The sequence below is a fragment of the Lemur catta genome, chromosome 5, assembly GCF_020740605.2.
Source record: "Lemur catta isolate mLemCat1 chromosome 5, mLemCat1.pri, whole genome shotgun sequence".
Taxonomy (NCBI): Eukaryota; Metazoa; Chordata; class Mammalia; order Primates; family Lemuridae; genus Lemur; species Lemur catta.
The window spans coordinates 25,026,888-25,157,660 of record NC_059132.1 but is presented as its reverse complement, the minus strand read 5'-3'; the positions used below and the strand labels follow the sequence as shown (position 1 = coordinate 25,157,660).

Below are 130,773 nucleotides of genomic sequence, written 5' to 3'. Positions count from 1 at the left end.
ATTTCTAATGTAACTATTTTGGAACTCTAGAGTTTGTATAAGGCTTGCAACTTCCAGGGGAAGGCTTGGACAGTAAATTAAAGTTAATTTTGATCAATTTTAGCTCTTAGCTCAGCAGCTGCTACCCATCCCCCACCCATCAGCCCCATAACAGGCAGCTGTGTGTGTGTTCCTGGAGCACACAGCTTGCGGGAGCCAGGGTGAGCAATAAGCACACTGTCCTCCAATATTGGGGATTTATGGTCTAATCACTGATTGCTGCTTCTCACCGTGGAGGCAGGCAGCCATTTTTATACTCCCCAACCCCCACCATTGTTGCAAGCTCCCCTGCACCCCCAGCTGAAGCAACATCCAAGGTATTTAAAATATCAGCGTTCTTTTTTTTCCTTTCCCACCCCCACATCATTTTTCACTTTTTCACTTTTCAGGAGCCAGGCATTAAAGACCAAGACATTCAAAAGCAACTGTATAAAAGGGGAAAATTAGAAAGTTACCATGCATACACAGGGAAAGGCGTAGGCTGAGAAAAGACCAGAGAAAACCTTAGGTTTACACCTCAGGCTGATATTCAGGATTGAGACAGCCTACAACAATCGAAAATAAAACAAAACAAACACAAACAGCAAACCCTGGGGAAAAGAAAGAATCTGATTTCCAGACATAGCACATTAGATTCAATTGTCCAGCTTGACAACAATAAAAATAAATCACAAGGCATACAAAGAAAAAAGAAAGTATGGCCCATTTAAAGAAAGCAAAACAAAAACAAAAACAAAAAACAAAAGAAACTGTCCATGAGAAAGACCAGATGGAAGACCTACCAAATAGAGACTTAAAAACACCTATCTTCAATGCTAAAAGAACTAAAAGAAGACATGGAGAAAGACAAGAAATGGTGTATGAATAAAATGGAAATATCAATAAAGAGAAAGAAAACATAAAAAGAAAGCAAAAAGAAATTTTAGAGCTGAAAAGTGCAATAGAAACTAAAAAATTCACTAGAAGAATTCAAAGGCTGATTTGAACAGGCAGAAGAATCAGTAAACCTGAAGATAAGACAACTGAAATTAATGAAGTCATTACATTAATGACCTCATTCTACGAGGTCAGCATTACCCTAATACCCAAATCAGACAAGGATGCAACAACAAAAAAAAGAAAAAGAAAAAGAAAACTATAGGCCGATATCCCTGATGAATGTAGATGCAAAAATCCTTAACAAAATATAACAAACGAAATCCAATAGTACATCCAAAAGATAATACATCATGATCAAGTGGGATTTATGCCAGGGATATGATAATGATTCAACATATGCCAGTCCATAAACATGATATGTCACATCAACAGAATGAAAGACAAAAACCATAAGATCATCAAAATAAAATAGATGCGGAAAATAGGTTTTTAGCATTTGATAAAATTCAATATCCTTTCATGAGCCCAAGTGTTACAAGTATTTGCCTAAAATGCTGTGTGATGCTAATCATCTCCATATGGATAGTCTGTCTCTCCAGTAAATTATACATCGCAGCAAAAAGTGATCCGTCACATCTCTGACGTGTTTTTCATGTTTAGTGAAATACCATAAACCTTGAACACCACCATGGGACCCATACAAAGTGCCACTCGTGATGCTGGAAGTGCTCTCAAGAGTCAGAGAAAAGTTATGACAATGCAAAAGAAACCTGAAATACTTAATATGTATCACAGATTGAGGTCTGAAGCTGTGGGTACCTACCATTTTAGGATACATGAATCCAACATAAGGACCACCATTAAAGAAAAAATAGAGGAAAGGATATTCATGAAGCCATAGCTGCAGCTATGCCAACGCACGCAAAAGTCTTGCACGTTTTGTGAAATGCTTTTTTATCTCATGTTGAAAATGCAGCTTTTATGTGGGTGTGGGATTACTATAAGAAAGGCATACCTGTAGAAACTAATATTATTTGGGAAAAAGCAAAGTCATATGACAACTTAATGCAAAAGGAAAGTGAAGGATCTAAAGCTGGGGAATTTAATGTCAGCAAAGGACGGTTTGATAATTTTAGAAAGAGGTTTGGCTTAAAAAAACATCAAGAAAGCACAGAGGGAAGCAGCAGATGAGTTCTCAGACACTATTAAGAAAATCATTGAGGAGAAATAATATCTGCCTGAACAGGTTTTTAATGCAAACAAAAGTGCCCTATTCTAGGAAAAAAACGTCACAAAGGACATTTATTAGAAAGGAAGAGAAGTGAGAACTAGAAACTAAGTCAGGAAGGGATAGACTAACTCTACTGCTTTGCACAAATGCAGTTGGCTTTATAATCAGGACTTCCCTTACCTGTAAAGCTGCTAATCCCTGAGGGTCGAAGGGAAAAGATAAACAGCAGCTGCCAATCTTTTGGTCATACAACACGAAGGCCTGGACAATGACAACGCTCTTTCTGGACTGGTTCCATCAGTGCTTTGTCCCTGAAGTCAGAAAGTACCTTGCCAGTAAGGAACTGCCTTGTAAAGTTCTTTTGATGTTAGACAATGCCACCAGCCACCCAGAAGCCCATGAGTTCAACACCAAAAGCATCTAAGTAGTCTACTTGCCCCTAAACACAACATCTCTAATTCAGCTTCTAGATCAGGGGTCATAAGAACCTTTAAGACTCATTATACACAGTATTCTATGGAAAGAATCGTCAATGCTATGAAACAGAATCCTGATAGAACATCAAGAAAGTCTGGAAGGATTACACCATTGAAGATGCCATCATTGTTATAGAAAAAAAGCTATGAAAGCCATCAAGCTCCAAACAATGAATGCCTGCTGGAGAAAACTGTGTCCAGATGTTGTGCAGGACTTCAGAGGACTTATGACAAACCCAGTCAAGGAAATCATGAAAGAGATTATGGATATGGCAAAAAAGGTGGCAGGGTGAAAGGTGTCAAGATATGGATCTTGGAGAAATTCAAGAGCTATTAGACACCACACTAGAGGAATTAACAGAAGATGACTTGGAGATAAATGTTTCCAAACCAGTGCCAGATGATGAAGATGACACAGAAGCAGCGGTGCCAGAAAACAAATTGATATTAGATAACATGGCAGAAGGGTTTTGATTATTTAAGGCTGCTTTTGACTTCTATGTGACATGGGCCCTTCTATGATATGAGTAGTGAAACTAAAGCAAATGGTGGAAGTAGGATTGGTATCATATAGGAACATTTTTGGAGAAATGAAAAAGCAAAAAGTCATGCAGAAATTACAGTGTATTTCTGTAAAGTTACACTGAGTATGCCTGCCTCCCTTTCTCCTCCTCTACCTCTTCCACCTCTGCACCCCTGAGACAGCAAGACCAACTCCTCCTCTTCCTCAGCCTATTCAGCATAAAGATGACAAGGATGAAGACCTTTATGACGATCCACTTCCACTTAATGAACAGGAAACATATTTTCTCTTCAGTATGATTTTCTTAATTACATTTTCTTTTCTCTAGATTACTTTATTGTAAGAATACAGTATATAATACATATAACATACAAAATACATGTAATCAACTGTTATCAGTAAGGCTTCTGGTCAACAGTAGTCTATTAGTAGTTAAGTTTCTGGAGAGTCAAAAGGTACACATGGATTTTTAACTGTTCGGGGAGGTGGCTCCCCTAACCTCCATATTGTTCAAGGATCAACTGTATTATTATAATGTAGTTTGTAGTACTACATCTTTGTTCTCTACATAAATTAACTTTGTAATTCTACATCTTCTTTTCTATATAATTTAAGTTTGTAATTCTAAATCTTGTTTTCTATATAAGAGACAAATGCATTTAAGAAAATTATTAGTTTGTGTTTTTGGACACATGATGTACAAAGATATAATTGTGTGACATCAATAACTGATAGAGGTGGTGACAGAACTGTAAATGAGCAGGGCTTTTGTATGTTATTAAAGCTAGTAAGGCTAGTATAAGTTAAACTTATAGTATTATAACTTTAGGATGTTAAATGTAATGCCTCTGGCAACCACAAAGAAAATAGTTATAGAATTTACACAAAAAATAAAGGAATTGAAATATTGCACTATAAAAAAACAACTAAATAAAAAAGATACAATAATGCAGAAAATGATACAAAAATGATAAGGCTATAGAAAATAAACAGCAAAACAACAGAAATCCCTCCTTATTAGTAATTACTTTAAATGTAAATGGATTAAATACTTCAATCAAAAGACAGGTTGGCAGAAGAGATTTTTAAAAAGTGATCCAACTATATGCTATCCACAAGAAAAATGCATTTTAGATCCAAAGACATAAATAGGTTGAAAGTGAAAAGATATTTTAAATACATGTAATCAAAAGAGCTGGATGATACTACTACTAGATTTTACATAAAAAGGTAGACTTTAAATAGAAAAGGTCACAAGGTACAAAGAATGGTATTATATATTAATAAAAGATTCAATACAGCAAGATATAACAATATCCAGTAACAGATAATAAGGTATAAAATAGAAGATAAATAGATATAAAAGAATACTATGAACAATTGTATACCAACAAATTGGATAACCTATATGAAATGGACAAATTCCTAGAAACACAAAACTTACGAGGACTCAGTCACAAAGAAATAGAAAATCTGAATAGATCTATAACTAGTAAGGAGATTGAATCAATAATTGGGAGTCTGCCAATAAAGAAAAGCCCTGAACCTGATGGCTTCACAGGTAAATCCTACCAGACATTTAAAGAAGAATTAACACTAATTCTTCTCAAACTTTTCCAAAAACCTGAAGAGGAGAGAACACTCATTCTATGAAGCCGGTATTACCCTGACACCTGCAGGACGGTTTTCTGGGTGGCATTGGGCTGACCCAGTCCTCCCCACTGTCTTACTTCTAGTTCTAAAGAATAACTGTAGAATGTGCTGGGAATGTAATATCCCAGAAAGGGACAGGCCAGAACAGCACAGGCCCTGTTGCAGCCCAACCCCTTCCCAGAGACAAGATGTTCTTCAGCATTTTAGCCCAGCATGTCACGTCACTCCAGTGTATCAAACCAGGGTCCCTCAGCTGCAATGAAAGTGGAGAACAGCATGAGACTCCATCGACCCCAGAAAGCTTACCTGAGGTTTGAGGGACTAGTTCATAATGAATTTCTGTTGTTCCTTTCTGCCCATCTGTAAGTAATAAACCCACTTCGTGTAACCTGTTGTGTGTGTTCTGTCTCACCAGACTCAAATTGGTAGCCATTGCACAGTGAACCCACTTCACAATATCAAAGCCATACAAAGATACCACAAGAAAAGAAAACTGCAGACCAATATAGCTTATAAACTTTGATGCAAAAATTCAACAAAACACTAGCAGACAGAATTCAGAAGCAGAAGCACACTAAAAGGATCATATTCCATGACCATGTGGGATTTATTCCTGTAATGCAAAAGATGCTTCAACATACAAAGAAAAGCAAATGTGATGTACATTAACAGAATGAAGGAAAAAAAACCCACAAGGTCACATCAACTGCTGGAGAAAAAGCATGTTACAAAATTCAACACCCTTTTGTGATAAAAACACCCAATAAACTAAGAATAGAAGGAAACTACCTCTACATAATTAAAGCCATATATGAAAAACCCACAGCAAACACAATATTTAATGGTGAAAGACTAAGAGCTTTTTGTCTAGGAACAGGAAAAATGCAAAGATGCTTGCTTTCACCACTTCTATTCAACACAGTACTGGAAGTGCTAGCCAGAGCAATTAAGCAAGAGAAAGAAATTAAAAGTATCCAAATTGGAAAGGAAGAAAAAAAATTATCTCTGTTCACAGATTATATAATATTATATGTAGAAAACCCTAAAGATTTCACAAAAAATTAGAACAAATAATACAAATCAAAGTAGGATACTAAGACAACACATAAAAAGAGTTGCATTTCTCACTAACAAAAGACTACTTGATTTGAAAAGGAAATTAAGAAAATAACTCCATTTCTAATAGCATCAGAAAGAATAAAATACTCAGAAATTAACCAAGGAGGTAAAAGACATGTACAATGAAAACTGTAAAACATTGCTGAAATAAATTAAATAACACCCAAATAAATGGAAAGACAGCCCCTGTTAATGAATTGGAAGACTTAGTATTATTAAGATGACAATGGGTAAAGGACAATCTTTTCAACAAATGGTGCTGGAAAACTGTATATCCACATGCAAAAGAATGAAGCTGGACCCTTACTTAACACCATGTACTAAAAATTAACTCAAAATTGATTGAAGACCTAAACATATCAGCTAAAACTATAAAACTTAGGGGGAAAAAAAAAACACGGGAGGCCGGGTGCGGTGGCTCACGCCTGTAATCCTAGCACTCTGGGAGGCCTAGGCGGGTGGATCGCTCAAGGTCAGGAGTTCGAGACCAGCGTGAGCAACAGTGAGACCCTGTCTCTACCAAAAATAGAAAGAAATGATTTGGACAGCTAAAAAAAATCTATATAGAAAAAATTAGCTGGGCATGGTGGTGCATGCCTGTAGTCCCAGCTACTCGGGAGGGTGAGGCAGTAGGATCTCTTAAGCCCAGGAGTTTGAGGTTGCTGTGAGCTAGGCTGATGCCATGGCACTCACTCTAGCCCAGGCGACAACGCGAGACTGTGTCTCAAAAAAAAAAAAAAAAAAAAAAAAAAAAAACCAGGGGAAAAGCTTCGTAACATTGGATTTGGCAACAATTTCTTGGATATGACATCAAAGGCATAAGCAACAAAAAAAGATAGGTAAATTAGATTTCATGAAAAGTCAAAGTTCCTGTGCATCAAAGACACTATTAACAGGGTGAAAAGGTCACCTATGGAAAGAAAATATTTACAAATTACATATCTGATAAAAGATTAATATCCAGAATATATAGAGAGCTCATAAAACTCAACAACAATCCAATTCAAAAATGCGCAAAGGTCTTGAATAGACATTTCTCAAAAGAAGGTATACAAATGACCAATGAGCATATGAAAACATGCTCAACACCACTAATCATGAGGGAAATGAAAATCACAACCACAATGAGATACCATCTCACACCCATTATGATGGCTATTATCAAAAAACAGAAAACAAATGTTGGTGAAGATGGAGAAATCATAACACTTGTGCACTGTTGGTGGGAATGTAAAATGGTACAACTGCTATGAAAAGCAGTATGGCAGTTCCTCAAGAAATTAAACATAGAATTACCATATGATCCAGCAATTCCAATGTTGGTATATACCCAAAAAGATTGAAAGCAGGGACTCAAACGGATATTTGTATACCCACATCCGCAACAGCATTATTCGCAATAGCCAAGAGGTGTAAGCAATCCAAGCATTCACTGATGGATGAATGGATAAACAAAATGTTTGTCCATTATACATACAATTGTTGATAGATGCAATGGAATTTAGCCATAAAAGGGAAGGAAATTCTGACATATGCTACAACACGGATGAAACTTGAGGACGTTATGCTAAGTGAAATAAGCCAGTCACAAAAGGACAAATAACATATGATTCCACTTACATGGGGTACCTACGAGAGTCAAATTCATAGAGACAGAAAGTAGAATGGTGGTTGCCTGGGGCTGAGGGGAGAGAGAGTAGGTAATCAATGGGTACAGAGTTTCAGTTTTGCAAGATGAAAAGAGTTCTGGACATGGATGGTGCTGATATTTTCACAATAGCATCAATGTACTTAATATCACTAAACTGTATAGTTGGAAGTGGATAAGGTGGTAAATTTTATGTTATGTGTATTTTACCACAATTTAATAAGATGAAAAGACATCTATCCTGGCCACAGACCTATGGGAATTCATGAAGTTATGGGGGGAATAGAATGTGCATACAGTGAACTCGAGGGTGAGGGAGAGCACTGTGAGTCTAATAATCACTAGCATTTCAGCCTTCTCCAGGCCAGGCATCAGAAACAGAGCTATAAACACTTTTTAAACCTCACAACAACTTGTAGGAGGTAGGTAGTATTATTTACCTCCATTTTACAGATGAAGATATGAGGCACAGGTCTCATAGCTGGTAAGCAATGAAGCTAGAATTGAAAATCCAGTAAGTGTAGATCCAGGCCCCAGCTCTTAACCACTAAGTATGTAACAATATGCTGTCCAGTGCCTCTATCCTATGAGATCCCAAAGCTTTGGGGAGATCAGAGGAAGGAGAAAGATTTCCAGCTGGAGTAGGATGGAGAAGGTGAGAAATTCTTATTTTTGAAAAATAAGAATTTGAACACATGGATATGGAGGGAAAAATATGAGAGCACCAAGATATCAAAGAGAAAGAATTTACCAACATATGAGCGACAACCAAGAGGTGGGCCTGACCACTACCAGCTTAGATGAGGTTAAACATGCTCCTGCCCCAAGCCTCACACTTCACCAGCCCCTGAATGTCACTCACAATGGTCCAAAACAATAGATTTATTAAAGAACATTGGACATCTTTGTCTCTCAGCATCTGATGCTCAGTGCTGGCTTCATGCAACCTGTAATCTTAAATATCTGCTCCATGACTGACGCTGTTTAGGCCCCAGGGGAACCTTTTTCCTTATCTCTTGTGCGAGTCCTTGAAACAAAAGGCTACTGCGTCCAAGTACAGTGAAGGTTTGTGGATCGTGCTGCCACTGATATCAGGGATGAACACTACTTGGAACCATGCAGAAATCTGAGCTGTGTACGTTAAAAGAAAAGACAAATCAATCATATAAAGGAGAACTGGAAAAAAAACCACCTTTCAACTTTAGGCATTTATTTAAAAAATTGTCAGGGCAAGCCTTTGAAAACGGCACTAACTTTTAGCTGAAAATTTAGGAGCATTTTTTTCTGCCATGTATAGCACAGACGTGGTTTGAATCTGTTACTAGGAGACATGGTTACCACTGTGCCTCAAATGATGTCAATTTTTGGAACAAAACACATTAAGTACAATATTTTATGTGTCTGCTCAAAGACAGAACATATGATAAAAACATACCAGATTTTACATTAAAACCACTTTCAGATGCTCGATGGACTGCTGACAAAATGCTGTTAAAGTAATTAGATTTAATTTGGACACAGTGAAAGATGCACTAAAAGAGTTAAATAACAGAAGATCCTCAAATAAAGAATGAATTGTGATCTTGGGAGAAAATAAAATTAATTGGAATTAGCACGAACTGTAGTTATTTGGTATAAAATATTTCTTATTATCATTAATATTAAAAAATCAAAGGCGTCTAGGTTTGTCTAATTTACTTTAAAAGCATTAAAAAGTATTTTTACTAATTTTAGAGAAACTGGTTTTCCTAAATGAAAATTCAAGTGAAACACAAAATGGCATTGCAGTGAAATATATGGAAATAAAAAAAAAACACGAAAATGTTTTGCATGACGACGAAGGAGAAAATTCACATACAAGGGATGGCAAATTAACTTGTTTATAAGCTACTTTTTTGGCTGCTACAAGTCAAGGTATAGTCTGGAGTGAAGGTGGTCAGAGCAAGTTGAGGCACACACTGTTTTTAGGGAGGTTTTCTTATAATATTCCAGAATGGAAAAATGTGAAAGAACAATTCAAGAAATATTGTATGATCTAGATATTGCTTTAAGAGACAGGGAAAACCGGAAAACCGTAATGAAACGACACATAACAAACCAATTTTTTTTCTCATCAATGCCATAACAAAAGGACATTGAACAAATGACAATATTTAAGGACCTGATGCACATCATTTTGCTTAAAGTTGCAGTTTCCAAGAACCCATCAACGACGTTATGTGAAGATTTACTCTACATGTGGCCTCCTTACAGTAGTCCAATGTGATACGTAAAATGTGTGGTTCCTTTCTGAATCTAAATTCTGAATTTAATTCTAATTGCTTTAAAAATCTTATTGACAATTCCAGGTGCTCCTCCTTATCAGAACAGTTCCTCCAAATTGAAATAAAAAAACTCTTAGAAGCTACTATGACTTAAGAAAGCACCTCTAATTTGGCATTACTGACAATAGAATACAAACTACACAAAAATCTTGATTATAAGAAAAAAAGGTTGTTCAAATGATGGCAAGAAAAATAAAACTTAAAGTATAAATGCATAGAATACGAATTACATATGTCTTTAATGTATTCGTCCAAACATCATTGGCCCAACACCGAGAAATATGCAATGATAATTCAATTCAGTCATCTTTTATATTTTTGCCAACTTTCAGTCACATAAAAACCATGATTTTATGTGTACCTTATTTTGTGTTATAATGGTATATTTTGCCAAGTCCAGAAGACAGAGCATATTTTATAACAGTTTATAGGTGTGATGCAGAATTTTTAATTATTTAGAGACATATAGTATGTGGTACTTTTGCTCCCAACCCTGCAAATTCTGGGAGGCGGCTGGCTCTCAACCTGCATTCAGCTCCCCCATGGAGAGCAAAGCCCGTGGTGGGAAAGGGATGAAGGCTTATTTGCTATCCTCTGTGCACGCAGGAGAGCAGCCAGCCCTCGCTTCCCCATATGGTTTGATTTACTCTGATTTTCTGGGCCTGGGCTCCCTTCTGCCTGAGCCCCTACCGAGCCCAGAGCTTCCGGCACCGCAGAGAAAGGGCAGGGTTTCCCTGGGAAAATATGCTGGGAGATGCTATCAGAGCGAAAAATATGCAGCCCCTAAACTCCATCTTTATTACTCAGAATAAAACCCAGGGATTTCTGCCTTCTGGAGTTTCAGACTGTCGGGGAAAGGGGAAATCAAAGAAGCCCTGGTTGGGGCTTTTCTAAAATGCTTTCTGTCAAGGAGCCAGGCCCAGGGGTGAGCTGGAAATCGGGAACTGGGCTGGTTGGAGACTGCAGTGGGGATGGGCTGGCTCTAGGCTGGGCAGCCTGGCTTCGGCCCAGATACTGACGCCATATTTTCGTGTCATTTACTCCTCCGGTCCCTGTTTGCACATGGGGACCCAGACTCAGAACCCAACAGAGGTTGAGCATGCCCCCTGGACCCTCACACCAGCCCTGCCAGCCAGAAATGTCACCCTCCACCCCATCCCTCAAGTCTCACTTACCATGCCCCTTCCTCCTGGAAGCCCAGGTCCCAGTTGCTCCGTGAAATATTCTCCAAGCATCTGTCCTTGACCTTCTTGCCCTTTTCCAAAATTACAATTCAATGTTAATCGTGTGACCATTTAATAAACATAGTTGGAGAGTGTAGGGACTGCCTCTGTCTTGCTCACTCTCTCAGTGCCTGTGCCGGTCACAGCGGGTCACACCATAAATGTTTCATCTACGCCTGCTGGATGAATCCATTTCCCCCAGCCCCGTCCTCGCGCCCTCGAGAAAAAGCTTGCCAAGTAATTGGTGTCAACGATTTAACCTGCCTTAAAACAGCAGCTGGCATGAAAGAGAAGAGACTAAAGGGCTAATTGGTACCAGCTGTAAGCGTTACAGTCCCACAACCTAGGGCCAAAGAAAACAGGACTGTGGAGGTCAAGGCAGGGGGGACAGGGACAGACACGAGAAAGGAGCAGAGTCGGGGCTGAGCGTGAGGTTTGGTGGTGTTAATGTTCTTCCTCTTGGGACCCTCCTCAGCCAAGAATGCAGGCAGAAGAGAGTAACTGGCTAAGAGCAGGGTTATTGAAAACCCAGCTCTGCCAGGAATTAGCAAGTTCTTAATCTCTCTGAACATCAGGTTCCTCATCTATAAAATAAGAAGACAACAGTGATGCGATCTGCTTCTTGGGTCGTCGCAAGGAATAAATGATAATGTGCACGAATCAGCTCGGTACGGTGCCCGGCACACCGTCAGTGATCAATAACTGGGACTGACACAGAGAAGAGGGTTCAGCCAGCTGAAGTCACTCAGTTTGTTTCTCTGCAGCCTTGAGCCGTCTCCTCTCCAACCTGGGTTTCCACTCAGGATTCCCCAGGGAAGGTCAAAGTGTATCTTGGAAGGTCTCACCCCTACCCTCCATCCACTCCAAAGCTATTTCCAACAGATTCAGGAGCCAAAAAGCCTAGATGAGGAAGAAGAAACTATTTGGAAGGGACAATGGCAGACAGAACCCAGGAAGCCAGGAGGTCAGAAAGGGTCGTTCCTGAGACCAGAGGGGAGAAGGCCTATTCCCAGTCCCCGTCCCTCCTTGGCAGGTGCTTTAGCTCTCGAGAAGAGCCCAGAGTTCATTCTCAGGACCTGGAGTCTGAGGCAAGGGGTCCCTGGACTGGTCTTCAATGTGTGCACCCTGGCACCCCACAGAGGAAAGGAGGGCTTCACTGCCTGGGGTGGGTTGGTTAGGAAAATTGAACTCTCCTGTGACTTAATGCAGTGGTCCCCAGCCTTTTTAGCACCAGGGACCCGTTTCATGGAAGACAATTTTTCCATGGACCAGTGGGGAGAGGGGAATGGTTTCAGGATGATTTAAGTGCATTACATTTATTGTGCAGTCAAATCTCTCTGCTGATGATGATCTGTATTTGCAGCCGCTCCCCAGTGCTAGCATCACCGCCTCAGCTCCACCTCAGATCATCAGGCACTAGAGTCTCATAAGGAGCACGCAACCTAGATGCCTGCGTGTACAGTCTACAGTAGGGTTCACGCTCCTATGAGAATCTAATGCCACAGCTGATCTGACAGGAGGCGGAGCTTATGTGGTGATGCAAGCAATGGGGAGCGGCTGTAAATACAAACGAAGCTCTGCTTGCAGGCCCTCTGCTTACCTCCTGCTGTGCAGCCCAGTTCCTAATAGGCCACAGACCGGTACCAGTCTGTGGCCCAGGGGTTGGGGACTGCAGACTTAAGGTGTCCCTAAAACCTCAGCTCTGGCCCAACTTCCCCATAATTCCTCCTCCCCAGAGAGAAGGGTATACAGGCAGAGAGAGCACACAGCCCTGGGAGTCCTGACCTGCATCTAGTCCTAGCTCTTCTTCCTTAGGCCTCATTTTCTCCCTCTTTAAAATGAGCACAGTACCCAGGTGATCTCTAGGGACTCTTCCTGCCCTGGCAGTCTGAGAGCTCCCAAACTGGGACCATGGACTGACCCTGAGCCTGCCTTGGGGGAGACAGCAAGGGAAGGGGAAAGCACTAACCCTGGGGGGGTCCAGGGACAAACTTCACTCTGAAATAGCAGGCACATATGTACGTGCTTTGCTTTTCTTCTTCCGAGAGAGTGGTCCGTAGATAGCCTCAGTTTCTCAAACTGGTTAATGACTTCTGCTCAAAACTGGCAACTTTTAAAGCATATATTTGCAGTGTCTGGGAAGATTCGGGGACACAACCACTCTCCTACTTGGAAACAGAAGTTGCACAAACTTAGTGGCTTAAAGCAACACAAACTTCTCCTACAATTATGGACATCAAAAGACAGCAGTCTTCTAACTTAGTCACCAGACTGAAATCAAGGTGTTGGCAAAGCTGATTCTTTCTAGAGGCATCAGGAAACATCATTCCTTGCTGCTTCTTGTTTAGAAGCAAGAGGCTGCTGGCTCGTTGCCCCATCACCTTAACCTCTGCTTCCCACCCCACACAGCCTTCTCCTCTGCGTCTGGTCCTCCTGCCTGCCTCCTATGAACCCTGGTGGTTACACTGGGCCCATTGGAAAAATCACATCTACAAAGTCCCTTTTCTGATGTAAGGTTACATATTCACAGGTTCTAGGGAGGGATTAAGATACAGGAGGAGGGGTGTGTGCTAATATTCAGCCGACCACAAGCCCTTTGGGAGGAATCAACATTTTAAATAGTCACATCCTTTAACCCAACAATTCCACTTCCAGAATTTGTCCTACAGGTGTAACTGTAGACATGTATAAAGAGATATGTTCAGGGATGTCCACTACAACAGAGTTTATAATACTTAAACCTACGAACAACCTGTCCTCTGATAATCAGTAGAAATGTAATTAAATAAGTTAGGAATATTCATGCATTAGAATATTCTAAAAAGATGCAGTATTCTAAAAATAATGAAGTCTATTCACATGTCTAATATGAAAAAGTCTCCAAATTACATTGCAAAGCGGAAAGCAACTTGAAACACAATCTGTATAATGTGATTCCATTTTTAAAAAGAATGTACATTTTTGTGGGTATGTGTATGTAATTTCTGGATGGATACCAAAGAATCTGTTCACAGTTAATAGAGTAACTCTTGGGTGCAGGGTAGACTGAGTATTTTTCTTAATACTTTATTTTATGCCCTTCTGAACTGCAATTTATTTATTTTTTAACCAAGCATGTATATGATTTATAATTTTAAAAACATATTATCTTTTATCCATCCTTTTCAGCAAGAGAAAGGTGAGGAAGATGGGGTCACAGCTCTTCCTGTAATTTCAGCCCTCCATGTCCCCTCCCCTTCGCACCCCATCCCCCTCCTGCCTCCAACTCCCTCCTGCCCAAAAAGGAAGGTTAGTATACAATGGTAGAGCTCTGGTGTAGACAGGCTTGAGTTTACATCTCAGAGCTACCACTGACCAGTTTTGTGGTCTTGGGCAAGACTCCTAACCCCAGTAAACCTCATTGTGAAGTGGTGATAACTCTACCTACCTTGTAGAGTCTGTGTGAGGATTAAAATTATGTATATTAAGTCCTAGCACAGTGCTCAGCACTCAAAGACTTGTAGTTATTAACAACACATGGTATCCACTTAGAGAAGGTGATGGGACCCAGACAGTCTGTACTTCCGTTCAGTTCAACAAACACGTCCAGAGTGTCTTGGTACCTTGTGTCATTAGCATTAAGGGTACCAGGATTAATACCAGCAAGGCTGGGCTTCCAAGGAGCCCCTGTGTGGCAGAGGACATAGTCACCTAAATAGATACCATACAAAGCAATAAGTATAAAAACCCAGTGTGTGTGGGATGGTGGCAATATTGAGGACAATAATGTGTCTTGGTTACAAGCAGGTGTTGTGAAGCCCTCAAAAAAGTCTTGTCAAAATTTCTTTGTGCCAGTCTGAGGGCTAGAAATGTTCTGTATCTTATCTGGCTGGTAGTTACGAGGGTGTCTACATATACAAAAATCCATGGATCTTGACAGTTAACATGTGTTTTCTATTCTCTGTGAAGTTCTGCCCCAAAAGATGTACATTCAAAAATACAGACTTTTTCCCCCTTTGGTCAAAAGCCAAGGGTTATTAACCTGAGTCCCCCTGACATTCAGTGCAAAGTTGTGTGTCCATCTTTATGGGGCAAGTGTTGACCATTTTTGTCAGATTCTGAAAGGGATTTGGGGCCACTAAAAAGTTAAAAATTACCAGCTGAGGCCCTTCCCTAAAATGAGGAGCACTTACTCCTTGTTCTGCTGGGTTTGACTAAAGGTCAGACCGCTCTATCGGACCAGGTTTTCTGGGTATGTAGGCCTTGAGATAAAGAGGCACAGACATATTAACCGGCTGGTTGCAGAGCAAACAACTACATTTTTCTTTGGGGAGCAAAATGCAGATAATTATCACCAGTTGATCTTTAGTGCAATTTAAAAAAAGGTGTGTCTCTTTATTGGCCCAGTGCCTCCTTGGTCTGCAGCCAATCCCGAGGCGGGCAGCTGTGCCCTGCCCTAGTGGGCGGAGCTCTGTCCCTCCCCCCTCCAACCCCTCCCTGCATCCGCCACCCATCAGGACACCCTGTGCCACACTGGCTGGGCGGAGGTTCCTGATGGTACAGGGGCAGCTTAGCCCCCTTGCCTCACCTGCCGAGCTGTGAAGAAACCTTAACCCACGCTCTGGATTCCTTTGAGGTCCCTCATCCAGGCCTGGCTCACAAACCAGAATTTCCAGTGTGACTGTGTTGACAGCAAGCTAAAGAGCAGCAAAGAGGTTGGGCCTCTCCCTGCTGTGGATCTGCCCATGGGGGGGCAGGACAAGACACCCAGTCTTCAGTCTCTGTCCTGGGAAGGAGGCAGGCAAGAAGGATGCATCTCAGAGAGTGCAGGCCAGAAATTAGAGTGGAAGCCCCTGCGAAGGCAATCCGGAAACTGAAACCCTAACCCCACCTATTGAGTTTATATGGATGTGCACCAGTCCCTGTGCTCTATAAATATTTTGAACAAAAGAACAGGCTCTGAAGCCAGGCTCGGCCACTTTGTAGCTGTGTGGTCTCAGACAAGTTGCTCACCCTCTCTGTGTGTTAGGACGCCGCTGTGTAATATGGGAATAACAGCAATACCTGCCCCAAAGTCTTCAGCATGACTTTTAAAGTGGGCCCTGTGTAGCCCTCTGATTTTTTTAAAAAATTGAGATTTAATCCACTTACCATGAAGTTTGTCCTTTTAAATTGTACAATTCAGTGGTTTTTAGTATATGCACAAAGTTGTTCCAGAAAATTTTTATCACCCTAAAAAGAAACCCCATACTCATTAGCGGTCACTGTCCATTCTCAACTCCCCTCGGCCCCTGAAAGCCATAATCTACTTTTTTGTCTTCATTGATATTCCTATTCCAGACATTTCATATCAATGCAATCATATCCTGTGTGGCCTTCGGTGTCTGGTTTCTTTCACTCAGCATAGTGTTTTCAAGGCTCATGCACGTTGTAGCGTGTATCAGTGCTTCATTGCTCCATGTGGCTGAATAATATTGTATGACTGTACCACACTTTATTCATTTGTCAGTAGACATTTGAGGTGTTTCCATTTTTTGGCTATTAAGCAAGATGCTATGAACATTCATGTACAAGTTTTTGTGTGGAACACATTTGCATTCTCTTGGGTATATAGTAGGAGGGGATGGATTTACCTTGTACCAGTCTCGCTTCCTCCTCATGAGGGCGTTCCTTCTGTTCCTCAAGCAAACCAGGCTTCCTCTCACCTCAGGGCCTTTGCACTAGCTGTTCCCTCTATCTGGAAGGCTATTCCCTCTGATTTCTTCGTACGCTTTACTGCCTGTCAATCAGATCTCAGTTTAAATATCACCATCTCTGTGAGGCCTTCCCAGACCATTTTATCACTCATTCTCTGCCCCCTACCCTATCTTATTTTCTCTATATCTATCCATTACTATAATCTATTTTTTATTTCTTTGCTTATTTGTAGCATATCCACCCCTTCTAGAATTAAGCCCAAGAGAACAGGAACCTTGTTTGCTATGACATTAGCTATCCTTGGTTGCTAGAACAGTGCCTGACATGCAATAAGCACTTACTAAAACACTGGTTATCATTACTTTGTGCCTCACAGCAAACTTAGGAAGCAGCTACCATTATTATCCCCGTGTTACAAATGAAGAAACTGAGACTCAGAGGACTTAAGTGACTTGGCCAAAAGCATGCAACTAGAAAGTGCCATAGCCTGGGTCTGAGGCCAGGACTGCTTGGCTCAAAAGCCAGTGCTCCTTGTATGATGCTGTACTGCTTATTCCAGCTCCTCCTCCTTCCAGACCTGTCTGTTCTTGCAAATTGACACTTCCAGCAAGGATTCGTCTGAGCTGAGACAAGAGACAGGGAGAAGAGGCAGAAATGTGGAGATTTTCCAACCTGGCAGCACCAAGAGGCCTGGTCCTGGGGCAGGGGTGTGAGGGGCAGAGCACTCACCTCCTGGGAGCTTCGGCTGGAGAACAGGCCTCCCCTGAGCTGCCAGCCAATCCCTGGGCTCCTTCCAGCAGGCCCTGGTCAGCCCTGGCAGGCAGTAGGCTCTCTCATTGCCAGTGTCACGGATACGCAGGTGGACCTCATCTTATGCAAAACCCCACCAGGCATAGTGATAATTAACTTCTTATTTGGTACCTGGTGTTGCTCTAAACACTTTTCATATATTAACTCGCTGGATCCCCAAATTAGCCTCATGACGTATGTACCATATCATCCCCATGTAACTGATGAGGAAATTGACACCCCAGGTGGTTAAGCAAACTGCTCAAGGGCACAGGGCTAGAGATGGTGGAGACAAGATATAAACTCAGGTTGTTTGACTCAAGCTTCCCTCTTTTAACCGCTATTCTACCCTGTATCTCAGCAGTGAATTTGAGAATAAGACTTCATTTACAAAAGCATTCACCACTGGCTAGCTATGGGATCCAAGCTCTAACTCTAGGCTCTCTGGCCCTTAATGACCCTATGTGCATAAGTGGAAAAGAATCAGCTTCCCTCCACATGTGTTCCTTAGAAGCCAATGTTAATATGTATTATGGGAGGGGGGATTCCATGGTCAATGGAATTTGGAACACTATGTGTTAAACTAAATTAGATAGGAGCCTTTAGAGCAGGACTTCTCAGTGCCTTTAATATGCTAATGTACAATGGTTATGTCCAAGAGAGGGGTTGAGGGTATACCATTTCTCAAACTTTATTGAACACAGAGCAATGTGGAGTGGTATTCCATGGACCACAGATTGGGAAACACTCATTTAGGCAGCTTGTTTGCAGGAAAAAGTTCATTTTTCCTGCAATCAGACAGGATTCTCTTCCCTTTCGCTATTTTCACTACTTTCACGGGCTGAGAAGAAAGGCACTGTAAACGCTTATCAACTCCTTCATGCCTGTAGGGGACCATTGGTGCATTTAGCATGGAAACTAAGAAAGTGAACTCATTTGCTGAGCACCTACTATATGCCAGCTCTGTGATTATGGCTTAGATTGTTTTTCATGATTCTCAAAGCAGCCCTTTGAAGCAGGTTTTATTTTAAGAAGCTGGCATGATGTTGCAGATGAAAATGTTGGCTTTGCAGTCAGATAAACATGGGTTCACATCTTAGCTCTGCCATTTAATAGCTATAGCTGTGTGAACTTGAGCAAGGCACCTAACTTCTCTGCACCCCTTCATGAGCGTCTCCAAACAGGGAAGTCTCCGGCCATTCTTCTGAACACAAAGCCAGCTCTGTGGCCACTGCACACATTGCATGCTCAGGAGGCCACACACTGCCCCACTGTCAACCTGGGACCTTCCGAATCCTACCCTGGGTGGGGGATGCCTCAGTGGCTGCCACGGGGGAGGGGGCGGCAGGGAGACAGCATGGAGGCTGAAGGGGCAAGGTCCCAGGCTCCAGGCCTGAGTCAACAAAAGAAGCCGCTCTTTACAGAGGTTTGCATGTTGTCTTTCTGTGTGGAAAAGAGGTTTGCTGTCTACCTCCATCCCACCAAAAAGAAAAAAAAAGTTTTAAAAACCATTAGTCTAGTCCTTCGTTTTCATTGCACATATTGGGGAAACTGAGACCCAGATGGGAAGGAACTGTCTCAGGTCCCCAGTGTGTTAGTGGCAAAATGGGACTAGAATTCACATTTCCTGACTCTTTATACCAGCCTCTCAAACATCAGAGTCTGAGTTTATGTTTTCAAAAACCAGAAGGGAAAACAATAGTTTGTTGTTTATTTTCTAGTTGACTTTAGAATTGGTCTTCCCTGTGGCCACACTCAGAGCTCACTGTGTTCCTACCCTCCCTGTTCCCACATACCAAACGCTGTGGGTCCAAACGGATGCAGGGGATGAGGGTCACCACAGTCCCCCTAAATCCCCCACCACAAGGTTGCTGGCCTGAGGTTGCCAGTGACTCAGAGAAGCAAATTCTCAGGAACAAGGAAAACACAGCAGCATGTGCTTTGAGAACCTGCTCAAATCCCAGATCTGTTACCTGTGTGATCTTCAACAAGTCCCTTGACCTCACAGAATCTCACGGCCATCAGCTGTAAAATTAGGATAACTTCATGCACTATGAGGTTACCGTGAAGTTCATGCACCATGAAGTTATCCTAACGTGGGATCGCTATAAGAATTAGAGGTTGTGCACGTAAAGAGCCTGCAACGTAGAAGTCATGCAAGTAATAGTTCTTAGCAGTATTGATATTTTAACTGGAGCTGGGTTTTGATAAGATCTGAGGTTCGTACACATAATTTAAGTGCATTCGGCTCCCTGCCCTCCCACATCAAGGCCAAGCAATGCTGCACTTCCACATATATGCGTCGGCGTGAGCTCTGCCCTCTGCAGTAATGTGACAGTCTCCCACCTGTAGGCAGATGTCCCGATGGGAGAATACCAAAGATGGAGTGGGATCAGCATGAGAAGAATGCTAAGAAACTGGCTCTAGCATTAGCCTGCCGGGTTTCATCATGGCTCCACGATTTAATTGCAGATAACTTACTTAACCTCCCTAAGCCTCACTTTTTTATCTCTAAAATGGGAATAATAGCAGTATATAATTCATAGGCTTGTTGTGAGTACTAAATGGGATGATATGTGTGAAAACCTTAGTGCATTGGCTCATCTTTAAAAACTGGCCAAAAATTATTTACTCATGATTTAGCCTAAAGTCTGACCTTTCTGCCCAGAATGAAAGCAAAGAGAGAAATAAAAGTGCTGGGTTGGGATTCAAGTGACTTTGAGTGAAGTACTGATTGGGCCACAAATTAGCCAAGTGACGTTGTACATGACCTTGCCCCTCTCTGTGCCTCAGTTTCCCCAACTGCAAACCAAGGGGGTTGGATTAGGTGAGCCTTTCTAGCTCTGACTCTGAAGGAGGGTTGAGAAGAAAGTTGTATGGCTTCCCCCTGTGGTTTCCAGATGGCCCCAGTCTTCCCAGCTACCACATATAGAGAGGACCAGGAGGGGGGGCCTGGGCAAAATGGTTCTGGCCTCAACCAACCAGTGCATTAGTTAAGAGAGCTGCTCTGAGAATGCACAGTCCCAGCTTGATGTTCTATCTCAATCACTCTGTGTGACCTTGGCAAAGTCACTCCACCTCTCTGAGCCTCAGTTCCTTCCTCTGTAGAATAGGATTTAAAATGGTACCCAGAGTAAGAGATTGTAAAGGGCACATGAGCTAATGACTGCAAGTGCTTAGCACACAGAAGGAGAATCAGCAATAGATTGTTGTTTCAATAATCATTATTGATGCCACTTGCTCATGGACCCCATCATCGGGCATGGTGCTCTTCTTAGAGCCTGACCAAGTGTACATATGTCCATTCCAAGCATTATATCTGATGTCAACAAAGCTCTTTATGAGGCCAGCAGCCATCCTAGGGACATACCCAGAAAAGGGTGGGCCAACCTCTGCATGCTGACTGTCCAGATTCCATGACTCCCCATCAGCCTGAAGGAGGTGACAGCCATCTGTCCTTCCCCATCCTGCCCAGAAGACCAGCTCTGCAGGGCCAGAAAGGACTTCAGATGATATCTTGCCCAGTCCTCTTTCCCAGGGTAGGATGGAAGGAGGAAAAGTGACCTACCCAAGTCTCACAGAGTGTTACTAGACCTAGGACCATAAGACGGTATGTGTATATTGAAATGAGCATCTGGGTTTGATGCTTAGCTTCCCATCTTGCAGGCTGTGTCCTCGTAGGACTTTGGTTTCCTCATATGGAAAATGGTGATAATGACAAATCCTGCTTCCCAGAATTGTTGCAAGGATTAAATGAGCACGCATATGACATATAGTAAGCCCTTTATAAATAGCTTTAATATTATTCACGTCTCTACACTCTATTCCCCTTCCAGTACTCTTTTACCATACCATACTGGAAAAACCCAATGCATTGATTTTTGGATTTCCTTTCAGTTGGGAAGCTGTGGGGAGTAGTGTTGTTCTGGGGTGCCGGTCTGAAAACCTTATTGGGGCCCTGACTCTGCCTCTCTGCTGCTCTGTGACCTTCTGCTAGTCACTTTCCCTCTCTGGCCCTCAGTTTCTTCCTCTATAACAGCACTGTCCAGTAGAAACATAACATGAGCCACACATGTAATTTAAAATAGTTTAGCAGCCACATTATAGAAAGTAAAATGAACAGGGAAAATTAGTAATAATTTTACTGAACCAAATATAGCCAAAATATTAGCATTTCAACATGTACTCAATATTAAAAAATCATTCATGATATATTTTGCATTATTTTTTTCATAGTAAGTCTTTGAAATCTGGGTGATTCTCAATCCAGGGCAATTTTGGCAGTTGTCTGGGGATGATTTTGTTTGTCAAAACCAGGGAGGTAGGGGGTGGAACTGTGTGTGTGCTGCTGGCATCTAGGGGACAGAAGCCAGGGATGCTCCTGAGCATTCTACAACACACAGGACAGCCCCCCACAACAAGGTGACCTGCTCCAAAATGTGCACAGAGCCTGTTTTACACTTGCAGCACATCACCGTTCTGATTAGCTGCTTTGTCACATTCTCAGTAGGCACGTGTGGCCCGTGACCACCATATTGGATGGTGCAGCTCTATAACACAAAACATTTAGACATACACCTAGAAAGGTCAACTTTTTAGGAACCATCTCTGAGTAACTGGCCAAAAGAATCGTGGCTAGGTCACAGTCCCTGGCTGGCTAAGGACACAGCCCATCTGTCCTGGCTCGTCAGACCCTTCTAAAGCTTCCCACCCTCCCCAGGGAGACTGAGCCTGGGACAGACAGGGAGCCCTGTTGTTCTTCTCTGGGGAGACAATGCTCTAGGCCCTGCTACCTGCCTGACAGGGCCATTGTGGCTGGAGAAGAAAAGGGCTTTGTCAGGACAGCAGCCGAGGAGCCTGCAGTTCAATGGGGCCCTTTATGTCTGCCCTGGTGAGACGCTCCAATGCCAGCCCTGGGGAGGCCCAGCCCCCTCCTGGAACAGATGGGCAGCCTGAGGCCCAGAGAGGGTGTGGAAAGCCCTGCAGTGGGTCCCAGCTCCCTCTACCTGCTACCACTCACCTAAAACAAGAACTTCACCGAGCTCTGAAAAGGCCTGTCTCAAAGCACAGGATGGATTCGTGATTGCCCTTGACCCCAGACCAGGGGGCCACTGTCCTGGACCCTGAAATTTAGTGGCTCCACAAATGACAAACACATTCAAAAATAAACGTATTAAAGAACACACACGGGCATCTGTGTGTCTCGGGGTCTGGACTTAATTCTGGCAACTGCAGTCCTAAACCTCCTCTCTTGTGATTTAAAAAGTCAGCCACTAAGAGAAGCTACTAAATCTTGTGTTTTCAACACACACACACACACACACACACACACACACACACACACACACACACACGGTAACTGTGTGAGGTGACAGATGTATTAATTAGCTTGATTGTGGTAATCATTTCACAGTGTACACCTATATCAAATCCTCACCTTGTATACCTTAAATACATATAATTTTTATTTGTCAATCATACCTCAATAAAGCTAGGGGAGAGGGAGGAAATGTCAGGCTGGAGGGAAATACTCCATGTCTCTTTGCCCTGTGTCCTTGGAACAAAAGCAATCAAGTTTGAATGCAGTGAGAGTTTTAGAGCTGTAGCATGGCCAGTTCAGAGTGGACACTGTTTTGTAGCAGAAGGAAGATCTGAACAGCAGAAATGCTTAGGGAAGAGAAAAAATAAGTTACATTCTCTTGTCAAATCCTCCCTCTCAGGTAGCATGGGTGCATATATTTTTCCATAATGAAGTATCATTTTCTGATACACTGATCACCCAGTTTCTTGTTGCTCTGTGTTCTAACTCATACTGGTCTTGGAGGCACTCACCTCCATTTGAACTCGGCCAGCATACCCTCCAAAGCTAGGGGCAGGCCTGGGTGCACTTAACGACCCGTGGACTTGTATGTGCTCTGTTGGCAATGGCCATTACTTCCCTTTCTCTTTAAACTCTGCCCTGCCCACCCCTTCCCCACTCCCCATGTTGGTTCACACCCATGGAAAGGGGCAAGAAGGGGGTGGATGAGGAAACTGATCTTTACAAAGAATAAGCAACTTGTTCAAAGTAATTCAGCAAGCTAGGGGAAGCCCCATGCTGGGAGGATCCATCCTTCCAGGCCCAGCTAGAAGTGTGAAAGTGGACAGTGGGGGGTGGTAGCTGAGAGGACAGGCTTGGGGGACAGAACAGCTGTTTATGCCTGGCTCCCTCATTCACCAGCCGTGTGACCTTGGGAACAAGTATCTCAGAGTATTCAAAATATGTTTTTTTCCTATTCCTATACAAGATGTTAAAATTAAGGGAGATGGTGACAAATATAAGAGAACTCTCTATACTATTTTTGTAACTCTCCTGTGAGTCTAAAATTATCTCATAATAAAAAAATTTTTAAATACAGTTTTCCCCCACCTGCAACATGGAGAGAGTAAGGGTGCCCAGGATAATGCCTGAGGGCTTGGCATAGTGTCCCACAGTGAAGACGCAGTAGTTGACTATTCCTAAGAGCCACCTGCTCCAGGAAGCCGGTCACCAGCACTGTCAGAACCGACCGCTGCTTGCTCGCTTAGCCGCCCTCTCCACCCCACGCCCTCTCCGCCCCAAAGCAGGAGTTTATTTCAGTCTAAAATGTCAGGTGGCTCAGTGTGGCCGCGACAGCATGTTTGATCCTGGCTCTTTGAGATCCCGGGCAAGTTACTTGATCACTTCGTGCCTCAGTTTCCTTTCTGCAAATAATAAAAGTATGTATCTCATGTGTTTGTCAGGAGGATAAAGTGACCTGGAATTGCTCAGTACTTAGAACTCTGCCTGGCCTGTAGCAAGCACTGCCTGAGTGTTTTTATGGTCCCAGTCAGTGTTCTCACTTGTTTTTTACTATTACCCACAGTGCCAAATACCCTTTCCATCACCACACACACACACACACACACCTTTTTGTAAAATAGTAATTTGGGAGACAGACTCTGGATAGTTGATCTCATTTCGTTTCCCCCATTAATATGTAAGGTCCTTGGGGGACAGGGAATAGTCCTTCTCATTTTGGTCTCTAATCACTCCATTGCTTTCTCTCATTTAATTTACCAAGCCCCTATCATCCATTCATTCGATATAAACATATACTGAGCATGTATTGGGCACCTACTATGTACCTGGTGCGCGGCACAGATCACACCTATGTTGAATGAACCATCAAGGGAGGGAGAGGACCGCGGGAGGGAGGGAGGAAAGGAATGAACACAGGTGCCCCCTTCCCACCCCTAAGCTGCCACTTCTAGCTCGGCCGGGAAGCTGTCCCCTCTCCCGCCATCCAGGGGCCCACGAACTCTGTCCCTGCCGGTGGAACTGCGCGCCGGCCTGGGCGGCCCCGAGAGGCGGTGCCCGGGACCCGCCCCCTCGCCGCTCGGCCCCGGTGCGGGGCGGTGACTTGGTGGCCCGGAGCCGGCAGCGTCCGCACCCCGGGAGGGCACGCGCCCCTCTGCGCTGGGCCCCCAGTCCCCGGAGTTGCCCAAGACGCCGGGTGACTCCTCCCCCGGGGACCCTCCCTTCTGGGGCGCGTCACTCTCCCCACCTCTGGGTCCAGACCCCGGCGGCTTCTCGCGCGCGAGCCACGCCGGGGACAAGTGGCGGCCACCTGCTCCGGAGCCCGGCGCGTCGGTCCGGGCGCCCACGGCCCATGGAGCTGCGGGTCAGCAACGCCAGCTGCGGGAACGGTGCGTGCGGCGGGCGGGGACCCGGGAGGGCTCGCGCCTTCGTCCCCAGCGGGGAGGGGACGGTCGCACGGGCTGGCTCCCACCCAGATCAGCGTTCTGGCTGAGGCTTCACCGCCACCTTCCCAGCCGGGGTGGCTGAGAGGGGTAAGGGGAGGAAGGGGACATATGGGCGGGGGAGGCATTTGGACTGGAGCAGGCAGCCTGAGAAGTCGGGGTTTCTTAATGTGTAGACGCTTCAGATTTTAGTACCTGCCCAGTTTGGGCTATCTCTCTGGGTCACTCGAGCGCCACCAAAGATGGAGGGGACACACTCACTCACCGCCCCCAAACCCACACACATCTTTTAGAAAAGAAAGGGAAAGAACCTCAGGAATGGATAAGGAAAGCCCTTTGGCCTCATGTTGAGTTCTCACCATAAACCAGGGAGTGGACTAGGCCCTTTACCTGCATTATCTCACTTAATCCTTAAAACAACTCTGGATGGTAGGTAGGTATTATCATTTTACTGTACCCATTCTAAAGATATAGAAACTGAGGCTCTGACAAGGCTAATAATTTGCTCAAGGGAATACAGTGGGGAAATGGAATATTAGAACCAAGGCTGTTGTATTCTAAAACCTGTGCTTGTGCTACTATGTTCAGCCCCTTCCTGGGTGTAGCTCTGCCGTCCTACCTCATCCTGGGTCACAGCCTGTGGGATGTCACTGTTTCTCCACCTTCTTCCCTTCTGGAGTGGAGCTTTCAAAGCCAGCCTGTTGGGTGTTGCCTGACTTTGCTTTCCTGACCAACACGGCAGGGCATTTCCAGCCTCTTCCCTTCTCTTGGAGTAGAGCGTGTTCTCCAGTCCCGGCATATTCCAGAAGAGAAGACAGGAATCACAGGGCCCAATGCCCAATTTCCAGATGAGCAGAATTGGATTTCCTTTGGCAACCAGCCCTCTCTTTTTCTTTTCACCATAATGGGAGAAGTTGACTCAATGCAGGGTGCTGAGCCCTTGGGTGCTGCAGGCCTCACAGTGACAGCCAAGTCCCCGGTGGGTCCTTTGGCTACACCTGCTAGAGAAGCACCTTTAGGAGCAGGGGAAGGGCATGAGAATGATTTTGGCCTTCCTCTCTGGAGTCACCTTCCTTGGCCCACATCCTCCGGGCTCTGGCTCATTTCCTGGGACCAGGGAACTCCCCAGATTTGGCTCCTGGGCAAGGAGGCCTGAGCCAGAGGAACAGGAGTGAGCAATGCAGAACAAGTCTGATTAGGGACGGAGGTGCCTTCTTGTCTCATCTTCCCTTGATTGCAACACAGGTGTTGGAGAGAGCTTGATCTCCCACTGCAAAAGACACATGGATGTCCCCGGGTGGGTTCCAGACCCAGATCTACCACCAGCTGTTGGTGTGTCTCAAGCAAGTCCTTCCCCTTTTCAGGGCCTCAGTTTCCCCAGCTGAAAGTAAGAGGGTGAGACTCTTACAGCTCTGTTGTTTGTGATTCTGTGTCATGGAAGAAAGGTCAACATTGCCCTCAGTCTGTTCCTCTAAAGATGCCACACTGTGCTGCAGATGTGCCAAAGCCAGAGCTCCCTGACTTGGACTTTGGGGCCCTCCGAGGCACTGGCTGGGAGTTCTAGCTTGGTCAGAGAAGTTCTTGGTCCAGGCTTATGTTCCTGGCACAGGGGCTTGGGCCTTGGTGACATGCAGCTTGAAAAAGGCCTTCTACCTCCAGAATTCACAAACTCAAATGCCTTCAGAGGCCAGGCATGTGCCAAATGACTGAAGGAGCCAGGTGAGACTCTGGGGGGTGGCAGAGAGCAGGCCCTATTTAACAAGGCTGGGCTGCCCAGCTACAACCAGTTGTTGCCTTATGAGAAGGCAGGGCATGTAAGATATGCAGATTTTTTTATTTTGAAGTGTAGCCCCAAATCTGAATTTTCATGGGAAATCTCCCAATTTTAAAATGTTGGTAACAAATTAATATTTAAAATACCTCCTAGCGGGCCACGTGAGTCCCCGTACCCATCCTTGCTGCCTGCTTTATTGGGGAGGGGGGTGGTTAAGAGCATGGGTTTGGCATCAGATGGGTTTGGAGTCCAATTCTGATTTTACCACTTACTGCAAGGGTAGCTTCAGGAAGGTGACTGAACTTACCAGGGCCTCGGTTTTTTCAACTGAAAACCTGGAAATGAACATTGTGCTTGTTTCACAGAGGTTGTTAGAAATCCTCATGGAAAACCCAGAGCAGGGGACCATGTGAGTAGCAGCACTGGAGGATTATTGGCTATTCTTGGCACTGTGTCATTGAACTTGTGTAGTTCTTCTGACTGAGGGTCTGTCCCATTGTGCCTAGGTTTGTCCTTGCCGTCCTTGGTGTTTGTCTCAGAAGGGCAAGCAGGGGTAGGATAGGGCTGATTTGGATTCTTGGGGACTCTAGGACTTCTGGGCACTCTAGCCTCAGTTTCTATGTCTCTAGAATGGGGATAGTAAAATGATAATACCTACCTACCGTCTAGAGTTGTTTTAAGGATTAAATGAGATATGCAGGTAAAGGGCCTAGTCCACTCCCTGGTTTATGGTAAGGACTCAAAGACGGAAGTCGTATGGGTGGCAGGGACACCAATCCTTTTGTAGCCTGTAGGAGAACCCAGGCACTGACCATAGCACCAGAGGTCTCTGCAGCGAGGCCTGGGAATGGGCAGTCCCGACAGACAGGAGCTCATCACTGAGTCACCTTCAGGCCTGGAAGGGCCTGGGCATTCCCTGGGCTCACTGCCTCATGCGGCCCATCCGTGGCCTCCTACTGCGGCTGGAGCTTAGGGACAGTGGAAGAACAGGCCTCTGGGAGGGAGAGAATCTGGGGAGGGAGGGGATATAGGGAGGCCACATGCCCAGAGGCTGGGAAGGATCCCTGTGGACAGCGGGAAGGTGGCCCCTGCAGATGTGTGGGCCATCAGTGAAGCCTAGTGGTCACACGCTGGGGTTCTGCAGTCTCTGTGTCCTTAAGCAAAGTATCTGACCTCTCATTGCCTCCATGTCCACATCCGTGAAATGGGAATTAAAGATGTCACTTACCTGACAAATGGTTATGAAACTTGGATTAGGTCATGTAAATATGAACCCCCCGGCTGGAGTAAGCACTCAGCAGTGTGGGGGTGCAGTGTGTGGGTGCAGCCCTGCAGTAGGGGAAGCACGGGGTCTGAAACAGTGGCTGATTCCAATGTTTCTGAAGTGTGCAAATGTTCCCAGCATGACTCTCTCACCATGGGCTTCCCATCCAGGCTCCCTGATCAACCTCTACTGCTCCTCCCAGAAAGTCCTGTGCCAGATCGTTGGCGACCTCGGGCCCGAGGCGCCCAGCAATGCCACCTTTATCAGCTGGCAGGAGAGGGTCAGGCAGAGCTATGGCTTCTACATCGGCCTGGGCCTGGCCTTCCTGTCCAGCTTCCTCATCGGCAGCAGCGTCATCCTCAAGAAGAAAGGCCTGCAGCGACTTGTGGCCACGGGGGCCACTCGGGCCGGTAGGCTCCTGGGACTGGGAGGGGAAGGGATGCCAGGCAGCTGAGCCTCGAACTGGCTTCCCTTCCCTGGGGCCAGGGCTGCAGTGTAAGAGGACAGCCTCAGGTGCATACAGAAGTCTCGTTGGCAACCCATAGAGAATCCCACCTGGCAACAGCAGACTTTCCTTTATAATCCAGTATTTTCGGAGAACTTCACGACATATACATTAGAGTGAACATAGGGAGAAGTCTCAGGACCAAGAATCAGACACTGCATGTCTGGTCCTGGTTTTACTTCTTACCACCTGTGTCATCACGGGCAAGTCCCAATTTCTCTGCGAAATGGGAATACGAATACCTCTGCTAAGGACAATGTCCGACACTGGTGTGCCCTCACCATCCAATTGAGCTCCGTTATGGGCTACAGAATTGTTGAGTCCCTGTCCACAAGGAATTTGCTTGTTTGGAAAATAAGATGTCCGCCAGGTACCGTGGCTCATGTCTGTAATCCTAGCACTCTGGGAGGCTAGGGCAGGAGGATCACTTGAGGTCAGGAGTTGGAGACCAGCCTGAGCAAGAGCGAGACCCTGTCTCTACTAAAAAATAGAAAAAAAATTAGCCAGGCAACTAAAAATAGAAATAATTAGCTGGGCATGGTGGCACACACCTGTAATCCCAGCTACTTGGGAGGCTGAGGCAGGAGGATCGCTTGAGCCCAGGAGTTTGAGGTTGCAGTGAGCTAGGCTGACACCATGGCACTCTAGCCCGGGCAACAGAGCAAGGCTCTGTCTCAAAAAAAAAAAAAAAAAGGAAGATAAGATGTGTATCCATGAAACAGTTCTTGAGAGAAGGAATCATGTGTAAAAGCATTTGTTTAAGCATCATTTATTGTGCACCTGCTGTGTGCCAGGGAGGATGGTAGACTTTGCAGAGCATTCAGTTGCGTGGGAGAGACAGGCCCATGGGCAATTGTCCTGTATAGTGTGTTAGGGGCTATCACGGGGAAGATACAGACTACTACGGGAATATTTTGGAGGTGCATGTAAAGCCCAGACTCGGGGGCTTAGGGGAGGTTTTCTGTCACAGGTGGTCTCTCACCTGAGACCTAAATGATGAGGAGACAGGAAAGTAAAGGGGGAAAGAGGAAGACACAGCGCTCCAGGCAGAAGGAACAGCATGTGCAAAAGCTCAGAGGTGAGAGAACGTGAGTGACGTGAGAAACTGAAGGTGGTTCAGAATGGTTAGAGCACGGAAGGGTCCGGGCCGGCCCAGGAGGGGTCTTGTCACTGGGCTGCAGAGTACGAGTGCGATTGTTACATGACCGAAAGGTTCCAGTCTGGGGAGTGACACAGTTGGATTTAGGGTTTAGAAAGATCCCTGGTTGCGTGGAGAATGGATTAGGGGGCAAGACTAAAGGCTGGGACACCAGTTAGGTGAGCAAGAGAACAGCCCTTGGGCCTGCAAGATGGCAATGGCAATGGCAATGGCAATGGCAATGGCAATGGTAATGGCAATGGCAATGGCAATGGCAATGGCAATGGTAATGGCAATGGCAATGGTAATGGTAATGGCAATGGCAATGGCAATGGCAATGGCAATGGCAATGGTAATGGTAATGGCAATGGCAATGGCAATGGCAATGGCAATGGCAATGGCAATGGCAATGGCAATGGCAATGGCAATGGCAATGGCAATGGTAATGGTAATGGCAATGGCAATGGCAATGGCAATGGCAATGGTAATGGCAATGGTAATGGCAATGGCAATGGTAATGGCAATGGCAATGGCAATGGCAATGGTAATGGTAATGGCAATGGCAATGGCAATGGCAATGGCAATGGTAATGGCAATGGTAATGGCAATGGCAATGGTAATGGCAATGGCAATGGCAATGGCAATGGCAATGGCAATGGCAATGGTAATGGCAATGGTAATGGCAATGGCAATGGCAATGGCAATGGCAATGGAGACAAGCGGTGGATTCCAGAGGGAGTTTTTGAAGGTAGGATTTACTGGCTTTGATGTTGACTGGCTTCATATAAAAAACCGAGTCAAGGATGACTCAGGTTTTTGACTTGAGCAACTGGGGAGATGCTGGTGCTATTTTCTGAGATGAAGAATGCAGAAGGAGGAACAGGTTTACGGGAAGATGATGTGTTCAAGTTGGGACACGTTCTGTTTAATGTTTCTGTGGGACGTTGTGCTTTGGAGGCAGACTACTGGGGTTCTGATTCTGGTTTCTCGACTCCTGGTGATGTGATCCCGGGGAAAAAAAGTACTTTTTCTGTGCCTCAGTTTCCTTCTCTATAAAATGAGGATAAGAATACTACCAGCCTCAAGGGTTTTAAGAGGATGTGACATGTTTAGGAAGATAGGGGACACAGCATTCACACGGGGACCTGTAGAGTGAGTGTAGGTTCAGGCAAATATTAGTAGGAAGAGTATTCTGAACATGGGGGAGAAGCATGTGCAAAGGCTTGAGGCAGAAAAGAGCTAACTATTTTTGAAGAACTAAGAGAAAGGAGAAGAATGGCAGGACATGTGTTTGGACAGGTGAGCAGGGCCAACACTGTGCATCCTTGTTAAGGATTCTGGACTTTATCCTGAGAGCAGTCGGGAGCCCTTGGCCAGCCATAAGCTGAGGACTGACATAGTCTGGTTTACATTCTTAAAACACCACGGGCTGCAGTGAGACAGATGGGTTGCTAAGAGGACAGGAGTAGAACCAGAGTGACCTCAAAGGAGGCTGTTGGCTCAACCCAGCCCAGAGGTGACGCTGCCTTGGCGCAGGGGCTGGCGGTGGAGCAGACCCACGTGAGATGCTTTCTGGAGACAGAAGCAGCAGGTGGGACTGGATGCAGAAGGAGAGGGAGAGAGTGGAGCCAAAAAGCAAGTCCCTGGTTTCTGGCTTTAGCGACTAGGTACATTGGAGGTGCCGTTTGCTGAGTTTCATTTGGTGGGTGGGTAGGGAACATTGAAAATCAAAAGTTCCATTTAGAAAAGAGATTGAGATGTCTGTGAGAGATAAAAGGAGATGTCAACTAAGCCGTGGATATATATCTGGGCTCAGAAGAAAGGTCCAGGCTACAGTTATGAAGTCGGGCCACCACATAGAGATGGTATTTAAAACTTTGGGATTGGATGAACTCACCCAGGAGAAGAAGGCCCAGAACCAAGCCACAAGGAACACTTAGAGGTCAAGGAATGAAGGTAGAGCTGGGAAAAGTGCCTGAGAAAGTGGCCAAGTTCTAAGCTAACTTTGTGTCCCTTCTCTCTACAGTGGACGGAGGCTACGGCTACTTGAAGGATGCAATGTGGTGGGCTGGGTTTCTCACCAGTAAGTTGGGGTGTTTTTTTTTGCTACTAGTAACACTGGCCTGTTGACAGCAGGAATGGAGACAAAGGGAGGGGGGTGGGTGGTGCATTTTTGTCTGTATTGTGGGAAGTATAAATCTGAGGCCCAGATTCCTGGGGCAAAATCTTGACAACCGTTGCTGGTAGAACATCTTTCCTTCATCTCAAAATCGGTCTTCATCCATGAAGCATCTACCCTCATCGTGATTAGTACAGGGCCGGTAACGATGAAGGTGTATTTTCTCAACTCCTCTTGAAGCAGAGGGTGGTGACATCGCTGCCTGTTGGCAGGGGACTCTTGGACTTCTACGTGGGAGAAGCCGGGGCTCCTAAAACAACTTCCCTATCCCACAGGCAATTTGATTTGTTGGCCCACTCAGAAATAGCTGGTCTGCCACCCAAGGTTTGCCCGGACTTGTACATGAACACATTTCCCCCACTTTCCAACTACTCTCTTTGTCTGTCAAACCCTAACTCTTTTAGGTGGAAAATCATCCATGCTTCTATTTATAATCCCAAGGCAGGTTTTGATCCCTGTCTTAGTCAGAGCTATCAGTTGTCTTCTGCTTTCAGAAAGGAGACCCAGGGTGTTCTCTACCAGCAGAGAGACAGAAAAGCCACTTGCAGGAGTTTGCAGACTGGAAACTCAGATGGGGAGAACGTAGGCCCCTTGGGAATGTCAGCGTTTTCTAACCATCCACCTGTCGGTCTAGAGTGCCCACAGCTCCCCTAAGAAACAGGGCTCCTCGGCTCACTGGGTACCTGGAGAATAAACAGATGTAACTATTTATTGATAATTACTACTTCCTAGAACTTAAAGATATAGTCCAAAACATTGGCAGTCCCTGAGACAAACTTAGGCGTGCCTGTACTAGAGGCCAAGAGACTTGAAGAACAAGAAGGTTCTACCCACAACGTGTCATGTGGCTTTGGGTTCTGGGCCTCAGCTATACCGTCTTTATAGAGGGAGAATTTGATCAGAATAATCTGGGACTGACCTGACCAGACTCTCCGGGAAGAGAGCATCAGAATCGGGATTTTGAGGAATGCTGTTCTGGGATTCTACGGGTGGCTGAATGTGGAATGAAGCAGTCTTGACCCAGATTCGTCAGGAATGGAGAGGGTGTGTCCACGCCACCCTAGCCTCTTTTCTCCCTTAATTTCCTAGTGGCTGCTGGAGAAGTTGCCAACTTCGGGGCCTATGCATTTGCACCTGCGACAGTCGTCACACCTCTGGGAGCGCTGAGTGTCCTCATAAGGTTATTGTCCCCTCTCTAGCTGTCTCTGGCTTCTTCCTGTTTTCAATTTGTTGAGGCCTGGAACTGCCACATGGGGTCGACTGCCACTTGCCAATCAGGGACCTGGGTGGGACCCAGCCCCCAAAAAGAGCCAGCTTGCCAGAGCCCTGGACCCTTGGGTTGTTTGCTGCTGCTTTCTCTTGACTACGCACCCGGGAATAGAGGGGCAGGCCAAGCCCAAGCCAGTCGGAAGAGCTTCCACTGCCAGGCTGAATGTCTCGTATCAATACTGTGGGGCCCCAATAGAAGTAGCCTACAAGTTGAGAGCATGAGCCCTAGGTTAACACTACCTGAGTTCTAATTCTCGCTCTACCACTTAGTAGTTATGTTACCATGGGCAAGTCACTGAACCACTCTAAGCCTCAATTTCCCCATCTGCAAAGTGGGAATGCTAATAATACTTACCTGGAGGCATTGTTCCACGGACTAAATGAGATAATGCACAGAAAATGCATGCATTGAGGCCTTACTATGGTCTAAACTTTCTAAACATATCCTGTGTAATAACTCATTTAATCCTCACGGTATCCCCACCTAAGGCCAAGAGAGGTTAAGCAACTTGGCCAAGGTCACCAGGTTCTGAGTGTCCAGGCCAGGATTCCAACCCAGGCAGTCTAATTCTAGAGTCAGGATGACTAACCACTGTGCCACGTTGCCTCTTAGCTAAGCACTCAACAAATGTCTGATGGTTTTTAAAATAACTGATGCTAACTGTGTGTGTTTCCCTATGCCCCCAGTCCTCTTGAGCTACAAACACAGACCAAGTTCCTCCTCTGGGGGTGTCTTGGAACCCCATTTGAAGGAGTCTTTTATTATTGGTCTTATCTTGGAACTCTGATAAATCCCAGCTGATCACACCCGGTACTCATAATTTCCTCTTTTGTTTTACTGTCTTGGTGACAATTTGGCAACATTTACACAATCAAAAAGCAAATGCAACCATGACTAACACTGCACAACTGGCCTGGCTGATTTCACAGCTGATGGAGCTGTGATGCCACTATTGCATATCTAATTAGTTTGCAAATTCCCACCCAGGGAAAGTGGGAGAGGCATGGAATCCTCCAGCAGGTGGCCCCTGCCTCCATGAATGTCTCTTGAATGGGAAATTATAGGCAAATTTTTTTTGTAGTTTTGGAAGAGAGACAGGAGACAGACAAGGAGTTTAGACACCAATCCCCTCTCCTTGGATACCTTGAACCAGGATTTTTTAAAGCTAACTGGGTCCCAGGACAGCCAGCAGATTTTTTCCCTTAACAAATGGCACCTTTGCAAAGAAGCAGATGCAAGCCCAGTGATCACACCCGGCTTGCCCAGTTTCTTTCCCTTCTTCTCTCACCTCTACTGGCTCATCTAGGGGATGTAAGGGGAATGGAAGGCATGTCACCAAGGAACTAGAGGTATTTTGCCCAGAAACTGAAGACTCGGGAAAGTCATAAGGATTTTCTTCCATGAGATGTAGAGGAAAACCCATCAGCTTCATAATTAGAGGAAACTTGAGCTTGAATCCCGGCTCTACTACTTACCAGTGGTTTGACCTTGCCAAGTCATTTTAACTTCTATGAGCCTCAGTTGTCTGGTCTATAAAATGGGGATAGTAGATTTTACTTCATCAAGAGCTGTGAGATGTTAGTGAGAAAAATGGCAAGTTCCTAGTACTGTACCTAGTGGGTAATATATGCCTAAGACATGCTGCCTGTTATTGTCACTGCAGTTATTTACATTGGCATATACAAATGGAAGACGGAATAGACTTGTTCTCTATGACCCGAGGAACAGAAATGGGATAAGGAGTAGAAATTACCAGGAGGTATACTTTTAGTGAAGAATTAGAGTGAACCTATAATGGAATCATTTGGCTTGTGCAGGAAGGGGTGAGCTCCCTGTCACCAGAAGTATACAAGCCAAGGCTGAAAGCCATCTGTCAGCAGTGCTAAGAGAGGATGTAATCACTGGGTAGGGGGTGAGCTCCCTGTCACCAGAAGTATACAAGCCAAGGCTGAAAGCCATCTGTCAGCAGTGCTAACAGAGGATGTAATCACTGGGTAGGAAGTTAGACAAGAGCACTTTGAAGGGTTCTTCCAACTCTTTCTGGTTGGGAATACTTTCACCTGCATTTCTCTTCCTCTCGCAAACATAACCCTCTCGGAAATGAATTTCTATTTCACACATTTTTGGGGCATCAAGAAAAGTTTCCACGTGAGCGAGTAGTGAGTTCTGGCTCAGCCCCTATTTTTCTCTGGGACCCAGGGACAGGCAGGGCCGCCCTAATCCCTGTCTCTCATTTTGACATGCAGTGCCATCCTCTCCTCGTATTTTCTGGGAGAGACCCTGAACCTGCTGGGCAAGCTGGGATGTGTGATTTGTGTGGCCGGCAGCACAGTGATGGTGATACACGCCCCTGAGGAAGAGAAGATCACCACCGTCATGGAGATGGCTTCCAAGATGAAAGACACAGGTAGGCCCCAGGCACCCGGGAGCAGAACACCGGGATGCAGCCTGCGGAAGGTCTGATTGGGTTCTGACTATCTCAGATGCTGCCACCTAGAGGACAAGGCAAGCAAAGACGCCAAGGTGGCGGGCGGGTACTCAGCTAGGCTGGCTTAAAGGCTTCCTGGTCTCATACATTATGGACACCATTGACTGAGCGTTTCTTATGTGCCAAGTACTGTTCTAAATGCTTTATAGACATGATCTCATTGAATCCCACAAAACAGCCCTAGGAGGAAGATCCTATTCTTGGTCTTCTTTTAAAACAGGTCTTGGGGGTTTAACAACTTAGCCAAGTTATTAGAAAAAATGTAAAGCCGGGACTGGAACCCGTGTTTGTGTGACTCTAGTGTGACTCTACGACCCACTGTCATAAAGCCACCTCCCCCTGCCCCAGGTCTAGGCCCTAGACGCTGACTGCATCCCTCCCTTCCCAAAGGGTACATCGTGTTTGCTGTGCTCCTGCTGGTGTCCTGCCTCATCCTCATCTTCATCATCGCCCCGCGTTATGGGCAAAGGAACATCCTCGTTTACATCATCATCTGCTCTGTGATCGGGGCCTTCTCGGTGGCCGCTGTCAAGGGTCTGGGCATCACCATTAAGAACTTCTTCCAGGGGTTGCCGGTGGTGCGACACCCCCTCCCCTACATCCTGTCCCTCGTCCTGGCGCTTTCCCTCAGCACTCAGGTCAACTTCCTCAACAGGGCGCTGGACATTTTCAATACCTCCCTGGTGTTCCCCATCTACTACGTGTTCTTCACCACGGTGGTGGTCACCTCTTCCATCATCCTCTTCAAGGAGTGGTACAGCATGTCTGCCGTGGACATTGTGGGCACCCTCTCGGGCTTCGTCACCATCATCCTGGGTGTGTTCATGCTTCATGCTTTCAAAGACCTGGACATCAGCTGGGCCAGCTTGCCTCACACACACAAAAACCCACCCCCGCCTCCCACCCCCGAGCCCACTGTCATCAGACTGGAAGACAAGAATGTCCTTGTGGACAACATAGAACTTGCCAGCACCCCATCACCAGAAGAGAAACCCAAAGTATTTATAATCCGTTCTTAAAGGTTGGAATACGTGAGTGAGAGGACGAGCCGATGGCATAGCCTGATCATTCAATTTAGAAACCACTTGGTTATTTTCAGCACAAGCGCCTGGTTACCAATGGGCTCTCTTTTCTTGAGATGTTCATTTATACCTCATCGCTGTATCCGGGAGAAGAATCCCTACCCAGAAAGGAGTGGTGGCAGAACTTCCTGGAAACACAGCCTCAGTGACCAAATACTCTAGTTTACATTGGTGCCAGCAGGTGCATTGGGCCTGCCTTCCCACTCGTTCCCCAGTGCCATCTCTATGTTCTTGGGAAGAAGGTAGAATCTGACCTGTTGAATGTAGCGCAGTCCAAGAACTTCCCTGGGATATCGGTCATCAGGAAATCCTTTGCACCAGTTCTCCTCCTGAAATGGAGTCGCCGTTCCTTAGCCCAAGAATGAAACAGAGCCGGCTCCCAGAGGCTCTGGGAGCAATTTGTCATGCCTTGCACCCAGAGCTGACACGGACACCACCGCCATAAACTGTCCTGTTGCTTGTGCCACTTCCTCCTCGGAGACAGAAGCAAGACCTCAGCTGACCTTCTTACTGTGAAAGCCACCTGATGTCTCAGGGAACAATTTCAACCAGCCCATTCCCCAAGCACTCCGGGCTGGTGGTCAGCATCGTGACGCCCACCCAGTCCGTCCCACCCCCTGCCCTCTCTGCAGACATCCACGGAGTCAGTCACGGAGACATGCAGCCAGTAATCTTCCGACTCAAAACAAAACCACAACAACAAAAGATGCTGCAAAGCTAAGCACTGCTGGCCAGACCCAGCGCTTCATTTTGCCTTACTGTGGAAAGAGAACAGCAATCGCCCTGCTCTTGAACGTGGCCTGGCTGTCGAGCTGGGTTTGGCAGAATGCATTTGACTTTTCCTCGAGGAGTCAGCCAAAATGTGATGTGGGGAGGGAAGGAGAAGGATGAGGAGCAAAGCCGGGATCTGACAGAAAGCAGGCACAGGCTCTCTGGAAACCAGGGGCCAACTTTTGTGTTTACGCTGGTGCTCAACAAGGCACTCAGGAGAAAATGGTTCCAGGGTAGCTTCTGGAGGCAGCCTCAAAGGCTTGGCCAGTGGGATCAGCTTTGAATCTCCATGGCCAAGTGGGGGTGCAGGCTTGGCACGGGCGCATTCTGGCTGTTGGCCAGGTTGCTGCCGAGTCCCCAGCTCCGCTGATGAGCTGCCCACCGGGGACAGCACGCCATGACTTTTCCAACACCACCTGCCATGGGGACTGCCACTGATCCCCTCCCATTTGGCCAGAGGCATCCATGAAACCAGTGCAGCTGGAGAGAGATATAATTGACACCTCTTCTTTTCCCCGACTTCTTCCCAGCTGCACGAGTGTGGGGTGATGTGAGGACCATGAGAAAGGGAAGTTAGGGGGCAGTGTGTCTGGAAAGAGGGAAGACTGGAAGACTGGGTCCTCAGCCCCCCAGTTGGTGCAGAGCCTCCCCTACCTGCGCCCTGTGTTCACACCCCACGCCCTAACGTGGCCAAGCCCAGGCAAACTCTTGCTGGCCTTGGAGCTCCAAGGCTCGGCTGACCAGCAGACTGGCTCCCTGCACCTCCAGCCTCCAATCCCCAGATTTTTAATGAATGTGGATTTCTGTCTGTAACTAAAAGCAATGCAACACGCTGGATCTCGGGAATGGCAGTAAACTGAGAGCGTGGCCCTGTGAGCGTGATCTGCAGGGTGAAGAATAAAGACTTCAGAGTGGATTTACTTGATACTTGTGTCTTGGTCTTCCTTGAACATGGAGCAATTCAAATTGGTTCCTCTAGTGCTGAGAGGCCGGTCTCCAGTCTCTGAAAGGATGTGGCTGCCAAGAAAGTCCCTATATTTACATATTTATATTTATACCCTCGATAGAATGGGAAAGGTTGTTTTTAGAATAGAGTCAGCGGACAATAACTCATCCCTTGTAAATGCCCCGGCCCACTCCAGGCACCAGGGACAGTAAGTGCCTCCTGTGAATTCTCTAACTCCTCACAAATCCCCAAGGTAGATGTTTTTATCCTTTTTTTTTTTTTTTTTTCTTTTTTGAGACAGGGTCTTGCTCTGTCACCCAGGCTGGAGTGTAGTGGCACAGTCATAGCTTCTTGTAATCTCAAACTCCCGGGCTCAAGTGATCCTCCTGCCTCAGCCTCCTTAATAGCTGGGACTACAGGCCTGTGCCACCATGCCTGGCTAATTTTTTTATTTTTTCTAAAGACAGGGTCTTGATATGTTGCCCAGGCTAATCTCAAACTCCTGGCTTTAAGCAATCCTCCTGCCTCAGCCTCCCAAAGTGCTAAGATTACAGACATGAGGCACCGCACTGGGCCTTAACCTCATTTTATGTATGAGGAAAGGGACTCGGAGGTTAAATAATTGCCCAAGGTCACACAGCCAGGAAGAGTCCAGGTTGATATCTGGTTCTGAGCCCACAGTCTTAACCACCAGGCGTAGTGAGTCTCTCTGAAAGACTAACTTTGTCGCCAATTGCATAATCTGATACTACTTTGTTCATTTATTTTCTTGTGACCTGTGTTCTCTCCCCACCTGGCTCTCAGCTCCTGAGAGTTGGCCTGGATCTACTGCCGATCCTCAGTGCCTAGCATATAGTTGGCGCTCAAAAAAAATCTGTTGAATGAACAATACCATTCCAAACAGTCCCTCCTTGCCCAAACTCTCTAGGAGACCAGCAAGGCGGAGCCTAACAGAACCCTGGCATGGTGTCTCCAGCCCGGTGCAGCCGCAGTTCCTGAGCACACGGCCTGTGCGGGCGCAGCTGGCTGCTCTCCACAGAGTCCTCCACAGGGGATCACAGCACTTTTTGAGTTAGGTGCTATTCTTATTTGTATGGCGAAAAGAGACTTGGGGTTCTGGAACTGTGTAGGCTCACGCATCTAGCAAGTAGCAGAGTCAGCACCTGAACCCAGGTCTAACCGGGCTTTGTGCATTTCTGCTGACCAACAGGTGGCTGTCAACCCAGAGCCCGGCCCACAGTGGACAGCGTGGCCCGTCAGGCAGGCAGGGATGTTTCGGGGGGACCAGTTTCATGAGCAGCCACCTTAGGGGTGAAAGCATTTGAGTTTAGATGCCTTTAGTGTCCTTAGGCAACCTCTGAACCACAAGAAGATAGAAAAGCAAAATCAGATATCAAGGATCCCCTCCCGGGGTTTCTGTGACGATTAAGTTACATAATGCATATACAAAAAGTCGCATGTAGTGCTTCACATCTGACAAGTGCCGTTGTCTCTCGGCATCCGCAGGGGATTGGTTCCACCCCCCTCTCAGACACCAAAAGCCACAGGCGCTCAAGTCCTTTATAGACAACGGCGTATTTACGTATAACTTGGGCACATCCTCCCATATATTTTAAATCATCTCTAGATTATTATAACACCTCATACAATATAAATGCTATGTAAATAGTTGTCATACTGTAGTTTTATATTTATATTGTTTGTTGTTGTATGCCTTTTTATTGGTTTTTCAAAAAAATATTTCAATCTACGGTTGGTTGAACACAAGGATGGGGAGTCCATAGATACGGAGGGCCAGCTGTCCTCGGTAAATGTCACCCCCTATCAGGGTCATTATGACTCCATCTCCCTGTGAGAACCTCAAAACTGAGGTAGGGATCAGATTAGAGAATGAGGGTGGGATCCTTGTGTGGATGGCAGCCACTAATGGTTATCACACAGGACTCGAATCAGAAAGTCCACCCACCCCCAGCCCTGGCTGCACCTTCCTGCCCAGCCCAAGAGACCTTGGGCAAGCCCCTCCCTCTTTAAAGTATGATCCTAGCAATAAGATGAGGAGGTGAGCAGAGGGTCTTAGCTGTCTTTTTTTTTTTTTTTTGAGACAGAGTCTCACTCTGTTGCCCAGTCATGGCGTCAGCCTAGCTCACAACAACCTCAAACTCCTGGGCTCAAGCAATCCTCCTGCCTCAGCCTCCCGGGTAGCTGGGACTACAGGCATGCACCCCCATGCCTGGCTAATTTTTTCTGTATAGTTTTTTAGTTGTCCAGCTAATTTCTTTCTATTTTTAGTAAAGATGAGGTCTCGCTCTTGCTCAGGCTGATCTTGAACTCCTGAGCTCAAATGATCCACCCCCCCAGGCCTCCCAGAGTGCCAGGATTACAGGCGTGAGCCACCATGCCTGACCCTCAGCTGTCTTCTCAGTGCAATAGTGTAGTATGAGACGAAACGTATCCAGAGACTCCCAGGATCACTCAGGCCTTTAATGATCCAAGACCTAATTAAACTAGACCAGCCTGTGTCCAGGTGCAACAACACACAGCTGCTTCTACTGGGCATGGGAAATCCCGGGGCTTTGCTGCGGCTCAAGGTCTAGCACAATGATGTTCTTTGTGGGAGCTCTTTCTGAGGAGTCCACGTGTCATGGATCCTATCCAGACTAAGCAGTGGGACATGAAAACACACATACAAAGAGTTGCCAAACCAGATAACATTCCAAATGACAAACAATTCATTTTAATTAAATACAAACAAGGAAAAAAGGCACCATGGCCCATTCAAGTATTTTGCATAGATGTACAAATATTGTAAACAATAGGTGGACAAGAGAGAAGAAGATCTGTTGTCTGTGAACAATCTCCCAAATAAAAAGAAAATTCACATTGCCCTGGATCCCAGACACAAACACACACACAGTGGATGGTGTGAGAGGACACGCGGAGGGTGACTTGGGGGACATGGGGTGTGGATTTTGCAGAACCTCTCCTTAGCAGGCTTCCCTCGGGATGGGGGACCTTTCCAGTTGGCGTCCCCTTGGCTTTCTTGGGTGTCCAGCAGAGCTGTTATATATGCATTTAGTACAATCACTCACTTTAGAACTGGTCCCTAATTTTAAAAATGCAAGACTTCCATACCCTCTGTCAAATAAGAACAAATTAGGAAATAGGTAAGGAGAGAAGATATTCAAAAGAAAGATTGCAAGGAATGGTAAAGGACTACTGCAATGGGGGAAAGGTGTGTTGCAATACAGAGAACACAATGACCAGAAAGTCTGCAAAGCTTCTCGGACCTTAAGATCTGCAAGCGTCTCCAAGCTGGGGCAGAAAAGGGCTTTCTTTTTACAGGGGCAAGTCCGCAAGGCTAAAAGGAACTGAGGCAAGCAGGTACTTACAAGTCAGAGCCCGGAGCCCAGGCTAAAACTCCCAGAAAGACAGGGAGACAGGGGCGCCATCTCGCTTGAGATTTATATTTCAGAGATGGCTCCAAGGCCCTTAAGAAAAACATTCCAGAGTTGTAAACCTGGCAGGAGGCTAATTTAGCTTTTATAAAGATTTACACACATCTCTATCCGAGTGGGTGGTAACTCACTAAACCAAACTTTAGTTAGGCTTCCCTCCGCCCCACCAGACCCCGGACCTTGACCTGCCCTCAACCTCAGCCAGAAAACACTCCCCTCCTTAACAGCCCATCCACCTCCAAATAAGGCCGGGCACAGAGACATTCCCTGAACGTGGCTCTCTCTAGCCATGTTTACTTCTTCCAATAAAAGGAAAGGCCTTCTCAGCCTGGGCTCCGAGACGCTTGCTGATCTTGCAGTAGGTCAGCCTGAGCGTGCTCCCTATTGCAAAGCCCCCCTCATCCCCCTCTGGCAATATTTCCTTTCCCCAACTTGCAATAATCCTTTCGAATAAGGTCTCTCCTTCCCTAAGCCCGGGTTTATTTCTATCTGACACCTCACAGGAGCAACTACGGCACTGGAAAAAGGGGATGCATGGTGGGGGGTCTTCCCCTCCCCCTTCTCCCCCTCGCCCCGCAGCCTCCCTGAACAGGGCCAGGAGGGAAACAGCCAATATAGAACCAGCTGCCAAAGGTCTCTATCGAATTAAAAAAACCTCCACCATCTTCCAGTTCACAGTACAGTTTTATGGGATGGAGGTGGTGTTAAAATAATGAAAAAATAAAAACGAAACAAAAAGCAAGAAAACCACCCAGGTCTCTTTTGGATATGGTTCCGGGGAGGGTGGACTGCAGGTTCAGACGCCTCATGCTGTCACAATGGCTGTGGCGTTGTCCCTTCAGACCCGCCTACCTCCTAGATAAGCCACAGGAACATCTATGAGGCATGGGCTGGGCTTTGGGGGTGTTATTTATTTTCACTTTACTTTTCTGGGGCCCCGCCTTAAATGGAAGGCTGTCCCCTGATTCAATCAGGCCGCCAGGAAGGTGGGAAAGGGATCCGGGAGCAAGAAGGGCCCAGGCCAGGGAGACAGGGCACAGGTATCACAGCCACCCTGAAGGGAGAGGAACTCATTTTCCTGAGATCTTTCTAAATCCACCCCAGGTTTGTGCACGTCCCGTGTCCCCCATTTATCTACAAACCCAAGAACATCTATGAAGCACCTGTGTGCAGAGAACTATAAGGAGGCCCTGGGGTGGTAGGTGGCCTTAGTCCTTGCATTGAGGTTTTCGGGAGCCAACAACTGCTCACTGCAGGAGGCGGGGAGCCCCCTGGAAAGCCTCAAAGGAGTGAGAGTCAGGCCAGCTCCCCTCTGGAGAGCCACCCAGCACCTTCCTGGAGCGGGAGACGGTCTCCCGCTACTTTGAGAAAATTGTCCTGTCTAGCAGAGCACCGCACCGTCCTCCCTCCCTGCTCCCGGAGGACGGGGCCACTGCAGCCCAGCTCCCCTACCTGCTCACAGCTGTCTTTCTGCGAGGGTCGAGGGTCGGGACGGGCAGCGACCAGAGGGAGAGGACAAAAGGAAGTGAAAGATAAAAGCCAGGTTGGGGAGGAGGGGAGGGGCCCCAGCGCTGCCTGTTCCAGCACAGCTGCTGACGGTTGTCTTCCCGAGGGCTCTCAGCTGCAGAGGCTCCCTTGGTTAGGAACAGGTCTGCTCCCGCTCCTCAAGCCAGCGACCAGACCATGGGGCAGGCTGGCTCCCCTGTGCACACCTTGTTAACAGCTGGGCCTCTTGGGTATCTGCTGCCTTCGCCACACCTGCCCCCATCCCTGGGGGAACCTCACCTCAGCGTAGGTCAGGGAGTAAGGAGGAAGACCCTGCCCCTGCTGAGGTCACAAAACACAATGAAAAATAAAGATATGACCCCCAGGGCCATGCCCTGAGTCTACTCTGGCCAATGCTCTTGAGATCTGACGCAGGAAATCCAGTGGCCAACCTTGAGGCAGGACCCTGACTTGGAGGTCCCAAGCACCTGGTCACCGGGAAGTCAGGACTGCGGAGGGTCCGCTCACCCAAGCACCACACATTAGAGGGGGTCTGAGGGGGAAGGTAAAGCTAAAAGCATGGGGCACTAGGGAAGTGCGGAAGAAAAAACAAAAAGCTACCCAAAATGACCGCGAGTCGGGAGTCGCAACCTTTGGCATCTCAGCTCAGAGGAGGCCCGAGCCTGGCGCTCCCCTGCTGTCTACACTGCCTACAAATAGTACCTGTCTGAGTCAGAGTGACCCGTGTGGATAAGGGGACGTGGGCATTTGGGGCGAAGTGGGGAGGGGACTTGGCTTGTCACATGCAGGCACATAGCCGGAAGCCGTCACCTCGACCAAGCCCTGGGCGGGGCCACAGCAATGGCTGGCTTGCCCCTTCCTCAATCCCTAAACGCTAAAAGGCATGGGCAAGTGCCAGCCCCTGTCCAGCCCGGGCCATCAAGGGAGACAGAAGCAGCGGGACGGTCTCGTGCGTACCCCCCACCACAGGACACGGACGGGTGGCTTCTGCAAGCCACGTCCTGGCCTGAGGGGCTGAACAGGACGTTTCCCCGCCGGGCTGGCCAGCTCGGACGGCCCTGACCTGGGAGGTTGGGAGCAGAAGCTGCCCCGTCCTCCTCCGTGCACCTCCCTCCCTCCCTACCGGGGTGTGTATTGCACAAAACCACCCTTAGAAGCCATCGGCTCACAGTCCCCCTGGGCCTCCGAGGAAGCCGAGGAGGCACCGAGTCAAGAAGGAGATTTTCGGAGACGTGGTGGCTCTGGAGGAGGGCGGGCGGAGCTCAGAGGTGGCCGGACATGCTTCCTTCAGGTTCCGTGGCCCTCGATCCTCTATGGTGTCCAGAGTCCTCAAAGGAAACGCAGAAACCCCTCAGGCGGGTCTAGATTTTTGAGCGAGTCATCCCGCCAGCCCTCTGTGCCCTGTATTCTGGAAACTGTGGAAAGAAGGAGAAGGGAGGGAGAAAGACATCAGCTCGCTGCTGATCGACAGGACCGGGTGGGAGCTGTCCTCCCGATTTTGACAGCCTGAAAGGACGGATGGGCCGTCCGCAGAGAGGAAAGTTTTCCGGTGGAAGCCTGTCCATGCAACTGCTCGCCCAGCGCACCAGCCCTGAGGGCCCCAGGTCGAGCTGGCCGGTCATCCCTGCCTCCTCCCTTCCCCCCTAAAGCCACAGCACAGCCTGCAGACTTCCCAGCGCCTCGTGGGAACGCAGGTTGTCCGCCAGAGCTCAGGACAAGAGGTCGCAAGAGGTCGCTGCGTGTGCACAGCCTACCCCGCCTCGCTCTGCACAGCACCCTGGACACGGGGCTGGGGCCTTCTGCTTTCTACAGCGGATTTCCTTTCTAAAGAAAGGAAACTGAGGCTGGAGAGAGGGACTTGCTCAGGGTCGCTCTGCCGGTCAGGTGCAGACGCAGGTGTGAAGCCACCATAGCTCACGCTCCTAAGCAACGCCTTTCACAAGGAGACAAAAATACCCTGCCACAAATATGACGGACGGTCAAGCAGGCACCAAGAAATGCTAAACTTTTGTCCTTGGCTATTGTTCTGGAAGCTCAGCCCGGAAGACCAGAAGCACGAGCTGGTTAGTCTCCTAGGCTACACGCTTGCCCCGCCGAAGCCCTCTGGTTCTGGGCTTTTATCTTGAGAGTTCGGGCGGACGCAGTGGACTCACCTTTGGAATAGGTGCTGCCAGAGGCCGGGGCTGCTGCGGGGTGGCAGCAGGGGGCCGCAGCGCGGAGGCACCGCCTGGCCTGGGGAGCGCCTTGCGGCCTGGCACTGGGTTTGCCGGGAGCGCCTTCTGGGGCGGCCGAGGCCTGGAGAAGTCCTGGAGAGAAAGCAGTAAGCCTCACTTGAAGGCCGATGGCAGGGCCCATCCGAAAGAGAATGCTGCTGATATCTTATGCACCAAAATCAGATGAAGAAAGACGTATACTTCATGTTCTCACTTTAAAAGCAATGGCGTGTCTGTGTGCACGCAACGTGTTTATATGCTCAGGAAGGAGCCTTTCGGGAGAGCAAGTTGTAGCATCTATCAAAATTAGAAATGATCATTCTCTGACCTAATCATCCCACTACCTATGCCCCCTGTTAGAGAACTATTTGCACAAGTGCACAAAATTGAAATGGCAAAGGAGGTTCCCTGCGGCACTGCTTGTGACAGCCAGGAAACTATAAATAGCCAAAACTTCCATCAGCGGAGAAACAACTAAAATTATAAGGTGATAAATGATGCAGCATTTAAAAAGAATGAAGTAGGCTGATGTGGGTTGATGTTTGAGGGTTGTTAAGCGAAAAAAGCAAGCTGAAGCGCAAGCTGCAGGGGACAGTTTATCTAAAATAAGTCACCACGCGCCCCATCTAATGTAAACATACAGGAACAGAAAGGATTCAGGAAGGCTACAGACCAAACTGGGAACAGAGGTTACCCCGGGATGGGGTGTGCGAGGGGAAGGGGGGTGGTCCAGGTGAACAGTCAATATTTTTAGCAAGAGCATATGTGTATGTTGCCTATGCAAATAAAAAGAAAATCTAAGAAAAAAAGAAGAAACCACATTTTTTCACATTGGTTGATTTTTACTTTATCTTCCCACCCCCACAAGAAGAGAGGCAGGGGTGGGATCCTTGTCTGTTTTGTGCACTGACACATTTCAAGCTTCCAGAACAGTGCCTAGGATACGGTAGCACTCGACACACGAGTTGAATAACTGTGCTAGCCAAATACCTTAAAATAAATATGTATTTCTTCTGTGTCTAAAAAAATGTTTTAAGGTACAAAGAATGGACTGTGCCACCCACGGGCCCCCATGCTGGTGGGGTTGAAGGACGAGCCAGCTCCACAGACGGCAGTTCCAGCACCTTCTCTCTGTGGCTTGTTCCTCTCTCGACAGGGTGGCTAACAAGCCTAAGAACGGGCAGAAGGCGAGCACGCAGAGAGGGCCGGAGCTACTCAGAGAGCCGAGATTCTCCACAAGAAGTTTCTCTGCATCAGAAAACTGACAGCAGAAACTAAAGCTCAGGGAACAGAGTCGAAGTAAATTCTTAGGACCCAAAAGACACGTTCTGCAGTTCCACCCCAAGGACAATGCAATCCCCTCCTTCCCCATCCCAGACCAGCTGCCAAATTGCAGTGGCTGCCGGAAGCTAGGGCAGGGATCTCGCGGGGAGTGACAGCTGGGTGCAGGTGTCCGGGTGCAACTGGGAAGGGCTGCACTCCCTTGGCCACTTGCTGTGCACAGTGAGCCACCAGGGGTGGGGGTGGGGGATTGTCATTTGGGCAGGAGCCTTATCAGCCCGTCAGCACTGGGCCTACCAGGGCAGGACCTGCCACAGGCCACATCTGATAGGAGTCAGCTCAGCTCTACCAGGGGCCTCGCCCAGCACTGTTTTCCTGAAGTAGAAACAACCCCGGAACCGCTCCGGCCCAGGGCTCCCTCCCTCACGGTGGCATCTCACGCCATCGGGTCACACAAGCCACACACTGGGCATCGCCCCCCACCAACCCCTATCTGCACTGCATCCCGCAGTCCTGTCTATTTCCTCTTTTACACATTTCTCACTGGCTTCACTCGTCACCCCTGCCACTCGCGGCTCCCAGCTTTTATCATCTTTCTCAGGACAACCTCTAAATCTTCTAACTAGGACATCCAATGCTGCCGGAGTGATCCTTTCATTTTTTAAAACTATTTTTTAATTGAAGTGTGATGTAGACATAGAAAGCTGAACAAATCATAAATGTACAACTAGATGAATTATCACAGTGTGAACACACTAAGCAACCCCCACCCAGGGAAAGACGTAGAAGATTAGCAGCCCCAGAAGCATCTGTGGGCCCCTCCCAGGCACGACACCTCCCTCCTGCCTACGGCAGTCCAGAGCAATTGATCTTTGTAAGATCTCCCCATGCTCTACTGTCCCCTTCCCATGGAATGCAGACCAAAGTCCTGACCAAGGCTACGTGGCCTGGGCATAGTCCATCCCCTCTTGGCTCTCCAGCCTCATGTCACAGCTCCTCGGGCCCCCCACACATGGCCCTTTAAATTCTTTTGAACTGTGAGGCTCTCTCCCATCACAGATGGGATGTTCCTCTTTCACGTCTCAGTTCAAATGTCACCTCCTCAGGGAAGCCTTCCTGGATTTCCCAGACTAGGTCAAGTCCCCTGTTACTCTCTTCTGAGCACCCTGAACCTCTCCTTCACAGCACTTATTGCAGTGTAAGGACATGTATCCCAGAGTCTCTTCCACAGCAAAATTGATCCAGGTGGCAAAGCTGGCATCTGCTTAGCTCACGGTTGCCGGGCAGAGCAGATGCTCACACACATTTGTGGAAAGAGCAGAAGAGCTGACAAAGTTTCATTGCCACCTCCCCAGGGGGTCTACAGCCCCTCCCCACCCCCCAGCTGGGAGGCCTTGGAGCTGCTGCTTGTGAGTGCCCCTGGGGCTGGCAGTGTCTCACTCAGCTGTCTGAGCACTGGGTTCAAGTTCTGGTTCCTCCACTCACAAACTGAGCAATGGCAGGCGAGTCCCTTCAGCCCTGACACTCAGCAGCCTCAGTGAGAAACGAGGGCAGCAACAACTCACTTCCTGGGATTGCTCTGAGGAGGGAGGTGGCTGGCCTGATCTTGTCCCTGCGGCCCCCTCAGAGCAGTGGCCTCCCACTGCCTGTCACACAGAGTCCTGTCAGGGCCCAGGGCCCAGGAGAAGCTGTGCTCGGGAACTGAGTTTTGGGGCACCTGCCACCAGATGAGCGGCCCCCTGCCAGCAGCACCCACGGGCTGCACTGCTTCTCCCACTGTCCCTGACACTCTGTCCCAGTCCTAGTGCTCTGCGCCTCAGGGTGACACGGGGTGAGGCCAACGCCATATTCTCTGAACAAGCCTGCGGTGTGGGTTTGTAGGAACAAAGGTCTGAGTGGGCTGTTCCCACGACACACGGCCCTGTCCCCCGCAGGCACCCCTGTCTCCCTCGCCGCCTGTCTCTACATGGCTGCTTACTCCTTTCTCTCCTCTCTCTGTCATGACTGAATTGTGTGCCCCCACCATTTGAAAAAAAATTCATACGTTGAAGCCCTAACCCCAAGTAGCCCAGAATCTGACCGTATTTAGAGATAAGGTCTTCAAAAAGTTGACTGAATTAAAATGAGGCTGTTAGGGTGGCCCTAATCCAATCCGGTGTCCTTATAAGACGAGGAAATTTGGACACAGAGAGAGACTGCAGGGACGCACGAGCACAGAGGAAAGGCCATGCGAGGACGCAGCCAGAAGGAGGCCATCTGCACACCAAGGAGAGAGGCCTCAGGAGAATCCAGCCCTGCCAGCACCTTGATCTTGGACTTCCAGCCTCTAGGACTGTGAAGAAATAAGAGTCTGTCGTTGAAGAGTCCAGTGTGTGGTGCTTTGTCATGGCGGCCCCTGCACACGAATACATTCCATCTCCTCTCCCCTCTCCCCTCCTCCTGCTTTCTCCCCTTCCTCCGCCCTCTCTCCCTGTCCATCCCTCCCCTCCCTCTCTCCACAGGTTTCCTATCCCACCCCTGCCCCACACAAGGGGAATGGGACAGTAGCAGTTTCAAAGCTGAGCACCAGACTGGATGCTCTCAGCTCTGCCAAACCGCACCACTGCCCCACATCCCAGGGACCCGCCACAGGCTGCAGCCAGCCCCACGGTCCTTAGCATCAGAGACAGCCTGGGCCCTCTGGAGCCCTTGGACCATGGCCAAGAAAAGCAGTCTCACTCGAGGTGTCACACCCAGAACACACAAGTTGGCTCCGGAAGGCTCCACACTAAGCCACCACCCCGGAAACACCTGTGTTTGCACGGAGGGAAACTTCTGCCAGAAGGTGTGGCTGGAGCCATCAGAGCACAGACCGTGGGGTGGGGGCACGGGTGGGGGCTCTGCTTCCAGGAGCACCAGTGGTGGGGGCGGAGAGCCTGAACCCCACTCTCGCCTCCCAGAGGCCCCTGCCTTTGCCCTGCCCGTCGGATGAGCAAGGCATCAAGGTACCTCCCTCAGTAAGACTTCTGGTTACTGGAAAATACTGACAGGTACAAGTTGGTGGGATAAGTTCTATGATGAGAGCAGTACAAGGGCACCAAACTCAGACTTGAGGGGTCAGAGCAGGCTTCCTGGGAGGAGTGGCATCTAAGAGCAGATCTGAGGATGAATAGGAGCTGGCATGCCAAGGGCAGAAGGAGCGTGTCAGGAGGGACAACAGCGTGTGCAAAGACCTAGAGGCCACAGAGCATGGGGAACTGAAAGAAGTTAATTTGCTGGGGGAAGGTGGTTAGTGGTGTGTCATGAAATAGGCCAGCCAGGGAGGAAATGCCATGTGGCTTAGGAGCTGCCTGGGCAGGCTACTTCCTCCTGCTCATTGCTCTAACCCACTGCATGGCCCCCGGTATTCACCAGAACACAGGAAGAACAGTCACTGTGTTCCATCTTCCCAGCCCCTGACACTACCCATTGCAGGTGGCCTTAAGAGCGATGCTCCCAGCCCAGGGTGGCTGAGAATCCACTTACCTGGGAGAGGATGCAATTTGGTGCAGGGGGCACTGGCCGGCTTGGGGGAGGCCTCCTGGAGGACTCCCTTCTCTCTACTTGAGCCCCGGGCCCTGGGGAGTTCCTAGCAGCCCTGCTCAGGTGTGCTGGCAATGGCGCAGGTGGGGACCCGCCGTGCAGATAGTCCGGAGGGGGGCGGGGAGGAGGCTGGGAGGGCTTCCGTAGGGTTTCAGGAGTGTTGATCACCTGTATTCATAAGACAAGGAAGGTCTGAGACAAGGACTCCTTACTGCACTTAAGAACTCAGGGGTGCCCTTGTGTGCCTCGTTGAGAAGACCAGAGTCCAAGGGGAGAACAGACATGCTGACTCATTAAACCCCTAGCATCCCAGAGGTCAGATGCAACCTTGAAAGTCACTAGGGGATATCAGAACAAATTGACATGTCTCTCAAGCCAATAAAATGGCTTTTATTACCAGTCCCAAGGCCCCACAGAGGCTCTTAGGAAAATCCAGCATGGTCCTGAGGGATAACAGCAAAGTAGCAATGTTCCAGGGGCAAAGCCCTTACCTTTCGCTTGCCCTGCGGTGTCTGCAACTTGAAAGTTGGGTTGGCATGACCAGTTCCGCTGTTCTGAGACACCCTGAAGGGACAGCTAGTAATGAGGAATGGGAGGGGGAGACGGTCAGTAAAGGGCAGCGACTGAGTTCCCTGCTACCCAAGCAAAGCCAGCAAGCAGCTAAATCTTCCCCAAGTCTGCTCTGGAGGAAGTAGGCTTGGTCTTCTCAAACCCCATCTTCCCAAGGAAGAAGACTTGTGTGTGGCCAATGGAGACCTACCAAGAGAGTTGGCCTTATACAAAAGCACCTTCCTTTCATCCTTTTCAGACCTTTTCTCTCTAAGGAGACACAAGATGTCACCAGCCATCAACCAGTCCCCCTGGGCATAGATTCAGAAAGACCTGGGACTTACAATCCCCTCCAGAACAAGTGTAATTTAATAGGGACTCAGAGACCACACATGTTCAATATCCAAAAGAAGGAATCACTTAAAAAAAGACTTTGGCTTTGTCCTGAGTTGATGTCCAGCCACCCCCGTGACTGACTTGGGCTAGTGATCCCTTCTGTCATCTCAGTTTCCTGCTCTTTAAAATGGGGAACACATCAATTAGATAAAGGATGGCAAATCGATTTTATTTTATATTTCAACCTGAATTGGTTGTGGGTCCTCTGCAGAGAAGGGTTCTGGAGTGATGACCAGGCTCGGTAGTGAGTATTTGCAGTAAGATCAACTAGTGATGTCTGCCACGGGCACAGAGCATCCCAGTAGGGAAGAGGACAGTGTGTACCTTGCATTTATCTTCCTTAAATTAGACCCAGCACCCCCAACACTTTCCCTAGGTACTTCTTACAAAGAGCTTTATGATTCATAAGTAGACGCCCAAGTCCCTCCTGGGACCCCATCATACCTGAACTGTTGCCTCAACTTGGAAGGGAGGGCCGAGGGCTTGAGTTGGCCCAGTTTGTTGTTCTGTCTGCAGCAGTAGAACATCAGCATAAGGACCGCCAGCACAAAGAGGGCTGAGAACACTCCCGCTATCACAGGACCAACACCTTCCAGAAACAGAACCCAGGTGGGAGATTAAGAAGCTATCTGGGCTATAGCAGTGGATTTCTGACAATGTACTTCTGATTCTTCTTCAGATATTTGATTTGCATTTAATTTGTATTACTTTAACTGACAAATTATAATAAAACACACACACTGTGTACCACTGGGAAACCACTAATATTTGCTTAAAGGGGCAGGTTAACTTGCTTTGTGCAGACCTTCCAAAGCTTCTACGGCCACTTTTGCTTAATTGAAGAGAGGCAAGCAGGTCAAGCTCTGTTCTCATCTGACACTAGCTTTCAGCCTGAATCATACTTTTCCTGGACACAAGGCAACCACCATAGAATACTGAGACTGATTTAAGACTAGAACCCTCACCCATAATCCATAATTTCACATTTGGTTTTATGAAACCCATCTCAGTGTTCTCACAAATTAAAAGCTTAAATGGATAAAATATATGTATTCCAACAAAACAAACAATACTTTTTTATATATTTTATACATTGGGGTTTCATCCCTGAAAGATTTTGGGTTTTCTTTTTCTTTTTTCAAAAGTACTTTTCTACTATTTAAAAAAAAAAAAAAGTTTGGAAGCCACAGGGCTGGAACCCATGAGAGTTCCACTAAAAAACTTTTAAAACTTTTTTGAGTATCTGGTTCCCCATTTTAACCTTTATTCATCAGAGGAAATCTAAACCGCCATAATGTACCCCAGGTTCATGACAATTTTTAAGTGTCCAAAAATGAGTAGTCACCGTCCCACCCCTCAAAGGACTGGAACATTCAGTGATCTACAGACTTTTTTTTTTTTTTTTTTGAGACAGAGTCTCACTCTGTTGCCCAGGCTAGAGTGAGTGCCGTGGCCTTGCTCACAGCAACCTCAAACTCCTGGGCTCAAGCAATCCTCCTGCCTCAGGCTCCCGAGTAGCTGGGACTACAGGCATGCGCCACCATGCCAGGCTAATTTTTTCTATATATATATTTTTAGTTGTCCATATAATTTCTTTCTATTTTTAGTAGAGACGGGGGTCTCGTTCTTGCTCAGGCTGGTCTCGAACTCCTGACCTTGAGTGAACCACCCGCCTCGGTCTCCCAGAGTGCTAGGATTACAGGCGTGAGCCACCGTGCCCAGCCCACAGACTGTCTTAATCTCTCTCTAAGCAGGCTCCCCTCCTCGGGCAGGGAGGACAAAGGGCCACTGGGCCACGCCCCACTTCAGGCTGCCGCGTCCCTCCTCCTGTCCCTCCTCCTGCTCCGCCCCTCTGTCATCTACAAAATCAGGACAACGAAGCTGGCTCCACGTGCACACTCAGCAACACGCCCCCCCCCACCCCCAGGGCGGGCAGGGCCACGCAGGCCGCCACTCACTCTCGGGGGGCATGGGCCCGCTGTCGATGCTGCCCCCGTGGCCCGGCGTGTTGCAGAAGGGCGGGGCCCAGCCCGGCAGGCAGTGGCAATTCTGGTTGTTGTTGCACACCTAGGGCGACGGAGGGGCAGGGACGTCAGCACCGCGGAGAGCGCCAGCCGCCCGCAGGGTCGCCCTGTCCCCGCCCCCGTCCCCGCCCCGAGGAGCCCAGCACCCGCACGCACCCCGTGGCCGTGGCACTTCTTCCCGCAGCCCTCGGTTTCAAAGAAGGACGTGTTCCTGCACTGGCCCTCGAAGCAAATCTGCAGTGCGGAGAAAGTGGCATCATCAGTACAGGGGAAGGGACGCCAGGCGGGAATTAGGAGACGGGGTTCTGGACTTAGAACATAAGCATACCCAAAAGGGCAGCCCACTTCAGGTCATTTATTACAGAGAAAAATAGAAAAAAAAACTAAAAAGCCAAGGACAGGACAGCAGTTAACTAAATTCTGTTACTACTTTTGAGATTAGGGAGAAAACAATAAATAGTATACTGTTAAAATATTATATTTAACAATATAATAGTAAATGTGTGTTATTACATTATATATTATTATGTGGATTAGGTTAATTACTTGTCTATTAATATGTACTAATTGTAATATTATACTTAAAAATAATGATGGTGACAGCAGGTTACTCTGTGCCAGGTACTATATATCAAGTGCTTCAAATGATTTTTATAATTTTCATTAATCACAATCAACTCTATGAGATAGTTGACATTAGTTTCCTCAAGCTTCCCTGACTCCTAGTCCAGTTTCAATTCATAAGCTAATTAACGATGAGGGGGAAATGGCAATAGCCAGCCCATCTAAGTGCTTTACAGGGATTATCTCCTTAACCCTTCTAGCAATTCTATGAGATGGGTGCTTGCTGTCACTACACACACTTCATAAGGGAAGCCCAGGGTTCCTGGGCTAAGGCCCAGGGTCGGGGAGGCTGGGGTGTGAGCCCAGCCATCCTCCCTCCAGAGCTCAGCCTTCTCAATCACTTCTCTCTGCAGCTGGCTCCTAAGTTAGGCTGGGAGAAGGGACTCACATGGTTGTAGCCACACTTGGTCCCAGTCATCACCAGGCCTGGGTCCAGCATGTCACCCTCCTCCTCAGGCCCCCGGTAGACATGGGTGCCCCGGCACTGGATCTGCCTCCCGTTCATGATGATGGTCGTGTCGATGGGCACCGCGTTGGACTCCAGGGGCCGGGCCTCGGAGCTCTGGCACTGGATCTTCCCGCACTTCGCATCTCTGGGCCCGAGAGAGGGAGGGAAGGAGAGGCAATCAGAGGCAGGGTGAGGGCTGGGGGCCCAGAGGGCTTCGCTCTTTCTTGACCAAGACAACAGGCTTGTGTGTGGCCGGGCAAAGGTCCAGGGCAGGGATAGTGTTTTAGGGACCCCCCCAGGAGGGACTCCATGTGGACTGATATCATGGGAAGGGAACAGGCTCCTTGTCCCTGAGCAGATCTGGGCCTGGGAAAGTCCTTACTTCAGGGACAACTGCCTGACCTGAGCAATCTGTCCCATTTTGCTCTTCACACCACCATCCACCCAGGAGGTCCAAGAAGCCAGAAGCCTGGGGTCATCTCTGACTCCCCATTCTCTCCCACTGATTTTCCTGTCTCCAGTCTTGCCCCATAGGAGTCTGATTTCCACACTGCTCTCAGGCCAAAGTCCCAACTTCCCTAGCCACGCACTCAAGGCTTTTCACAATCTGGCCCCTGCTTAACTGTCCAGGCTCATTTCTCAGCAGCCCCTCTCCACAGCACCCCAACATTATACCTCAACTCTACCAAACTGTGACCAGTTCTTCCAACTGCTAGTTTTCTCTACTCATCTTTGCCTAGAACACTCTCCTATGCACCAGCACCACTCCCCACCCTGCTCACCTAGATAAATGCTCCAGATCTCAGCATAACTGTATGTATAGCTTCCTCTGGGAAACCACCCTCATCCACTAAGCTGGGTTGGGTGGCTCTCTCCACATTCCCATTATCACAATGTATTAAGTAAAAGTTCCAACCACTGAGCACAGTATCTTGCACACGGTAAACTCTCAATAGACAGTGGATGGATAGATGGATGAGTAGATGAATGGATGGATGAGTGGGTGGATGGATAGATGAGTAGATGAATGGATGGATGAGTGGGTGGATGGATAGATGGATAGGTGAGTGGGTGGGTGAGTAGGTGGATGGTTGGAATGAATGAATAAATGATGGGCTATTCAGATGAGGGTATAATTAGCAACTTGCAGAAATGATTCAAGACGGCCGATTTCCCGCCCCACTGTAAGATGGTCCAAAAAGGAAGCCTGCTCAGCTTTCTAGGAAGCATTGCCACCCACAAAACCCCTTTCCTTAGGGCTGAATGGTGCATTATTAAACAATAGGCTAAGAATAGACGACAGACTTCAACTGACTTACTTAAAGGCCCAGCTCTGGGGCCAGCCATGCTGCTGGGCCAGGCAGGAGTGGGAAGGCCAGAGCAGGAGTTGCTTTGTCACCCTCACCTCATGGGGGCTGCCCTGTGGTCCTCACCTCATGTTGCACTTCTTGTGTTCACCATTCATGTCCTTTCCACAGTTTCCAAAGGTGTCTCCTGCTACATTCACCTTCTCAAAGCAGAGATCAGGGGCAGGCCGGGCTCCTGGGTGGGCAAGAAACATTGATCAGTATACTTTACCCATGGTAAAATCATGAAGTTAAGAATGTCTGTTGGGAGGGGACACTCGGCCTTTTGTTTCTGTACCCTGACCAGGTTATTTCCATCTCCATAGTCTCAGCAAGACCTATTCCTAGAAAAATGTTTCATATCAGTTCTTCCTGCCTTATTGAGCACTTATATCCGTGGAGGTTTACATGCTATGCCTGCTCTCTAATGAAGAAGCCATGTCCCATTTCAGGATTTTTAAAAATAGGTAATACATGCACACAATTTTAAAAATATAAAGTATGTCTTTGGAATCTCTTCTCATAGCCATCCAGTTCCTACTCCCCTATATCATAGATAAACAGCACTTATTAACAGTGTATTTTCTAGAGATAATTGTATTTCTATCTTCTGTATCTCCCAGATACAATTCTGTGTGTATCTTCTAGAGATTGTCTATCTAACAAAGAGTGAAGGCATATTCTATTCACTATGCTAGACCTTGCATGTTTCACTTAATTTATTGTAGAAGATGATTTTATTTAGTAAATACAGAGCTGCCTTCTTTTATTCAGCTATATAGTGTTGCATTTTATGGATGTACCAGAATTAACTTAATCTATTCCTACTGAGGACATAGAGGTTGTTTATTGCTATAACTAACAATGGTGCAATGAACATCTATGTAAATGTCTCTTCACAAACATGTGCAAGTACAAGTGTCAGCTACATTTCTAAGTAGTGGAATTGATGGGTCCAATAAGTGCATTTAAAATTTTGATATCTCCAAATAACTTTCAAGGAGGTTATACCTGTTTCCTCACACCCTCCACAACACTATATCAATATCCTTGTTATATCATTATTAATTTTCAGTCCTTGCCATTCTGATCTATATAAAAACCCTACCTCATAGTAGCTAAAATTTATTTTCCCTTGATATGACTGAGGTTACACATTGTTTCATAGCTTAAAGGCCGTTTGCATTTGCTTTTATGTCTCCATCCTCTGCTCATTTTTCTTTTGGACTATTCTTATCCATTTGCCCACCCTGAGAATTAAAAGCACCAAAGGACTGGGAAGAATGCTGTCCACGGGCTCTCCCTGAATGTCTACCCTGAGTCCAGGGGATGAAGGAGGTAGTATCTGGAGGTGCTGTTTTGAAGCTGTGATTCTACGCAGCCCCAGGGGCCTGACAGGGAGGCTGGCTCGGAAGTGCTGGGGCGGGAGGAGGGCTGTGCTTACCGGGCCCCCACAGCTGCTGGCACTGCTCCTGGTAGGTGAGGCACATGCCGTTGTAGCAGTAGGCCTGGCCGCCCTCGCAGGGGGTACCGTCCATCTGGTAGAAGTTGGTGGGGCAGTGGGGAGACTTGCCTGTGCAGAACTCCGGGAGGTCACATTGCCGGGCCTGCTCGCGGCACACGGTGCCAGGAGCCAGCAGCTGGGCAGGGGCACAAGAAGGAAAAACACAGTCAGTGCCCTCCTTGCCCTCAACCCTATCTTGTTGAGCTTGTAAGTATCACTCTTGTGGAACAGAATTTTGCATTTTCACTCTTTCAGAGTACTTTTTACATGACCTCGTTAGTTCCAACCATCATCAACCTTCTCATATGAACAGTGACTTAGAGTTTTCAAGGTGTTTTCATAAATGCTAACTCATTTCCTCTTCAGAGCAGTCTTAAGAAGTAGCTAAGAAATAATATTTATGCAACAATATACAGTTTAGTACATGCTACTTTCATGCTGCTCCCACTTACATGCACAGTACAAATATTACCTCATTTTCATGATAGTCCTATGTCATATAATTTTCCCTATTTTATAGATGATGAAACCTGAGGCTGACAGAGGTTAGACAACGTATCCAAAGTCTCATAATAAGTGGAAGAGGAGCCTGGCCCACTAATATTAATATATACACATAAATACACACACACAGACACACACACACAACTGGCTTTCATATAACATTTTTGAATTTACAAAGCTCCTTAGCAATAATACATCTCCATTACCAAGCCCAGCCCTGGAATGAGTGTCTTATCTCATGTGATCCTCACAATACCCATGAGATGGATACTGCTATTTGCCCCACTTTACAGATCAAATAACCTGATAAATAACACACCTTGGAAAAATGGAGAAAACTGCCTTTTCACTTGAGTCTTACTGCTTCCCTGGGTGGCTTGGCCAAGGTTACTAACACTCTTCCTATTTTACAGATCAGGAAACCAGTCTTAGATAGTTAATAGGTTTCCCCAGATCACACAGCCAGGGCTTGAAGTCAGGGTCTCGGATACCAGGGAATCCTTTCTGAGGCTCAAACTGCAATCCCTGGACTGAATGAAATGGTCACACTCATGCTTATTAGGCTTTCGGCCAGGACTGGAAGGACTTGGTGCCGCACTGTGAGTTCGCTGAGCTGGGCAAGGAAACCTGTGACAGAATAGAGCCCTCCCCTGCCCCTGGGTGACTCCACACCACCCACAAGGCACTCCCAGGAGAAAAGGCGGACAGGCTTCTTTGTGGCCACTCTCAGGTTGAGAACGGGCCAGCTGAGTGGCTTGTGCTGAAAGAGCAGATCCCAGTTGCAAGGCTGGGTGGCGGTGATGCGTGCAAGAGGAAGCAGCAGGACACACCTCCAGCACCCAGGGCCAGATGGAGGTGAAGGGGCTTCGCCCTGCAGCCAGCCTGCCTAGCTCCAATTCTAGCTCCTCAACCTGCAGTGGGGCCTTGGGCACAGGCTACTTAACCTCTTCGTGTTTGTTCACTGTAATTCAAGGTAATAACCCTCTCCTGGGGTTATTAGAAAGCATGAGTTAGAATAAAGGACTTGAACATAGTGAGCACTCAGCAAGTGGTAAGCACAGGCCCACAAATCCCATCTAACACCTTAGGGCCACATGGACTTCAGACTTCTCAGATTTTTGAAAGCAGATATCATAATACATATGTATATGTGAATGTATAATTACATATGCATATACATATATGTGTAATATATGTGTGCGAATGTATGTATATAAGTGCATATGTCTGTATATATTATAATTACACATGTCTATTACATAGCCACCCATCAAGGCCTGGGATAACAATTTATGATCAAACACATTCATATTTCTCCAATGAAACATAAATATTCAGTTTAGTTGTGATTAAAGAAAAGGCTATAATTAGTCTCAAGTCAATTCAGGTCAAGTTTGGTCACCAAATGTATTTACATTTTTTTTTTTCAATTTTCAGAACTTTCTGAATTTCAGAATTGTGAATAAGAGACTGTAGTCCTCTAGTAACACCAGTAGTATGTACTAAACTGTTTATCTCCCACATCAGCGTTAGGGATGTGGACTCCAGAGTCAGGGGAAGTTGGATTCAGTCCCTTCCTGACTGCTTGATTCTGGATAAGCCACTTGTCCTCTGTAAGTCTCAGTTTCCTCATCTTAAATGTAGATAATAGCATACATACTTTTTTTTTTTTTTGAGACAGAGTCTCACTCTGTTGCCCAGGCTAGAGTGCCGTGGCACCAGCCCAGCTCACAGCAACCTCAAACTCCTGGGCTCAAGCAATCCTCCTGCCTCAGACTCCCAAGTTGCTGGGACTACAGGCATGTGCCACTATGCCCAGCTAATTTTTTTTTTTGTATATATATTTTTAGCTGTCCAGATCATTTCTTTCTCTTTTTAGTAGAGACAGGGGTCTCGCTCTTGCTCAGGCTGGTCTCGAACTCCTGACCTCGAGTAATCCTTCCGCCTTGGCCTCCCAGCGTGCTAGGATTACAGGCGTGAACCACTGCGCCCGGCCTATAATAACTATTATTATGAGCTCAAATAAAACCAAGCCTATTCTCTCTCTGGACACTTCTTTAAAAAAAAAAAATCTACCATCTCCAAGAAGGCACCACTCTCTGGAATGATTTGAACTCAGTGATGCCCAGAATAGGAAGGGTAAAACTTTGTTCAGCTCCAAGTTTCTGAAACTCTGATGCCATCCCCACCCGAGGAAGGAGGTGAACCCCCGCCATGCAGGGGAAAGGGCCACTTACCTTACACTGGTGGCAGCAGGAACCATGGGCACACTCCGCGCCTGCCCTCAGGGTGCAATTAGAGGCGTTGCAGCAGGGGTTGTTGCATTCCTGGGGAGGCAGGGGAGTGGGTGTGAGCCTCTGGGGGTGGGGTGAGGAGGTGGGAGGCTGGGAAGGGAGGGCTTTCCCCACCCACCCCACCCCACCCCACACACCCTAGCCCCAGCCCCCTGGGAACTCTTTACCCAAAAATCACTTTACAGCTTTATTGCTAAGCTACTGTGCATTTATCATAGAAAATATATATATGCACAATCATCGTCACACCATAATTTAGACGCAGCTACATTTTGAGTGTGATTATTTTCCCAGACATTTTGTCGTACATATGTTTATATAAATATGCACTTATATTTATTTTACAAAGTAATAGTAACCACACGGGTTTTAACTTAACATAATATGCACGTTTCTCCTTGTCACCACATATGCTTCTAAAACATGACTTTTAGTATAATGTTACATTATACGGCAATTCTATGATTTGTTTCTCCCATCCCTGCCCCAAAAAAGAGGGCCTGGGAACAAGGGTGCTGAAACAACCTCTCTGCACACTTCAGGTCAACTCCTGGGCCTGTTGTCTCAGACTTCTTTCCCCATCTGCTGCTCTTCCTAAACCCTCCCTGGCTTGGACCTTTCCAGAACAGGAGGTCTCTAGGGGTTCCCTGCTCTCCGCTTTTCCTTCCTGCCCCACAGCCTGAGATTTTAAAATGAGGATGAGACACCCCAGTGACTCTGCGGGTCCTTATCGCCCTCCTACAATATTCACCAGCCAATCAATCCATAAACCATTTCTTGACAGCGTGTGGGGCTCTACGTGTATCTCCACTGCAGCCTTGTGAGGCAGCCTTGTCCCCAGGCCACAGATGGGGACACTAAAGCTCAGGGAAGGCCAGTGACTGGCCAAGGCACACATTTGCCTGGGGCCCACCCCACGGTCACTAACTAGCCGAGGGTCTGGCAGGTTGGAGAGACACATCCCACCGCCTGACGACAGACACCTGTCCACCTGTCTCCCCTAAGAGAAGGAACAAGGATACTTTTCTCCCATTAATCTCCCATCATCCCAGGCTCCAGGCAGAACTGGGTTCCTGCCCTTCTACCACACCACATTTCTCCCCAGCTCCAGCCACAGGCTCCTCCTCTACCTGAAACGTGCCTTCCCTCCTCGTCCTACCACCATGGCCTTCTGATAGGGGCTCCATGGTCACCTCCCACCCAAGCAAGGCAGCTCCCCCTCACGTCATATCTGTTCAGAGCACCATGTTATTCGCCCTCCTGGCACTTGCCATGGACTGTATTTATATGCTTCTGCAATTATTCGGTCAATGTGTGTTTCCCCCACTAGATTATCAGCCCCCCCAAGGACAGGAACTCTGTCTATTTCTGCCATCCACCCCATCCCGAGTACCCGACACCGTAGCCCACACCCAGCAAGTATCTGTTGAATGAGCAGCTGCTCAGAATATAAGCCCCACTGGGCCCTTCACACTAATACAACTAACTCCCTCCTTTCTGAAGGGTCTGGGCTGATCTCTGAGCTTGTTCAGAGTAAAATTCTTATTTTATTCTGAAAGTCATATGCTGGCGTCAAAAAAAGAAAAACCACATCATAGAGAAGGTTATAAAGTCAAATCACTTTTTCCAAATATACAGAGCCTTGGTCTCACCCTCAGAGTTTACTGTTACTCGTGTATTCTACCCCAAATTGTTATGCATGCATTAACATGCATATTTTCATCCTTCAAAAAATAGAGCTGAAACGATCCAGTTCTGCTTTTTGCAGGCCCATATGCATTTGTTAAAAACGACAGAGCTCTGCTGTGTGCCCTGCACACTCACTTTGAAGCTCAGAAGGAAGGAAAGAGCTCATATACAAACAGCCCTGCCCCTCCTTCCTCCTAGCTGCCCTTTTGAGACTTGTCAGTGCTTCCTACATCCCCTTTCAGTCATCTCTTCTCCAGGCTAAACAGCACGAACTTGTTATTTTAAGCATCCTCATAAGGCCCACGTTCAAGTCCTTATATCCGGCTGTGTGGCCTCCAGAATAAACTCAGTGCAGCTGGAGGCTGAGGAGACATCTGTAGCTCCACTGGGGAAGAGAGAGCCAGCATGCCACCTGGTCCTGGCTTCTGGTTAGACCAGACAGTCACAAGAGGAACTGATCTTGAACACAAACAATGCCAACCAGAAACCGGGAGAGCTGCAGGATCAGTCCATCTGGAAGGTTCACTCTCCACATCTTATTTGCCATGGGATCCTGGATAGTCATGCGCAGGAAATGCCTGTGACTAAGACATTTTCAATTGCATTCTCTTTTGACCTTGAGCTTTGGAACCAATGCAAAGTCTTCCCCTCCCGCTAGCACTGGCGTGGCCCCTCACCTCTTCCTCTCCACAGTCACACTCTTCCCCATCTTCCAGGTAGCCGTTCCCACACCTCCGGCCTCCATACAGCGTCCTGGTGTCTGGCATGTTGGAGAGACACATTCCACCACCTGACTGCAGATACCTGTCCAGCTCCTTCCTGTTGCATCCATTGAACACTCTGGGAAAGGGGTGCCTGGCAGAGGACAAGGCTGGAATCAGTTGGGAGTTCGAGCACCCAGCAGCCAGACAGCTGTCAACCCTGCTACCCATGGGGGCTGATGACACCTGGGCTCAGACCCCTGTAGTTGCATGCCTATATATTCAGCCCCCTTAGTGCATTCACCAATACATTAATTTAGAATTTTCATCTTTAATGATGAGATATCAGCCATCCCATAATGTTTTTATTTTTCTCATTCTGCCCAGAGGAATTATTTGAGAATCTGCAGTAGCAATTTCTGTCTATTGCATGAGGGGTTTACAATAAGAGTTGTGGGTGTGTTATAATAGGTCTCTTGAGCCTTAGAAATGAATAAAATATGAGCCAACTCAAACCCTTCCTGAAGCTGATACCAGATGGACATTCTCTTGGGATAGAGGACCAGGCAAAAAAAGGCCAAGATCATGAGTTCAATTTCTCTGTGGGCCAGTGATCTGGTCTCAGTTCTAAGGATGCAGAGGCTGCTTCAAACTCAACCAGCCAATTCACAAACGCATGCTCTTTATCATAAGAGTATGGGAGATCCTGGGTCCCACTGGTTCCCACTGCTGGGGAAAAGAATGAAGAAGAGTACCACCATCTGGGTCTACAAAGAGAGAGTTATCCTGCTCCCCATTCTCTAAACCAATCAAACGGTAAACACTGGAAGTTTCCTTCAGTGGTAAGATATGCTATAAGGAATTTGTTACAAATAATTATTAAATTATTAAAATTTGTAAATAATAAACAAATTGGGGTAGTAATTAATATTAACTCTTAATCATTTGTCTACAGACGTGCTTTTTAGATTGGGAGAGAAAGGGGTAGACTTAACCATGAGCTCATAGGGATTTGAACATGACCCATAAATATGTATCCTGCATGTCAACATCATCCTTTGTGTGTCACAGCCAAGAAGTAATAAAAAATTCCTGGACACTGGCACTTCAAGAAAGCCACATTTCCTCTTGGAGATGTTGAAACACCATTCTCTAAAAAGTATAAGCAGGCCCTAATGGTCTGGGGTACAAGAACACAACGTCCCACCATGGATACCTTCCAAGAAGCCTAGAAGAACCCAGTGCTTTGTATTGTCTGAATCCAGACACGAGAAGATAAGTCCTTTGAAGAAACTCCATAATTCTCTTTCAAAGGCTCTGGTTTTAAAAACCCTTGTGACTCCTGGGGGATGAAGCTGCCTTACTCTTGTTCCTCCCCGCTGAGGAGTCCCCGTGGGGTGTGTGGATGGTCCCCTTCCTTCAACGTGCTCTAGAGGTTACATCAGAGCTTTCAAACTGATCAAACTCCCTTGGGCTGGAAGGATTAAGGATTGTGGCTGTTATTAAAATGGGTCAACATCAAAAATTCATGAAATAAAAAAAGATACCTGTGGTCAGGCCAATTTTTCAGCTGAAGACCCTAAGACAGAAATTAAGCATATCTAGGGTTCTACCAGCATGAAACCTCCTGCTGGAAGCCTAGTGCTCCTTCCACACACTTGCCTGCCTGGTCCTTTTCCAATTTCTTTGTTGTAAAAACCACATTTCTCTCCAAGGCCCCACCAGAAGTGTAACAGAGGCTCCCTGGGGCCAGCTGGGAGGAAGTTCTGAGTCACACTGGCCAGGCATGCCCCTTACTGTTTGACTCACCCGGTGGCAGCTGCCATGATGCACCCACCGTCAGCCGCACTGGCCGAGCAGCAATCTGCAGAATCATGGCTCATGCCAAAGTTGTGGCCCATCTCGTGGGCCATGGTGGCAGCCACGCCAATGGCATTCTCGGAGTGGTCCTGCTCAGAGAGAGAGTTGAGGTCAAGGTGATAGTTCCGTCTCTGCCCCCCTTGCCTGCCTTTTCCTTAGCCAAGCCTTGCAGGTCACCACTGATTCCACTGTCACTGAGCATGGGGCTCTCCCCACATGCCTTTGACAGCAAGTCTAAAGCCACTGTCATTATTAAGAAATCAAATGTTTTAAAGTCTATGTTTCTCGAATTCTTAAAGGTTGCAGACCACCTCTGACTCACTGATGAATTTCCAGACCAATAAATGCTTTCTGAATAAATGAAAGATGAGGTTTTTCCCATTTTTCCTCTTAATATACACACACACACACACACACACACACACACTCACTCACACACAATATATATATATATATTTATATGGTAATTGACACAGGAAATACCACCTTGATTTAAATATTGGATGCGTTTGGCTCGGTGCTTTCTAAGAGAGCCCCGTGAGGTAGATACATCCCAGGCACAGAACCTGGCATAAGAGTCTGATGTGTAGATGTGTAATTATCAGAAGCAAAGACAGGAAAACAAACAAACAAACAACCCAGCAGAACAGAAGCAGCAAAAAGAGATTTACTGAACACATATGTGTGTTTCTTGCATTATTTCACTTAATTCCCATTTTTATCCTAAGATTATAAACTGTAAAATTATCTCTATTTTATAATTGAAGACACTCATTAACTTGCTCGAAGTCACATAACTGCTCTTTGAACCCTAGAGGTTTTGACTCTAGAGCCTGTGGTTTTTAACCTTTATATTATTTTGTCAATAAATACAAAATTGATGAGGGGTGGATAAATAAATGGATAGCAGGCTTCCTTGATATGCTATTCAAAGGTTAGAAATGACTAGTCTAAACACTCTTATAAAGTCAGAGTGAATTTTAAAAGGTAGTAATTTCCTAACCATGACTTTGAGACAGGCTCTTCTTTCATAATGACATACATAACAACGTGAGACCTGGAATAAAAACATTTTTTTTTTGAAACAGGGTCTCACTCTGTTGCCTGGGCTAGAGTGCAATGGCATCATCATAGCTCACTGCAACCTCAAACTCCTGGGCTCAAGCAATCCTCCTGTATCAGCCTTCTGAGTAGCTGGGACTACAGGCACGTACCACCACACCGAGCTAACTTTTCTATTTTTTGTGGAGACAGGGTCTTTCTGTGTTGCCCAGTTTGGTCTCAAACTCCTGGCCTCAAGCAATCCTCATGGCTCAGCCTCCCAGAATGCTGGGATTATAGGCATGAGCCACTGGGCCTGACCTAAAAACACTTCTAATTTCTATTCTCTTACTGTCCCCCAGCCCCTGGTTTGGAACATATGAGAGATCCGGTGATGTATTCATGTAATTGCTTCAGGGTCCTCCTGAGCTTGAAAATCAGGAAAAACTACAATAAACTATAATAAATGAAAATTCATCCTTGGGTATGTCCATCTCCTAATGACTTCATTTTAAACAACTAAATTTCCTGATGTTCAAGGCTTTCTGCAGAACTGACATACTGGCTGGGACTCACCATGTTGACTCCTCCAGATTGGTACACGGAGCACATGGCCATGAGGGGGGCCAGGCCGATGGTGGTGCCATGGAAGGACATGCCCCTGCAGGAGAAAAGGACAGAGGGTGACTCGGGTTCCAGTGTGCCTGAGAGGAGGTAGCCATCCTGCTGTTCCTTGGCCCTGCTGACATTCCCAGGTCATTCCCAAGGGAATGGGGCCAAATGGATAACTTCCAGTTTGCCACACCTCTCACTTCCTCTCACCTACTCCCTCACTGCTCCAGGGAAACAGAAAGAAAGAGCAAAAGGTCACTTTTCCCCACAATATGCCCATAGCCAATGCTCCGGAAGGAAATGGGCAGGGCTTGCAAAACTGCATCCCATTCCTGCCGCACAGGAAAAGGTCAGAGCGGAGGTTGAGGGGAGGGTGGCACAGGTTCTGATGCTGAAGTGAGTCAGGCCCACTTCCACCAGCTGCCAGGGGCCCGGGCCTTATCCCAGGCTCTGTGGTGTGTGTCCTGAGGGGTGGAGGTGGGGAAACTGAGGCAGCAGCTGTGGGGCTGATGCTCTGTTCCCACATCACTCTGGGGCCAGGGAAACAGCTGTGTCCTGGCAGGGGCCTCACAGAGTGCAACTGGGCGCAAGGATGAGCTGTTCTGCCTTTGTTTTGCAACGGTGATCCCCGTCTGCCAATGGCAAGCTACATTTTCCCCAGGTTAACCGTCCCTCCCTCAGCTATACACACCCAGGGTAGGGGAGAAGGAATAAATGAAATACCAGTGTTTTTGTACATGCCACAAACATGTAATCCATTTAAAAGATCAGTCTGGATATGTAGTCCATGATACTTACATCTCCATGTTTGGCTTCTTTTCTAGACCATGATATTTGAGAATGAGACTGTCTTATTTATTTTGGGATCACTAGAACCTGGCACAGAATCTGACACATAGCGGGTGCATAATAAATGTTTGCTGAATTAAAGGCAGACTTATCTTCAGAGAAACAATCTGCAAAGAAATATGCAAAATATATGCAAATCCAAATGAAGCCTAACTGGTTATTTTCTAAACTTAGACCAGGCTCTGAGGAAGTTCTGCTGGAGGCTCAGCTTCAACTCTGGCCCAAAGCAACACACCACACTTCCAAAGTTCAGGCCAAAAGATTTAGTAGCCAAAGACTCTTCCCAGATGAATGAACTGTCCAGAAGTAACCACTGACAGCCCAGGTTCTGGGACAGTTCTTTTCCCTGGTTTCTTTTAAAGGGTAAACCAAGGCTTACATGATTATTACTCAGAACTATACTTAGGGGGCAAAAGAAAAATGGTTGTATTATCTATGTGCCTTTTGTTGTAACTGCCTCAAAATACCTTTGGAGGCAAACACTAATACATACCAAGTAATCACCCTCAAGGGACCGTCACGTGCCACCATGACCCCCATCAACGTCTGCTCTTTTCTCTCCAGGAGTGATGAAAATCTAGCACAATCCCCGACTCAAGGTCTCCCTCCCACTAAGCTCTCAGTTCCTGCACTATGTGCTGCTTTGACGATCTCAGGCATTCACCCCTACGCCCCTTGGGAGCCAAGGAGAGAGAAACCCAAGGAACCCCCTCCTGTACCTGTGCTGGGAGATTAGCTCATGGACTAGAACAAAGTGATGAGAAGATCAAGAGGAGCCCCTTAGACAGTCTGCCTCAAAGTGGCCCACGACCCATGGTCAGTCACAACCCAAATACATACTCAGTTGTTTCAGATGCTCAACTGATTATGAGATCACTAGATCTCTAAATTATAAGATCTAAATTATCACTAGGTCACTAGAATTATAAGTCTAATTTTCTCATATAGACTGAAAACACTTTTTAGGACTGTTAGGACTCTTCAGCTTTTTAATTCTTTCCAGGGTGTGCTGGGTGCAGAGCACATGTGTGAAAAATGCCTGATCATTCTGGACCGAGGAACCAGGATGGCTTTGTACAAGCAACGCTCGCCACTGGGGAAAGAAAGGGTCAGGCTCTGAGCACGCGCACTACGGGCAGAGGCTCTGCAGCCCAGGCTAATCGCAACACACGTGGAAAAAGGCCATTTACGTGATTAATTGTGCGTTGTCATGGTTCTTCTGGGTGAGCAGCTTGCGCCTCCAACTCAGAAATGACCAGAGGGTAGAGTACGGGTTCTCTGAAACTTCACACATGTTGCCATGGGTCCACACTTCCAAGCCCACGAGAGCAATCCGGATGTTCAAGGATCGGTAAAACTGAAAGGACACACAGAAAAGCATCTGTCAGCATCACTGGGGATGTAAAAGCCCCTTCCTCGCCTAAGAGCTCAGAGCACAGATACCAGATTTCTCTTCTGCCCCTGGCTCCAAGGCGATAAGGAAACACGTATCATTGACATTTTTCAGAAGGGGACGATGAGATCCTGAGAGAGATGCACAACGTTCTCGTGGCAGAACTGCGGTGACGACACTTAGAGAACACTGAGATAGGACATAAAATTGCTTTCAAACGTGTACACAGCCAGCGTGTGGAAAAAGGATCAGCGTTGTTCTGTGTGATTCTCAAGCAGGGCTTAGGTCAACAGATAAAACAGACAGGAAAATAAATTTCATTTCAAATAGGAAAAGAGCTTTCAAGCAAAGCTGGTGCTGAGTGAACACAGAGCTAAGCTTTGCTGTCTTTTGTAGTAAGCACCCTTGGCCTGGCTGGCTGGTACAATTTCCTCTCCCGATTCCTTACATGGCCTGGTCTTTTTTTATAAGTATCTATATCTTTTTTTTATAAGTGTCTAAAAAATTATCTTGTACATGGATTTTTTAAAACAACTTGATTGAGGTAAGAAGTTTACATACCATCAAACTCGCCTAGTTTACCTATACAGCTCAGTATTTTTTACTGAATTGATGAAGTTATGAAGCCATCATCATAATCTGGTTTGAGAATATTTTCATAACCTCAGTAAGATCCCTCATGTCCAAGTACAGTCACTTCCCACTGTCACCTTCAGCCCCAGACAAACATTAACCTGCTTTCTGTCTCTACAGATCTGCCTTTTCCAGACATCTTTTATAAACAGAATCATATAATATGTGGTCTTTTGTGTCTGGCCTCTGTCACTTGGCATAATGGCTTTGAGATTCATCCACGTTGTAGCCTGTGTCAGTTTGTCGTTCTTTTTTATTATGGAATAATATTTCATTGTATGGAAGTACCAAATTATATGTGGATATTTTATTGTAAAACGTGTCCCACTCATTTTGGAAGTAAATGAGCATAAGTGATATACAAGTGGATACGCATGCTTACTCTCAAGAGTTTCCTTCCCATCCGGGAGGGGTTTTGGTTTTGTCAAGGATACCACGAACAAGTTGCAAGCACTCACAAATCTGGAGCCTGTCTTCGACTCCTGTTTCTTAGGGGCAAGTTGATTATCTGGATGTGTAATACTGCAGCACTTAAGCAGTATGGGGTCATGAGCAGGCTCTGAGATCATAATTTGGGCCTTCATCCTGGCCCCACCATCTTCCTACTGAGACTTGGGCTGAGTTCTTTAACTTCTTTAAGCTTCAGTGCTTAGTACATAGAAAGCTCTTGATAATACTCAGGGCTTTGTTCCACCCAGAGATCTTGAAGTTCTACAAGTAAGACCTGAACTCTTGACCTCCTTAAGGCTAGAGCTACATCTAACCTTTACGATCTGTCATCTTTCATCTCATACAAACATAAGCAGGAGGACGGTTTTGTTTAAAGCTAACCCCACCTGAAGGTGTGGGTACAAGGGGTTCTCTGATGGGTCTACCCTAGAGAAGACTACTGAGCCAGTGACTTAAAAAAAAAAAAAAAAAAAAGCCCCATGCATGGAAAGATCATATGGGCAGGAGGTACCATCTTAATCCAGAATTGGCAGGTATTGCCCAGCTAAAAATAATAATCGCAGCACCAATGTTTATCAAGAGCTTTCTATGTACTAAGCACTGAAGCTTAAAGAAGTTAAAGAACTCGGCCCAAGTCTCAGTAGGAAGATAGTGGGGCCAGGATGAAGGCCCAAATTATGATCTCAGAGCCTGCTCATGACCCTATACTGCTTAAGTGCTGCAGTATTACACATCCAGATAATCAACTTGCCCCTAAGAAACAGGGGTCGAAGACAGGCTCCAGATTTGTGAAATAGCAGTTTATTTCAATGGAAATTCTGCTTTTTCTGTTCTGTGCAAGGTCGATCATTAGAGAAAATAAAGGGTTTGGATTCCAGTTTGAATTTGCTTTAGGGGGGAATTTGGCTTTTAAGGAAGTCAACTTGGCTTTTTCACAGTTAAGGAAAAACATTTCGGAGTGGGTTCATGATTCAGCAAATTAGTACAGTTCATTCCAGTTTTAGTTCAACCATAGTTCAGTTCAAGTAGCTGGGTCAGCAAGCTTCAAAGAGGCGGCTGTGCCTTCCCCCACCCCAGCCAGGAGTGACTGAGGAGAGAACCAAGACTGTCACAGAAGGGACCAGCCAGCCAGGCCTGGGGCTTTGACTAAGGACTGGGACTTGCTACTGCTGCTCTTCTCCCTGCAATTTCCACAAGCGCCCTTCCTGCTATCACCCCGCCCAGCTGGAGCATTCACAAAGAGCAGTCCCAGCCAAGTCCCCCTCCTGCCAGGTCTCCAAACAATAGATGTCACATGGGTGAGAACAGAGTCCCACCTCCTGTATTGCCCCCAGGAAAATAAGCTCTCCTTGTTTTCTCAGATGTTGAGTGCTAGGGTTGTAGGATTGTTTAAATGTTATTGTTGAGGGAGTTGGGAGCCGGAGAGAGGACTGGACTGTGTCCCCAGAGTCCTTCTTTCCAGGAAATGCCAGTGTTTTGACTTTCACCTGCCACTGACCACTGACCTGTGTTTCCATAGACATCTAGAGCAGAACAAAAACAGGGGGCATAGAAACTGCCCTCTGATGACTTCAGAACACTACTGAATTCGCTTTTTAATCACTAAAAAATATTTTAAGTTCTTTTCTTTATCCTGTAGTGTTTAGGAAAAAAATGATTTCCTCTTTAGACGTGGGAGTCATGAATCCCTCGCAGGCCCAGAATTAAGCTTGAGAAGTTTTAAGAGTGTCCTAAAATTGTATAATAAATGTTATTGGATTCTCAAAGAGATCTGTGATCCCAAACACATTAAAACCTACTTTTTAAAACTATACAATACTGGTCTACCAAGAGGCTACTGTCATTCTAGTTTACCTATTCTGCATTTTCTACTATAACCAATATCTTCTTTCAGACATACAAAGTATTTCTAAGTCCCAGAACAGCCTGTTCTAGTAAAATTCCAAAATGTGGATATTTCTTAAGAGCATGTTGAAAAAGTTCCTGACCTAGGAAAGTTAACCATCCATACATCCTTACTAAGAGATAAGAAATAATTTTAGGAAAGCTTTACAGATGGAGACTTGACAGATTGGCTCCAAACAACCCAATTTTCAATGTTTAAGGCTGTGCAATTTTCCTCCCCTGACCTACCTCATTTCCACCCTAAGTCTGAGAATTCCTGGGCTTTATACCTGGAAGGAACCTTAAAAATTCTTAAACCGGGCTCTTCCATGTCCCACGTTCCTCAGGAGCCACGGCAGGGGTGAGAGGAAGGGGTCAGAAGGACAGCACTCTGGTCCAAACCTCTGCTTCAGCTTAGAGCAGTCTGTTTTCATCTGACTTTTATATTAGACATTAACATAAGATTTCATTTAAAAAGGAAACGGGATTCTACCATAAAGATAAAAATAACAAAAAGCCATTGATTTAGGACAACCCCTCTATCTTATAAATTCCAAGCAAAACAAGATAAAAATCTGCAGCCCAAGGAAAATGAGTTACTTGCCCAAGGTTACATAGTTCAGGACTTTGTCATGACCATTCTGAGCCTCTGAGGCCTTGCTCATTCCCCTTCAGAAGCTGGCTGAGGTGGCCAATCCAGCAGAAGGCGGCTCAGGTGCCACGTGGTCCCTCTAAGGTGCTGGTACTGGGCACCTTTCCCACGAAGTACACACCTGGTCTCACCTTATCAACATAGTTGGCGATCTCCATGAGCTTGTGTTTGGTGGCGTCCTGGTCTCGTCGATTCTTCTGAAACTAAATGAGATAGGCAGAACCAGGTGAGATCCTAGAACCTCTCGCAGGATCCTTCCTGTGCCCCATTATTTGTTTTCACATGTGTTCTTATTTAATTCTGTCTTCTGTGAGCTGTCATATTCACGCAACTGTCTTCCCGGCCAAGGTGACAGCTTGTGAAGGGCAGGACCTAGTCACATCCATCTTCATATCCCTAGCTACTAGCTCAGTGCAGGGCATACAGCAGGCATGCAATAATTACACAGTGAATTGAATTGTCTTCCTCTAACCCTTGAAGGAAATCTTATTCTCCACCCTCTGAATCACAAGGCCTCTGGTAAACTCCCATTGGGGCTTAGAAGAGGGACAGATCTAATCCTTGCCTTGGTCATCACCCCGACATGAAGCCACCATCACACAGATCTCAGGAGGCTTCCCTGTAGGTGGCCAATCAACACTGGTCAAACTGTGGCAAGGCATTGTGCTCAGTGGTAAGTCGGACACAAAGAAGTGTGAGATCTTGGCCCTAGCCTACGGGAGCTTCAGTCAAAACAGAGAGAGGACCAGAAATAACTACAATGACAGATCCTGTATTTAAGGAGGATACAGTTGAAACGGGCTGAGAAAGCGTGCCCAGAAATAACCACAACGCGAGGCCACATGAATGACACAGGATGGGTGCTGGTAAGGACCGTAAGACATTGGCAAATACACTTTGTCTCGCACGTGGCAGTGCCGTCCGCAGGAGAATTCTGAGACCGCATCAGACAGAAATCAGACATTTCTAATAAAGCACAGGAACGGAAGCTGTGCTCCACGAGAGATGCCTGCATGGGCACCAGGAACACGACATTTCAGCACGAATGCCTCACACTTATATTCCTCCCAAAAGGACAGATCTCTTGCAGCTGCAACCACGAAGGAGAGCTTCACAGTGTGGAGAGAAAATTTGCTGCAGTTGCAAATTAAATTTGCAAATGATGGGCGTGTCTTGTATGGACACTGCCATTGTTACCTGGAATCTGGGTACCTCTTTAATTTACCCATTTATACATGTTCTGTCAACTCCAAACCTTCACTTCCTTCCTCCACCCCATCCCACAAGAACATCTCAGCAAGAAACAAAAAGAACAGCCCAAATAAGCACCTGGGGTATTTGTTTGGCTGGGGGTGTGCCCCAGCTCCGACACAGGGAAGAAATCCACCGTTTCTCCCTTTCTCCCACTGCTTTTGGACATTCCTGGGTTTCCTCAGAATTGTCACTCACCAGAAGAGAATTTCATCATCACCACTGCTTTCCAAAGTTAAATTCAGTGTGACACACTGTGACTCAGACCTTTCCAAGGTATTAATCTAGAACGTTCTCATTAAAAAGACCTCCCATTTCTCAATTAGTCCCACAGCAAAGTGCTGCAGCACTTCCATTCATTTAGCAAATATTTACTAGAACATCAGGGTGGAATTTTATTGTCTTTCAAATATACTAATCCTATCTTTAAACGACTGCCCGACTAGGCCACCATAATTGAAGGAGTGTATCCTCTTGTCCAGAATAGTCTGAAGAGAGAGGCAGCAAACCTCCTCTGCAAAGGACAAAGAGTGAATATTTTCGGCTTTGTGGGCTGTGTCGTCTCTGCCACGGTAGCCGGGAAGCAGCCGTGGACAACACACAAACAATGGGCGTGGCTGTGTTCTAGCAAAACTGTTTGCAGAAACACGTGCGGGCTGGATCTGGCCACGGGCTGTAGTCTGTGGACCCCTAGTCTAGAGAAAAGACTGTCTCAACCTTACATTTTCTAGGGTGACACAGGAAGTCCAACGTGGTACAGCACCATTCTTTCCCGGCTACCCTACATTCTGCTGGCCTCATGAAAGTCCTTTACAGGCCTGTGTCCATAGCTATCCTGTCCCCTCCTACAACATCCCACCTTACTCTCCGTTCCCCCTGGATCCGGTTCCGTCTGAGGAATGAACAGGCTGAGAACCACCCCGGGAGCTCCCACCTAGGCCCAGCGAGGGGGGAGCTCAGCTCATCTGATGCATCTCTGCTCCCTGCTCTGAGGTCAGAGCCCAGAGCAGGGGGCTGCCCTGTCTCGGCACCTGATTGTAAATCATGCTAAGGCAGCCCTCCCCTTCCCTGTCTTCCCATCCTCTCAGATTAATTGATTTTCAGAAATACACGTCTGCCTGCAGAGGACGAGAGGGAGAGGGAGTAAGGGAGGTGGTGAGGGGGTGACGGGGGAGCCTGGGGACCCAGCCTGGCCTGTTATATCCCCACCCACTCCCTCCCACAAACCACTCAGAGCCTTCAGCTCAGGGGACCCAGAACCCTGAGAAATGAGCACATTCCCTCGGCTGCACCAATCCCAGCCCTGTTGAGAGCCCAGGGCCGTGGCTGAAGACGCCCTCTTCCCTTCTCTGTAACAGGAGACACCACAGGCCTGGGGGCACCTTGAGCAGACACTTTTCCTCTGGGGCTAGCTGTGACCCTGGAGTCAGGAGACAGAAGGTGTCCGATTCCTGCCCCACCCCCTACTTCTCCAGCTGGGCTGTGGGGGACTCAAACCCGGTGGGTTTTAAAACTCTGCACAGAGATTCCTCTGGGGCCAGTACAAGGCCAAAGGGGAGAAATACCCTCCTTTTAAACCAGAGCATCTGGGTTTCTATATGCTAAACTACTGTGGTCCCCAGGAGCTTTTATCTACATAAAGGATTCTGTAGCTGGGGAAAAAAGTGGCTCAGACCACTGTATTAGATGATCTTAGATGCAAAGGTTAAATGGAAAAGTGTCCCAGAGTCCGAGGAGTCCAGCTTTCTCCTAGCAACCCTCCCACACTAGGGGCAGTCCTGTGGGGCCGGGGTAGGGACCGGGGTCGGTCACCTCCTTCCACAACTGTGGAGCCTGCGCTGGCTCCTACATCAGCTTTGGATTCTGTTCCCCACGCCACTGCCCCAGCCTGTACACACAACTAGTCTTTGGAGAGGAAAGAAAAAAACATAGGAAACACACACATACCAGGCTGCTAGAAAAACCAATACTGACATCAATTAAAAAGCTAAACTCTTCTCAAAGCAGAACATCCTCAGCATGGAATGCCCTTCACCTCCACTTCTCTGCCTTGTGAACTCCTCCTTGCCCTTTAAGACAGCTCAAGGGCCGTCTCCTCCTGTCACTGATATCCAGTGACAAACACCTGAAGGCCTTCTGGCCTGAAGTCTAGTGTTCTTCCCACACCTGGCACTGCCCCCGGGACCCATGCTTCGGGATTGTGACAAGGTAGAGCCACCTTACAAGGAGGCCTTTTGGGAAGCTGATCGCTAACCCCTTTGGGTGGGGTCCAGACAGACTGGAGTTGTGATGAGTTCTGTCCTGGAGGTGCCCCAAGGCCAGTGTGCACCATATTGGAACACAGTGGGGGCTCAGCCCATCACGATGTCCAGTGTGCAGATGTGCTTAGTTATACAGTTGGTCCCTACAGAAAGTGAGGACCGAAGGCAACAACAGGCTAATTTAGGCAACGATGGGCTCTGGGGCCCGAACCCATTCTTCAGGTGTCAGCTTCAACATCAATGCCTCAGAGAAGCTTTCCTCAATTCCCAAAACCACGTTGGACCCCTCTACCTGCACTCTCATCCTCCCCAAGAGTTCACCTTAGCAGTTAGCACACTTGGGATACGTGGAGTTTTTGTGCCGTTACTGTAAACTCTGCCATGCCAGGGTGGGTCTGTCTTCGTGACAGCTATGTCATCTGGTGCCAAGCACTGGGCTTGGCACATACTAGAAAATCAAGAAATTGTTGATGAATAAGTGTATGAAATGTATGAGGAGCTAGTGTTCATCAAATCTTAGAACCTCTCATTTGAGGAATATGGAGTTGAAGGCTAACAAGCTGTCCTTTTAGTCAGTGGTTCTCAGACTTGCCTGTGCATCAGAGTCACTCGGAAGTCTTGTCAAACATTGATTGCTGGATCCCACCCTGATAGTTTAGGACTCAGTACGTCTGGGGTTGGACCCAAGAATTTATAAGTTCATAGGCACTACTGACGCCGCAGTCTGAGGACCACATTTTGGGAACAACAGTTTTAGGTCCTCATTTGACACCTATGTGATTATAAAAATGGAAAATAGAAAATAGGAATATAAAAAAACATGGGGGGCAAAAAATGGTATTCAATCAGATGATTGAAAATATACTTATTATCTATGTAAAAAAAGAATTTTTAAAATTTCTGTAGACAATTCATGGACCCCTAAGATAAAACATCAGAACCCGAAGGTCTTTGGACCCAATTCAAGAAATGTCAATCCAGATAACTGTCCAGGCTTTCTACCCGACTGATGTATCACGCCATGAGAGGCTTTTCCTTACGGGTTTTTTTTCTTCCCATCAATGTTCAAAATGGCAAAAAGAGCCCTTGGTCACATTTAAGGTCAAAATCATATGATAAACCAGAGAAGGATGAATGTGCCAGCGTTTCCCCACAGCAGTGCCAAGCCTGGCACGGAAGCCATCCAGAGAGCAGAGCTTCTGCAGAACCCGTTGCCTCCCCCTTACCTCTGCGTAGTCAGCCACGAGGTAAAGCTCCACGTACTTCATGGAGTGTAAATCTTCCCTTTTCCTCTAAGAAAGAGACAGAAGCAGATCAGGCTGCAGAAATGGTGGGCTTGGCCTCATTTCAAAGACACTGCTAAGAAACAGAGCTGGTGAATGAGCAGTGGGCCTCCATACTCATTTTGTCCTCGGGCACCAGAGACAGTCCTGGCTTTGGTGGTCACCACCCTCACTAACACCTTCCACCACTGTTGAGTTATCCCTGGAGGCTGCTCTGGGACATGGGCGGAATCTAATCCTTTATTCTCAAAAACTACTGAGCTGGGCTGGCCGGCACAGGAGCACGGAGGCCTGCATACCGTGCGGGAATGTGCTGACAATCAGGTTCCCGAATAAGCTTGAAACCACAACCTCTATTTTCAGTATGAATAAATACAAGCATTTGTGCACATGGCAAAGTGGCTATTCCAAAGGGGGAGGCATGCTTTTTTTTTGACTTTTTAAAGTTTCTGAAATCAGCGTCTCATTTTACAGTATTTTACATGTAGTATTGTTTATAGTATTTTACATGTAGTATTGTTTTCTCCAAAAGCAGTTATTCCGTTATGAGGGTATCTCACACTCAACAATGACTCAGAATGAAAGAAGAAAGCTGTTTCCTCCTTCTTAGCCATCGCCCTTCAATTGAGAAATACTCCTGGATTCAGAGGAAGGGTCCTCGGAGGGGACAAGCCTGTGCCTAGGTTGATTCCTGCACCAAGAGCCTCACAACTCACCCTGCGAGGTCGTTTCTTGGTCTGCTGTGTAAACTGAAGGGCCCAGTCCCTGGTGGTGGGCTTGGAGTGCTCGAACCCACAGTTCCCCGGGGGCAGCTTGAGATGTTCCGCTCTGTAAATAAGGTGTTGGCCCTCGCTGTCAGGGAGGGGCTCGATGACATAGCTGAGGTTACTGCTCACCATAATCAGTCCTCTGTGGATAGGAGAAATAGAATCTCTGGTCAAAGATTACGGTCCTGGAAAAGTCCCTTGTGCAGGTCTTAGTTTCAAAGTGACAGTTGGTTTTGATCATTGACTTTTAACCTCACTATGGGACCATGCACCCCTTTATGAGAATCCAATGCAAGCTCAGACCTCCTCTCTAGAGAAATGCACATGGATATGAAATGTGGTGCACAGTCTCAGGGCACTCGGACCCCCTAAGCTCATCCCCGGAATCCAGGTGAGGAGTCTCTGGATTAGGGAAGCTCAGAAGGTTCTAAAAAGGCTGTACCCAGGACGCTTAATACTTACAAAGGACGGTAGGACTCGGATTCCAAAAAGCCTCCCAAACCCAAACATGGCGTATGACAAACAACAGGTCAAAACTTTACAGATTCAGAAAAAGCAGTCCAGTGGCCAGAGAAAGAACACTGGCCTGCAGGTGAGGGGACCCAGGCTCTGGATTCAGCTCCAACATTCCATTGTCACATGCTCTCCGGCAAACATTTTAAATCTCTCTGAGCCTCCGTCTCCTCATTACCAAAGTGGAAATGATTTAGTAACTTATCAGGACTCTTGGATGATTACATGGAAAGAAAAGTGTCCTTGTGCTTGGAAACCAAAGCGAGATGCAACATCGATGCCATGCCTACTAGTCCCAATGCCCCGTGTCAGTGCGGCAGCTATTTGGCGAAATGACTTCACAACTAAGCAAGTGTTGCTGCTTTTGTTCCCCTCAGTTATAGACGCTAGCATTGAACTCCAAATCAAAATGTCTTCATCCATTTTATTCTTTCACTTGCTGAGCCCTTACTCTGTCCTGGACACAATGTAAACACAATCCTTGTCCTCAAGTAATTCACAGTCCATTGGAGGACTGTCACTCACTGCACAAACATTTACTGGACTCCTGCTATGTGCCAGGCAATGTACCAGTTGCTGAGAATGAGCAGTGGACGAGACAAAGTGCCTGCCCTCGTGAAGCTTAGAGTGTACACATGGGAATCAGTCATGACAACATACAGCAGAGAGAACAAAGAGGTCTCATCCCCCTAACACTGACGGATTGATGCAGCTGTACAGAGTGTTCCATCCAGGCTTCCGTGGGCTCATCCAGCCTCAGTGGGAAGGAGGGCCACGTTTATTATCTATTGCTGTCACAAATGATCGATGAAGGGTGAGGAGAGGCCCATGCAGCAGGTATTTGTCATCCTTGACACGGTGAGAAGAATATGATAGCAAGGAAATGTACTCAAGGCTCTGGGGTAGGAGGAAGCCCAGGAAGTATTTCGTGGGCTCCAAAACCTCATGCCGGTGCCCATTCATCCAGAGAGCTCAGAACCTACAGGATCTCCAACTGCGGGTCTTGGCCACTGTGGATCGGCAGGGCCTCTCTCGTGGGCTGTCTCAGCTTCCATCCCTACCGCAACCCCCTCGGGATCCCCGCACACGGTTTGCCCTTTGGGAAGAGCCTGTGACGCTTTCAGGAAAGACAGTGCCAGGCTCTGATCAGCAGCAGCCCTTCCCGGATGCCATCCCTGGCTGACCTCATTCCGGAGCCAGGGAGCCTGATGACTTCCCGGCTGCCTCATCCCGGCTGACACAGCGATACCCAAGCAGCTCCCCCACACCCAGCGGGACACGTAAGGTGCTCCCCGGACAGCTGGGGATGGGAGTGGGGCAAAGGGCAAGGGTCACATCCACTCCCTAATCCAGACAGGAAAGGGTAGAGGGGAGAGCTGCCGCAGGCATCCTGTTCCCAAGTTATCTCATCCCAGCTGTCCAAGAGCCCTCCCATCACCTCAGTCTCCCCTAACAGCTACAGACAGGGGGGGTGACCACAAGCCAGCTGATGGTTCTGTGTGAGCCAGGTTGTGGCCGCCAAGATTATACCCAGTGAGTGGAAAGTCCCATATAGGAATCAGGAAAGTTCCAGTGTAGGACCACAAGGTGCAGTTGACCTGGCATCCCTTGAACAAGCCTCTGAGCCAAACAGGACAGAGACCAAGCCCAAGTCTGGTGCACAACAAATAATAATCATAGTGGCTATAGATTGCCGAGCCGTTGCTATGGACGTATGCTAAGCATTTTATTATTCACACCAGCTTCTAGGATCCTTACAAACATTATCCCCAATATAGAAACTGGGAAAACTAAGGCTTGGCAAGATTAATTAATTAGCCCAAAGTCACAAAAATAGTAAGAGTGAGAGTAAGGATTTGAACCTAAGCATTCTGGTTCACCCCAAGTCCCACAGCCTTAAGCCTGACTGTATACGGCCGTGGTCACAACAGCCCTGTGGAGGGGATCAGAAAGGTAGCCCCAGTTTACAGATGGCTCAGTGACGGTGACAGCAACTCTCCTCTGAGGCGTGACTGACCACTACCCAGCTGCCTGTGTGACGTCAGAGCTCAGTTCCCGGGAGACAAGGCAGAGGAGGCATTCGGCCCACTTTTCACCCTCAGCTGTCAGTTACTGAGAGCTAACTGAATGCCAGGCACTGTGCTTACAAACGTTATTCTTATTTCATTCCCACATCAATGTAATAAAGTACATACCATCATTGGTCCCATTTTATAAATCCAGAAACTGAGAATCAGAGAGATCAAATAATAAGCTCTCCTGGGGAATCTGGGGCCAAAGATTGAAGGTCTGGCCCCCACGGCTTTGGCTAACCTCTGTGCTCTCTGCCTCCATCAGGGAGGTCTAAACTTAGGTGTCAGCGATCTCTAGGATTGGAGTCATCTAATAGAATATTCTACAGTGCATTAGAAATACAGATGTCTGGGCCCAAGCTGAAAGACCCGATGCTGCAGGCCTGCATGTCTACACCATGGACAAGTCCTCTGGGTAAGTCCCTGCACAGCCACACTCAGGAACTGGGGCCTGGAGCCCACACGCTGCAGCAGGAACTTGCTCTCACAAAGCCCCGAGCAACACGGTTTCAGGGAGCAGGCAGATGATGGTTTGAGAAACGCAGGCTCAGAAGGACACTGAAGGTCCTTCCATCAACAGGATCCTGTGACCACTCCCCTCCCTCCCTCTACTGTGGCCCTTGGTAATTCACCCTGTGTCACAGCTGCAGTCCTCCCAGACTGCCTGGGGACAGAGGAGAGGCTGGCACAAGCCCCAGCACTGTACAGTGAACCCCAGCTTTGTTGCTGGAGGAATTTCTAAGAATATGATTCCACGAGCCCTCCCCTGCCACCACCCGCAGTCCTCTAGCTGCCTTTTCTGGGCACCCACCAGTTGTTTATCCTTCTAGGAGCCTTGGTGGATCTAATTCGCTAAATGCTAGCACGGGCAGAGGCAGAACTCAGCAGGAGGCTGGGTGCCCGGGACCTCACATGCTCTTCTCCGCTCTGTTCTCCATCCTATTCCTCATCCTTGAGAGCTGGATACAAACAAAACTGTACCAAGGAACAGGCCAGGCCAGGCAGTGGGCTGGCAATTCATGTTTAACCCCTGAATAACTGACGGACTCACCCAAATGCATCCTTCGAGGAACTAGGCAAGAACTGCTTCCTGGGAACTTGTCCATGCAGAGCTAAACCCAACGGACACATCCCTCCTCCACACCCAGAGCTGCCCTAAGAGGTAACCACCCTGTTACCCGTCTTTCCTGTCCCCTTCCCTTCAATCTGCACCATGGGAAAGGAGCTACAGGGAACTCCAAAGGCAGCAGAGAAGAGAGAAGAGGAGCCCACAGGTGATGGGCTCCCTCTGGGCTGGGGTGGCCGGGCACAGGCAGAGCGTACAGGCTCAGGAACGAGACACACCTGGATTCCAAATGTGGCTCTGCTGTCTGCTAGCTGTGCGATCAGGCACATACTAACACTGCCAATCTCACAGGCTCGCTATGATAACCGACTCAAGTGACAGGCGATGTTTACTAATAACCAAAGCAACATCTGAAAACAACAGCTAACAGTCACTGAGCATGTATCATACACAGAGCAAGGTGCACCGAGTTTCATTCCATAGCCATTCAGCACATCTGCATTGAGAACCTACTGTGTGACAGGAGCTATTCTAGGTACTGGGGATACAGCATGCTCAAAACAAAGCCCCTGCCGTCAAAGAGCTTGCACCCGTCACCTAATGTAAATCCACCAGTGACATCGATATGGCTGTTTCCATTTTACAGGTAAGAAGACTGAGGCCAGAGAACTGAAGTAGCCAGTCAGGTTTCGAACCAGGAACTGTCTGACTCCAGAATTTAAACTTGTCACAACTTAATGGTGCTGCCCTCAGAGGGCTTAATCTGCACTGTGCCTGACACAGAGGTGGCACTGATTATCTGTTCTGCGGAAGGAAGGCAAGATATCCAGAGGGGAAAAGGACATGCCACTTCTTATGCGTTGGCTGCATGTATATGATGAGCCACCTCCTTCTGCCCTCGGCCGCCACCTTCCTGAGACTCTGCTCATTCTCTCTGCACCCCAGGGCTTCCCATACCGGAGGGCCCTTTTGATAGTCTGGTCTACTCTCGCTTTACAGGTGGGAGGAAAGCCCCCCAGGAAAGGAATTTGCCCAAGCTCACCCACTGCATTAATGTGAGAGCCAGGGGCAGACCCCGGGTCTCCTCGTGTCCCAGGGAGGCATCAGCACAGCCAAGGTAAAAACAAGCAAAAAAATTAAATGAGGAAAGGACTGCTATGATATAAGGGTGATCCATCAAATAGATCACCATGGATATTTATTGTATACTTTTGAAAGACTTCTTATACAATTAAACTTGCCAGACATCTATATTAATACATAAGATACTATGCAACCATTAAAAGAATGAGTTAGAGCTATTTGTACCTAAAACGTAGTGCCAAATTGGAAAAAAATTACAGGACTGTATAGATAGGGTAATCTCATTTGGATAAAAAGAAATCTATATATCAGACAATTATGCACACCCCCAGCGGGAATGGGATTGGTTGGCAGGGTGGGACAGGATAAAAAACTTCCACTTTTCTAAGCGTACACATTCCTGTATGATTTGAATGTTTAACACTAAACCTGTATTAGTTATATATAATGATAACTTTTAATAAGAATTTTTAAAAAAATAACTTACCAATCAAGTATCCCTGCTGCTGATAGTGAGCTAGGGACACACACATGTACATGCACACACACACACACACACACACACATACGTTTTCCAGAATGCACAGGCTTAGAGACACCTTAGCCTGGCACTGTCTAGATTTCTTCACAAATAATCATCACACCTTACATGTATGCCACGTGTTAGCTTGCAAAGCATTTGTGCATGGCAGAAGTTGTGTACACATTTAGAGGATGGGTCCCTACTCTGAGGTAGGCCTGGGGGGTCTGGACACTTGCAACCCCCCATGAGAGGGTATCCCCATGTCTTTTTATTGGTGTAGTTTATAAGTGTCATTAGCTTCTGCTCAATTCTCAAAGGGGTCACGGGACCAAATAAGATTGCAAAGCATTTTACTACGTATCTATGTTCTTCTTCATGAGGGATATTTCTAAAAGGATACACAAGAAACTGGTAACAATGGATGTCCCTGGGAAGGAGAGGAATCTGGGGTGAGAAAGAGAACTTTCTTTCACTGTATACCCTTTTGTACTATTTGAATCTGTTCTTACCATGATTGTGTATAACTTCTTCAATTAAGTAACCTAAAGAACTGCTTTCGAGAGAAGGGGGCCCAGAAACCATCTAGAAGCTCAGGTGAATTCCCTGTTTTTCATATCATCAGCCTGAATATTCTACTCGGTGCAAATCCTACCTATTTGCTCCAATCACAAGGAGCACGTTTCCAGGAGAGAACAATCGCTATGGAGATTTTCCATTGCAGCAGTGCTTTATGAGCCTTGGGAGGCAACTGGAGTTGGGGCGACAGGGGTTTGAACGTCACTGCTGCTGCAGCTGCTCCTTCTCCAGGGTCCGAGTGGAGCCATCTGGCATGAGTCTCCGGCTCTTAAATCAATCCACCCACAGCCTTGGTTTGTTAAGGTGTGCAGTGAGAGGGCTGGGAAAGTCAGGCGAGTGGCTCTCACCAGAGGAAGCGTGCAAAACAGAAACACATGGACACTCAGCCAGTTCCCCCGCCAGCACCGCTGCTGGAATGATTTACGAGAGGCCAAGCCAAGTTCCCACTGCTCCAGACCGAGCAGATGGAGGAAGAGGCAGAGAGAAGCAGGTCACACCTGCATGTTCCCTTTCCTCCTCCTTGGGAAAAACTTTGTTTACTGGCAGACTGCAGGTGGTGGCGGCTGGGCCTGCAAATACCACCACGAGGCCAGTTGGCTTCGCTCAACCGGGTCGCTTTAGTGGGGGGATTTGGGAGCCAGTCTGTTGCTGCCTCCCCGCCAAAGCCTGTTTCCTGCCTAATCCCCTCCAGCCGACTCACCATAAAGCCTTCAGATGAAGACGTGGCCCAATTTATAAACAGACATGGGGGACCTGCAGCGTGTGGGGTCTTCGATTTGTATAAGAGCCTGGCAAGTCTTAGTTTCACTGTTAGAAGATGGTAAGAATCCCACATGTTTATAAAGTGCTATAGAGTTAAAATAACAATTTCTACCATGCCTAACATCAATGTACATTTTAGATAAGGAAACTGAGGGCTCCAAAAATTACAATGTCTGTTTTTCTCCACTTACGTAGGGCACGGGCATAAGGTAGGTACCCAATATTAATCTGTCCAATGAAAGAAGCAATCATTGAATGAATGAATCAATCAATGAAGAGACAAAGAGTACACAGTAGAGCCCCCTCCTACCAGCTCACAAGAGCCAGTTAAGGGCCTATCTTTTCAATTCTGCCTTCCAGAACATCATGATGGTAGCTTGAAATTGGGTGGGAGTATCTTCACCTGCATATTGGCAGATGCTACAAATCAGGGCTTTTACCTTTTCTTAATAGAGACAGTTTACCAACATGCCGGATACACATAATACATGCAATCAAAACACAGGCAATTAGAATCCAGGTGTTTTAGATCATCATCCTTTTTCCAAAAAAAAAAAAAAAAAAAAAAGCACGAGAGGGGTCCAAATAAATAATATTACTTCAGCATCCAAGTGTAGATGCTACTATATGCAAGGCACTGGGGCAGGCTGGTGGAAACAGATATTGAAGGTAAAATTCATCTTCTCAAGGAACATGCATTCTCAGGCACAGACTGGAACATGTATACAGATCAGCTGGGGGGTCTTGGTAGAGTGCGGACTGGCACCCACGAGGTCTGGGGGCGGGGGCATGAGATGCTGCATTTTGGAAAAGCTCCCAGGCAAAGCTGATGCTGCCATCTAAGACCACAGCTAGAGAAGCAGGGGCCTGGGAGGCCGCTGGGTGCTGGCAACGTGGCAGTGCCATTCTAAGGTCAGACAGCTATTAACACTTGGAATCCTCACAACACCAGCCATATGTTCCTTTTATCCACATTTTACAAATGAGACCATCGAGACACCCAGCTGTTAGACTGCTACTAGCTCAAACCCGGGAGTCTGGCTGGAAGAAGCAAGAGTCACTCTAGAACCCGCCATCTGGTTGGAACTTTGCTGTCGATTTCTCGTCTTGACAATTATCCTTGCCTCTCCTTCCTCCCCCGACTCTGTTCACTAACCGTCCATTCCCTATTTAACCACCTACAAGGACTTCTATCAGAGAAGACTGAGAAGTGTGACTAAATGCTCAAACTCATCAATGTTGAGTACATTAACCATGTGTCTTATTTTGTCTGTTGCTTTGACATCTGGGGTCTTGCTGATCCTGGAGGGCCTGCCCCTTCCAGGGTTAGCCAGCCCCTAGAGATGGCAGACAGTTTTCCAGCTTCCTTGCCTTTCACGTACAAGCCAACCAACCCAGAGCCCACACCCCACCCATCTGCTTTATTGGGACCTTGGCCTCTGGGCCATCCTCCCCCCCAATCACCCCAGAACTGGTACAGGACAACAAGGACAGAAAGCCCTATGCCCCAGAGCAAGCTAAAATTATTTAAACTAGCCAATCCTAAACCTGCTTACTCTGCCTCGCCCACTCCTTCCTGCAGAAACCACAGAAGGGCTCTGGCCCACACTTCTGGCTCCCTCTGCCCTGACCAGCCCCAGGGCTTCCCCGTGTGTCCCCACTGTGTGGCATAGCATGCCTCCTCCTCTTTCTGTATGGCCATCTTTTCAATGGCACTTGTCTCCAGATTTGTTGGCCTGACCATACCTACATGATAATAAAACCTGTACTTTAAAACATCAAGTTCATCAGGGAAGTTAAACAAATCCTGGTGCATCTGTGGATTATCTAGGATTTCCCTTGCCCCTCCCAGGCCTGGCCCTTCTCAGAGCTGGCGCCCACACACTCTCAGTGGACTCCTTCCCAAGGCCCTTGCCTCGCGCTGGCCCTGCTTGTCCCAGGGAGAGTCCCAGGTGCCCCCTGCAGCCGCAAGGTCTCTTACCTAATTCCCCGGCAGGTGCTGAGTGTGACGCTGGACTGCTCTGCCTCCCTCACCGTGCCGTGGTAAAAGCAGTGGTCCTAGCAAGGAGAAAGGAAGTGGTCAGGCCAAAGAACATTGATAAGCATGGCAATGCTAACGTCTCGTGGAGGTGACGGATGATTCACAGCTTAGCATATATCTACTCCAACCTTACGGCACCTTACAACCTGCAAAGAGCTTTCCCAGCCACCGTTTCATTTGATACTTATAATAATCTTGGGGGGGGGTGCAGGGCAGATGTCATTATCTCCACGGAACAGAGAAGGAAGCTGAGGCTCAGGGGAGCAAAGAGATTTGCCAAAGGTCTCCCTGCTAGTTGGAGAAACCAGGACTTTCGGATCTAGTTCAGAGCACTTTTGACGACATGATGTTAGCCACAGGAAACAGCGATTTGTGAAAGAGCTTGGCTCCCCACCAATGTCACCTTTGTTACCCCCTGTTGTGGGTTGAGTAGTGTCCCCCTAAAATCCACATCCACCAAAACCTCAGAATGTGACTTTATTTGGAAATAGGGTTTTTGCAGGTGTGATTCAATGATGAGGTCATATTGGATTAGAGCAGGTCCTAAATCCAGTGACTGATGCCTTCATAAGAAGAGACACAGAGAGACAGAGACAATATGGAGAGACACACAGAAAGAGAAGAGGCCATTTGAAGATGGAGGCAGAGACTCGAGTGATGAGCTACAAGCCAAGCAGCACCCAGGATGGCCAGGAGCCGCCGGAAGCTACAAGAGGCAAGGAAGGACTCTTCCCTAGAGGCTTTGGATGGAGCACAGCCCTTGCCCACACCTTGATTTTGGACTTCTAGCCTCCAGAACTGTGAGAGAATAAATTTCTATTATTTTAAACCTCCAAGTTCATGGTGCTTTGTTACAGCAGCCCAAGGAAATGAATACACCCCCATCTCTTCCCCAGCTCATGAAGCCTTCCTTCCCTGACTCCCCCCACACCTGGGCCATGCTTGGTTTGGCACCTGCGTCCATGAGGTCTGCTCTGCTCTCTAGTCATTGTGTCGCACGGCTGTCTGCTCTTCCCCACCCAGCTGTGGATCACAAACACGTGCCAGGCCCTGGGGTAGGCCCCAGAGACACAACAATGAGCAAATAGAGACATAGCTTTGGCCGTGGGGCCTAGGGTCTTGTGAGAGCCAGTCATTAATTAGGAAGCCAAACAAAGATACAATTCCAGGCTGGGCATGCTGGCTCATGCCTATAATCCCAGCATTTGGGGAGACTGAGGCAGGAGGATCACTGGCCAGGAGTTGGAGGTTGCAGTGAGCTATGATCATGCCACTGCACTCTAGCCTGCACAACAGAGGAAAACCCTGTCTCTAAAAAGAAAAGAAAAGAAGAAGATTAAAAAAGAGGATATAATTATAAACCATAAGGAGTGGCTTGAAATAAATGTTTGAGGTGCTGGCAGATGGATAAGTAGGGTAGCCACAGTTGAGTGTGCAAAGTACAAAACCAGACAGATGGGCAGAACCAGGACTGTCCCCAACAAACCAAGGGGTAACAAGAAGAGACACATTCCTATAAGCTTCTTCCCAAATAGGTCAAGAGAGATAAGATGGTCAGAACAGACAGAAGGTAAAATCCTCAGGGTAGAGTCAGGTTCCAAAGAGATCTTAAGAAGGATGTAAACTCACAGCTGTGGACATGGAAGCTTTCTCTTTTCCAATGCCCTGAGGCTGAGCAGGGCCAAGCATAAATGCTCAGGCCTCCGCACCAGTGACAGTCCAAGGGTCCATCTCTAGGACTACGCTGCTTGCAGTGGTTGCTCTGTCCCCTGGGCTGTGACCCAGCAGACAGCTAACCCATGTGTCTGTGTTCTCCGGCTCCAGCTCCCTCTCAGCTCTAAGCATGAGTACAGCCTAATAATTAAATTGGAGCATCGTGGCACAGCCAGGCCAGATTGACATCTAAGCCCCCACACCTCCCAGCTACGTAAACAGTTCCACAACCTCTCTCTGACCTTCTGCGTCTCCAGCCTCTGCCTCACAGAGTGGTTGCGAGGATGCTGTACTCAAAGTATCTGGCCCAGAGTGGCAGGCAGTAAACATTAGTGACCACGGTATCATTAAATCCGCCTTCCTCAAAGGCACATGTGGCCTCGAGGGACCCAGAAGCCCACCAAGGGGCTGAATCCCGGCCTCCACCATGCCAATTCTATGTCCTATCTGGCCGAGCCAAGCGGCCAGATCAGAGGATATAGGCCAAGCTGACACTCGACTTGGGCTCACTCTCCGGACCAAGGTATCCTTTCATCGGCGATAATCCACCGGCCAGCGAGGTGGCTCCTTCCCCTTCCAGCCTGTGCAGTCAGGAGGGACAGGGGCCAACCCTACCTTTGCATCAAAGTTTCCTGGACTTTGGACAAGTCCAGTCCCGCCCTTCAGAGGGGCACAAAGGAAAGCCCTTGTGTTGGGGACAGAGGACACCCCCAGCACTTAGGAAACAGGGTGATGCAGGCAAAACCCTCCTTCCACCCCTTCCAGCCCGGAGTCCATCTGCTTTCAAACACCCGCCTGTCACGTGGCTCCTCTCCCTACCCCTGGGCTCTGGGATTCAGACGCTGACCATGAAGCACTCAAGTCCCGAACCTGGTCCTCAGAACTCAACAGCGGGGCCATGAACCCCACAGCACAGGGTCATTCACGGGACAAGACGGCCTGGCTGGCATGGGGTTCATAGACGCTGGAATGACAGAGTCAAGGAATTTAGAAACTGCATGTCAGCTACAGTTTTAAAATGCTGGTACCATCACTAATAAACTCGGGTCCCAGGGTGGCTGCGAAGAATCCCTGCACCTCCTCCTACCTTTGGATTGATGCTAACAGTGTTTGCGGCCGGGGTATTCTCTGCAGTAGCCTAACAACTGATTCTGTAACATGCCTTACCATCCACAGAGGGTTTTCCTAGACATCATCCCCTGTGATCATGACGCCTGCCACTTGCTGTCACCACCGCTAAGACCTAACATCTGTCCAGCTCTTACCACTGGATGGACAACATAGGCAGACTCTTTTTTCCTTGAGCTCTGACCAGTCTTATGAGATAGATGTTATGCTCATGCTTTCAAAGGGGGAAACGGAAGGTGACACAGCAAAGTGGAGACTGGAACCCAGCAGCCTGGCCCCCTGCCCCATCCTCTTCCTCTCCCAGCAGTGGCAAAGGGAGGACTTGATTCCTCAGAGCTCCGTCATCCCCCGGCTTCCTGAGCAACAAAGGCGACAAGTTCTAGTCTGAGCCTTGTCCCCTCCTAGTTATCTGAACTTAAGCAAGTTACTTTTCCTCTTCTCTCAATTTCTTCATCTGTAACATGTAGGGTTGGAAGAGATGTTTATGAATTCCCATAAAAGCCAGTGATTCATCTTACCCTTCTATAGCTCTGCGAGTCAGGTATCAGCATATCCACTTTATACGTGAGGAAACTCAATGCTAGTGTGGGCAAAAGGGTTGTTTAAGGTCACGGAGCTGGTTAAAGCCAAGACTGCAAGCCTGGCTTCAGACCCCAAACCCTGTAACTCTTTCCACGGGAACACGTTCACAGGCCCGTCCCCCAGTGCCCTGACCTAGATCAGGGCTGCAGCCTGGAGGCCTCCCTGATGAGTCTTGATAAGGTTCCCAGAACTCCGGCTACCCCAGGCCGAGTTCGGCAGCAGAGTGCAGCCCTCCACACTTGGGTCAAGTGCAGCTGAATGGTTTATTCCATTCCCATTTCTCTCTGAGATCTCAGCTTCCAAATCAAACACCGACTGAGAACCCCACGGGCTTGAGTGGGGGCTTTGCAAGAGCGCAGTAGCGGGGGAGTCAGAAAACAATGAGTGTCCCCTGGTGCAGTCAACAAAGACCTTCAGGAAGGAGGGGGACGAGCGATGCAGGAAGTTCCCTTCTACTCCTCTGTTTCTGAAAGGCCCTTCAACATCTCTGCCTAATGCACAAGCTGAGAGCACAAAGAACCAGTCACAGATCAGTCATGAAGTCACTGCATTCCGTGGCTTCTCCGCCTGATGGGGCCACCCCAAGGCGGCTTTCATAGCAGGAAGCATGAGCTCACGGCAAATTGTGGACTGAGACCCATTCTTGAGTTGAGGGTACAGAAGTGGCAGGAGCCAAACTCAGAGGAGGGTGTTTCTGCGAGGTTGCAATGGCTAGAGGCTTTCTAGGTAAGCCCGAACCACCCCCCACGCACACCCCCCGCCCCTGGAGGCAGAGAACAGAGCTCTCAAGAGGAGAGGACAACTTTTGACCAAGGGGCACTGAGGAGTGTGGAGTCACAGCTGGACAGCCTCCCCGGAGATGAGGGGACATGGAGAAGACGCAGCCTGACAGCTCGACCAGGCGCCGGCCACACCAGCTCCCTGCCCAGCCAGGAAGGCCTTGGTGCAGAAGGCGACATTGCTCTTCACACCCAGCCTGGAACCCAGCCCCTGAGCTGCCTGGTTCTATCAAACCTTAACTGTCCCGTGTCGCTTTCGCCAGCCAGGGGTAAGCTGATGACCTATCTGAGCTGTTAATGACAGTGGCTGGCGCTGTCTTGTCAGACACCTGCACTCTGGCAGGGATGTCGTGAAGAATGGGCCGTGTGGGATCTCGGGTTCCCTGGGAAGCTGCTGCAGGAGCCTGAGGCCGGGGTGCCTTTCCTGCTGCCCTCCACACACCTCCCAGGCCACGTGCCCCTTCTCTTCTCCTTCACCCCTCCTCAGCAGCGCAGGCTCTGAGAAAGGACTTGAATCCAGGGCTCCCCAGCTTGGCCACTGTGGCACCTGGAGCAGGATAATTCTCTGTTGGGGAGGGTCTGTCCTATGCACTGTAGAATGTTTGGCAGCATCCCTGGCTTCTTGCCACTAAATGCCAGTAGCTTCCCCTGAGCCCAGTTACGACAATCAGAACTGTCCCCAAACATTGCCAAGTGTCCTCTGGGGTGGGGTGTCAGAGCCATAGCTTCTAGTGACAACCACTGCTCTGGGCCTACAAATTCCAACAGGTGTAGGAAGAGCTAGCAAACCCCGAAATGGGGTGATTCACTGCCCTAAACGTGCACCGCTGAGGTGCGATAAAGCAAACTCATATGTAACCATCTGAAAGACCATTTTCCAAATGACAAATCTTTGACTTTGTGCAAACAGCCCCACTCAAAAACAACTTTCAGGGGAAAAATGTCCAGTCTAAAGATATCAGTAAAATAAGAAAACCTTCATAACTTAAAAATCACATCAAAAAGGCAGACGACAAAATTTGTATGCATAGTGGTTATAAAGTCTATGAACCTTGTATTTCCATTTAAAAAGGGGGATGGTGGCTGATCAAATATCTAGTTGGGTGAGATGACGGGATTATGGGTAAATTTTCATTTAACTTAGAGTTTTATTAAAGTGTGGGTTCTTAACATGAAGCAAAGAAAATGTATGCTTCATGATGACACATACCAATTTTAATCAGATGTAATTACCCTAAAAGATTCTGTTTGTTTGTTTAGCCATTTTAGCTAGCAAAGGAGAGGGAGCACTTATGCAACAAAAAATACACATTTTGCTTCTCCTGTTTGCTCCCTTGGTCTTCGGACAGGAGAAATAATCCTCGAGAGGAGGAACCACCTCCATCCAGACTCTCCTCGGTCCCGGGAGGAGTGGTCCCGGGAGAGGACAGCGGCGGGAGAGGCATCTGCTGACCTGAACTCACCTCTGATTTCAGCGTGGTGGTTTGAGGGTTACCACTTGGAGTATAGTGGGTTTCCGTGTAGGCTGGAGCGAAAAGGTGCCTGCAAACAAAAACAGACATTTGTATTTTTGGTTAATGGGCTCCATCCTCCTGGTAACAGCAGCAGGTGATTTTAACTGCACAAGGCAAGGCCATCCCAAGCATCTGCATGCAAAAGAGATGACACAGACACGAGGGGCTAAGGAACAAAAAGGAAATCTAGAGGAAGTCTGTTTTTAATTTTATATTTACTGGGATCATTACTCCAACTATTAATAGATGGAGTTGATAGCAACTAAAGCAATGATCATAATGTTTTTCTGGGTTTGGGGAAAATACACATGTAAACACATGCAAAATTTTCCAGGGTTTACAGACTCTCCTTGATTGGTTTTTCCAGCACTGCATTCACCAATTTTTAGTATCAGCAGACCAATTTTTCTTTAAGAGAATCCCTCTTTCTTGATGGATGTTTTGGTGAGATTGTCAATCATGGTGTCCTTCTTGGCCCTGGCCAAAGGGTGGCCTTTGTTCCAAGCTAAGCCAATGGAGTGATGTCGCAAGGTCTGAACAGACGGAAGCGACACATCTGTTCCTCTGTCCCTGCCTTTGCCTGTCCTTGCTGAGACCTAGTGGTTCAGGATTTCCTGAGACCTGGTAGTTCTGTATGTTACCCTTCCAATAAATTCATCATTTTCTTTTCTAAACTTGCACATTGCTTTATGTCTTGTCACAGACCCCTTGAAGTAGAGGTTAAGAATCCCTCATCAAAGTCCAGGCAACACCAAACAAGGTTCCTAGAATTTCTCTAGGAAAGAAGAATTTCTCTAAGAAAAGTAAAAGAGCCAAATGGATGTTTCAACTAGTTCAGCCACATGAAAAGCAGATTTGATCTATAGAAACTCAAGATCAAGGTACAAAAACGTTTATAATGAAAAACCATTAGAAATTGGAGTCTGACAAAAAAAAAAAAGAATGATGTGGATCTATATGTGGTAATATGGAAAGATGTCTAAAATGGAGTTAGATAGGAACAGTAAATTTCAGAAAAGTATGTATCTTAAAAGTCTATTTTAATGAAAAACTAATAATTGTACACACTAGTAAGTGCATTGAAAACAGGTAGAGACACAAAGGCCTGTTGTTGATGCTGATTATGTCAGGGGACTGCAGATGATATTCACCATATAAGTTACACATTTCTGAAACTGGATGACTTTCAAGTCCATTATCAGATATGTATTTTGAAAACTGAAAGCCAAAGTTAAAATTGCCTTTATAAAGAAGAAAACGTAGGCTGAGGCCAGCACAGAAAGCCAAACAAATCTGTAGGGACAACTGGTTTTGAAAGAAGTGGGACTTCCCAGCAAGAGAGGGTCGTCACAGAGGGTCTCTAGAGTCACCCTAGAGTCACTTCCAGCTGTATGTTCTAGAACTCCTGAATCTCCGATGTCCCTCCTCCCCCAGCATGCAGTCAGAAGGTTAAGTGCCACGAGAATGATCTCTTGTATTATGTCAAGGCCTTCAACATGCAGCCCTGGACAAGCAGAAAAGAAACCCAACAGGGAAATGTAAAAATAAAGCAAAGCTTGCATAGAAAAACTCTCATTCACATGGAAACTTTGGGTCAGCAGCTAACTTCCCAGAATCTGTCTCTCTCTCTCTCTCTCTCCTTAGCTGGTCATAGCTGTGAGATAACTGGCCAGGGGTTCAAGGGAAGAGTGTGTGGGAGATAAACTGTAAGCCCCACGGGGGCAGAGGCCAAGCAGTTTTGCTCGCTGGTATATATCAGTGCTTAACATTTGTTCGATGAAAGGATTACTTAACTAATGAATGAATGAATGAATGGGTAGTTCAGTGACTGGGAGCTTAGAGCAAGGTCTGGAGTCTGGAAGACTGAGGTTTTGATTCCAGCTCTGATATTTACTCTCTCTATGGCCATGAGTAAGTTACTTTACCTCTCCAAACCTTTGTTTCCTCTTGCACAAAAAATGAGGATAATATACCCACTGACTTGATGGAGCTGTCACGAGAATCAAATGACATAATAATGCATGCAAGAGGCTTAACACCATGCCTGGCACAGAGCGGAGCTCAGTACAAGTTAGTGATTATCATTACCGCTTTCAACGGGGATTATGATGAAAGAACCCAGAAAAACTCGTGGAATTTCTCGAGTTTTCTCTAATTCTCCCCAGCCATTAACTGTCCAGGACATCACTGGAGAGAGGTGGTAAAAAGCAATTTGCTCGTTCCTGCCAGCCCATTTCCTGGCCTGCCTTCCCAGGCTGCATAATGCCCGGCTGGTCAGGGGTTCAGAGTTTAATGGTCCCTCCCAGGTGCCCGTGGGGTGATGTGAATTTTCTCTCAGGAAATTTTCTCTCTACCAGGAAATTTACCATTTCCTGGTAAATACATTCTCAGCCTCTTCTGAGTCTTAGCAGGGGGGAAAAAATCATTCACGCAGTGCCGTTAAGATGCTGCAAAGACAGCAATCCCAACTGAGCCTTAGAGGTGTCACATCCCTGCCAGTCCTCCGCCACAGGTCCTCCGAAGATAAGAATTTTTCTGCAGCTTCTTATTCTAAGGATCTGCCCTGAGGACTCTCGGAGCCTCAGCACTGAAAGGGACCCTAGAAATTACACAGCCAAACCCACTAGACCGTGGGTGGGGACCGCGGTTGTTTTTCAAGCCTTCTCCCCAGCTACCGGCACCTGGCAGGCAGGCAGCACATGTGTATTCTGTGAAAAAGCGAATGAGTGAATAGATGCACGAACGAATGAATGAACCTCCTACCTAGCGTAGGAATCTGCCAGATGGCCTTTCAACACTGGACACCTCAGGGACAGAGAGCTCCTGAGACGGCCCACTCCATTTCTGACCACATACAGTGGTTAAAGTTCTTACATTGAATTAAAAACCAATTCTCTGTCCCCTGGCACCCACGGCCTACATTCTGGGTTTTGAATCCACACAGAACAATCTGCTTCCTCTTCCACCTGCCCACCCTTTCCGAACCAACAGCATCAGCATCACCTAGAAACTACTTAAAAAACGCAACCCGTCGGGCCCCACCCTAGACTTGCTTAGTCAGATAGAAACTCTAAAGTTGGGGCCCCCACCTGTTTTAACCACTCTCCAACTGCCTCAAGCTAGGCCATGCATGCCCACCTGCAGAGGTGCTGCTGTCCCCTCAGAGAGGAGGCCATATGGCCACCCGGTCCCCAGCTGTCCCTTCTCAACCACATCTTGTTCTCATCTCCTCCCCCACAAGGGGCTGGCTCAGCACATCGGCAGGAAGCCGTCTCTCACCATGGGATTGCATTCGGATTTTCAGGAAATGAGTTGCGAGTGATGCATCCAGGAAGAGAGAAGGACTATCCAAGATTTCCCATCCTGCCCCCTCCTTTTTCTAGCTTTGACAGCAAAGCAATTTCTGTTGTAACCTACTGCCTTCCACCCTGTCCGCTGTGCCCAGGAGCCCACAGGCAGGCAGAGAGCAGCAAGATGCTCCCAGAAGCATCGTGACAATCAGTGGCAGCCAGCACCGCACTGCTGACGTTGGGCAAAACACAGGTCGCTCAGACCCCCAAGTTCTTGAGCAAAACCTGCATCTGAAGAATCCCACCTAAGAAAATAAGCTTCCCCTAAATACTGGACACAAAACACCAGGTCACTCTCCAGGAAGAAGAACAGAAGCCTGTTTGCACAAGCAGCCAGGCCCCCAAAGCACCCTGCATTCCGAAAACAGCTCTGACCCATCTTTCTAAGGCTCGGAGCCTTCAAACCCAGGACAACTAACTACTGTAAGCACTGTTATATTTATCCTCAGACAGATTTCAAATGCCTCTCTTAAACTCCCTCTCCAGAGAGAGGAGCAGCAATGCTAATGTAAATTTGCAAAACATCTTCTGGGAGCTCAACCCTTCTTCCTCCTGCTTCAGATAAGCAAAACCACAAAGACAAAGTGAAAACAATTTCCAAACTACCTTGAAAAACAACCTACACAGACAGGTCAGCGTAAGCAAGCCTCATGCCACTCATTTCAGTGGCTATTCTTACTGACGCCTCCTTTCCCAGGTCTTGCTGCCTCTAGTTCTTCCAAGAGTACCTGGGCATTTATACCCTGATGATGCTTGGGGAGGTACAGGCTTGCTGCTCCTCTTTTATTTCACTTGGAGGGTCTTCACCCTGCCTGTGTTAGAGATAACGTCACTCTTAATGTCATCATAGGGGACTTAGCCCAGGAACTGCACAACACCCAGAAAATCTATGAAAAAATATAAAATCCCAGGCCCCCATCCCAGCCCAACTAAGAAGTACATTCTCCAGAGAAGAACTAAAAAAAAACAAAAAATCCGTATTTTTAATAGTTTTTCCAGGTGATACTTTTTCAGTCTCTGGGAATTTCTACATTTGATCAACTTTAACATTTTATATTCTTTTTCCCATTTCTAGCCCTCTAATCACCCTCCAAATATAAATATGTTGATACCAGCACAGCATGGAGGGAAAGTCTGGGCTCAGAATACTTTGGTTTGAGTACCAGCTGCACCAGGCAACTGTCCTTCCAAACCCCGGAAATAAGGCAAAAGATGACTGTGGTTCCTTTCAATGTCACACAAAAGCAGTGTCAGGCCTTAGACTCAAAGAGGCCTGTCTAGGGTTCTCCGGACTCCACGGGAGGAAGGCAGCTTTGAAAGACTTACTACTTACAATTAATTAGGGCACTCTTGTACCACTCGTAAAATCAGATGTTAACTTGTAAACACTGAATAAGATACAAGAGAAATGCAAATACTTCCATGTAGCAGAAAGGATAACCCCAAAGGCTTTGGTTTTATTGCCTCTAGGATATCACCAAGTTTTGTATGTAATTTAGCAATCTTATCTCAGCATTCCTTTTTTCACTGTTAAATACACACACACCCTTAGTTTCCCTTATCCAATTTTAAACCAGTTTTACCATCTTGCTGGTTCCCCCATTAAGTAGGTAAATAAACCTTCCGTAAGCGCTCACAATGTATTTGTAAGGAAGTGTTTTCACTTGAGCCACCTAAACCCCCTCCATTTCCTAGACTGCAAAACAGGCAAGAGTCATAATGACCACCTCACGGCAATGTTGAGAGGCTCAAATAAGAAAATATGTTGAAATTCCAGCTCTGACAACTTACAAGTTGTGTGACTTTGGGCAAGTCAATAACCTCTCTGTGCCTGGGTTTTCTCGTCTATAAAACAGAGAGAATGATAGAATCGACTTCGTGGGACTGCTATGAGATGTTAGTGGCACATCAAGCAAGACTGTGTAACTTTGTTAGACAAAATGAACACATGTGGAAGAATTCTTTGTAAAGTAGAAAGTGTTTGCGTTCTACAAATGTCATTGTCATTTTCTCCAGCACTAGCTATGAACACATGTGGCAAAATCTTGATAACTGTCAAATCTAGATAATGGGTTCATAATACTAGTCTCTCTTTTCTTGGGTATGTTTGTACATTTTGATATTAATATTTTTTTAACTAGCTAAGTGATATGGTGCACATCACAAACTACTCAGCCTCAGTTTCTGTTTCTATCAAATGGAAATGGTGAGGCCCAGGACAGGCAGGCACTGGGAAGTGTCTTTGAAAAGAAGAGAGTGCTATTTTAATGTAATGGCCTATGCCAGTCCATATTTGGGTCAAAAAAACAAAATTCAGCAAGTATTGGGTTTTTTTTTTTCTTTTGTTTTGGAAGATGGTGAAAGAAAAGGGGAGGAGAGACAGCTAGAGCTGTTTCAGGACTGAGATTTCCAAATCATGCTCATTCCACCTCTGACTCCAAAGGAATGGAAACAAACCAACATGCCAAAGCCATGGCCCCAAAGCCAAATAAGGGATTGATCAGTCTAGGGGCCCACAAGCAGAGGCATTCCTTTTCCAGGGAAAAAGGACAAGGCCAAGAAAAGGGAAACTTTAAAGGCTGTTCCTATAATAAAGGACTCCTACCCCAAGAACTCACTTACACAAACATAATTGTTGCTGGAGGACCAGCTTTGGAAGCAACACTACGAAAGCAAGATGGCGCCACCCACAAGTCTGGCAAAAAGCCAAAGCTACTGGGTATGTTTTCTTTAACCTCATATGAAGGAAGTTTCCAAACAATGCATTAAATCAACACTCCTTTTCACCAACTGCTTCCCATGACGTCTTCTCCCAGTGCCCACAAGACCTGGCACCCTTCCTACCAGCTCCTCGTCCTGTGTCTTGCTTTTATATCATATACCAAAGGATGTTTGGATAAGCACCATGTGCTCCTTTGGCCATTAGGGTCTTTATTTAATCTTCTTGCCTCCCTCTTGGCTGCCTCTATACTACGAGGATGAGTGACCTCTCTGTACAAACAGGGCAGACTTCTTGGACTCAGGTAGCTTAACTGGCAGGGATCTGAGAGGGTCACCCTGTGACTCCCCTAAGAATTGCTCACAGGTTTGCTCCACAGCATCCTGAATAGCCCATTATGGATGTTTATTGGAACTGGACAAGAACAGTTCAGAGAAATGGGGAGCTATTGTTTAGTATTTCTGAGAAACATTTTACAGCAAAAATATTGCCTGACAACACCCTCTTTAGCAACCGCCGGTTTTTGGTAAATAACCAGTGTTCATCAGATTAGCTGATACCACAGATAACCTGAAGGGAAGGGCCAGGGCTAGGGGTAGGAGGAAACAGTCACATTACAAAATAAACTGTGTGGATGAGACACAGGACAAGGGAAGAAAAGGGCCCTCTGAGATCACCGGACCTGTGAGACTATGCTTAGAAAGAAGGGAATAGGTGGACCAGCCCCTAAAACACAAACAACCAACCAACCATAAAACAGGCAGATGAAGACCACAAACCAACTTGCTAAATGTAGGTGCTGAGTCCCTTTTAGCCTCTGATTAAATAAATATCCCAGGAACTTTTATAAATTGTGCTCAATGTTTCCTGGCATCCTAAAGCACAGATCAATTCAAAGCACAAGTCAAGAATGTCTGAACTCAGATCACAGTGGACACCTGTTGTCCCAGCCTGCCCAGCATCCCTGCCACCTTCTTGGGATGACAGCAGAGTAATGTGCATGTAAAGAAATACTCTCCGCTCGTTGCATGGCTCACCCGGGCACCTGGAGTCAGCCAAGGTCCCTGCCCTTAGCTGGCCAAATGACTGGCATGACAAGCCTGGACAGTCAGATCTCATCTTGGCATTTCTAGATGAGTGACACCAGTGTGGAAACGGCTGGGGCTGAGTCACCCCTGTAGTAGCACCTGAAAGGACTATTAATTCCTGGATCCCAACCTTTTAAAACCCTAATTCTTCAATTTTTTCCTCATTCTATATGCTGCCTCATATCCTTTCCAAATTTTTTTTTTCTTTTTTTGCGGTGAGGCAGGGGTCAGTGTGTAAATTGCAAAGCCCACTACAACTAAGCAATCTTTATATACCACCTTCTCTGCCCAACGTGGTCCCTCACTTGGGCAGATGAAGAGTTTGAAAGAGAGCAAAAGCAACTTAGCCAGCATCACATAGTTATATTTTGTTTCTAAACCTATCATCTCAGTAACTAGTGAAAGCTAAATGTCAGCAGTAGATAATCCAAGAGTTGGGCCAGCCAGACACTCCCAGAAGGCAGAAAGGAAGGATGTTCGGGCAATCTCATCAATAATTGCTTATTAAGCAGCATAATACGGTACAAACTGCAGGGCACATGGCACCGGGAAGCTGGCACGCCTCATGTGCAGGGATGGAGGTACAGCAGCCAATGAGGTAGGCCTGGGTTTCCTGCCCTCCTCCTGGCACCTGCAGCTCCCACCATGAAGGTTAGAGGAGGTCATCCGTGACAGAACTTGGCAAACACCGACGGGCCACACAGAGGGCAGGTGTCACTGCCTGGTCCCCAGAAGGCAAGCCACTGTTTCACAGCTCATCTTCCTTCCTTCCTTCCTAGAACAGCTGCAAACCAGAGTGGTAACCAATTCCCAGTTTCCCCTACCAAGCTGCCTACGCAGGTGTAGAGGAGAGGCTTGCATGTGCACACATGTGTGCATGCGTGTGCATGTGTTTGTGTGTGTGTTGAGGGCAAAGAGCAAGGCCAGCCTAGGGATTGAGAACTAAAGATACTCACTCAACATTGCTACCTCCTTTTCCACGGTGATGTTCCTATCGCCACATACCTGACAGGTCCGTGTGGCACTTGCATTCTTACCCAAGCCCCAAGTCCAGCATCAGTGAGTCGGGAGATAAACAGCTTCCTGAACACAAGGAGCCTGACATCCCCCTCCCAACACTTAGATCACCCCTTTCTGTAGCACTCCAACTTCCCTCCGGAGGAATCCCTTTCCATGACTCGCCCTTCCCCAGAAGGGGGGCCTCGGGGACAGACATCATGCTTGGTATAAAGCAGCCATTATAGCCCCTTGGCCCATCTGGACCTCTCTCCGGGGAGACTGATGCAAGAGCAGAATGTGGAGGCTGCCAGTTTTCTGCAAACCCAAAACCTCAGGGGGAAGGAGGAGAAAAGGGGGATACATGGGAGCTATGGAAGAGGCTGGAAAAGAGCCGTAAGCGCAGAAGCCATAAAGACCCCGTTTCTCCTTCCACTGGCCCAGCTCCACCCACTCAATGATATCATTGTTCTCAACAACAGCCAGTTTGAGAATCCCAGAGAGGCCTTAGCTGCTGGAATGGGCAGAAGTCTCACCAGTTCCTAGGAGATCAAGTGCTTGGAATGTTAGATAAGGAGGGAAGACAGAGATAACAGGGGAGGACAGATTTTGCTTCTGCTAGGCCCGCCAGGCCTACGGAAACAGTACAGGAGGACAGGACACTGCTTTTCACATTAGATTTTATCAGCGGATCCCCTGCAAAGTTGGTGACTAGGGATTATTACTCTCATCTAATGAGAAAACTAAGGATCTGAAAACAGCAGTGGCTTATCCGAGGTCCCATCACAAGCTAAGGACAAACCCCAAGGACTGGCACCACCAGTGCTATGGTTTGAAGGTGTCCCCCAAGAAGCACGTGTTGAAAACTTAATCCCCAGTGCAACAGTGTGGGGAGGTAGGGCCTGATGGGAGGTGTTTGGGTTTTGAGGGCTCTACCCTCATGAACGGACTTAACGCTGATGATAAAAAGGCTTGAATGGCCAGACACAGTGGCTCACGTCTGTAATCCGAACACTCTGGGAGGCCGAGGCAGGAGGATTGCTTGAGGCCAGGAGTTCCAGACCAGCCTGAGCAAGAGCGAGACCCCATCTCTACAAAAAATAGAAAACTTAGCTGGGCATGGTGGCACACGCCACCTACTTGGGAGGCTGAGGCAGGAGGATCGCTGGAGCCCGGGAGTTTGAGGTTGCAGTGAGCTATGATGATGCCATTGCACTCTAGCCTGGGGGACAGAGTGAGACCCTGTCTCAAAAAATAAATAAATAAATAAATAAATAAATAAGGCTTGAAGCTGCGGGTTTTCGCTCTTGCTTTCTTCTGCCCTCCCGCCTGCCACCGTAGGATGATGCTAGCACCGTACTGGATTTCCCAGGCTCCAGAACTGTGAGAAATAAATTTATTTTCCTAAATTACCCAATCTCTGGAGTTGTTATAGCAGCACAGAATGGACTAAGATGCCATCGTGCTGCTTATTTAAGTGAGGAATCCTGGACTGGCTCTTGAATCCATTCAGTCCCTCAGCCCATGTTCAAACCACTTCCCAGTCTCCATGATTCCACCCTATAAATATCTCTGGAATCCATCCTCTCCAGATTAGCTACTTCTTCCCTACATTAGTCCTTCTAAAATGCATTTTGGATGCTGTCACTACGTGGCTCTTAAAGTATTCATCTGCTTCCCATTGCCCTCGAGATAAAAGCCCAAGCTTTTTAAGGCACCTGTTACAAGGCCTCTTGAGGACTCACCCCTGCCCACCTCGCCAACCTCTTCTCTCATTTTCTTTTGCCACTCTGTTCTAACCATGGAGAATTTTTCATCTTCAATGTTACTCCTGTCTTTGGGCTTTGTTCCTGCTACTGTGTAAGCCAACTCTACCACACCCTCCACCACCACCACACTCTTCCTTCCTTCACGTCCCCCAGAAGTCTTCCTGAACCCCCAACCCCCCTTCCCCAAGCTCCTGCAGGACCCTCCACTTCCTCCATCCTAGCACACCCCATGTTGAACTGTAATTGGTTAATTATCTGCCTTCTCCGCTAAGCTCTAAGCCCCACGATGGCAGAGACTGTGTTTTGTTTGCCACTGCTTCTCCCAGGAACACCCAGCACCTATCGCAGGGCCTGCCACACAGTTGGCACTCACAGTATTTGTTGAATGAAGGAAGAGAAAAAAAGAAAAAGTTAAGAATCCTCCATGAGTGTTCCAGAGTTCAAGCCCAGGACACTGGAGACTCTTGTCTGAAAAGCCAGGGATTCTCTGACCCAATACTTGCCCCCAGTTGAGTTTGAGGAAGACCTATAACTTGCCCCAGGGTGCCCAAAAGCCTATTCATGTAGTATTCAATGGGTCAGCCAAAGGTCTGTGTATGTCACTGACTTCTAAACAGAGAAAATAAAGCTTACTTTCTTAAATCAAAATATCCCCTGGGTGAAATGTAAATGAAGTTTCATTTTCTGGATAGAATCAGTCCAGAGGCCTCCTTGTCAGCCTCCTCCTCTCATAGATGCCTCCCCAGGATAGTCATGCTCCACTGCCCAGGCACGAAGGCTGGGGAGTAGGAAACAGCCTCCAATTTCAAGAGATCCTGGAAGAAGAGCTTAATCTGATCACATCCTTGGAGCTGGGAGAAAAGAGAGGGTGGGAAGGTAGGATCCACATGTATATCCCCCCACATCCCACCACCAGCCCTGCTTCTCAGGAGACTCCCCCACCTTGCCAAGTTGTGAAGAAGCCATCTCTGCCTGTGCTCAGCCCTTTGCCACCCATGGGTTCCACCCACCAGGTACACCTCCATCCACCCAGCTCCGCCCAAATTTCTCTTCAGTAGGGAGGGGTGAGGGGAAAAGCTGCTTCTCATCCAAGCTATAGAAGTAGAGCCTTGCTTTCAAGTGTACTTTAGGCCGGGCACGGTGGCTCATGCCTGTAATCCTAGCACTCTGGGAGGCCGAGGTGGAAGGATCTCTTCAGGTCAGGAGTTCAAGACCAGACTGAACAAGGGCAAGACCCCATCTCTACTAAAAATAGAAAATATTAGCCAGGCATGGTGGTGCATGCCTATAGTCCCAGCTACTTGGGAAGCTGAGGCAGGAGGATCACTTGAGCTCAGGAGTTTGAGGCTGCTGTCAGCTATGATCATGCCACTGCACTCTAACTGGGGTCACAAGGCAAGAGTCTGTCTCAAAAATAAAATACATAAAAAATAAAATAAAATGCACTTTAAGCATCTTTCCTAGAAGTAACCCACCTACTTCCCTGACCATATGGTTTTATCTGAGGCAAGAGAAAACACAATTCAAAGTCAAAAAAGGAAAGATAAAAAAATTGAGCTCCACGCCACTGAAATCTTCTGGTAGCCCAGCTGTGGAAGGAAAAGCAACCCTTTCCCCAACCTCAACATGTCACTCTTCTGCATTCAAATGGTTTGGCTAGTTAGGAATACTGAATTCCTAAGAGATTATTAGCCCTACAGCTTGGGCTACCCTTGATCCAGACTAAATATTTATACACTGTTTTCTCAGTCTGAATTCCTTTCTCATTCTCCCACCCATCTCTTCTCCTCTCCTCATCAAAAGCCACCCCCCATTCTGCAAGACAGAGTTCCAAGTAACCCCCTTTAGGGAAGTTTCCCCTATGCCCAAGTCGCAAATGCCCTTTCCACTTTCCTTCTCAACACTTTACTTTTAACAATTTGTAATCTGTTCTCCATTATGCTGTTCGCATGTCATTTTCTCTCCCCTGGAGTATAATCTGCTAGAGGGCAAAGAAATCCTGTTGTCATCCCTACTCCGCACAGCACCTAGCAGACTTTACACAGAGGTGCTCAATCAATATCCTCCAAAAACAAACTTGTAGAATGGAGAAAAGTTAGCTCAGGCTTGAAAGGCAGGAGATCTATCCACCGATGAATGGATTGACAAAATAAGTTATATCCGTACAATGGAATACATATAGCAATAAAAAGAAATATGGATACGTGCTACCATGATAGGTAAACCTCAAACACATACTCTAAGTGAAAGATGCCAGTCACAAAAGACTACATATTGTATAATTCCATTCCTATGAAATATCCAGAATAGGCAAATCTAGAGACAGCAGATTAGCAGTTTCGAGGGACTGATGGAGGGTGGCAGAGAATGGGGAATGACTGATTGTATTCGTTTTCTAGGACTGCCTTAACAAAATGTCACAAAGTAAGTGACTTAAGAAACAGAAGTTTATTATCACACAGCTCTGGAGGCTAAAACTCCAAGATCAAGGTGTCAGCAGGATCATGCTCTCACTGAAAGTGCAAGGAAGGGTGTATCTCAGGCCTCTCTCCTAGCTTCTGAGTTCCTTGGCTTATGGCCGCATCTCTAATCTTCACATAGCATTCTCCCCACGCATGTGTCTGTGTCCAAATCTCCCCTTTCTATAAGCACATCAGTCATATTGGAGTAGGGGCCAGCCATCCTCCAGTATGACCTCATCTTAACTAGTTACATCCACAACAACTCAATTTCCAAATAAGGTCACTCTGAGGTACTGTGGATTAGGACTTCAGCATATGAATTTTGGGGGATGCAATTCAACCCCTAACACTGCTAATAGTTTCTTTTTGGAGTAATGGAAATGTTCTAAAATTAGATTACGGTGATGGTTGCACAACTCTGTAAATATACTAAAAAAACATCAAATTATATATTTCAAATGGGTGGTATGTAAATTATATCTCAGTAAAGCTGTTTGGGGGAAGAAAAAACAGAGAGCTTGGGTTTAAAGAGTTTGTCCAAGCTCAATAATCAGGCCATTGGTGAGAGCTTGTGAAAACAGGACCTCTCAACAAGGGGGTGGGATATAAACTTATAGAGAAGCCAAAGGCAATTTGCCTTTATAGATCCACATGTTACATGCAAATTACCTTTGACTCAGGGATTTAGATCTAGGAGGTGACCCTATGGAAGGACCTTTGAAAGGAGGCAGCTTTCAAAGAATACAAATGTATTCAATCCAGTGGTATTTGTAGAAGCAAAAAAAGAAAAAGAAAAAACAAGAAAAAATAGAAACAACCTAAATATCTACCAATATGGGGTGTTTAATCATGGTATTTTGATTATTGTTGAATCTGAATGATGAGTATAAGGGTATTCATTATATTATTCTCTTTACTCTGTGCATTTGACAACTTTTCATTATAAAAAAAATTTTAAGAGTTAATTATTCACATAAAATGTAATATCACATAGCCATTAAAAACAGTATGGTAAATATACATGGAAACATATTCATGCTCTGCTACTCAGCAGACAAAGGCACAGTGGGACAGCCTTTGGGGAGGTATCTGTGGAGCAGGAGTTACAATCTGGCAAAATTTAAAAACATTTTAAATAGATATGCCCTATGACTTTGCAACTCTAGTTCTAGGTATTAATCCTACAGAAATACTTGCAAATGTGTTTAAAGATTATGTGAAAGCCTATAGTGCAGCATTATTTGCAATAACAAGAAATCAGAAACCTAAATGTCCATTAATAGGGAAATTAATCAGTTTTGGTCCTCCATTCAATGAAATCCTATGTCATCATTAAAAAGAATAAAATAGGTTTATGAGTGTGCTCATGTGGAAAGATACTGAAGACAAACAATAAAAAAGCAAAATACAGATGAGTATACAAAGTATGATCCCCAGCCTGAGCAAGAGCAAGACCCCGTTTCTACTAAAAATAGAAAGAAATTATCCGGCCAACTAAAAATATATATAGAAAAAATTAGCCGGGCATGGTGGTGCAGGCCTGTAGTCCCAGCTACTCGGGAGGCTGAGGCAGGAGGATCACTTGAGCCCAGGAGTTTGAGGTTGTTGTGAGCTAGGCTGACGCCACAGCACTCACTCTAGCCCAGGCAACAAAGCGAGACTCTGTCTCAAAAAATATAAAAAAAAAACAACAAAAAAACAAAGTATGATCCCATTCATTTAAAAACTCCATCCCTGTAATTTTTTTCTAGAGTTTTATATTATGAAAAACATCAAACATTCCAAAAAGTTCTTGTGTAAATTTTTTTAAGGTTTTGATAATGTCCAGGCTAATATTGCCAAGTGAAAAAAAAAAAGTTATAAATATAAAACTGAGTGTACAGTATGACCCCATTTGAGTAAATATACATAAGGATAAAAAAACAGACATAAAATATTAAGTCCACGATAAGTGCTTACTCACTGGATGCGAGCTATTGTTGTTATCTTAAGGTAAACAGCCTGATGACAAAGGGATCCTCAAACTCAGGGCACTCCTGACTTCTTCCCTTGGCTCTGACTGGGGTCTGTCTAAGGCCAACAGGGCAGTTGACAGCTTCCTCCCATTCATTTCACCCCATGCTCTTGCCGAAGAGCTGCCAGGAGAAATAAGCTTGAGACAAAAGAAAACCATGGATATCCTTCCTGGCTGCATAGGCAGCCCTGGCTGTGGGTCCCTGGAAGGAGATAGAGCCGGAACCAGTGAACAAATCCTATCTCCTTATCGGCCAGTTCAGGGCCTCGCCAAGGGAGGGGCCGGGTACTGCCTCTGCAGTCGCAGAGAAGAGGTACAGCCTGGCCAACTGGAGAATGCTGGCTGCAAAGCTGTGTTCTGAGATACAGTCAGGTCAAACTGGGCATCGCTGGCGAGCAGAAGTGAATTTCCTCCCAGGGGCAATGGGTTTTAAGGTCAACTCCTCTTAATTACATTTGGAAACCAACTCAGGGGAATTCCCTCTTACTTCATTCTTAAATGTTTTTCCGACCCTGCAAAACACCAATAACAGTGGCTATTTATTGCGCTCTCACAGTGCACCAGGCGCTTTGTAAATCCGTTCAGAGCATTACGTTATTGCATTCACATAACATCCTATGAGGTGGCCACTGTTATGATCCCCACCGTGTGGATGAGGAAACTGAGACCTGCAAAGGTTAAGAAACTTGCCAAAACTTACACCCCCAGTGAGTGCAAAGAGCCAGGCTGTGGCTCCGCACCTGCCTGGATTACACCACTATGCTACACGGACATGCAAATTCTAATCAGCGCTGAGAAAAGGTAGGAGGAAAGAGAGAGAGCGTAGAATAATGGAGAAGTAATGCCGATGCCAACCAAAGAGGAGCTCAAAGCATACTGAGTTAGGACAAGGCATCCTAGAGACAATATAATGCCTGGGTTAAAAGCCTGGATTTGGGAGTCAAACAGATCTAGAGTCAGATCTTGGCTCTGTCCTTCCCACCCAAGTGACCTTGAGCAAGTCACACTGTTCCACACCTCGGGGTCCCCATCTGCCAAACAGGGATAATGTAGGTACCCACACCTCATACGGTAGTTGTGACAACTGAATTAGATGAACCACGTGCAGACTGCGGCAGAGTGCCTGTTACATAGACATCTTCTACATTTTAGCAATTACTACTATTGTTGTTATTAGTATCTGACCATCATTCCTAGCTATCCCCAGCCACAAGTTCCCTAAGGGCAGAATTAGCATCAGAGAGGAACATGACCTGGAATTTAGGAAATGTTCATAAGCAATAACCACACAGATTATTACTCAATATGTTTTTCTCTTGTCATTTTCACACTTGAAGAAAGCTGCAGAGGCCACATGTCTTGCCTTGCATCATCAAGTCACTTTAGAAAACATTTGTTCTTGATTTTGCATTAATAAAAGTAAGCACGTGTTGAAAACCTGCTTGCTATGGGCCAGACATCGTACTAAGCACATTTTAATACATTATCTCTAAACCTCACAACCCCCCCCACACACACACCCCCCTGTGTTTTTTTCCTGGGGCAATTGCATAATAAATAACCACAATGTGGCGGCTTAAAACAACAGAAATCTGTTTTTTCACAGCTCTGGAGGCCAGAAGAATAAAATCAGTATTTCTAGGTCAAAATCAAGGTGTCAGCAGGGCTGTACTCCCTCTGTTCCTGAGATTCTGTTTCTTGCCTCTTCCTTCTTCCAGTGGCTGGCTGCACCACTCCAATCTCTCCCTCTTGGTCACACTGCCTTCTCTTCTGCCTACAGTCAAATATCCCTCTGCCTCCCTCTTACACATATACTTGTGAATGCATTTAGGGTCCACCCAGATAATCCAAGACAATCTCCCCATCTCAAGACCCTTAACTTAAACACACCTGCAAACACTTGTTTTTGCCATATAAGGTAACAGGCACAGAAGGCGTTCCAGGAATTAGAATGTGGGTATCTTGCGAAGAGAGGATGTGCATTTTTCAGCCTAACATACCCTGCAATGTGGGTACAAAAGTCTCTATCTTCTATGCAGATAGTATTATGTAGAAAGAGGCAGGCAGACCTGAGTTTTACTTCTGCTTCTGCCTGATATTGAGTCAATTTCTCAAACTCCTCATGCTTGAGTTTTCTCGTTTATAAAATATGGACAATAATAATATCTTTTTCAAAAAGTTGCCATGAGGATTAAATAAGACATTGTGCGAGGTGTCTTTGCCCAGGCACTAGCTGTCAGTAAATGCTCACTAGTCAGTGTTATTATGGATAGAACACAGATGAAGAAGTAGAACGTGGAAGGCAAGGCAAGGGACTTGCCAAAGACCACCCAACCAAGAAGTGTCAGCACCTGGAATCGAATCTGAGTCTCGGGCACCAAAGTCCAAATCTGCTCCACTCTATGGAGTTAGGATGTTTGGGACTTGTGTGCTCATGGCCTTCAGAATCAACACATCTAGGCTACTTCAATTTTGAATATCTCTGATACTTACTTCAGGCAGCTGTAGAGCTGTACCCCTTCAGTTTTAGTTATTTTCCTTTTTTTCTTTGATACTGGGGACACACTTGTGGACAAACCGCATCCCTTCAGGTCACCATTCTTAATTACTGAGACCAAGCTTCAGCAATGGACCCTGAGAAAGTGATATCATGTTTCCAGCAATTTAGAAATAATGATGTCTTAGTCCATTCAGGATGCTATAACAAAACAACATAAACTGGGTTCCTTATAAACAATAAATTTACCTCTCACAGTTCTAGAGGCTGGGAAGTTCAAGGTCAAGGTGTAGGTAGATTTGGTGTCCAATGAGGGCCCACTCTGGCTCATAGATGATACCTTTTAGCTGTGTCTTCACCTAGTGGAAGGGGTGAGCTAGCTCTCTGAGGTCTCTTTTATAAGGCTACTAATCCTATTCATGAAGCCAGAGCTCTCATGACCTAATCACCCCCCAGAGGCCCCACCTCCTAATACCATCACCTTGGGAGCTAAGATTCCAACACAACAAATTTAGGAGGGACATAAACATTCAGTCCGTTGCAAATGGAGACCATACTTATATAATACTCACAGCTTAGTGAGCATTTACTGAGAGCCAGCCAGGGGTGGGGTTGAGCATTTGGCTTATAAAAAGATCCTATCAGACTGGTTGGCAATCCATTTGTTCCGCAACTCCAGGGATTTTGGACAACATGGGAATTGTGAATGAAATCAATCACAGTCTACAAAGCTACAATTGAAAACTACATCTCAAACAGGACTACCAGGTTTCTCCGGGGCAGGGTGCCTAGCACAGAGCTTGGAATTTGCTTGAGCATTCACTGCCTTCAGAGTCAACACAGCAGGGTTAAATCAGTTCCTGATCCTTCCAAAGGAATGTCTGAAGAAAATCTCAGACACACACAGGCAGCTCTCTTCAAATTCTGGTGACCCCACCCATCCATCCAACTGTTTCTCCAGCCTCGGTCTTCCTGGGTTATACAATCTCAGCTGTGGGGAATGGGGAGCCCAGCTGCATGCAGAGTTTGGAAAAACATTTTTAATACTTTAGATCTGCCAAATACTTGGTTAAAGAATGACAGCCTTTAATTTCTTGAGCCATGTGTATTTTAAGTGAAATGTAATCCATATGTCTGTGACTCATTTAAATGCAACTCAGTGAAGCATTGGGATACTGTCTAAGCCTTTCTAAGCTGTTCTTTGATCCAGGAAATTGAATTTTGCCAACAACAAATGAAGCTCCTGACAAGAGAGGGTCAAAAAGAGCTGTCCTCTATACTAGGTAAGATGTTAAAGCCTACTTTTGACCCAAGAGGAAGCTGGGAGGGTAGAGGCAGGGGGAGAGTGCCACAACCCACGTGGTATCCAGGGGTCTGTTCTGGATCAGCTACACATTTTTACCAGGTTTCCTTGGAAAAGGAGTGTAAGAATAAGAGGTGGCAACTAATCTGTCCTGTGTGTTGCTGAAAAACTCCTTTCCTGCCTGTTAATTCTTCCCTTCTCAGTTCCTCCAGCATTTTACAATCCAAATAGGGTTGAGAGTGGGGAGGAGAAAATTAGGGAGCTACATCACTCCATTAGCAGTGAATGACTGTAAATTTTCCAGGTTGTAGCTTGATTTCCAGGACAACAAAAGCAGTCTCTGTCCCTAAGGTGTGTCTGAAGGACTGATAAGAAGTTAGAGATAAAGGCCAGGCAGTGGCTCACGCCTGTAATCCTAGCACTCTGGGAGGCCGAGGCGGGCAGGCGGATTGTTTGAGCTCAGGAGTTCGAGACCAGCCTGAGCAAGAGGGAGACATCATCTCTACTAAAAAAATAGAAAGAAATTATATGGACAGCTAAAATATATATAGAAAAATTAGCCGGGCATGGTGGCACATGCCTGTAGTCCCAGCTACTTGGGAGGCTGAGGCAGAAGGATCGCTTGAGCCCAGGAGTCTGAGGTTGCTGTGAGCTAGGCTGACGCCACGGCACTCTAGCCTGGGCAACAGAGGAGACTCTGTCTCAAAAAAAAAAAAAAGAAGTTAGAGATATGAAGAGAGATTAAAGTCAGAAGTAATGGTGGGTAGTATTAATAGAATCAGCATACCTCTCAATGCTCAAAATCTGCCTTGACAATTACTGTTCCCTAGGAGGTCTGGATAGATAGACACACAGAAGAAAACAAATACCTGTTCTTATTAGCTAGACTTGTGCAAACAGTGTCTCTCTTTAGCTAACTGGGCTGGAGCACAATGACTAGGGTGAGACCAAAGGACATCTCTCACTTCCTCAGCCAAAACTAAATCTTATCATCATTTGGACTCAAGGAATGTCAGTGTACTGACAAGATGAGAGTCCCAGAATGTGCCTAAGAGACCAGCAGACAGAAGTATATGGCCAAAGAGCCTCTGGGCAAAGTGCCCACTAGCCAAGCTGCTCATTTGCTTTTGAACGTGCCCTTGTGACACAGTGAGCCTGCCAACCAGCAGTGTGGCCCGCTGAGCATCCTGGAAGCCAGCTGAACAGTCCGGCGTGCCCTCCTCCTGGGAGAATGTCCAGAAAGGATAGGGGAGAGAGCCAGGGCACACACCACCCTAGAGATGTTCATTCTCCCTGGATGCCTACAGTGAAGGAGGATTCCATTTGGTTCCAGCAAACAAGTTTTATCAAATATGGTTCCCGGGTGGGTGAGACAGTCCTCAGAACACAGAGGAAATGACATGGAGAAAAAATATTATGGATTTATGCCTCAAATTTGTAGGCTGTGGAAATAGCAGCCTATAATTTCTGCCCTATAATTTCCCTTCTTGTGTTTTCTTTTGCCTGAACTGGTGTAGTTCATTCTCAACCTCAAGGTCCCATGGTTCTGGGCACCACTGCTCTTTATCCCACTGCGAACTGTTCCCAGGGACATTGCCACAACTGAAGCAAACTCCCTGAGGCAGGGACTTCTCTTCCATTTTTCTACTTACACTGTGTCCTTTAAATAGGTAGTATAGGAAAAGCCCTTAGCGCCCAACGGGGACAAAATCCCCACTTTACAGATGAGAAAGCTGAGGCTCAGGAGAGCCAACCGGCTTGCTGAGCAATTCCACGTGGTCTTTCTCTGACACTGCCCCAATCACAGGAAAGTTTCTCCAAACAACAGCTATGTACCAACCTTTGCAAACTGTGTGTATATGTGTATATAAATATTACACAATGTTAGTATATACTTAATTAGAGCAGAGGACTATCTTCATGACATCCACTTGAGTCTAAAAAAACAAGTTCTGGAACAGTATGTCTGGTATAATCTCATTTCTGCTCCTCCCTCCCCAGCAAAAGTCGCAGTCTGTGTGTTCACTTCCGTGTGATGTGCCTGTGTGTGCTTGTGATCGACGTGCGTGTTCTTGCAAGCAGAGAAAAGGTCCAGGGTATGCCCACCAACTAGTAAACAGTGGGCAGGGGGGACTTTCATCCTTTTATTTATTTGGTATTGCCACATGTTTTACAATGTGCCTGCATTGCCTCTGCAATTTGAAAACAATGAGCAAGACATAATAATAGCTGCCATTGACTGAGCATGGAATACAAGCCAGGCTCTATGTGAAACTCTTTGCATACGCTATTTCATTTCATCCTCCCTGTGGCTCAACGACGTGGGACTATGATTACACTCCTGGGGAAACTGAGGCTTAAAGAAGATACAGAGCTAGTGAAGTAGCAGAGCCAGGATCTGAACACAGGACTATGACATGAAAGCCACGCTCACACTATCCCTAAGAGGGCATTGTTTTTCACCTTTGCTCAGTAGAGAAAAGAGTGTGTGACTCTTACAGGATGTCATCTGTTTATCCTGAGTTGCTTGAAAGCAGAGAAAAAGGCTGCTGGCTGCCCTGCTGTTGTTAAACAAGTCAGTGTGTCTGGGGCCTGAGCCGAGGCTCTGCTTGCTGCGTTCCCCCTTTCCTGGCCCATCCCCCGCACTCCTCCATCCTCACCATTCTTGGTGATCTCTCCATGTGTGAATTCCATTAAAGGCTTGCTCACTGCTATTTTGGGCCATGCATTAGCACGTGGGCTTTGATTTGATGGGAGAAGGCCAGACACCTCAGGCTGATGAAAAAGCAGTTTAAAATGTCCTCTCCCTCCCTGTAGAGTCCCAGAAGCCCTTGCCCACCACTCCCAGGAGGCCTGAGAATCCAGTGTATGGGGAAATGTATGGGGCAGGGTACAGACAGTGGAAATCATAATCTATTAGGGCCTGTGAACGTGGCTGTTCCCTCTCCTTGGAGTTGTCATCTCTCAGCTCTCCACTGGCTCACTCCCTCACCTCTTTTAGGTCTTGACTCAAATATCAATTTACCAGCAAGACCTTCCCCATCCACCATTCATAAACAGCAGCTCCCTCCCCACCCCCTGCTCTCCCCAAGCTCTTAAGTTCCTTTGTTTCCTGCACAGCTCCTCAACCGCATACTGTACACTAACTTGCTTGCTTACTGCTTCCCCCTGGAATATGAGCTCCATACAGGCAGAAGTCTTTTATTCACAGCTCCATCCCCAAGCCCTACACTGGTGCCTGCAATGTTACAGAGTAGATGAAAGGAATGAATGAATAGACCGAGGAGCCTGACTTATCACTTAGCACAGGGCCTCGTTTCCCCCCAAATATCAAGGGATTACAGAAACTTTAAAACAGTGATTTGAAAAACCAGAAAATCATCTCCCCCGACTCGAAAGCTGTTTTGAATCTGGACTCACACGCATCATGAATGAGCAGGCTTTGGGAAATAAACACACTAGGAAGTCGTGTGCAGTTGGAGTTCCGCTCCCTAACACATGTTCAAAAACAAAAAGCCCAATCTGGATGAAAATAGCAGGAAACCGTCCCCCAGGGACACAAGGTGAGGTCATATTGCTTGGCTTTGCTGCTTCCATTTTTGTCCAATCTCCTGCCTTCCACCAACTCAAGGAGGCCGGGAACACATCCAACTCCACGGCACTCACTGGGAAACGACAGAGAGCTCTGGAGCGGCAGAGAATAGAACCACATCCATGGGCTCCTCTGGAACCTCAGTGGGGGAAAATAAAAATCACAACAGTAGGTGACCATTCACCGTGTGTTCTGTAAGCACTTCAAGCACCTCACTTCATTCATTCTCACAGCCACCCTATGAGGCTGGCCTTACTATCTTCATTCTACAGATGAGAATTCTGAGCTTCCAAAAGACTCAGCAATTTAGCCTGGGTCACATTCTGGGACTTTCGATCCAAGCTAAGAATACAAATGATCCTAGTCTCACCACTCTCATTTAGTTGCTGTGCAGCCTTAGACAAGTGCCTATCCCTCTCTGAGTCAAAATTTCTGCATCCATAATTTCAGTATTTTCTAAGACCATTGCATTCAGTGCTTTCTAGGGCATCTTCCTGCTGTAGCTTCCTATGGTTTCTTGCAAAGGTTCCAAACAATAGGGAAAGATGGGGACTGGGATCCCTGCTTGGTCAGTCTAACACCTAAATATTTGCCTATGACATCAATATTATCCCTTGGGCTGACCAGAGGAAGCTGAAGGTCATACGCTCCACTCGGGGCAGGACAAGAGAGATTAGACACAGGTGGCAATAGGGAACATTTAGGCTAGAGCTACAGGATGGAGCCATGAGAAACAAAAACAGGCCCCTGAGAGAACACAGTCAAGAACAGACCCTCTAAGGACTTTTCTTGCAGGACCGAAGGATGACAACCCAAGAAGAAATGCTGGCCAGGCAGAGCCTGCACCCTCTGTAGGATACAGCCTGTCAGATCTGCTCCAGGGAAGTAGGAAGATAAAAGACACATCCCTAGGCTGATTTTACTCTCAGAAGAAGAGTAGCAAAAATGATTCCAATCCCCATCTTTCTGGCTTCCCAAGGCCACCCTACCTGGAGGCAGAGGAAAGATGTGGATGAAGCCTCATTACTGTACAAACTGCTTGAATCGTATTTTAACCACACTTGAGACATCACTCGTCTTCCTTTGCAAGTGTCTAAAAGCCCAAATTTGGAATAAATCATATTTTCCCTTTCCACCCAAGCCTAGCAGCCATTCTTGTCCTTCTGGATATGGGAAGGTCCTTCTTCATTCCTTCCTTGGCAGTGATACATTTGATTACTCATTGGCTTCCAGGGGGTTCCAGAGGCTGCCAAGAGGAGATGGGCAGCTCTCCAAGCCATGCAGCCTTATCTGCAGGGTCCGTGTGGCAGGACGACAGAGGGACTGTTGGTGGGGAAATACCAAAGGCCTTCAGAGTCCCTCGGCCAAGTAAGGGGAGCTCTTCAGTGGCCAAGCCGATGGGGAATGGCCAAAGATTGGGCAACAGGCACAGCCATGCATTATATCTATTCACCTCCTCAATAACATGACTCAAGGTACAACAGTGCCGGATGGCAAATCAATGTGGAAATATTTCTGAGCCCAGCCACCACCCAAGATGAATGAGGTCAGGAAGATGAAGGAGCTGGGCCAGATGAAGCCAGGAGAGGCCGTATTGGCAAAATCTCAGGTTTAGCAGGAACGGAAGGAACAATTAGAGTCTGAGGCATCAAATCCCAGCTCACTCTGCTTTGCCTCACTCCTCTCTGCTGTTTTCCTCTCCTCTCCTTCACTTCCTGCCATGCGCTGGGCTGGAGCTGGGAAGGCGGCTGCCAAAGGCCTCCGGTCCATCCCTTCCCTTAACCTCACACACGTACACACACCCCTGCGGGCCTGCAGTGAACTCTAAGAGGCCCCGGAAATACAGCCTAAGGAAGTTCAAGCAAGACGTTTTGCGGTCCAGTAATTTCACGGCAAGTCAAGAGGCTGGAAAAGCTCTGTCTTTGCAAGATGCTCCCCCAGAGCAATCAAGGATTGAGAGCTTGAGGTCACTCCACTAACTGCTTCCTTCCAAAACAGCGACACCTGCGTCCTGCCTTGACATAGAAGTTAATTGTTTCATTTTAGACAAAGGAGGAGTCCACTTACTCATTCTTCTCCAGGTCCAGGATCAGTTCTCGGCCCTCAGCCATTACCCTGAGCTCAGCTTTGAATGGATGCTAAAAGCAACAAGAAAAGAATGTCAGTTCCTACCAGCAGTGACCAAGGCTCCCAGAGTTGGGCACAGGGTCGGGCACAGGGTCTAACACAGTGCACAGACACTGACCCACTGGAAGCCAACGAGCAAAGGTCAATTGCGTTTCCAGCCCAAACATGCCATGACCTCAATCCCACAATAGCCCAAATCCTTCCCCCATCTGCTTTCTCCTGAAAGGCACCGGAAAGAAACTCCGAGCTAAAATGTGGTCAAAGTGTGCACGTGTGGTCTGGTAAAGGGAAACACAGGAAATCACGGTGTTCAACAATAAATTTCCTGTAGAGTCAGATCTGGATTCAAGTGCTGGTTCTGACACCACAGTTGCATGAAGTTGGACATGTTACTGACCCTCTCTGCATCTCAGTTTCCTCATTTGTAATACAGAGATAGTGATCATCAACCTTACCGGGATCTTGTAAGGATTAAGTGACATAATGAATGCAAATAATTTATCACAGTGCCTGGTACACAAGAAGCCTTCAATAAATGTTGGCTGTTATCTTATAAAATACCAGGGGATCCTTTTCATAGTGGATTATTTTATTTTGGCCCTCGGTTTGGAAACCCCTAATCATCTCACAAGAGGCCACCAAGAGCATCTCAAATCAAGGTTTCATAGGTCCAAAAGTAGATGTATTTTACACATAAGCAGTTTGCTAGTGACCAAAGGTGCTACACACCCAGAATAGATCTCTTAAGATATATAAATGGCTGACAAGCATGAAAAATATGTTCAACATCACTGGTAAACCACCTTCTGCCCCCCCTCAAAAAAAATTTAAAAAGACAAGGTATCTTGAAAAAAATCAAAGTGCCAAAGATTATTTAAAACTATAAATCACAATGCAGTGGAGCATACCATGAAATGGGCACTCTCACTTCCTACCACTGACAATTTAAATTGATATCAACTCTGAAAAATAATTTGATGATATGGACCAAGAGTTTTAAAATTTAGACTCTTTGGGCCAGGAATATAAGACTGTCTGAAAAGAACAAACGGAAGCACAGGAAAAAGTCTGTACACAAGGACATTTATGACTTATAATAAGAAATAATGAAATACAACATAAATGTCCTAAAATAGGAGAATGGTTAAGTAAATGATCCATTCATATGATAGAACACTAGATATTATAAACAGCAACTTTAGATCATTTTAAAATTATTGAGAAAGGGTACACAATAAACATTAGGCACAAAGGCTCAAAATATAACACTGTATATTTTATTTAAATATGCTTTTGCAAAGGGAAAAAAGTAGAAAGAAATAAACCTAAAGGTTACCATAGTTACTTGAGGCAGTGGGATCATGGGCTAATTTTATTTTCTTTTGTGCATCTTTCCATATTTTTATAATTGCTTTTATAATTCAAGAAAAGGACTTTTAATCTTTTACCTTATTATTGTGAAAAATGTCAAAGAAATTTAAAAAACCAAGTCATAATAAACCCCCATGCTTCAACAATTAATTCAACTTAGAGCTGTTAAACTTTTTTTAAGGAATTTATTTAACAGGATATTTATGTAACAGGATATTTACATATTTAAAACAGGATAGATTCATTGGGGTGTTTTAAATATGAGCCCTCTAACTTGGGATCAAGGAACTGATAAATTCTTGAAGTCCCTTTCAATCCACAAAAGTCCTTGCTAGAATGGCATGGCTACCCCTTTTAAGGTTGACCACAAAGCTTAGTTCTTGCATGTCTGAGAAAGGGGGTCACCTGTCCTGCCACCTCTAGTTGGGGGCCTGCCTCTTGTAAGCACATTCTTCTTACTTGCTGCAAATCCCACACCCCATTAGGGTGTGGACATTCCTGAGAGTTTCAGGGCACCAAGGGCTCTGATGAGATCTAAATGTTCTCATCAAAGACTCTTGGGCAACTCTATTGCCTAATTAATCCTATTACCTCATCTTAAAAAGGGACATTTCAAACTATGGGAGTAGGAAGCTGGGGTAGATGCTTGCCCAATAACTTTCACTAACAGATGCACTTCTCTGTTTCTGATGCCCTGATTCAGCTTTGCCAACACCTATTCTGGTTGCGATCCTTTGCCACTCTACTCTGGAGAGTTCTGGAGCAAGTGCCCAGAATCACATTGAACAGCGGGGACACAGCTCCAAGTGGGCATTTAAGAACGAGCACACAGCAACAGAGCTTAGCAATTCTCTTATCCAAGAGGTAGCTGACCATCAAATCAAAACACTATTACCTCTCCCCCAAAGAGACACAAGCTGCAACATGAGTACTAATATTTATTTTTATATGGGTAATACAAAAATAATTCTCTCTGTTCTGGAAGGTGCTCAGACACTGATACTTAAAATATAATGTTCCTTGTTTCCATGGGACATTTCAAGCAAAACAATGAAACTGCATTTTAAGGATCCATGAAGCTTCCCTGTCCAGCTCTACTGATTGGCTTTTCTCAAGTAACTCCAGTCTGTGCCAGGAAGGGGCACCGTCACTTCTCCTAGGAAGTGCAGAGAGCTGACCCTAGGGAAGGGTTAAAAGTCCTTTTTCCTTAGGGCTAGATTAAAAAGACCTGCAGCTCCACAGGGTATTGGAAACCTGTCCTTTATATTTGCATCCCCCTTAAGATCTAGTACAATATTTAGTATACAGTAAGTGTTCAATTAATGTTTAATGAATGAACAAATTACATAAATGAGAATAAGAGGCCTGAGCAAAATCCAGCTTCTACCCTCTTTCTCTGATATTCATTCATTCGTTCATTCAAAAGATATTTATGGTGCCAGGCACTGTGCTGACTATTCCTACAGAACACAATGACCCACATTCTGGGCAGACAATGGCTGAGGACAAAGACAGGATCCAGTCTTCCACTTTGTTTCTCAGGCCCTTCCTGAGGATGCCCGGCATCTACATCTGGAGGGAACAAAGAGGCCTCTATAAAAAGTACCAGATCCATTCCCCAGGCAATAATGGACAGGCTGCAATATCCAAGATCTTAAGTTTTAAAAATAATCTACTCAAGGATAGCCATCCATTAACTTGTCTAGACTTTTCCTGAAGCTATTTTTTCTCAAAGCTTCTCCTACTTTTCGATGAAATGAGTACCATGCATTTATTGCCTGTAGAACAAAATGGAACTTGCTTTTATTTGTCCTGAAATTTTCACTGTAAGTTCCCTTGGCGAATCCAAGTTGGAGCCTTTTGGGACATGTCTGTATTACTCCAGCCATAACTTCAAGGACCCCAGGCATTTCTCCTCTCTATTTATCTTTCCAGACACAAGAGCCACAATGTCTGAAGTGTTTCCTGACACATCTCTTTCCTACTATAATCTTGCTACTGTAGGTTGCCCAATAAATCACAAACCATTTGAACCAAAAGAGATCTTACAACTAACCCCTCTCCCCGGCTCTCTTCCTCTTTATTTCCTCTAAGCCCCATTTTATAAATGAGGAAACTCAAGTTCTTTAGAAACTAGAGGGTCACATAGCTGGTTACCGGCACACAAAAACCACATCTTTCTGTCTAGCTCTTTCATGTCTCACTTGAGCTGTAAAAACCAGAACCATCAAGAATATCCTAGATGCACATGTCCTCTCTGCAAGCACGGGATAATGTTTTCTGTCTTGCTTCCAATCCCTTTGATAAAGCCTGTGCATGTTGCTGGTGTTCCAGCCAGGGGAGTCTATTGGATTTTAAGATCCATTCCCTAGTCCTAGGTCCCTATTCTAACTCTTATTAAAAATAATTTAGATTATCCTTTTTCTCCCCAAGTACATTATCCTATCAATAAAATAAAGCATGTGTTATGCAGAGCAAAAATAACAATGACAATATTTAATGAATTCCAATAGAGAGTAGGTGATTTTTGTGACACCAACACATTTGCACTTAGCTTGTGTCAGCATTAACGTGAATTTTCATTTCCTCAACTAACAGCATTTGGAAGTGTTCTAGAAGTTTGTCATACAATGAAGGAAAGTCCCATCTGTCATATCCTAAGCTGACACACAAAGACGAAAAAGTGGGCCAGAAACAGAACTAATGGTGATGACTAGGCTTCTAAGAAAGTTAAGTGGTCCCAACCCTCTAGCAGTCAACTCCTGCCAATGCAAATGAGAGCTTTTGAGTCTTACCTTTTCTCTCATGGGGCTTTCTGAAGTTTTCCACTGAGGTATTATTAGTTCATGCTGTAGCTGGGGGCTGCCGTCCCCACTTCCTCCTGCCAAGACAAAAAATACGTAACCATCGGGACCCCACACCTCTATACCTGGCTAAGCCACGCATGCACTTTCTGCAACAACAGCCGCCCACGCTGGGCCATTCATTAGAAGACATGCTGGATTCCAGGCTCTTGGCACTGACTATGGGCCGGGCACCTGTCTAGGTGATGGCAATACAGTGGTCCACAGGACAAATGAGGTCTCTGTACTCACAAAGTTTACATTCTACATGTGGGAGACACACAATGAACAAACATTCTCAGATAGTGCCAAGAACTCTGGACAAAATAAGCTAGGGTCACGGAATAAATAGACACCTAGCCCGGGGGGTGCGGTTTTTGACAGGATGATCAGCAAAGATGGCATTTCATAGAGAACTGAGGGACCGGAAGAAGGAGCCATGCTAAGATCTGGGGGAAGAGAGCCCCAGGGAGAGAGATCAGAACGTGCAATGGCCCTGCCTGAGTAGAAGTGGGCTTGGCCTGTCTACAGAACAGGCAGAAGGTGGAGGTGGCTAGAGTCGAGTAAACGAGAGAGGAAATTGGTAAGAGATGTGGTCAGCAAGGCAGCCATGGCTCTGATCACGCAGAGGCCGTGGAAAGTGTCTGGATTTTATTATAAATAGACTTGGAAGGCACTGGATGTTTTAAACACAGAGCAATATGATCTGTGTTAGGTTTAGAAAAGATCACTGTGCCTGCTTGGTGGAGAATGGGGACGGGGTGGGGCTGGGGGCAGGAGGGAGAGCTGAAGCAGGAAGGCAAGGCTGGAAAGCTTCGGGAGCCCTGGTGAGAGATAGTGGTGGCTCAGACTAGCACGATGTCAGTGGAGAGGAATGAAGCAGTGGGATTCTGGGCATATTCGGAAGGTATGGGCATGCCCATGGGTATCGTTCTCCGGGAGAAATGAAGACAGTGATACCCACCTGCCCACCTCACAGCTTTACTGGAGACAGTCAAGGTGAAATCGCCTCCTACTCTGCAGAGCATCATCACAGTAACTTGAGCTTCCTAATGGCAAGTTTGCATTTGTATTTCACTTCCTACTCTCCAGCTCCCTCTCACCACCCAGTTCTCCTTCATCCTCATGATGACCCTGGGAGGTAGGCAGCAGAAGTGCTCTTTTGCAAGAAAGAGAACTGAAACCACTAGAGACTTGGTCAAGGCAGTGCAGAACTCAAACACCGGTTATAAACCGTATTAATCAAATGGTAATGTCCCAAGACCTAAGTAAGTTAGTCTCCACAAGAACAGACCAAATCCATAGGGCTCCTGGGCACGGGGGTGAGGACTCCAAAATCTGTTCTTCTAAACTAAGCACATCAATCACATAGTATATCGAGTGATAAAAAGATGGCTATAGTTGCTCTGTTAGAGTGGTGAGATTATGAGTGATTAACTTTCCTTTCAGATTACTGATATAAAACACTTTCAGTTAAAATATATCCTAAAAAATAATCTCATAGGACTAACACCACTTTCATCAGACTAGTAAAAATCAGAAACAATGCATTCATTTATTTGTCAAATATTTTCTGAGTACTCAACTATGTACCAAGTATTACGCTGGGTACTTAACATTCACGAAGACACAAGACAGGCATGGTCCCTGCCCTGGTGGCTCTGAATTTTAAGACATGTTCCTCAGTACTAGATTCAGTCCAGAATCTTTTAAAAACAACAACAACAAAAAATTATATGATAATTTCATAGAATATGTGAAGGAATTAAATGATATTTATGATTGCAAAAACTACTGAAAAAAGAGTCTAAAGCCTCAACAATAGAGGAACACAGTAAATCTTAAGAAAAAATTTGTTCAAAACTTGGAAATAGGGTCAAGAGCAAGCAGGCTGTCTTTTCAATGTCATGCTGGAGCACTGTTTAACAGGCCCCCAGGGGCATGTGCCATTGTCTTTTTATTTACTATTGATTAAAGGCCTATAGCCTGTTAAGTTCTATGTGACCTAGAGATTCGTGTCTCACAGAGATGCAAATCATTACAGCTTAGTAGCAAGATAACCAAGAATTATGGTTGTTTTGCTTTGCAGGGCATCCGCCACTTCTGCATCTATCCCAGCCACAGGATTTCAACATTCTTTCTCCAATGCCTGTATCACCCCTGTTCCTCCAACGCTCCTTTGAACCAGCTTTAAAACCACCCTGTTCGCTGCCTCATTAATGAATTGAATAAATCTTTGCCACATTTGTATGAGAGTCATGTTTTAAACTTTCCGAAAATTATACTCGTGCAATCTCTTGATATAATTTATAGAGTCATTAAAATCATGTTTTTGGAGAATTTAATGATGTGGGAAATGTTCATAGTGTGAAGTGAAAAATGCAAGACACGAAACTGCACATATGGTATGGTTCCAATTTTATCAATATAGATTCATAGGAACACAGAAAGACTGGAGAGAAAAAAAACCAATATCAATAGCAACTGTGGATTTGGAGGCTGTAGATCATTTTATTTCTTTTACACTTGTCATTATTTCCGAGAAACCGTACAGCGACTCTACCTCCCTAAGTGGTCTCCCAGGACTCAGAACTCACAGAAGGCGCCTGTGTTCGGAGCAGCAACTTGCTTTTCTTGCCTTTCTTTATGCTTTTCTCCTCCACTTAGCACTGACACAGGCCTCGTGCTGGGCTCGAACACCCTGTGCCTCAGTTTCCCTGTCGGTACAATAGCTCAAAGGGCGGTTCTGTCTGCCCGCGGGCGTGCGGTGGTTCCACCGCACCTAGCCCCTGGAGCTAGGCACTGTCGGGGACAGCCTTCCGGGTCCGGGCAGCTGGGGGGGGGGTCCAGCCCGCACCCCCCCCCCCCCCCCCCCCGCCTGCGCTTTATTTGAAAACGCTGACTGTTGATCCCTCAGGCAGCGGTCTGGAGTCTGCCCAGTCCGTCTGCAGCGTTGCAGCCTGGGCTAAGCTTTCCCGGGTCATAATGACAGAACCCGGGCACAGCCCCCCGGGACCATTCCTTCCGCGAAATCAGCCGAAAGCCCCCAAGGGATGGGGCCGGGTAGGGGGTGGTGTCTGGGAAACTAGTTGTGAGAAACCGACTTCAAGCAGCACGCAGCACGGAGCTAGAAGCACCGAGTCCCACCCCTCCGCTTCACGGAAGGGGAAACTGAGGCCCAAAGAGGGAGACCGCTGGGTGGGGGTGAAAAGAGAGCCCTGGTTTCCAGTGCCAGCGCAGTTCTCAATCCATGACGTGGCCACAGGCAAGTCCTTTCCCTTTTGTGGGCCTCGGTTTCCCCATCTGTAAAATGGGTGCGCCGGTCTTGGTCTTCAATAGAACTACTGCCAGGTCAGGGTCCAACGTGCACGGCTGGAGATACCCAGCGAGCGACCCCCTCAAGGCTGCCAGTCTCCCGGGGGCATTTACTTCCTCCCCCACCGGCGTGCGGCCGGCACCCAGCATGGTCCCGGGAGGCTGCTCCCCCGGCCACACGGCAGGACGCTCGGGATGCTCGGGGCCGGCGAGCGGGCGGGCGGGCGAGACCGAGATGGGAGAGACAGGCGGGGCGGAGATGAGGGACCGTGAGAAAACGGAGGAAGAGAGGCTGGGAGAGCAGCGGAAAAAGAAGGCAAAGGCAGAAGACAGGAAGGAGCAAGAGAGAGAGGAGGGACCGGCTGTTTTCTGCCTGCGCCGGGCTTCTCCGACCTCCGCCACCTCCCCGGGCGCACAACGTGGGAACAAAGCCTGGGCTCCCAGGCTGGGGGCGGCGGGGGCGCAGGCCCGGCGGAGTGCAGGGAAGCGCAGGGTCGCGGGCCCGGCGATCCAGATCCACAGGGCGACTCCCAGGTCCCGGAGCCCCCCCAGCCCACTCGCCTCCATCCCCGCCGCCCCGGCCACTTACTTGTCGTCCATCCCGGCTCCCGCGCCGCCCGCGGCCGGAGCAGCTGCAGGGCGAGCGCCAGCAGGCAGAGCCGGGCGGCGCCCGCGCCCCCGGGCATGGTGGCGGCGGCCCCTCGCGCGCGGCGCTCACACGCCCGCTGCCATGCCTGCCCCCCGGCCCGGCCCGGCGGCGTCTGGAGCCCCCGGCTCGCCCAGCGCCTCCCCGCCCGGCTCCCGGCGCTCGGCCGGGACGCTCCGCCCCCAGCCCCGCGGGGCTCCGCCGGGGGACGGAGGAGGGGAGGCGCCCGCCGGGGGGCGGGAGCGGGGCCGGCCAAGGGAGGGGCCGGCGGGACCCCTGGGGAGCCCAGTGGACCTGGGTGGGGGGCACGGCGGGGCAGGGGGAGTCCGAGCCCGAGGAGGAGGGGTTCACCTTGGACGCGGCCTGGGGAGGGTCGGGGGCTCAGACTCCTGGGCGTTACACTGGACCCCCCTCCGCACGGCGGCCGGTCCACTCTGTCCCGCACTGTGCCACGCGCCTTGGGTGACGCTCTGAGGCGACTCGCTCGGCGCCGTCTCCCAGAGGCCGCCACGCGTGGAGGCCGGCTCTGAAAGAGTTAACCCAACCAGCGGGCACAAAGAACTAAGTGCTATATGGACTTGTTTTCTTAGCAGGACGCAAATCAGGGAGCCATTCCTTCTGACTGGGAGGAGGGGGGTGGCGAGGACGAGGAATCCCAGAGGAGAGGACATCTGAGCTCAGGAGGAGGAGACAGGGACACCAGGCAGAGGAAACAGCCCAGACGAGCGCACTGGAGCGTGAAAGCCCGTGGGCCACAGGCGGAGAAAACCAGAATTGGGGAGAGTTAGGGTTTAGGGGTTTGGAAGGAAATGGAGGGAGATGAGACCCAAAAATCATAATAACGATTGTCATTTATTGAGGACTTACTGTCTGCCTGAACAAAAAAATCACGGCAGCTGAGACTGATGTAGGGCTTATTGAGTGCCAGACACGTCCTCAGCGCTTTACATATATTAACTCATGTAATTAAGCAAGCAAAAGAACTTCCTTTTACTGGCCTTTTATTTGTGAAAAAGGACTCTGCATACATTATCTCTTAATTAGCCTAATAATCCTGTGGGGTAGCTACTAGTATTATCCCTGTTTTAGAGATGAGAAAATCAAACCTCGCCCAAGGTCACAAAACTAATGTCCGAGCCTGGATTCAAACCCACATCTGTGTAACCCCAGAGCCTGACGGAGCACACATTGAACTTGATAATCAGAGAGAAGTGACCTGCCTAAGATCCCTCAGCATCTTCTGGCAAAGCCTCGTTCTAGAAATCCAGCCTCAGACTTTCATGAGCTGTGGCTTTCATTGAGCCAAACCCAGGTTTGCACAATTACACGAGATGCTGTGTGTTGGAGAGGGCAGGGCACGCCTGAAGGTGATGGGGGGGGAGGTCTGTCAAAACCTACTCGTGCGTGCCCTCAGGGGAATAAAGGGTGGCTCTTGTCATTGATGTGGTTAGGGACTCTATCAGTCTTCTGCTACCATAACAAAGTACCACGGACTGGGTGGCTTAAACAACAGAAATTTATTTTCTCACAGTTCTGGAGGCTGGAAGTCCAAGATCCAGGTGCCAGCAGGGTTGGTTTCTGGTGCAGTCTCTCTGGCTGGTGGACGACCACCTTCTCACTGTGTCCTCACGTGGCTTCTTTGTGTATACACAGAAAGAGAGAGCTTTGGTCTTTCTTCCTCTTCTCATAAAAGACACAAGTCTTACCGGAGTAGGGCCCTATCCTTATGACCTCATTTAACCTTTATCATCTCCTTATAGGCTCTGTCTCTAAATACAGTCACACTGGGGGTTAGGGTTCCAACATATGAATTGTAGAAGACACAATTCACTCCGTAACATTCTCCCCTCTGGCCCCCAAAATTCATGTCCTTCTCACATGCAAGATACATCCATCCACCCTATCCCAATAGCCCCAAAAGTCTTAACTCATTCCAGCATCAATTCCAAGTCTTTAGTCTCATCTCAGTATCATGAAAATCAAGTATGGGTGAGACTTGAGGTATGATTCATCCTGAGGCAAAATTCCTCTCCAGCTGTGTCCTGTGAAACCAGACAAGTTGGGTGCTTCCAAAATACAGTGGTAGCACAGGCATAGGGTAAACCTTCCCATTCCAAAAGGCAGAAATGAAAGGAAAGCGGTGACAGGTCCCAAGAAGTTCAAAACCTAGCAAGACAAATTCCATTAGACCTCAGAGCTCTAGAATGGTCCTTTTTGGCTGGACTGTTCTGCCTCTAGGCCCACTGGGGCCGCAGTGTCACCCCCACAGCCCTAGGCAGTAGCCCACACCCACAGCTCTTTGCCACCATCCCATCCCCAAGGCACTGAGCCTGGCCTGCTTAAAGAGGAGGGGACCCCACCCTGGGAAACAGCCTTTCCCCCTGGGCCTGTGGTGGGAGTCGTAGCCCAGATAATTTCTGAATTGCCTTGGGGTCGTTCTCCCCTTTTCTTGAAGGATAGGAACGTCTCTATTGTCCTTGTCTATAGAATCCTAGAATTCTGAAAGCCTTCCTTTCATCCTGTCTCTTGTTCCCTTTGGTCCAAACTGACAGTGTCTTTGCTGGTAAAATCCCACCTCTCTTCCCGGCTTCTGCGTTGTCTCATAAGAGAGTGCTTGTCCGGCCACACCCTTGGCATCCTCTCCAGAAGATGCTTTCTCATTGTTTGCAATATGAACAGGCTGACAGTTTTTCAAATCTTCAAGTTCTGGTTCTTTTTGGCTTAAAAAATCCTTCAGTTGCTCTCCCCTCTCTCACATTTTATATAAGCAGCAAGGAGAAACCAGGCCACACCTTCAACACTTGGCTTAGACATCTCCACCGCTAAATATTCAAGTTCATCACTTGCAATTTTTACTCTTCACAAAACACTGGAACACAATTGTCAAAAAACCACAAACTCAACGTGTTTTCTCTTATTCTCTCACTCAGCAGGACAGTAATCAACACAGAAGATCCCGTGACCAAATGTGTGGGGGTTTTTCCCCACACACAAGCAGCAATCAGTTCTGCACCAGACACCAGCTGGGTATCCTCCAATCCAGTTCTGACACTGTCCCCATGGAGATAGTGTCAGATCCCACAGGTTGTGGATTCAGTCCCCAAAACTCCCCCCCCCCCCCCGTCCCTCCTTTAAACACCATTCGCCAGTCTAGGCCTCCAGACTAACTGGCTTCAAGTTGGGGTTGGCATGACCCCCTCTTTGGGTTCAATTAATTTGCTAGAGTGGCTCATAGAACTCAGGGAAAGCTTCCATAAACCCAGCAAGTCCTGTCCAGATTCTTGGTCTCTCTGCGCAGCATTCCTCCAGGGGGTGGGGCAGGACCCTCTCTGCAATGAGAGTTTTATGACCCACAATTGGATCAGAGTCCTGCCTTGAGCAGGTGAAAGGAGAGCAGGTCAGATTCTGTTTCCTGAGGCCTGCTTCTGAGGCCTAAAGTGCCCTAAACACATTGTATTAAAAAACTATCAAGGGCTATAGGAGCTATGAGCCAGGAACCATGGATGGAAACCAATATACATCTGTGTCATATCACAACGATTCAGCCCAAGTTCTTTGCCACTCTATAACTAGGATCACCTTTCCTCCAGTTCCCAATAACATTTTCCTCATTTCCAACTCAGACCTCTCTGGAACCACCTTTAATATTCACATTTCTGGATTCAGAGTCCAGGGTGCAAACCATTACACCATGGAACTGCCATTGATATTCATATTTCTACCAACATTAGGTTCACAATGATGTATGTATTCTCTGAGTTGTATTAATAGATCTCTACAAGTCTCCTCTACTTCCTGAGCCCTTGCTAGAATCACCTGTAACACCCACATTTCTACCAACAGTTCCTTCAAGGTGTGGGGCTCAGAAACCTACACCTTCAAAATATGGCACGTTGACATGCTGAAGAAGCCTCAAGTTCTCTCTGACCTCCTCCCACCCGTCACTGTGAAAGAGAACTATTTACAAGTTAATCTCTGTTCCTGGCCCATTCATTCTCCCTAGTAATCCTTTAATACCCCTCAACAGAATTCCTCTTCTTCCCCCTCCTATAACCTGTTTTGCCAGGATGGTATAAGCTTCTGAACGCCTTGGAGGGTGGGCAATCACCCTGGGATTCTCCCCAAGTAAACATGGTAAGTAAATTTGCATGCCTTTTCTCCAATTAATCTGCCTTTTGTGACCTGATTTTTCAGCAAATCTGCAGAGGGTGAAGGAGACGTCTCCCTCAGCTCCACTATAAAAGCAATCTAGACGTTTTCCAGTGTGCACCTAAAATCTCATCCAGCCTCTACTCCTTACCCAGTTCTAAACTCACTTTACATTTGTAGGTATTTGTTACAGTAGTACCCCACTTTTTAGTACCAAAATCTGTACTAGTCTGCCAAGGCTGCCAATAACAAAATACCAGACTGGTGGGCTTATCAACAGAAATTTATTTTCGCAAAGTTCCGGAGGCTGAAAGTCCAAGATCAACGTGCCATCAGGCTTGGCTTCTGGTGAAGCCTGTATCCTGGCTTGTAGACAGCCACCTTTTCACTGTGTCCTCACATGGCCTCTCCTCTCCACATGGAGAGAGAAAGAGAGGGTGCGAGCACACACAAGTGCATGCGCTGTGGTGTCGCTTCCTCTTCTTATAAAAACACCGGTCTTATCAGAGTCGAGCCCCACGCTCTGATGTCCAAATACAGTCATACTGGGGGTTAGGGTTCCAAAATATGGGGGAGGGGTGCAAATCTAGTCTATAATAGGGGCTGTAGCCCTAGAGCCACGGGACTAAAACTCTAGTCCCAATTTTCTTTCCAGCCAGCCCTGTGACCTTGGTCAAGTGACTTCTCCTTTCTGGGCCTGAGTTTCTAGTGGATGAATGACCTGGGATGGGAATGGCTGCTCTCAAGCCATCTCACCCAGGAGCTGCAGGGAGCTGCTGAGGTGACGGCAGAGAAAGTGCTGTGCCCAGTGAGAAGTGCACAAGTGCCACACCTACCTGATTCCGTGGACAGATCTCCTTATAGAAGACACACAAACTCCATGCTTGAAATTCACTTCCATTTGCTGGCACTTGGTGGATCAATATTTAATCAGCATGTAGCCCTGACTATTGGGGGGTAGCTCACAAGAGAAAAAGTCCAGGGGTTAATGCACAACCAAGGAGCCAGGAAGTTCCCAATGCAGTCTCATCCCACCCCTCCTCCACACTGACACACAGGAATGAGTGTATATAACTTTGACCCCTTGGAAGTCTTTCCATTTATTTGTAAAGAATGTATTTGTTATTACAAATACATGTAAAAAATACTACATCTCTACATAATATTTAAAATATTCATGACATTTAACCTAGTAATTACATTTCTGGGAAACTATCCTAAAAATATAATCTGCAACGCACATGCAGATTTATGGACTAGAATGTTCGTAATGGTGTTATTTATAATAGTGAAAATATTGAAAACAACCTAAATATCCAACTGTGAAAGAACAGTTCATAAATTATGGAATGTCCATATGATGGATTATTAGGCAGCTACTTAAAATGATGAGAGTTTATGCTCTGATGTTAAGTGAAAAAAATCAGGGTACTTAATTACATTTAAGTATGATCTCAGCTATGTAAATAAAAGGCATTTTTTGAAAGACTAGAAGGAAATGTGCCAAAAACATTAGCAGTGGTTACTTCTGCACGGTAAAACTATGGATGAAGTTTTTTTTTTTTTTTTTGGCTTGATTTGGTATTTTGCTTTGTCTTTTTTTTTTTCTCTCTCTTTCAGTTTTTACAATAATTAAGTACAGTCAAGCATTGCTTAACAATAGGGATATGTTTTGAGAAATGTGTTGTTAGGCGATTTTGTCATTGTGCAAACATCATAGTATACTTACGCAAACCTAGATGGTATAGTCTACTATACACCTAGGCTATATGATACAGCATACAGCCTATTGCTCCTAGGCTATAAGCCTGTACAGCATGTTACTGTACCGATTACATGGGAATTGTAACACAATGGCAAGGATTTGTGGATACAAACATAGAAAGGGTTACGCTTTATGCTACAATGTTACAAGGGCTATGACGTCACTAGGCAATAGGAATTTTTCAGCTCCTTTACAGTCTTACAGAACCACCATCACATATGCGGTCCATCGTTGACCAAAATGTCATTATGCCACACATGACTATATTACTTTAGTAATGAGGGGTAGGTAAATGGTAAACACAGAAAGGAACACAAAAGGAAAATGGGTTTATCCTGGTATCTTAAGCAGAAGTTCTGCAAACTTGAACTTTGTACATATGGTTGACTTTCTCCTCTGATGTTGGGAAAATGGAGCCAGAGTTATAGCAACTAGTTCCAAAATTGAGGAGTTGAGGTGACCCATCGTTATTCCCTAGCTATAGTATACTATTACGGTTAGGAGGTGGCCATCCTATCAGAGGTTAAATCACTTTTCTGTCTTCTATGGGCTGTGTGACCTTGGGCAAATAAACAAACTTTTCTGTGACTTTGTTGTCTCATCTATAAAGGATAATGATAGTGACA

At 46.9% G+C, this 130,773-nt stretch overlaps 2 protein-coding genes across 4 annotated transcripts; one reads left to right on the top strand and one right to left on the bottom strand.

Moving 5' to 3' along the window:
• The first annotated feature begins 24,995 nt into the window (after positions 1–24,995).
• Positions 24,996–37,230, top strand: NIPAL4 (NIPA like domain containing 4). 2 transcript variants are annotated; one of them, XM_045552691.1, is made up of 6 exons: positions 25,236–25,287; positions 28,550–28,789; positions 32,049–32,105; positions 33,291–33,381; positions 35,718–35,878; positions 36,350–37,230. In XM_045552691.1, the coding sequence occupies exons 1-6, from the start codon at positions 25,251–25,253 to the stop codon at positions 36,976–36,978; spliced, it is 1,215 nt and encodes a 404-aa protein (XP_045408647.1). In that variant the 5' UTR covers positions 25,236–25,250; the 3' UTR covers positions 36,979–37,230. The 2 variants fall into 2 exon arrangements, with proteins under 2 accessions (XP_045408646.1, XP_045408647.1); XM_045552690.1 differs by lacking the exon at positions 32,049–32,105 and having other exon boundaries at positions 24,996–25,287.
• A 4,234-nt stretch (positions 37,231–41,464) lies between these two features.
• Positions 41,465–124,275, bottom strand: ADAM19 (ADAM metallopeptidase domain 19). Of its 2 annotated transcripts, XM_045551276.1 has the most exons (23): positions 124,177–124,275; positions 120,225–120,310; positions 115,999–116,069; positions 92,091–92,169; positions 86,366–86,442; positions 77,739–77,931; positions 76,966–77,031; positions 72,359–72,430; positions 68,406–68,572; positions 66,331–66,415; positions 64,663–64,802; positions 62,830–63,007; positions 60,407–60,496; positions 57,606–57,801; positions 56,249–56,357; positions 54,756–54,960; positions 53,900–53,977; positions 53,678–53,786; positions 52,164–52,308; positions 51,266–51,350; positions 50,718–50,942; positions 45,873–46,025; positions 41,465–45,134 (listed from the first exon to the last, which is right to left on the bottom strand). In XM_045551276.1, the coding sequence occupies exons 1-23, from the start codon at positions 124,271–124,273 to the stop codon at positions 45,081–45,083; spliced, it is 2,760 nt and encodes a 919-aa protein (XP_045407232.1). In that variant the 5' UTR covers positions 124,274–124,275; the 3' UTR covers positions 41,465–45,080. The 2 variants fall into 2 exon arrangements, with proteins under 2 accessions (XP_045407232.1, XP_045407233.1); XM_045551277.1 differs by lacking the exons at positions 115,999–116,069; positions 120,225–120,310; positions 124,177–124,275 and adding an exon at positions 106,489–106,554.
• Between the last annotated feature and the right edge of the window lie 6,498 nt (positions 124,276–130,773).

Coding starts and splice junctions, on each gene's coding strand:
- NIPAL4 (XM_045552691.1), top strand. CDS start 25,251: ATGGAGCTGCGGGTCAGCAACGCCAGCTGCGGGAACG. Junction 25,288..28,549: donor CAACGCCAGCTGCGGGAACG/GTGCGTGCGGCG, acceptor CTTCCCATCCAG/GCTCCCTGATCAACCTCTAC. Junction 28,790..32,048: donor CACGGGGGCCACTCGGGCCG/GTAGGCTCCTGG, acceptor TTCTCTCTACAG/TGGACGGAGGCTACGGCTAC.
- ADAM19 (XM_045551276.1), bottom strand. CDS start 124,273: ATGCCCGGGGGCGCGGGCGCCGCCCGGCTCTGCCTGCTGGCGCTCGCC. Junction 68,573..72,358: donor TCGCCAACTATGTTGATAAG/GTGAGACCAGGT, acceptor GTGTCCTTTCAG/TTTTACCGATCCTTGAACAT. Junction 56,358..57,605: donor CCAGCAGCTGTGGGGGCCCG/GTAAGCACAGCC, acceptor TTGCCCACCCAG/GAGCCCGGCCTGCCCCTGAT.